The following is a 144,179-nucleotide window of genomic DNA, read 5'->3' on the forward strand; positions in this document are numbered from 1 at the left end:
TGTTAAATCGTGCTACTAAAAACCTATGAAATTCAGTAAAAAAACGTTGTTAAAGGGACGTTAATGCATTTGTGATGTCATCTTTGATGTTGTGGGTGTTAGACTTAGCAGTGCATGGTGGTGGCGCGAGTTATGGTTGCTTAGCTTACCATAACTGGCGAATTTGAAGGGTTTTTCGGTTTTACTTGGAACCATAACGTCCCTTTAACAAAGTTTTTTACTGAATTTCATAGGTTTTTAGTAGCGCAACTTAACCATAACGTTCCTTTAACAACGTTCTTTCACTGAATTTCATAGGTTTTTAGTAGCGCAACTTAACCATAACGTTCCTTTAACAACGTTCTTTCACTGAATTTCATAGGTTTTTAGTAGCGCAACTTAATAATAATAGCTTTCAGTTTATGTACATGTAATATGGAACATACTGAACCTCTTCTACTGAACTTGATGTATGTCCGCGAACTCTTTTAATGTCCGCGGACATGTTCAGAGAACAGTACCACTGCCTAAAAACTCTGGGGGGGGTATGTTTGATTCTTATATCATAACTTATGAACATTTAAGAAAATTCAAAAAGAAGCACACATACACATTATATGTAGTAATACATAAGAAATGTAACCCATATATGTAACACACTAACCATTCATTTAAATGCAATATGTCCTAAAATGGAATATACCACAAGAAGATAAATTAGCTTCCAACATAATTACCTCACAGACACTACAGAACTAAGAACAAGACCAGACCTACAGAGTACTTAGAACATATTTTACCTGAAATAGTAAGTGTACTTCATTTTACTCACATATTTATAAACTTTCTGTATTAGATAAAAAAAAATATATATTTTTTTTTTCTCACAGAAATGTCTAGTACGCTGGAACGGCTAGAGGAGCATTTCCCACATGAGGAAATGTCAGAACATAGTGAAACTAATGGTAAACACTTTACAATATAAACAATTTAGTTATTATTTCATGTACATTTAACATATATATATTTTTTTGTACAGAGCATACCAAAATAGAAAATACCTCTGAAGAAGCTGTTATGGAAAACACACTTGACAGCATAAAAGAAAAAATTGATTTATTGTTGACCATTTTTAATAATTTGAAAACTTTTGTTGAAGATCATTTTAAAACAAAAACCTTGTACCATTGTCCCACATGTTCCTGTCCCCCTCACGATATCCCAGTCAATTATCCCAAAACCTCTCATGACCCAAAACATTTTGATGAGACTTCCATCCCTTCTTCACCTGGTACCAATCATGTTGAAACCCCTAATTCTCCTGTTTTTATTTCAGTTTCTGCCTCATCTTCTTTGTCATAAATTATTCATATATGTTAAATAAAGTTACATTTTTGTATTGTGTTGTACTTAGTTTCCTTTTTTTTAAAAAAAAAACAATGTAGGTATCCGCGGACAGCGCGGGTGTTCTGAAATGTTCGTAATTAAACAAAATGGAGATGTCCTAAAGAACACTATATCTGTCCGTATTGTTCGCTAGCAAGTTGAATCTGTTCTAAGAACACAATTGCTGTTCTGAAATGTTCGCAAATAAACGAAAATTAAAGTGTCCTGAAGAACACTATACCTGTCCGTGGTGTTCGCTAGCAAGTTGAAACTGTTCTAAGAACACAATTGGTGTTCTGAAATGTTCGTAAATAAACGAAAATGTAGATGTCCTGAAGAACACTCTACCTGTCCGTACTGTTCGCTATCAAGTTGAATCTGTTCTAAGAACACAAGCAGTGTCCTGAAATGTTTGTTTGCCGTGTGACACACTTTTAATCACTTCAGGACCCGAACTGTGTCCGTAGAACATCAACGAGCATGCGCAAACCAATGTCCATGCATTTGGTGTCCTGCGGACAGGCGCTTCCTTCGCGGACATGTTCACGAAGGGATCATGTGACTGCGCCCACGCTCATCGTGTGTTCTGAATGCGGACACTGTTCGTGTCCCTGAACAATTAAAAAGTACATTTTCAAGTAATCCACAATGTTCTTTCCATAAATACTCACCATAGCACAAATCCCACATACTAATCATGAGTTTCTACATACTTTTTGAAACTTTTTGAACCTTTTTTGTGTTCGATCTGTCCGCGGACAGCGCGCATGTCCGCGAACCGCGTACAAGCACCCCTATAAAAGACCACGCCCTAGAGCTTATTCTCATTGTGTTTCTGGTTTTTATACAGAGCACCGCTAATTTTGCTGCCAACTGCGAACTGCAGATTTCCATCTCATCTTTGATGGCATCCATGGCTCCACTGCTGCCACCTGGTGCTGTATCTGCCCCAGCAACACCCACACCCCCTCCACCACCACCACCTTCCCAAGGGCCTGAAGAGGGGAACAGAAGTGAGGATGCAGAGGAGGAAGAAGAGGATGACAAGAATGAGGTAGAGGAAATCCCTACTACCCGCACTAGGCTTGAGTCTTGGGTATGGCGGTTGTTTACCATTCATGGGAATGGTCCTAAGGCTTGTGCGAACCGTGTCACCTGCAATGAGTGCAAAATGGTACTCAGTCGCGGGAAGCACGGCTCGTACAGCTTTGGGACCACAACCATGAAGCGACACCTGAGGTCATTTCACTCTGGGTCTATTCGCAACATTGTACCTTGCGAAGAACATAGTAGGTTGATTTCCTCTACTTCATCCTCCGTTTCTGATCCTGTCACCACAAGGACCACCTCTGTGGGATAGCGCCTTCCTCAAGCTGCCTCACAGGCCATACAGAATTCTGATGACCCTTACCTTTCGACGGTCACAGTTGTATGTATGTACTGTGACACAGTACTCTGCAGGGGGGAGCGAATTCAGGGCGCTTTTGAGACTATCGTCTCAGAGCATGAGAAGACCTGCTCACTACCCAAGTAAAACCCACTCTACATCTTCCTCTCTCAGCTCGCCCTTTCTTATCCCCATGGTTGGTGTCCCACCCTGTACCCCCCTTTCCCCTCCTCTCCTAGTGTGTCGTGTATAAAAAACCAAAACAAAAACAAAATAACAAAAATAAAAAAAAATAAGGCTCTTTTCAGAGCCACCTTTCACAGTTAAATTATAGAAGTGGAGATAAATAAAGCAGGGCCCTTTGTATTTCTTAAAAGTCTGCAGACAGTTTGCGAACATCAAAAAAATTGGGGTGCTACCCTATTGTAAAAATTGCATTTTTCTATGGGAGGAAGTGGTGGCTCTGAAAAGAGCCTTTGGGAGGTGTTTGTATGTCAAAAATGATAAATACTTAACACCTACTTCAAAATGGATGCTGTATTTCTAAAAAAGGTCGCAATGTATTTTGTACATTTCTCAGAAAAATCTGATTGCCAGCATAAGTAAGATGGACTCCATCTCTGCGAAAAATGTATGTACTATGAAACATAATATTTTCATTGTGAAAAGAGGACATGCCAAAATCTCTTAGAAATGCACAAACAGCCTTATTAACATTGTGCCTTGCTTTTTCCATTTGTGGACCAAATGAAGAAGAACGAAGCCACATTTGTCTCTGCGCAATCCGTGAAAATATTACTTGAAAATCATGAAACATGTGCATGACTTTCCCAAGTCCTTCTTTCATTGCAAATTGCAAATAAATTCCAGACACATGTCCTAAACTGTTCCCTCCACAATGAATTACAATTATGTCTGGATGTTCCTCTGTTTCCAAAGTAGCACAGAGAGGTAGCAAGTCCAACCACTTCATTCCACGTACTCCATGCCAGTGTACTTCCACATGTGGAAATACAAGATCTACAGCTACTCCACAGCTTTCTGCATGCACCTTCAACCAATGTATCCACGAATCTCCCAAAATCCAAACAATCTGTTTTCTGAAACACACAGCCATAGCTATCTGTTTTTCTCTCAGCAAAAAGAGTATCTGAGAAACTCTCTCCTGGGACAACACACTCACTAAACTTTCCTGACCAATCCCTTTCAGTGCTCATTCTCATTTGCATGACTTCTGAACCCAAAAATCACTGGATGTAACTCCCGATGTCCGTGAACTACCGCCATGTCCGCGGACATATCGTAACATGAACAGCCCTTCTACCATTTCCACTTCACTCTCTGTGCCATTCACTCATTGGATGTAGCTAAGAAATCACATGACCATGCACCAATCACATTCAAGACCTCTACATCTAACTTCATCATCATAGATCATCACTGCAAAGGTACTGTGAATCTCTCTGAGTACGAGTACAAGTGTCATATCATTGGCAAGCACCATCTACAAGAAATACTGTACACGTCTCCAAGATTTCTACTTGCAGCTCCATGCATATACATATGCATGAACACAAACTACAGGTATGCATATTTTCTGCACAGTACATGAAAACATTTTCAAATTGACTTTTAGCTTGTGTAATCTGTAAAATGAATCTACTGTCTTTTTTCCAATTTCCTAACATCAACTATCACTTATAAACCTTTATACTATTTACTTTCTTTATAGACACACTATCAAATCATGTTAAATTAACATTTTTTAAATGTTCAAATCTAAAAAAATAATACTTATACAATTACATATTTTTATTTATGTATTTATTTATTTATTTGATTACTTTAATTTAAGCATGACATTAAGGCACTATTACCTAGAACAGCTTAGTTACAGAAATAGTGGTATTCAGTGGTACATTATGAATTTCACAAGACATACTAAAGATATTTTGTTTGTTACAGTTACTCATTGCAATACAATTTGTTCATTAAGAACATATCATATGTATTGAACTGGTGCAACGTATTTTATATGAATAAGATAGTTTTAATGGTTTTGAGGAAGGCGCTGAGGATTTCAATTAAAAGAATCAATATCTAAATTAAAAACAATGCTATATACAAACAAAATTACTCATTTGTTTCTTTTACAATTGCAGTGAAGACCATTCTCCAGAAAAGAAGCAGCGAATTTGAAGAACAAAGAACTAAGAATTAACCTGTTCATTTTAGAAAAAAAGTAAGTAGAATATCACCATAATATTTGTATTATTACTCAAACATACTGTAAAGTTAATTCATGCTATTTCTGTGCCTAAAAATAGAGATTGTGCACCATTCTGTCCACAAATCCCCATGTCATAAACAGCTATTTACAGCCAGAATGGCGCACAAATTCCTACTTTTGGACCACAAATTACCCAACTCAAACGCTAGAATTTTCATATTATAGAACAAACAACTGTTTTAATTGTATACATTAGATTTACTATTTGTACTTCTCCACACCACTAGCTTATTTTTCTCTGTATCTGAACCTGAGTTTAGTAACATATTAATTGAAGAATACACATCCCTACTAGTTGTAGTTCCCAATGCATAATAAGACACCATTACATACATCATCTTACTCAAACACTCATGCACACAGCACACATACATTTCAGAACACCCCAAACCATACCTTCTTTATTTTTTTCAACAGACCCTAAAGAATGCCTACCAAAAGTCAAGTCCGTAGAAAGCAACGCAGAAGTAGAACAAATGAAAAGAAAAGTGTCCAACATAAGCATCCATCTCTAGCAGAATTTGTAAAAAAAGTTAAAATAAAACAGCTAATACAGTCATTTAGTGAAACACAAGAAGTTTCAAGTACAAAAACTTGCCTCCTCTATCAAAATGTAAAATAAACCAAAAAACAATTAACAGAAAATCAGCTATCACTACAGATAGAACTGCTTCTTTAAATTTTAATATAGTGCAAAGTAAGCATACCAAGAAAAGTATTTTAGCTGCAATATTCCGTCACAAAGTCCTTCAAAATCTTATAAAAACAGGAGAGAAATCAGGTTCAGTGCTTAAAACCTATCGTAGGAAATTATTTTAGAAGCGTCAAAAGAAAGTTATTTATTTTAGTGTTAAACAAAATGAAACCACTAACAAAACTAATAACTAAATTACAAAAAAGACTTCTCAATAAACAAAATGTCAACAGAAAGAACTTCTTAAGTATCTGCGGAGGTCAATGGAATCACACTACGAGCACAGAACCATACTTTAATGAAGAAGCGTACAAACAAAACCAAACAAATACAAAAGCCATACATAGCAGTGGTCGAGGTTATGAAAAAGTTAATATTACCATAATGGAACAAGAAGTACTCCTTACAAAAATATGCCCTGAAAACTTACAATTACTCCTCCATTCAACTGAATCAGAACGTCTAGTGTAGAAATGACCATGCACGTCAATATGTAACATTCCCAAACAATTTTTCAAGTCTGTATGCCAATTCCTCAATCAATATGTAAAAAGCAAAGACAAAATCAAAATTAAACTACTGCAAAATATGGATATCTGTCCAGTGCGCAAATACACAAGACTACAAGGACATTCATTGGCCTGCATTACAGGACCAACTTGTAAAACCACCTTCCATTGTCAGTCTAGAAATACGGATACCTCTACCGCAAATGCATTTTGGTGGCCGTGGACCAACCGTCTCATGCATGATACGACAGAATATAGGTTTTCGAGTTTTCCAATGAACGGCCATTTTGATGTAACAAAAATCGCCATTTTGTTTTCTAACCATTGCTTATTGCTTTCTGTTCCTATTGCTTCGCAGTATATTTTCCGCTTACACTGCTCGACTGTGGAACATTGTTGTCTGTATGTGAAAAGGACAAGGCCGCAGGGCCATGAGGATAACAAGAGTTCGCTGAAACATAAACGTAGGCAGCGCCAGGAAGAATGCCCGGCTCCCTCCCGAATGTAGCCTTGAAGCAGAGCTGCAGGGCATTTAATCATTTCACAGCTGCCAGCCAGTCTCGTTATATGGTAGAATAATACCGCTAAAGGGTTGAATTATGCTGTTCTAATGGCCCCCCCTTTGCTGAGCCCGCTAGAGCATGTCGGCTCCCAGGACGCGAAACGCACCTGATAGATAGCAAGGTCAGGAATGCAACTCCCCCCGTATGTAGTTCGCTTCCAAGAACAGAAGTGCTGTGTTCTATTCAATAACCAAAAGATGCCTTTGCACTCACAAATTACAAATTGTTAATAGAATAGATGTTTGAAGGTGTCATAGTGGTCGGAGATGTCCATCATCGCACCAAGTTCAAAGAAACCCAACCCAATAAAGGGGGGGTGTTAAACATGTCATAGCTGATTGTTTGATATGCATTTTGTATATATGTAACTGATGTACGTAATTCACTCTCTTGCGTCCCTTGTGGTCTAGAGATACATGTTGCGGGGCGTGAGACCGAGTTGGCCAACTGAGACTTTTGCTTTGCAATAAAACCCTAGCTTTGGGAATACAACTTTGTGTCTGGCGTCTCTATCGTGTGTGGTGACCTGCCTTGTTTCCATAGACGTCAGGGTCCCCTAGGGGTCCCTTTCAAGATGGTACCCAAATGGGGACCCTCCCCCACTTGTTCCTTTGCGTAACGTTGTAATTGAGAAAGCCAGAGAACGGCGAGGACGGGACGATCGAGTCGGGATCAAGAGGTGTTCGGGGCGCCCTGTAAAAGTAATGAGAGACTCCTTTGCAGATCTGCACACATCTGATCCCTGATCGACGTGCCTGGCTAGAGAACAAGGAGGCGAGGGTCCCGAAACGAGGCGGAAGCCAAGAAACGCAGACACGACGTCCTTTGGTGCGTCAGTATACAGACGACTTGATTTATCAGGTGAGTCATTCCCCGATTCAAAGCATCCTGATATTGGTTGAGAGTTGACTTTGCAAAATCAAATGCCCGAGGTAAGGTTGATTAACCAGGGGGAAGGTTGAAACATGCCTGGGGTATTGTCCACCCGGGGTTTTTCCACTGTGGTAGACAATCTTTGGAAGATGGCCAAATTGTCCCACCTGGGGGAACGCCGGCGTATGAGATGAATGTGAAGTATGGAGTGGGTGCGATAATATTCTGTGAGACTTTGCATAGGCAAACCAGAAAGCAACAAGACCATCAGTGGCAGATTAATGGTAGTTTTGAGATGGCGAGGATAGATAACTTGGAAAGGGTGTTGATAAGAAAGAAAGCGCGTCCTGCAGCATTTGAGACTATTAAAGACTGGAGAAAGAAAGCAATGCTCCGATTTAAAAGCAGAGCAAAGCATGCGCGCAGGCATAAATCAAAATGTGAGGTAGCAGAAGAAAAAGAAGAGGAGGAATGGACTGAGAGTCTAAGAAGGGCAGGCAGGTGTGACCAGTTGAATATGGAAAAGATATAGCCACAGTGAGAATTACACATAGCAGATGAATTGATAGAAAATATATTGACCCATACAAAACAAGGCCCAAGATCAGAAGTAAGACCAGACACGTCAGTAGCCATTGCCCAGACCCCGCCCGTAGCACAAGCTCCCCCTCCGGTAGCTCAAGCCCTCCCACAGCCACAGCCCGTGCACGTAACACTTCCTATTAGCCAACCAGGCCCAAAACAGATACTCCATGTTCCCATTGTCCCATCCGCACCTCCCGCCTTAGACACAGACTCTGTACAGTCCGTTCCTCCCGGGTTGAAGTTGAAACCGCGGGGGCAAGAGGTGGGACTGACCAACGGGAGTGCAGGAGGGTAACCCGCAGCGCAATCAGCAAAGAAAGGAAGGTGGAATTGCAGCAACAGGCAGAGATGTATATAGACGGGAATGATGGGACTGCAACATTGGCTTCGATATATGACTTTCGTAGAAGCAACGAAAGACAGGTAGTGTTGGAATGCATGGGTGAATATTTGGTGGAGAAATGGAAACAGCTAATTGGGAAATTACCACCGTAGCGATTGTTAGATTTGAATGCATTAGCACGCTGTAGGGAGAGGGATGAAGAAGTGAGAGAACATGTGTATAGACTTTTTAAGCTTAGAGATGAATTAGATAATGATTATGTTGCAACATTTACTGCACCTGTCAAAGTGTTTACTACACCCGCGTACAGGAGTAGGGAAGTCGGTAGACCTGGGAAGGGGGAAAAGGGGTTGAATAATAAACGGCAGCAGTTACCATCGCCGGGGCAGAAGGAGATGGTGAACGAATTATCGTTGTTAAAACGGGTGGGGGCAGACTTGAAGGAATGTCTAATTAGAACACAGGTACTATTGCAGCAAGTAACAGGACATAATATAGGGCGAGGGAACGCACAAGGAAGGAGTAGCTCGAATATGCATGGGGGAACAGTGGGGCCGAATCAGTGTGCATATTGTAAAGAGGAAGGACATTGGCGAGCGCAATGCCCGCATCTACAGAATATAAATGGGTCTGGTCAGAGGAGACAGCATAGAGGACACCCAGGAGCGAATGGACCAAATAGGAATAGTATGCAGCAGCATCATAATAATGGAGGTAATCAAAACCAAGGCCAAAACCAAAATGCCCCAAACCAGAGTCAGGGACAGCAAAATCAACAATATGGAAATCAGAGTGGGGGAAATAGAGGGAAGAGTGGAAATGTTTTTGATACACAGCCAAACACGTATTACAGTAATAGTAATGATTACACATCGGACCATGGGTTATTTCCCCAGTAGGACAGCCCAGGACAGGGGTCGGAGCCAGTGTCTATTCCCGTGAATCAGAGAGGACCCTACGTAGAAATGAGAGTCGGGAATGAGGAGCACCGCTTTCTTGTAAATACAGGAGCACAGAAGTGTTCAATAGACCATCACTTGGTTCCGAATATACCACTGTCAGGGCAAAAGAATATTTCCGTAGGGTTCGCAGGTACAACAGTCATAAACCCAGTGCCCCAACTAGTCCCAGTTACCATAAGACCATTTACCGAACATTGTCCTTTCCCTCTAACACAAAATTGTGGAGAAAATTTGTTGGGATTAAATTTGTTGAAAAAACTAGGTTCTGTTATACATTGCACGGCAGACGGAATGTTTCTAACGAGATGGCCACACGATGCCCCTGTGTCAGAATTCATGTCCGAAGCGTTACCACGGGAACTAAGTAAAGTACCAACCTCTATATGGGCAATGCATGACAACGATGTGGGATGTTTAAAGATAGAGCCAGTAAAGATTTTTTTAAAAGAAGGTGTTACCCTACCGCGAATACCCCAATACAAAATTTCGGTTGAAGGTGAAAAAGGATTGAAGAGTATTGTTATTGATTTGGTGAAATTAGGGGTAATAGAGGAAATCGCAGGCATTACATGCAACAGCCCGATTCTTCCGGTTTATAAAAAAGGAGGTAATGAGGTACCATGCCGTTTCATAATTGATCTATGCGCATTGAATGAGGTAGTAGATCCGCAATTTCCTCTAGTGCCAGACGTCAATACAATATTGACAATGATACCTGTTTCAGCATAATATTTTAGTGTAATAGATTTGAAAAACGCATTCTTTAGTATTCCAGTGGACAAGGACAGTAGGTATTTGTTCCCGTTCACATTTGGAGGACGATCATTTACATTTACGCGGATTCCGCAATGTTATACGGAAAGTTCAAGTATTTACAGTAGAGAATTAAAAGAACAGCTAGACATGCTGGAATAACCCGTGGGTTGTGTACTTTTGCAATACATAGACGATTTATTGCTAGCTGCAGACACAGAGGAGATTTGTAAAGAAAGCACTGCATTACTACTGTCACACCTAGCGGCACATGGCCATAAAGCTAGTTTGAAGAAATGTCAGTATAATCGAAAGGAGGTGGCTTATTTGGGCTATCTACTTTCGAAAGGAGGGAGAAGACTAACGCCAGAACGCATAGAAAGTATTTCTTGTATGCCTATTCCAAAGACACAAAAAGGAGTCAGAGCCATAATAGGCATGGCTTCATATTGCCGACAATGGATTGGTAATTTTGCGTTAATTGTGAAACCATTAGTGAATTTAACTAGAAAAGATGCGGTTATGCCTTTGCAGTGGGATGAGGAATGTCAGAGAGCATTTGATGGATTGAAAACTGCATTGTGCTCGGCTCCAGTTTTAGGTACGCCGAACTATGAGAACATTTTTAGACTATTTGTGTGGGAAAGTGAAGGATGTGCATTGGCGGTTTTGACACAGGAACAAGGTGGAAGAAATAGGCCGTGCGGCTATTTTTCTTCTGCGCAGGACCCTGTAGTGCACGCACTACCACGATGTTTGCAATCTGTCACGGCGGCTGCTGCGTCAGTGAAACAAACAGAAGGGATGGTATTGGGGCACACTTTAATTGTGATGGTGCCACATGCTATAGACGTTCTATTAAATAGGACACAGACGCAACACCTCACCTCTGCTAGATTGACAAGATATGAGATTATCTTGTTCGTGCCCCATATCCAAATTATGAGGTGTAGCGCTTTGAATCCTGCAGAATTAATGCCACTAACCATAAAAGAAATTGGGAAGAATGAATCCCCCCTCCTCCCCCACGATTGCTTAATGGTCACTGAGGAAGAAATCAAGGGAAGAGTTGATTTAAGTGATATTCCACAGAAAGAGCCGGATGGAGAGTTATTTTGTGATGGCTCATGGTTTAAATTACCAAATGGCACGACAACTGCCGTATACGCTATCACTACCCTAGAGAGTGTTGTAGAAAGTAAAATAATCCCCTATAATTCAGCACAAGCCGCGGAAATAATAGCAGTAACCAGAGCCTGCGAGATTTCTGAAAATTTGAATGTGAATATATATACTGATAGTCAGTATACTTTTGGAGTGGTTCATAACTTTAGTCGACTCTGGGCTGAGAGAGGGTTTCTGACATCACATGGTGCCAGAATTCAACATGGCCCTTTGATTGTACGATTGCTGTCTGGACTCACGTTTCCAAAGCGCCTAACAATAGTGTAATGCGAGGCACATAAAAAAGTAACATGCAAAATAGGAGAGGGAAATGCTTTGCAGACAGAATTGTGAAACAAACTGCCACTGATTTGAATACCAAGATGATGACGGTTCAGACAGAGGAAGTACCCTGTATGATAGAAGATGGAGTTGCGACTGTCAAAGAAATGCAGGCCGAGGCTACGGCCGATGAAATACAGGGATGGGCAGAGGGATCTGCTGAGTTGGATTTTGGAGGGTTGTTGGGTGGACAAGGGAACTAGAAACTGGATGTTGCCAAATTCATATGTGACTGCAATGGTCACAATGGCCCACAGCCCTACGCACATCTGTGTCAAGAAAATTATACAGCACCTTTCTACAGTATGGCAGAATGTAAACATAAAAAAGAAAGCAGAGAGGTTGGTGCAGAACTGTATCAAGTGTTTACAACACAATGTAGGAAAGGGAACAGTGACACCAACAGGCAGTTTTGGCCCGCCTTCCATGCCGTTTGAGGTAGTTCATTTTGATTTCATAGAGATGGAGAGGTGCCAAAACTTAAAATACGTCTTAGTGGTAATATGTGCATTCAGTAAGTGGGTGGAGGCATATCCTTTGAAAGACTGCACAGCAATGAGTACGGCAAAAGTAGTGTTGAAGGAGTACTTTTCCAGATTTGGCTTGCCCCGAGTCCTATGGTCTGAATAATGGACTGCATTTTGTGGGTGCAGTGGTATTACAGATATGTGGCATCCGAGTTCTGCCGGTCTTGTGGAGAGGCACAATGGGATTCTTAAATCAAAGATTAGCAAGATTTGTGTGGGAAGCAAGTTGAGTTGGGTGGATGCATTACCAATAGCACTATTATGCATGCGTACGTCTGTACAGGCTAAAACTGGGCTCTCCCTGTACGAAATCGTAATGGGGAGGCCGGCAAATGTTTGGTGCGCACCTCAGCCAAAACGACTTAGTGAGATAGAACATTCTGTGCTTAGTACTTATTGTGGCCTTTTAATGCATAAATTACATTTGATTCATCAGCAGGTGCAGGAGGCATTACCAGTAAGGTACACTGGTCCGGGGCACGCGCTGGAGCCAGGAGACTGGGTGCTGCCAAAAAACTTTGAAAGAAAGTCATCATTAGCACCCATGTTGCGCGGGCCCCATCAAGTACTTTTGGCGACGCAGACGGCAATACGACTGGATGGAAGGAAGTCGTGGATCCATGCCACCCATGCCAAAAAGAGTCCAACTGCACTGAAAGCCTTGCCTGACACTTCTGACCGGAAAGAGACAGCGGTCCCAGAAACGAAAGAAACTGTAGCAAGTGAGCAGCCACCTAATCTGCCAAAACGAGAAGTGAAACTTGAAACAAAGCCTGAAACGATTGCCAAAAAGGGGGAAGGGCAAAGAGTGCCCCAAAGTTGCCCAACAGAATCAACATCACTTCTGACCGATGTGAAATATGCCTTGCAGATACCAGCAAAACCAAATCGTGTACCCCTTTGGCGCCCACCAGCACTTGCCAGCACGCCAAAAAACAGATCTGCATCATTGGCGCGGCGCACACGAGCACCTGCAGTAGCACCACAGGCTGACTTCAAGCCTGAATCTGAAAGTGCACCGGCACTGTTCACGGATCATACGATACCAGGAGCAAGGCGATACAACCTGCGGGCTCGGAAGACAAAGTGATCCGCATTCGTTTTTTTGGTGTTTATGTCAACCTCTGGTTCAGCTCATGGACGGAGAAGGAACCAGGGGTGTAGAGGAGAGAAGGGTGAGAATTGTGCAAATCGGACAATTCAAGACTTGCGGCTCCTCGGTGCGATCATAAAAACTACATGTGTCCGGAACCAGAGCGGACAAGCTGGGCGCACATGGTACTATGGCAAGTGAGATAATTGATTAACAGTACATGTGTCCGGAACCAGAGTGGACAAGCTGGGCGCACATGATACTCAGGCGATAACTGATCAAAGGTCCTCTGAGCAGTATAAGAAGGGACAAGTGATCTCGCCTAAAAACAAATAATCAAATCCAGGCTAAAAAGGACACGCAAAACTGAACTGTGAGAATTCCATTGAACTTATAGACATCAGAGCAAGCGCAACGAAGAGAGATATCCACAACGAACTGTGATAAGGAAGAAGAAGGACGACGAGAAACATGCCGGGACCGATTCCAGCCTCCTCCTGCACCACCACCTCTGAGAATGAGTCAGTTATAAAGCCTATAAGTTTAAGAAAAATGCATGGTAAAACAAATTGTATGCTGGCACTAACGGTAATAATGTGCTTTATGAGCGTGGTAGCACCAATATCGACAGCCCTAATATTATGGTGGGTAGAAACAATACACCCATTAGAAATGTTTTTACCAATAATTAATATATCCACTACTGAAAGCCCGGTTCAGGTGATCACTTATACCCTACCCGCAATGGAAGAAAAACACAGGGAAGGTTTTAGAAATAACACCTTACTACAGATAATGAACATGACACATGCAATCCTGAAGAAAACAAACTGCTGGGTATGTGCCCATTTACCACATCATGCCGGAAAAGGAATAGGGTGGTATGTGCAGCCATTACCGTTAGGTTCTGCATGTAGTGCATCTTTAGGTGCAGTGTTCTATGGGAAATGGAATGAGAGTAATACGGGTCAATGAGACAGAACCAACATGAATGAGTTTGAGGAGATAATAATGAAGCCTGTGGGTTGTTCCATTTTCCGTAAAGCACAAGTAATAGCCCCAGAGCCCACGAGGAAAAGTACATGGAAGATAACACGACAAAATAGACGAGATAGATTGTCCCCGCCAGAAAAAATATCTGTAATGACGTTTCGTGTAAGAACAGAAGGGGACAAAGATGCAATTCCCCCATCTTACACAGTGAATTATAGCCCAAGAACTGTCCCTTTTTGTCTAAAAAAGAAAGGCTCTTTTTCAGTCGGAACATATACTGGTTGTATGAATACAGTGGTAATAAAATGGGAAATAGAACCAGTATATGTAGGTGATCCAGTTTATTTTATATGTGGAGAGAAAGCATACCCTTGGTTGCCCAGAAACTGGGCAGGTACATGTTACCAAGGGCTTCTGTTCCCAGGAGTATTCCTCTTAGAAACAGCAGCCAAGGCCAGATTATCCAGAACTAGAGTCAAAAGGACTGACAAAGGTGTTTTAATAGCAACTGATGTAGCGAAATCATTCATTCCATTCTTAGGACAGATAGTGAACTCCTATAATATAAGGCAACTGTCCAGAATCCTAAAGAATACAATAAACACAACAACAGATATATTATTTAACATGACGTTGGAGGAAAAAGGAATAAGGTTAATGACGCTGTAAAATAGAATGGCTGTCGATGTAATCCTGGTTGATCGTGGGGGAATTTGCAAAATAGTGGGGTCAGCATGTTGCGTTTATGTTGATGACTATTCCCCCACGATCTTTGAAGCAATAAAGAATAAAGTCTTTGCCTTTCACATACTGATTGAGGAATTGGCATAAAGACTTAAAAGATTTTTTGGGAATATTATACATTGACATGCATGGCCATTTGTATACTAGACGTTCTGATTCAGTGAAATGGAGAAGTAATTCTAAGTTTTCTGGGGATATTTTTGAAAGCAGTATTTCTTGTTCCACTATGGTGTTATTAACTTTTTCATAACCTCGTCCACTGCTATGTATGTAAATTGTAATGATTTGCTTTTGTTTGTATGCTTCTACATTAAAATATGGTTCTGTGCTTGTAGTGTGACTCCACTGAACTCCACAGATATTTAAGAAGTTATTTTTGTTGACATTTCGTTCATTGAGAAGTCTTTTTTGTAATTTAGTCATTAGTTTTGTTAGTGGTTTCATTTTGTTTAACACTAAAATAAATAACTTTCTTTTGAGAAGGATTGCACTGTCTATCAAAGCTTCTAAGATTAATTTCCTACGGTAGGTTTTAAGGGTTGTGCATGATTTCTCTTCTGTTTCTATAGGATTTTGAAGTACTCTGTGACAGAACACTTTTGCTAAAATACTTTTTTTGGTATGCTTACTTGCCACTATATCAAGATTTATAGGAGCAGTTTTATCAGTAGTGGTAGCTGAATTCTTGTTAATAGTTTTCTGTTTCGTTTTTACATTTTGATAGAGGAGGCAAAGTTTCTGTACTTGAAGCTTGTTTTGTTTCGCTAAATGACTGTATTAGCTGTTTTGTTTGAATTTTTTTTTACAAATTCTGCTAGAGATGGATGCTTATTTTGGACACTTCTATTTTCATTTGATCTACTTCTGCGTTGCTTTTTACGGACTAAGATGATAAAGATGTATGTGATGGTGTGTGATTGTGCATTGGGCAACTACAACTAGTTGGGATGGGTATTCTTGAATTTATGTGCTACTAAACTGGGGTTCAGATGACAGTAGAAAGTAAGCTAGTGGTGAGGGGAACACAAATAGTAAATCTAATGGTATACAATTAAAACAGTTGTTTGTTCTATAATATTAAAATTCTAGGAGCTGAATTATGTCATTTGTGCGCCGAGAAATGAGAATTGGTGTGCCATTCTGCCTGTAAATCTCTGTTTAACAAATGGGGATTTGTGGACAGAATGGCGCACAATCTCTGTTTTTAGGCGCAGAAATAGCATGAATTAACCCTACAGTGTGTTTGAGTAATAGCACGAATAATATGGTGGTATTTAACTTACATTTTTGGTGGAATGAGTAGATTTCTTCTTAGTTGTTGTTTGTACTTCAAATTCTGCTGCTGCTTTTCAGGAGAGTGGTCTTCACTGCAATTGTAAAGGAAACAAATTAGTAATTTTGTTTTTTTTGTACAAGTATTGTTGTTTGATATTTGAACATAGTGTGTGCAAGCAATTTTGACTATGTGCACTCTTTATATTTTACTTTAAATATGTACTTTAAATATCTGATTGGTTTTGCAAAGATTGGTGAGGTTTGGTCCAGGGGGGGCAAAGTTATAGGGGAGGTCCCAAAATTTCTTTTTTTCCCATAGACTGAATGGGGAAAAAACTTTGCTCACGCCTAGTGCAGCCCAAACTGCTGGATGGATTTTCACCAAATTTACAGCAGGAGCAGCAGCTTGGTCCCGAAAGCATGCTTTTGTAAATTTGGTGAAAATCCATCCAGTAGTTTTTTTTAAAATGACCAAAAAGTAGGTCAAAAATATTTGTGATATCTATGTCCGCTCTGCGGACACACTTCCCTGTTTGCTCCACGGACAGGATACCAATTGGTTAATCGGCTTGCGTCATGTCCATGGACATGCAACGTGTTCACTGATTGGATGGTGAAGAGCGTGAAGTGCATCAGATTTTTGGAAACGCCCGCCATCTTGGATTCACGGACAGCGGCCGGTGTCCGCGGACATCGCGGTAAAATCATATTTAAAAACACAACATTGCACTTGTCAAACTTATCAAATAATCTCTGGGGAGATCAGTGGTGATGAGGATGGAATGGGATATGGCTGCAAGAAGCAAAAAAACAGGTGTTTTTTGCCACGAAAGTCCACAAACAGTTTGGATGTTTGCGAACAGTCCTGGAAAGTTAGCGAACACCTCAGCAATACAGGGTTGGTGAAATGCAGTTCTTGGATGGCTTATAACTTTGGTGCCACTTAATGGAACTCCATTTATTTTTCTGACCTTATTCTTAGTGAGTATGCAAAGTTTGGTGGGATTCTGTCATGAGGGGGCAAAATTAGAGGGGGTCCCAAAATAATGTAAAGGCTTATAAATGAGGTGCCATTTGACGAATCTACACTTAATTTGGAAGCTGATAATACATGTGGATATGAATGTTTTTGCGAAGTATGGTGGGATTTTGTGAAGAGGGGGCCAAATTAGAGTGTGGGTTCCAAAATAATGTAAAGGCTTATAAATGAGGTGCCATTTGACGAATCTACACTTCATTTGGCAAACCAATAATAGATCAAGATATACATGTTTTTGCAAGTTTGGTGGTATTCTGTCAAGAAGGAGCAAAATTAGAGGGGGGGTCCTAAAATATTGTAAAGGCTTATAAATATGGTGCCATCTGACAAATCTACACAAAGGTTTGCAAAAAGATTTTAGATCTAGATATAGATGTTTTCGTAAAGTCTGAATGGATTTTGTCAAGTGGGGGCTGGGTTATTTGACGATTGTATGTGCATACATTTCACACTTTTGAAAAAGTAAAACATGGGTGGATTTCCAGCAAACTTGCGTAAGGAGCATTGTCAAGGACCTACAAGCATGGTTTTGCAAATGTGCCAGTGTTTTATTATTTGACAAGTGTCATAATGTAGCTACAAAAAATAGCGGTATACCTTTAGTGACTGAGGGGTAGCCTGTGGCCATGGGCAGTGGCCAGATTGTCTGGGTCATTGAATAAGGTCATGATCCGGACAATCTGGCTACTGGCCATGACCACAAGGAACAAAACATAGGATTAAAATGGCCATGTCCACCTGGGACTGGCTTTGTGGTAAAGTTATTCGAAATTAGGATGGATCTGAAAGGGAAGAAAAATGTGCTTGTGGTAATATGGTCATACGGTTCTCTTTTTGCCTTCTGCAGGCTGCTATGGAAAGCGAAGAGGGGCCCTGTATGGAACCCTCGCCTTCCCTTTCCATGGTGGCCATCTTGTAAAAGGATTTTCCTTCCTACACCGGGACGCTGCGGCATCCCGGTGTAGGAAGAAAAATCCTCTTTTTTAGCACTCCGGGTTCCCGCTTTGGGAACCTAGGGTGCTAATGGACTTCATCCCCCATTTCAGGGGCTGGAATGGGGGGATAATGGTCCAGAGACCTTGTTATCCACCCTCCCTTTGCTTGGGCTGATAACTTGGGTTGCTGGGCGGTATCCACAGTTCCAGTACCTGGAATGAAGGATGAACGCCACAATATTCCCATTAGCATAACACAAAATGCAAATGGAAATGTTGGAAATTCTTATTGAGTCTATGTACTTTACTGAAAATATAAAGTAGATGGAGTCTATACATGTTTTTTAGTTCTATTTTTTCAATGACATTTGTGATGTCATCTTTGATGTCCTGGGTGTTAATCTTAGCAGTACACGGTGGTGGCGTGAGTGATGGTTATTTAGCTTACCATAACTGGCGAATTTCTGGGTTTTTTCGATTTCATAGGTTTTTAGTAGCGCAACTTAACCATAACGTCCCTTTAACAAAGTTTTTTCATTGAATTTCATAGGTTTTTCTTAGTGCAACTTAACCATAACGTCCCTGTAACACATTGCTTTTTTACTGAATTTTATAGGTTTTTATCAGTGCAACGTCACCCTAATATCCTTTTCAATAGATGAAGACCACTAGCATCTTAGGTCCTCAAAGTGGGAACCCCGGGTGGTAAAAAAAAAAGATTTTCCTTCCTACAGCGGGACGCCTATGGCGTCCCGTTGTAGGAAGGAAAATCTTTTACCAAGATGGCCACCATGGAAAGGGAAGGCGGGGTGTATAAAGAGAACATAACAGGGCATGAGCGGGGGGTGGAGGGGGAACAGGGGAGACACATGGGCATGAGCGGGGGGTGAGAGGGAACAGGGCAAAAACGGGGCATGAGCAGGGGGTGGGAGGAAAACGGGAAAAGGAAGGAAACACAGGGCATGAGCGGGGGTGGGGAGAACACGAGAGAGACACAGGGCATGAGCAGCGGGTAGGGGGAACAGGGGAGACACGGGGCATGAGCGTGGGTGGGGAGGAACACGAGGGAGACACGGGCATGAGCAGGGGGTGGGGAGGAACACGAGGGAGACACGGGGCATGAGGGGGGTGGGGGTAGGAGGGGAGACACGGGGCATGAGCAGGGGGTGGGGGAAACAGGGCACACATGGGGCATGAGCGGGGAGTGGGGGGAACAGGGAAAAACTAAAAACAAACTGCTACGTACACTACATGAATTCCTATATTCATAAACTTTCTATAGTGCAATACTCTCAAAAATAATGTATCTTTTTTTTACACAGAAATGTCTAGTACTTTGGAATGGTTAGAAGAAATTTTCCTCAGGACGAAAATAGTGAAAACAGTGATACCAATGGTAGACACTGTGCTTTTCTAAGTAAGCCTATTAATAAACATTGTTTTGTGTGTACCTAACACATTTATCTTTCTTTAACAGAACATACAGAAGATAAGAATAATATAACAGTCACTTTGGAAAATCATCTACAGCATTTAGAGCAAAATAGTGATCAATGAATGACAAACATCATTATTTTGAAGAACTTTGTAGAAAACCATATCATGGAATTAGTTTGGGGACCTGAATACTCTACGTAGAACACCCTCACGCATGCGTATGCCACACTCGGGTCCTATGAACATTGTGCCTGTCATAACTGTCCGCCGCACCTGTGTCCCACTTCTAATTAGTTTGGGGACCCAAACATAGTCCGTAGAAAACCTGCACGCATGCATGCAACCCATCCCGTGCAATTGGTGTCCTACGGACACCCGTCCCATTCACGAATGTGTCCGCAACATCATCATGTGACTGCACCCACGCTAAGCGTGGGTCCTTGTTCGCAAACACAGTCCGGGCCCCCAGACCCGAAAAAGTGTTTTTTGAGTAATTCAAGGTATTTTCTTTTGAAACATAACCCTTGCACATGTCTCAGACCATGCCACTAACAATCAAGACACTTGTTGGAACTTTTTGAACCCTTTTTGGTGTTCAAAGTGTTCGCGGCCAGCGCGGGTGTCCGTGAAGCACGCACCAAGACCCCTATAAAAGACCACACCCCAGAGGTCCTCCTTATTCTGCTTTTGGATTTCCAAGACAGAGCACTGCCTCTTTGGCTTATACTGACATTGCCTGTCATTCCTGTCAATTGGTGCAGGTTCCTGCTGTTCCTGATTCCTGGTTGCTGATTTCCATAACCTTCCTGATGGCATCCCAAGCTGCTACTGCTATTACTGTGTAGAGGAGATACCAAGCATGATTCACACTCCAACCACCCATTTTGAAGTACCAGGAACATTCACGCCGAAATATGTGATGTATGATGAGCAAATAAACCAGCACAGAGCCGCATTTGGGCTCTGTCCAATACCTATAAGAAGAACAACACCTGTTGAAGTACCGACACCTAAGAAAACTTGAACAATAAGGTACCCATTGAGAAAACCAAATTGACACGTGAGACAGAATGATGATTGTCAGAATCCAGTACCTGAAGAAGCCAAGAAGATACTAAAAGAATACGAATGGTGAAATCATAGGATCCCAGACTGACTCACATATAGAAGATATAATGACCTGAGAATGGTGAAAAGAGATGAAACACCATGGATAAGTGACATCCCGAGCCTAAAGTGAAATAATTCATGTCAAGATTTCAGAAATTGTGCCATATGTGCGATGAAGATATTGAGTTAGTTTAACCGTGTACATATGCACAGAAATCATAAGGCTTGCTTAAGCTTAGTAGTAAGATAGATTGCGGCAAGCGCCACCTATAGCTATCTACCTCAAAAGGAGTACTTTATACAAGTATACTTCCACTATGCACAAGAGCAGAATCAACCAAAGGTTACTAAAGGTCTCAAGAGGAGAGCTTTGCAGTAAACAAATCGAGAATTAAAGATGGAGAGAAACTCAGATGAGGATAACCATGCCAAGAAGCCAAGGTCGTATCAGCTGAAATAGACCAACAGTCGATACAATTAAGGAGAAGAAGAAAAGAGTATTGTGTGTAGAAAAGTCAAGATAAGCCATAGATGGCAGACGACTGGCAGAATTAATTCAAATACACGAAATTGAATGAAGAATAAGACGATTTCAAGGTTTGGGAATCACGTGACTGAGCAAGCAGAAGGGAAGAAACGTTCACACCTACGCATGGACCCTTGCCATGCCCGGACGCCTTAACTTTCCCAGACCAAGAAGCAGACTCGAGGCCAACCACAAAGAAATAACTGATGCATGATCACTGAAGTGATGATTCATTGTAACAATAAGTGGAGGGAAGCTGAGGGGTGCAGACAAACTCCCTGCACCTGGCCCTATTCTGCACGCTGCTAAGAGCAAGTGAAAAAGTATGAATGGGGTTGATGCCAACCCAATCATAGTGGACCATGTAATCTAGGGTCCTATAGTTAGTAGAACCAATGAGACGTCGTACCTTTAGTGACGTTTACAGTAGCCATTTTAAAGGAAGGGCTTAGATGCCCCACCTGACATTGTTTATCAAATCCCCTTTCCCCGTTACCATTTGCAGATACAGTACCTATATTAAAGTTACCTTCCTAGAGCCAATCAAGTTGCATGCTAAGTTTTAAGAGTTACATGTCAGTGATGACAAGTTATTGGTATAAATACTATGTTTTTCTGAAATTCATTGGAGTTGAAGCAAGAAGAAAGATCGAGCGATTGCTGAAATTCATGAACTCCCTGTTTTTTGTACTTGTCATTAAATGGACTCCCTTTGCCAAACTACTGAGTTGTCAAGATTATTAATCTGCATCCCCATCCATCTCAAGGGTGCTGCTATCCATCTTAAAGTGCTGTTTGGAAAGCCCCCAGTCCTATGGTCCGGCCGGGGTCCCTACTGTACAACTACCTCAGCTTCAGCACCTTGCCCGCCCCCTCCACCACCAACACCACCTTTGCAAGGGCCTGGAGAGGGGAAGAGGCTAGAGGATGCAGATGCGGATGAAGAAGATGACAATGAGGAGGTAGTGGAAGTCCCTACTATTAGCAGCCCCCGTGAATCTTGGGTATGGAGGTTGTTTGTCACTCTTGAAGGAGTACCTAAAGCTTGAGCAAACAAGGTGTGCTGCACTGAATGCCAGATGGTGCTCAGTCGTGGCAAACCAGGTCTGTACAGTTACAGTACTACCTCCATGAAGCGACACCTAAGGTCGTTCCACGCTGCGGCAGTTTGTAGGGTTGTCTCCTGTGATAAACGTATTAGGTTGAGTTCCTCTGCAGCATCCTCCATTTCTGCTCCTAGTACCAAAAGAGGCACTCCTGTGGGGCAGCACATCCCTTCAGCTGCCTTGCAGCCAATACGGAACACAGTAGACCCTTATCTTTCAAGGGTCTCCGTATTGTGTATGTACTGCGATGCAGTACTCTGCAGGGGGAGACCCTTGGAAGTGCTTTTGAGGCTGTGGTCTGGGAGCATGAGAAGGACTCACTACCTTATTAAGGCCCACCCTACATCTTCCCCTCTCCACCTGCCCTTTCTTATCCCTGTGGTTGGTGCCCCTTCATTACCCTCTCTACCCTTCCTTTCCTTTTGTGTCTTGTTAAAAATAAAAACAACAAAAGAACAAAAAAGGCTCTTTTCAAAGCCACCTTTCACAGTTTAAAAATAGAAGTGCCAATGAAATGCTGTAGGCCTTGTGAATTGAGGGAAGTCCACGGACAGTCCGTGGACATTAAACATTTTTGCGGTGCTGCACTATCAAAACCATTGCACGCTTCTCCTGGAGGAAGTGGTGGCTCTGAAAAGAGCCTTTTTGTGGTGTTTCGTTTGTCTTTTGCAAACTTCAAGTGCTCAACACCTACTGGAAAAAAGGATTCCTATAATTCCAAAAAGGGTCGCAATGCATTTTGTATATTTCGCAGAAAAATGTAAAAGTAAAAAGTACTCCATCTCTGCGAAAAATGTGAGTACTACAAAACATAATATTTTCATTGTGAAAAGAGGACAAGCCAACATCTCTCAAAAAGGCACAAAAAGCCTTGGTCAAATTGGGCCTCGCTTTCTCCATTTGTGGACCAAATGAAGAAGAACACAGCCACATTTGTCTCTGCGCAATACGAGAAAAAATTACTCAGGAGTTTGGAAACATGTCCATGACTTTCCCAAGTCCTTCTTTCATTGCAAATTGCAAAGAAATTCCAGGGACATGTCCTAAACTGTTCCTTCCACAATTAATAATAAAAATGATGTCTGGATGACACTGTGTCACCAAAGCAGCACAAAGAGGTACCAAATCCAGCCACTTCATTCCATGCCAGTGCACATCCACATGAGGGAATCCAAGATGTACAGCCACTCCACAGCGATCTGCATGCACCTCCAACCAATTTATCCACAAGTCACCCAAAATCCAGACAATCTGCCTTCTGAAAGACACAGCCATAGCTATCTGCTTTCCTCTCAGAAACAGACATTTTACCAAAGGTTCTCCTTACACATCACACCCAGTAAACCTTATTGACCAATACCTTACCCTGTACAGTCTCATTTGCATGGCTCTCAGCCTCAAATTCCCCGTATGTAATATGCGCTGTCAGCGCACAACCGCGATGTCTGCGGAAAAATCGAAAAATCTGAGAGTGAGGAATGATAATTTAAATAGTGTGCCCCACTTCGTCCTTAAGGGTGGCTCTGAAAAGAGCCTTTTTTTGTTGAAGATGCTTCAAAAACACCTTTTATTTTATACTTTTTTCTTTTTTTTCTTATTTTCCTCCAAATATCTTCACATTAGCTTCTCCAAAGCAATCCTTATATTCCAAAACAGCATGGCATTTCCCATGAAAGATACAAACATGCCATCTGCTTTAAAGTAAACAACATTACCATATTCAATGTTGTAATTATTGCAAAAGAACATCCCAGCTCTAATCATGAAAGCAAACATGACTTGGTTAACTAAAAACCTAGCACCATTTTGCTGAGGACCAAGAACATAACTATTGTCCCATACTGCCCTAGGCAACAAAGCAGAAAAAATAACCTTGGCATTTGGAAGGACTTTCATGACTGCCTGAACCAAGTTTTGCAGATCTTTCAACAAAGTAGGGGCACTGACATAGCCCAAATGCACAGCACCACAGTGCAGGACAATTACATCTGGACTATTGAACCTAGCCATATCCTCACAAACATCCAGCACTCCCTGCAAATTAAAACCGGGCACAGTGCACCACACCACCTCCACTCCTTTTATATCAACATTGGTAGCCACATTCCTAGATTCAGCATACATCTCCAAACCATTCACAAATATATCTCCAACCACCAACACCCTGACTTTCTCCACCTCTGCCATCTTCACTACACACAGCCTCTCTCAATACAAAGCAGAACCTTAACACCTGATTGGCTAATCTCCAAAATACACTCCCATTCCATGCTCAGAAGCCCCAGATGGTCCACACCCTGTCCGCGAACAGCCGCAGTGTCCGCGGAGTGCGTATCACTAGGGCAGCCCTTCTTCCATTTCCACTTTACTCACTGCACCATTCCATCATTGGCTACTGTTAAGCAGTCACACAACCATCCACCAATCACATCCAAGAACTCTACATCTAACTCTATCATCACAGTTCAGCACTTTAGATGTACTGTTGATCACTCTGAGTACAAGTCTCCTGACATTGGAAAGCACCTACTGCAAAAACTACTGTAAAACTCTCCAAAATTTCTGCTTGCAGATTCATGTATATCCACATGGATGAACACAAACTACAGGTATGAATATGTTGTGCACACTACATCTACAACTCGTATAACTTCATTTAAACAGGGTACCTGTACTTACCCTGTATAACCTGCAAAAAAGGCTTACTGTCATTTTTCCCATCTGCTATGATCAAGTATCACTTGAAAAGCTGTGTGCTTTCCAAATTTTGATTTACCCATATTACTAATTAAAATGTGCAAATTGTTATTCTCTTCATTAATTCTGTCATTTGTGTAACCACTACCACCTATGTATCCACATTTCAGCCATACAAGCATGTCATACCCTATAGTGCACAGGATGCACATACAGTTTCCTTTATGTACATTCTGGCCATTTTACATAGAATCTATTAGTTGAACTTGCTTTAGAAATGATTACAATAGAAATAAGACTCGGCACACACAGCTTTCTAACAAAGTATCATTTCATGTTAAAAGATGGGAGAAATAACAGTATGATTGTAAATGGCAAGAACCATATTCAAATGCATGCAATATATGTTTTCCTGTTCTATGTGGTGATATGGGTGGAAAACACAACCATTGAAAGTGACACTTGATCTTAACAGATGAGAGAAATGACAGTATGCTATTTTTACTAGTTATACAGGGAAAGTAGCACATACCCTGTATTGTTAATACACACATTAAATGCTTTGACCAGAGTTTCTGCCATTTACCCTGTATAACCAGCAAACGTGCGTAGTGTTATTTCTCCCGTCTCTTAACATGAAATAATTAAAAGCTACATGTGCTCCGTGTGCTTACTATTGCAATCATTTCTAAGACAAGTTCAACTGACAGATTGTAAGTAAAATATCCAGAATGCACATAAACAAACGAAAATGCATGTAAATGCTATGCACAATTAACAGAATGCACTATTACTGCAAAAACAAACAAATACATGTCTACATTAACAACACTGCCATTAACACACATATGTACTAACTTATTTTTTTGACAATTGCAGTGAAGACCACTCCCCTGAAAACTAGCAGCGTCTGAAGTACAAAAGAGCACTTAGAAGAAACCTACACCTTGCATCCAAAAAGGTAAGTGCAATACTGCTATAATATTCTGTTACTCAAAAACTGTAGAATTCCACTATTGTAGAACAATTGTATTAACCCTCCAGCATTACTTTCAGTATTACTGATTGCACTTCAGCAGGTGCATACTTTGTATTGTCATCTGAACAGCAATATAGCAACAGACAAATATGAGAATAGCCTTCCCAACCTGAAGTAGCAGCCCATTCCACAATCACACACCTCTACATACATGCCTGCCATCATACTCAGACACTCATGCAAAATGCACATATACATTACAAATCATCCCAACCCACACTTTCTTTTTTTCTCCAATAGACCCCAAAGAATGCCTACCAAAAAGCAACCCTGTAGAAAGCAACGCAGAAGTAGAGCAAATCCAAATAAAAGTGTACAAAATAAGCATCCACCTCTAGCAGAATGTATACAAAAAGTTCAAACAAAACAGCCAATAAAGTCACTAAGTGGAAAGAAAGCAGCTTCCAGTAAAGAAACGTTACCTCCTCATTCAAAATGTAAAACTAAACAGAAAGTTATTAAAAACAATGCAGCTACTACTAGTGCTAACGCTGCACCTATAAATCTTGATGTAGCCACAAGTAAGCATACCAAATACATTATTTTACCAAAAATATTCTGGCACAGAGTCCTTCACAACCTTATAAAAACAAGAGAGAAATCAAGCACAACCCTTAAAACCTACCGTAGAAAATGTACCCTGGAAGCTCTCATAGACAGTGCAATCCTTCTCAAAAGGAAATTATTTATTTTGGTTTTAAACAGAATTAAACCACTAACAAAACTAACTACTAAACTACAAAAAAAACTTCTCAATAAATGGAATATCAACAAAGATAGCTTTGCAAACATCTGTGGAGCTGAGTGGAGTCACACCACAAGCACAGAACCATATTTCAGTGAAGAAGCATACAAACAAAAGCAAAGAAACCAAATTAACATACATAGCAGTGGATGAGGGTATGAAAACCTTAATAATACCATTATGGGACAAGAAACACTGCACACAAAAATATCCCAAGAAAACTTAGTGTCAACTCTCCATTCCACTGAACCATTACTTCCAGTCTACAAATGGCAATGCACATCAATGTTTAACATAGGCAAAAGATATTTCCCATCTTTACGCCAGTTCCTCAATCAACATGTGAAAGGCAAAGACAAGTTGAAAATAAAACTATTACAAACTATGAACTCCTGTCCAGTTCGCAAATACACAAAACTACAAGGACATTCATTAGCCTGCATTTCTGGACCTATTCGTAAAAGCACCTTCCACAATATCCAAATGATAGCAACACACCATTAAACTGTAAGCAACCTGGTTAATAAACTCTACTATGCCAAAAGTCCTGCTTTAGCACTGGCCAATTTAAATAACAATCTTCTACATGGTACAGCCAAATAACTACTCGAAGAAATAGAGCATATTCAGAGAAAATATTTTGGAAGTGAAAGCCACTTACAAAATCCAATAGCTTTAGAACAGACTAGCAACAACTTTACAGATGTCAACCTTCTACTACACACATACAAAAAAGAAATACTCAAGTTTAAAAGCACATCTGCTGAAGTACCAAACCATTTGTGTGTGTGTTGCCGCAAGACTTTTTATAGGAATAGCATAAAAACTGTAGACATAATGTACAAAATAGAAGACAATGAAGATTCCAAGTGGTTCCAATTAGCTCTCTATCTTATGGCAGAAAACAAATACAAAATTGCGAACCCTTAATACTTTGCAGTTACTGCACTGAAAAACTTGACAACAACCAAATACCTTCATGTGCTACTACTAATTACTTGGAATTATTCCCACTACCAAAATCAGTGCAACAAGTTAACTTGTATGAGAGCATGATAATTCAAACAGTGCACCAATTTCAAGCAATAATACGCCTTCAACCAAAAACAGCAAATCTACCTCCCTCTGAATTACTGAAAGGCATTTATGGCAAAGTAATTTATTTGCCATTAGATCTCAAAGAAAATGTACAGACTCTGGGAGTGAATTTGCTAGCAACTAGTGCACTTACATAAAGTTAGAGAAGCCCTGCAATATCTAAAAGACAACAATGAATACTACCAAGAAATAAACATCAAAGAAAACCTGAGGGAATCCACCTAAATAATTCAAGACTTGTCAGAAACTGGCCAATTCAACTTCTAGAACCTACCACAGATTCCAATATTTTAGATCATTATACGATTCACCCATTGCACCCGTGCCTGTCCTGCCTACAGATCGTATGCCTTTGGAGGTGCAGGAGCCCTCCTTCACTGCAGGAGCAGTGCCCGATGTCTCGGAGAAGTCCTGGGGGCAACATCTAGCCCAAAGGTTGGCCTTGGGGCTTACTTAGCTGCTTATCTCATAATTGCAGCTCTTTTTCCACAGACCCCGCGCAATTTGTAATTCCACTGCGCAATTACCCCTATGTGCGCTCGTAGCCCTAACGAGATTCCACTTTGGCCCAAAATGAAGATTTTGCAATTTAATCCACATTTCTGTGTGGACCGCCATTGCTTGCTATGAGGCTATGGTACTTCAAAATGGCCGATCCTTGCCACACACTCCAATCTGCTGCCTAACTTCCTCCCCTGCTCAGCAAAGCGACATGATTGGGCAATTTGCCCTTCTTAGGAGCCTATTCGGAGCTGGCAGGCGAACGCCGGCCCACCAGCAAAGGCACACCAGCTAAGGCACAAACCCTGTTGTGCACCTGTCTGGTGCCTTTCGAGCCTAGGGCCACGAGACCTAAACCTTTTCCTACTACGTCCCTGCCCCTCCACTAAGCCTTCTAACCCATAGCATCCCGTCATGCCACCCAACACCCCTACGCTGCCGACGCCTTGAACATACTGAACTGGTAAGCACTACTGAGACATTGAACTTCTAAGAGCTGCTGCTTTCTATGGTGCATGCCGTTCCGACCGTCCGGTATTTGAGACATATATGTATACTTTTAAATGTCCTAACTAACCATGCATTATTTGTAACATCTGCCCTGCCACTATGTCACTCCTGTCTCCTCTTATGACTAATGCTGCCCCACTGTATTAGTATGGCCCTGCATTAACTGTGTGCCCTGCATCTAATGTGTGCCCTACTGTATTAGCCTGGCCCTGCATTAACTGAGGGCCCTGCATCTACTGTGCGCCCTACTGTATTAGCCTGGCCCTGCATTAACTGTGTGCCCTGCACCTACTGTGCATTCCTCCTGTGTTAGCCTGGCCCTGCATTAACTGTGTACCCTGCACCTACTGTACGCCCTACTGTATTAGCCTGGCCCTGCATTAACTGTGTGCCCTGCATCTACGGTGCCCCCTACTGTATTAGCCCAGCCCTGCATTAGCTGATGTGCCTTACCGTATTCTTGAATTAGCCTACCATCAGCCCTCGGTGTCTAACCTGGACTGCCTACTACCTACTGTCACTATATACCTTTGGTGTCCCATTAGACTCCCACCAGGGGCTTGCTCCAAGATAGTGTGGTTAATATTACACACTGCCCTCCACATCATATCAGTATCACAGGTTAGCATTGTGTGGGAGTGGCGGGCCATTCGGGCCCCTCCTCACCCATTCAGTTCAAGATGCATCACTTGCTCGACCAACAGTGGGGGGCGCTTCCTTCGCCCCTGTGTGCATAACCAGCACCCATGCTGATGACGACATAGGTGGGGCTGTTGTAGAACACTTGGCATCCATTTTGGGAACCCTCGACTCCATCTTTGGACTAGGCCTCACTGTGATAATACGAAAAGGCTTCTCTCCCCTCTGCAGCGCCGCACACAGCGTGCTCCTAGGCCCCCACCTTTTCTCCCCGAGTCTGAAAGCTTTGCAGCCCCATTCTCATGCCTGAGCCAGAGGCAATTGCAACAATATAAATGTAACACCTCACCCTTCCTCTGAGATCACTGTCCTGTGTGTGAACCGGCTCGAACCAGGCCCTGCAGCCCATCCATCCCCACAAACCTGCATGTGCCCTCTTAGCCACGCTGTTGGAAAATTACTGCCAATATAACCCCCTGGTCCCGCTAGGTACTCTCTTGATGTGCCAGGTGTGTAACCTTGGTGTGATGCCCACCCCAATGTGCCCCAACTAACAAAAATCAACCTCTGTCACAGTATATTGCACCTTGGAACTAACTCATGTCAGCATGCCCCCTAGTTCTTCTGATGTGCTCAGACTCGTCCCATGATCAATGATCCCACCCAGACCAAGACCCCCGAGTCCTGCTAAACCCCACAAGCCCCAGTGAATAAGGGTGTTATCATAAACCTAGAATTTATAGAGTATAATGATTTGCTCAAAGGAGCCTTAGTGACTGTTATTTAGTGCATGCTTGAAACAATATGTTATGTTAGATTAGTTAGTGCCTGCTCTGCTTCATCGTGACCTGACCCTCACCCCACCCGGACACAGGCAACTGGACCTCATGGCATGCGCCCTCCTGCCAACTGAACAACCAATCCAGCGGGAGCAACATCATCAAAGACATATGTAGCCGAATGTTTTATCCAATCCTGTGTCCATGTAGTCCCCTACAGCATGATGTCAGTTGTGACGCTTTTTACCTTCTTAAGCTGCCACATTTGTAATGTTTGCCAGAGCGCTCTCGGGCAGCAGAGTTCTCTGGATGCCAATTTCGTATAAACAACTAAACCCTTGCAGCCTGTTCTCCTGGTCTCATTCCCCACTGGGGTGTGCCTTATTCTTTGTATTTTGGACGTGTAAATCGGGGAGTGGGCCTACAGCACCCTGATCACTAACACCTCGACTACTATGCTCACTTATATGACGGCCCTCAATAGTACTCCTATTCTCCCTACTATGTTAGCCATATCCTCACAAAAGATTAGCCCACAGCAAGAAGCCTCGCTCACACAGATACCATGCAGTATCATTGATAGAAAATTAAGATTGCGAGCATGATTATCTAAGTTGCACGAATTACCTACTAAAAAAATAGAGCAACTAAACTATCTAAAAAGAGCCTAACTTCAGTGCCTAACCCAGGCTTGGCCAAATTTAAAAGTCTTAAACCCAACCCTCCTAGGCACACTATTATAGTCAAGCTTAGCTCCAATGGATCATGGGCATCAGGAAGCCATCTACCTAACCTCAAAGGAGCTCTAATAAATGCAAGGTCTCTAGTTGCACACACAACTGAAATATCTGACATCATCCTAACAGATAACCTTGATTTCCTGGCCATTACAGAAACCTTGCTACTTGAGGCCGCAGGCCCTGTTCCTGGCAGTCCCCGACGATTACTCTATCTTGAGAGTGGATAGGCATGTCTCTCAAGGTGGAGGAATAGCAATTATTGCCACAACTAACCTCTCCATGAGATTAGTCATCACTCCTTCTCTGAAATCTTGCGAATGCCTAACTGTCAAAATACCCATTGCCAACTCCCAAACGCTGAATATTCATCTCATCTATAGACCACCAGGTCCCATTAGAACCTTCCCTGAAGATGTTTCTATGGCCTTGTCTAACAACTTAAAACATACTTCCAAAACTCTAGTGCTAGGTGATTTTAATTTAGGATATAATGACCCTAAGGACATCCAATCCATTGCCATTGCTAATACCCTGAAAGATCTAGGCTTAACCCAAAAAGTAAAACCTACCTACACATGACAAAGGATGAATTCTCGATTGGATTGCAGAGTATAACTGTACAATCACCATCACGTCCATCACTCCTCAAATCTGGACTGTCCATCATCTTCTGTCATTCACACTGGCAACTAAATTGGCTACTACCTCACTTGCCCCACCTATACTACGAGAAACAAAAAAAATATGACTGCAAATAAACTACTTCCTTACAAACTACCTAACCTTAACTGCTTACCTGATAACTTGGACCCTAACTCTCTAGTCGAACAATATAATGAAGCCATGACTATTGCCCTTGACGATATTGCATCTCTTGAACTAAGGAAAAGTAAACCTAAAAAACATCTCAACACTTGGTTTACACCTCATATAAAGAATCTAAGAATACTTATAAGAAAATGTGAAACTGCCTGGAGACTCTCACCCTCAGCAGAAAATAAAATAAACCTCACCAATATTTCAACCAATACAAGAAAAACATCCTCCTATCCAAACAAGAGACTTACAATAACAGAATATCACAGTCTAAATCTAGTACCAAAGAACTGTTCACTATTCTGAAAGAACTAGAAACACCTATCCTACCGCAATAAAATTGTATCAAAGATAAAAGTGGTGCTCCAGTATTCAGAACACACTTACCAATAAAGTCTCCAATTTACAAACTAAAATTGCTCATGAGAAAGCCTCACTAGCACCTCAAACTACTCCCAGCAAAGTATCGCTGCCTCACCACAAACAAGAAATACGTTTCTGCTTCTCAAAAGTCTCTGTTATCGAGGTGGAGTAGGTTATACTTGGACTAAAACCATCCAACTGTAAGGGCGACCAATGCCCAGCATAACTCATCAAGGACGCTGCTATTATTAACGCCTCATTCACATATGGTACAGTCCCTAACAATTTGAAAGAATTTTGGGTACTACCACACCTCAAAAAGCAAACCCTTGACCCAACCATACCCACAAATTACAGACCCATAACGACTGTGCTATTTCTCTTAAAAATTCTTGACAAAGTGGCATACATTCAAATCCACAACTTCCTGGAATCCAATCTCTTACCAGGATCTCGTCAATCTGGTTTCCATCCTCAACACGGTACGGAAACAGCTCTGATTGACCTCAAGGCCCAAACAGATGAATTTAGAGACAAGGGCCAATCAGCATTACTCCTCCTGTTATATCTCTCGGCTGCATTCGACTTGGTCGACCATAAAGTCCTATGCAGCCACCTAAATTCTGCAGCACACTTCTCTAAGGAAGCTATAATATGGATTGAGTCATTCTTGAGTAATAGGACTATGAGAGTCTTCTCACCTTCGGCATCAGCAGACCCTATGCCTGTGGTGTACCCCAGGGATCCTGTGTATCACTGACTCTCTATAATGTATTCACCAAGCCCCTCTTTGATGAAATGGACCATTTGGGTATTGCCTACATGAACTACGCAGACGATACCCAAATCCTCCTACCTCTCACTGGAGATTACTCCCTGGACCTGGCCTTGGTGAGTACAATGTATAGCATTGTTTAGGCATGGATGGCCACCATGGACTATGCCTGAACGACGACAAAACAGAGCTTATTATCCTAGGCACTTCGGTCCACCTATCCAAAGTAAGCCCGGACTATGCCTACTTCACCTTTGATGATAATGACATCAAAGTAGCCAAAGAGGTGAAGACCTTAGGCTTTTACCTAGATGCCACCCTTAACTTTCTAAACAAGTCAACTCCCTGGCATCTGCTACAGCATACACGTGTAAATTATTCAGAGCAAGCAAACTAATTCTCTCCACCAACTTCTGTCTAATTCTCTCCAGAGCCCTTATACTCTCCAAACTGGATTATTGTAATGCCCTGTATGTTGGTGCAAGCAAACATATCATCCAAAAAATACAGGTACTCCAGAACAACCCATTGAGGGCAGCACTCCTGATAAATAGAAAGGAACACATCTCTTCCACGAGGAGAAAATATCAGCGGCTATCTACTTTTGACAAAATTTGACTCAAAATGGCTACCCTCACTTACAAATGCCTAAATAATAAAGCTCCACCATATTAAACTGATGGGATTATCAGAAAAACCTCCCACAGACCAACTAGATCAGCCAACTCTAACTGCCTCCTGGTACCACGTTTTAAACTGTGCACCATCAGGGGATATAGCTTCCCAGTCAAGGCACCTCAAATGTGGAACTCTTTGCCTCATGGCCTAAGAGAACAGCAAACCTTTGCCAAATTTAGACAGAATATGACTAACTGGCTGAAAGAAAATGATAAGTAAATTGACATAGTGACACGACATAGCCACACCTGAGTTGTCTCTAACATATTGAGGATAGCCCTAGTATTCTGCTAATTATGTACCTGACTGTTGCATACCCTTCCCCACTGTACATTTTCTGTATATTGTTTTCTCTCTACTGTGGATTAGTTCCTACTGGACACTTCTCTGTATATTAACTCCTATTACTATGTACTTATACTATCATGTAAATTACGTTGTCCCTATGTTTCCCAATGTATTACATGTACCTTGTAACCAAGCTGAATGTATTCTTATGTCTTGCGCCCTGATGCCCCAGGGTCTGGTACACACTATAAATAAATAAACAAACAAACAAACTCTAAAGACACTATAGATGATGCACTGGAAACTTACCAAATGCAACAAGCCAAAGGATCACCAATCAGCATATGGGAAAGAAGTGTAGAAGCACAAGCCTTTCCTCTACTCTTTCCTACTGGAAAAGGAGGAAGGTACGAATAACAGCATCAGAATAACGCTCTTTACTAATGTATTCTGAAGACCCCAGATTCAGACAAAACATGGAATACATATTCCACCTTCTCTTTGAAAGTGAACTAGCAACTCTATGCTATGGAGTTGCACACACATTGAAATCAGGTACCAATTTTCAAAGTATATCAGCTACGAAATTACTACAAAAAGTGCAAGAAAAAGATGAAGTTTTACAGTCAAGCATTACAAATCTTTTAGCAAACATGTGTGGTACAAAAGAATACTGGTTCCAATGTCATGCAGATGTACACTGTATGATAAGAAACCTAGAACCACCCACTTGGTTTGTAACATTAAGTTGTGCAGAATATGCATGGGAAGATTTTCACAATTTCATACGCATAGCAAACAAAAACAAAACAAATATAGATATAAAAACACCACGAGAACTCTGCTCTCTAGATCCTGTAAATGTATCAAGATATTTCCATCATCGCTTCATTGCTATGTTACACTTCATTTGTAATAAAACAGTGCCTCCCCTCGAAGAAGAGCACCACACATCAATATGCTTTTGTGGATTAAAGATGCTCCTACCTTTGGTGAGGACAGTGATGCCACTGTTTTGCAGTTCATTCAAAAATATGTCACTTGTGAAATCCCTTCAGAAACTACACATAATGACCTTCATGCACAAACCTTACAATTTCAAAGACATAGATGTGCAAAGTATTGTTGTTGCAAATATAACAACAAAGGGAATACTACACCAAGTGCCACTTTGGTTTCCCTAGACCAGTTTCAACAGGTCACGTGAACAACTTCATGTCTTCAGTTAGACGTAGTGTCAAAGGTAAATCACCTAAGAACACATATTGAACAGAAGGATCAAAATACATCAATGATTACAATACAATGATTGCCCTCCTATGGAATGCAAATATAGATGTGCAATATATTGCAGACAATTCCACTGCAGTTGCACGATTTGTCATTAGTCTACTTAACCAAACCAGAAAAAACAGAGCTCAAAGACCTCTGAGATGACATATCATCTGTCAAAACACTATCACAGAAATTGTACAGCGTTGGCATAAAAATGCTCTCCCACAGAGAAAGTGGCATCTATGAAGCCACAGACCATTTAACCGGTAATGCCTTGTATGGAAAATCTGAAAATATAGTATGGCTAAGCCTTGGTCCTGCCAAATCTAGAAAAAGAGTTCCCAAATCAATCTCAAGACATGGAAAGATTAGCCAAACATGATCCCAACAGCCAAGACATTTAGAAAAAACAATTTACTGGACACATACTACCCAAACAGGAGTACCACTTTGGAAACCATGTGTCTATACCACATAGCCCACAACTTTTTTTAACCATGGAGAAAAGAAGAAAATTTACTAGATACCCATGACTACTATGAAGATGCTTTCAAAGCAAATGGAAACACTATAACAGACGTAAACTTTACACAGTACAAAATAATGTTACACAATGAACAGCAACAAGAAGAAGAACTCCAGGCACAACTAAATGTAGACACTCCTGAGAGCAGCCAACCTTCTGTAACAGGAAGCCAAGTACCACTTGGGGAGCCACTAATAGCAAATGAGGCAGAATTAGCCATGACTGAAGTAGAAAACACTATGTGTAAGTATGAACAATATGCAGAAGACTTTGCAGTACTGAAATCACAAGAAAACAAATTGAACATGGTATGCAGCATGAAACTAAAAAGTGTACCTGTCAAGACTACGGACCTATACTGCTATACGTGAGTGGTCAAGCTGGTTCAGGCAAAACATTCTTAATCATCAGCAAGTTCCTCCAACAATTGACAAATAATAAACTGTCAGCTGTTGTAACTGCCTCCATAGGTTTAGCCACCTACAACATAGGCGGTGTCACTTTACACCGATTACTGCTCCTTCCAGTAGAACACCAAAACAAATTAGACTACTATAAACTTTCTCCAGAAGCTGCAATGGAACAACAATGGGGCTTATTCATGGAATTATTTGCGCTGAAAAACAGGTATTTGTGCACCATTCTGCACGCAAATCCACATTTGTTAAACAGGGATTTGCAGGCAGAATGCCGCACAAATCCCCATTTTTCGGCACAAATAATTCCATGAATCAGCCCCACAGAGTTTTGAAACAAATGAAAATGCTACTAATCGATGAGGTGAGCATGGTTTCCAACCTAATGTTAGCCTTGATTCACCTCAGATTACAAGAGGTCCTGAAAACAGACGACAAAGAACTATTTGGAGGAAAACATATTATTTTTTTGGGAGATCTTCTTCAATTAACACCAGTTAAAGGTGTACCTATTTTTAAAACCTTAGGGCACAAACTATGTCATAAACCTCCTGGCAGCATAGGAAATGTCAACCTTTGGCAACATTTCTAATACAACAAATTAACTGAAAACATGCATCAGTCTGCAGACCTCACAAACGCCAACTTTTTAATAAGTATTAGAGTTGGTGTACTATCTGAAGAAGCACAATCTATATTAAATACCAGGCACGTCCATGCACTCTATGGCCATAACTCATGTGCTACTGATGTCATGGGACAATTAGCACGCAAAAATGTAAACTGTATGTCCTTGATGCCAACTCTTGCAAGATGTGCTCAATTCTGTTTAAACAATGCTGAAAAAGGAAATGCAACCAATAGTTGAAATTTGCTCCACAGACAAACTGGACGTGCACGGTGTGACACTACCCATGTGTGAACAAGCCACAGCTTGAAAAATACCTTAGAAAACTCTATCTCTAACACAGCGGGTTTGAAGAAAATATTTAAATTATCTTTAAACTGTAGAGTAATGCTTAAACGTAACCTTGATGTGGAGCAAGGACTAGTTAATGGAGCACTTGATACAGTTGTTGGCTTTCAAACATACCCACATGATAACAACATTCAGTTTGGCAATATTCACTTCGACAAACTATCAGAAGTTAAAAGGCTAGGATGCTCAACAGCCCGATTCCTTCTTTTCAAAGACATGTATGTATGCATAGAACAATTTTCTCTATCTTTTACGTACGCTGTCACCATTCATAAATCACAATGTCTTCCCCTGGTAAAGCATTGATAGATATTGGTAGCCCAGTGTTTAAAGAAGGCATGAGCTATGTAGCACTATGACACTTACATACACTTGATGGAATATTTTTAGTCAACTTTAATGCAAGTAAAGTAAACACTGATATTCCTTGCATTCTAGAATACAATAGACTGCATGCACTCTACGCCCCCAACTCAAAACCTATCCTGTACCTCAAAAAGTAAAAGTTTGTAAAAGAAAACTACTTCAGACTCAAATTATGCGGGATCTCACATCAATACCGCCAACGAAATTAAAAGTAGCTAATACTTCATCAATGACCACAACCAAAGACGGATCTAATGCACAAACAAAACCAACTACCTCTTCAAAGAAACAACGTGCACTGCAAACAAATAACTTGGACACAGAACTGTCTGGTCCATTCAAGTTTTCAAATACAACTGGTGTAAATTGCTATGCAAATGTAGCAATTCATATTCTACTCCAATTGCCAACAATTGTTGAAAACATTTACTTGAACGGGACATACCAATTATGTTTGCAAATGTTAGTCCTTCACATAAATGTTAGTCCTTCACAGAAATGCAACCAAAAATCCTGACAACACTTACAGTGTTTCTGGAATAAGGGAGGAATTGGAAAACTGTGCTGGAATGGTCAGATTCACTACAAACACACAAGAAGATCCACAAGAATTTCCAATGTACTTACTACAAGTAGTGGAAAACAAAAACATACCTATAAATGAAATCTTTCAGATTTCATACATGTGGAAATATGCATGCACTCTCTGCAGCCATGTGGCACACGAACAAGTCCCTAATGAACGCTGTGTGTATGTATCCATACCTAACTGTGAATCCATTCCATTTCAACAACTTCTACAAAATGCAAACCATGGCAGATTATGTACTACCTGCAATTCCGATAATCGTTCCACCTTACAAATACAGTCACATAGTGAATACGTAATAGTTTTGCTTTTGCATTACAATGCAGATGGTACCAAAAACAACTGCAAGCTGACAGGATTCACACATGGACAAGTATCACTTGGCAAGAAAACCTTCACAACAGTTGGCATAATCTACCACGCAGGAGCCACAACCAACGCAGGTCACTATATTGCATACATTAAAAAGAAATGTGGATGGTTTGAATGTGATGATACTTCCATTACTCTAAAGCAAAGATTACCAGAAAATCTTGTAAACGCTTAATATTCTTAAAACCAAGATTTAATCACTAATCTGCATATGAACATCAAAAAAATCTCCTCAATAACCTTTAAATCCATAAACTACAACCAGAAAACATCAATATACATTTTTCTAAGGAAACGCTGCAACACTTATTACGTATACAAATAGCCTCACCAACTCCAAAACTGTCAACAGTTAGACTACACCAACAGATATCTAACTGCCCCAAGATTCTGCAACAACCAAACAGATAAATGAATACTTCTAAATTGCAACACAAAAATAAACAGAATACGTCAACAGGTATCTAACTGTCCCAAAATGCTGCAAAAAGCGAACAGATAAATGAATATTACTAAAATGCAACAAGAAATAAATAATTAGAATATGCCAAATGGTATTTAATTGCAACAATACTACCACCACTTCCAAACCAAAAACCATACATCTATTCAATTCCTCCTATTGAAATCAACCACAGAAAGATATTGTACCATAATGTAGAAAGATTTTTTTTTCCCACAGACCCAATGATTTCATGAGCAATCAAAGGAACTGAGTAAATTGCACAGTACAGTGATTTGAACCATAGTACTTGTAAAGTACTAACTATGAGGGTCAACAAATTAGAGAAATCTCTACTATGCAATGCAATAACTCATTACAAACTACCTACACTAACATGTGTTCTTTTCTTTTATCACAGAGATTGAAGAAACAATGTCTGCTCCAATTAGCCATGTCATAAAAAGAGTACATACAACCACAACAAATCAAACAGTAAGTATATAATGATTGGACTCACAAACACCACCACATAACACACCCATTAAAGCAAACACCTAACCATAGACCACAATACAAAATGTTTCCTTGCATGGGTATCTTATGATGCAGTGATTGTAGCCAGGCCCTACAGTCTTGACTGCATGGCCTAGCCAAAACTCTTCATACAGCCTCAACAAAGCAAACACCGCAACATTACACACCCATGCAAATGAACACCTGACCAATAAATACAACCCAAAATGCCTAGAGTCTTGAGTACCAACATTCTAAACACAATCCAACAAACCAACTACCACACATCATGTCACTATCCCATAAACACTATTACACAACTGCCAATCAGTACACAAACTTTTGAAAACATATCCCCTAAGCAGTCCACATATCATAGTCAAAATGTTTGCTTGCATGGGTGTGTTATGCTATGGTGGTTGTGGCCAGAGCCTAGAGTCTTGGGTGCATGGCCGGGTTGTGGCCAGGGCCTAGAGTCTTGGGTGAATGGCCTAGGCCTTAGCCACAACTACCGGAGCATAACACACCCATGCAAGCAAACACCTGCCAAATGACCACAACCCAAAAACACAACACAACCACCTCAAAGCCTATCCACTTCAGTTAACATTCTGAAACAATAATTACAGCCAATGAACAAACTCTTCAATACATACCCTCTTCACCCTATGCTCTACTAACTACCTAAAACCAACATCAGAGTATAGTAAAATAACCAGTAGTGCGCCCAGTGTCTTGTGTGTCAGCGGACAACGCGGTACCTCAGACACTGCAAACACATCACGGCCTTCTCCCACCTAAACAAATACATCATTTGACCCATCTCCCACTCCCCCACTCTCTCCAGCCACTCCTACACACCAACACACCGCCCAAAATTAGATGTATGGTCCGTTCCACACCATGTTGTCCGCGGATGTTCACCTATCCAATATGGCAGACGCATAGAGAGAATGTGACAAACCTCACGCTTCACTCCAACCAATCAGCAAACACGCTGGGTATCTGCGGACATGACATAAGTCAATCGGCCAATCGGTGTCTGGGAACTGGGAAGTGTGTCCACGGAAGGGACATAGATATCACTAATTTTTTTAGACCTACTTTTTGGTCATTTAAAAAAGAAATACTGGACAGATTTCCACCAAATTTACAAAAGAACGCTTTCGAGACCAAGCTATCACACCTGCTGCAAATTTGGTGAAAATCCATCAGTGGTTTGGGCTGTAGGCGTGAGCAAAGTTTTTTCTCCATTCAGTCTATGGGAAAAATATAAATTTTGGGTCCCCTATAACTTTGCCCCCCCTTGACCAAACTTTGCAAAATTCAGATATACTTTTTTTGCAAAGTTTGGTGAGGATTCGTCCAAGGGGAGTAAAGTTATAAGCCACCCAAAAAGTGCTCTTCCTATGGGTTTAGCAACTTAACCATAACTACATGTGTATTCGGGTCAGAAGGGCCAACACAGCAACATGGCAGGAAAGAAACTGAGACAACCCAGCCTCTCTTTGATTCTCTTTGTGAGGGCCGTTAACACACTACCTCAGAGACCGCTGCACAGCAGGCAGCTGTCCTGGGTCCAGGTATCAAAGGAACATGCCCCATCAGGAGGAGTAGCCTCACACCAGTTTTCTGCATGTGTAAAGGTATTTGTTGTCAGTATGAGGAAAGTTGCTGGAATATAATAGGCAGTAGTGCTCTGGGCACAACACTGTAAGAAGCCTTCCATCATCTTGTTTCTTGGTGTCTCTCTTTCACTTTCCTGTTGCTTCCACTTCCCCAGGAGAAAAGTACTTTGGGTGTGACATTAATATGGCAGAATCCACTCCATCCAGGAGCAGTCCACTGAAGAAGGCCAGCTTTAGAGTAATCACCTGGGGACATGTTTATTTTTTTAAAAAGGTGTTTTAGACCCTTGCAGCACAATTCCCTCAATTCTGCTAGGATCATTTAAGGCTGAAGAGACATTCTGAACATTCTCACCTGCACTTCCTTTAGTCACCTCCTAGGCCCGAGAATGCTCAATGCCAGAACCTGAACCAAATCTCTGTAGGGTCTCTCGCTGACTCTAACTGGGGGTACAACCACAGCTCGGCCCAGCTAGCATAAGAACTCCTGCTTCGTTGAAAGCAGATTGAGGCACCCTTGATCACCACTTCGATGACTTTTGCCCTCCAACTCAAACCGCTGGAGCATCACTCTCCCACGTCTTCCTGTGGATAAAGCCTTGGGACCGCTCCGACTTGCATCATTTGAACCGTCACTGTTTACCACACAAAGCACCTGCATTCACCCCTAGCTAGCTGCCAGGGCCTCCTTGATCCTACATGTGCGAATTGAGCCTAATAAGCTTGCATCATTGTTTGAAACCGGGTATGATATATCAAGCCCCCAAGAACTGAATCCAGGTACTAGTGACACTGAACTTCTCCCATGGTCCACTTAGACCCTAGAAACTGAATAGGTTACGATTGCTCCTTTTTTTAACGTAATATCCTTTTTATGATAGTACCTTAACTACCATCTGTGAAACTATGCTCAGAGTGCTACTTTCTTTAGTCTGTTGCATCTTCTCTGCTCTTTCCTTTGGGGTGGGTGTTAGGCAGAATTATATGCAGTACCCTTTGGGAACACTGCACACAATTGAAACTACAAGTGACAGTACAATTTCACCTTTGGCACAAGCCTGTAGTACACAGTTATAGTGGTAGCAGTAGCGGAGCAACCAGACTTATCTCAAGAGTAAGTGAGCAGTTACACAAAGGGACAGCAATTACTATGGTTCAGGCAAACACTGACTCAAGGTTTCTAAGTAAAATAATATATATTTATTTTCTCAACAGTTGTTTAACATTTCACTAGTCTAAGCAAGTCAAAAATCACAATCACAAATACACCACACCACTTCCCTTAAATTCCAGACAAGTTAAGCTCATAAATGAAGTGGGAGCAAAATGGCACTCCAGCAATTTAAAAGGGAGGGAAAGACAAAGTTATTAGAAATTAGGCAACACCAACAGGTATGTAATCAGGGCAGTAGAACAAGAGAGACTACAAGGTTAAAATCAGATAGAAAAGGCTTAGGGCCAAAGTCAATGGCTCAAAAGTCTTTTGCTCAAGATAATAGGCTCAATGTAGTTTGCGGTAAAGTTCATGGCACAGATTCCGGACGAGGTAGGTTGGTAGAAAAGTTAGTTCAAAGAGAAAAGAAGGACAAGCCCTCGGATTGGAAAAGATTTCAAAAACTTTCACTGCGGCTGACCAAAACGGACAACCGGACTTGCACAGTACCTTAAAACGGAGAGGGAGCTGTAGCTGAGGCAGACATTCCTGGTGGTTCCTGCAGGCTTACCGTTCCTGAAGTGACTGTCGGACTGACACGAAGTAGGAAGACTGGAGGGTCCTGCGCCACCAAGGGAAGAAACCAGCAGCAGTGCAAATCAACGAATAAAAGGTGCGCTCCTTAAAACCCAAGCAGGGTCTGACCTTCCTGGCTATCTGCCCCACTGTAGCTCTGTACAGCAAATTCGACCAGAGGAGGGGTCCTGGCTTGAAGTTTGGGCAAACTGGTTGGTCCCACCAGCTCAAGGGAAGAAGTTTCCTGGAGGATCTTCTCTGTCGTTGGATTTGGAGATTCGGACCTGCAGCAGGGCTTCAACGGGTGGTTCAGTCATGGTAGGGGCCCTCTTCTTCCAGTTCCTCGTTGGTCATACATCCTGGCTGTCAATAACACAGCAGGGTGGCTGGCCTAGCAAGGCCAGTCCCCTTAGCCAATCAGACAAGAGTGTGACTTGGGTTGCTATGGCAACCCATGGCAGGGGTTCGAAGATCCCTCCCTCACATCCTGCCACTATAGACTATCAGGCACCTAAAGGAGGGTTTCTGTGCTCCATGTAAGATGGGGTGTAATGGGTCTGTGGTTTAAAGTGACTATATAAAGTTAATGGCAACTTTACATGTTTCTGGGGGACAGGAGTCAGCCCCAGAACGATGGAGTCAGTGGGAAGTCTCAAAGACAACCCTGTGTCACTGCACTCAAGGTGCTGTGTAACACACACAAAATGTGGTGCACATGGAGTAGGTGAGTCTTCAGTGCCCAAGATCACACAAACAGTAAAAATACACACAGCAAAACACATGTAAGAGTGGGGAAAAGGCCTACACTCTTACCAGGTGAAAGAAATCAATCATAGAAATCCAGAAAAGCTGCTGGGGGACTCTTTAGGTAAGGGAAATCAGCCATTTATGAGAATTCTCCCTAACAGTGGGTTTTTGTGTAGTAATCTCTTTTCAGATGGTGTGTTTTATTAAATTGTGTATATTTTTATAGAGCCTTCCTTTTATTTTGGACATTGATACTGTGAGAGTATAGCCTTCCCTCGGCCCACGTTACAGCAAAAGGCGAAGGAGGTATATCTCTTGATTGCCCTTGTTTTACCTTTATGATTGCATTGTGTTTTGTTTAGTAGAAGAGTGGGGGCTGAGTGGGCCATTTTACCCCTACTCATCCTTGTACTCCTATGAGGCAGAATCACATACACCTGCAAGTGTGTGTTTAAATTGAATCATGAAATATTCCACGAGTGTGATGTCAGTGATATCTGCCTCTTTACACGACAAGATCTTTGTTAATCGAATCAGAATAGTGCTCAACATTAATATTCAATATAATTTGAGATATGTTTTATGTAAGCAAGATAATAATGTTATTTTATTTGGTCTTCTCATATTTATTGTGCATCTTTCTTTTACAATTATGGCATGTTTTATGTAGGACATGTAGCATTCTCACCTGAAGAATAGATGGTATATGAATGCGACGTCTAAGGTACTCTCAAGGTGATGTGTAAACAATCACAGCATAAAACAGCATAATTCCCTCGTAGTTGTGGCTTACATCCAGTTTAAAAATCAATTCTCAAAGAATTTGCAGCCACTGAAATAAATCAGCGCGCCCCACTTAGTGTGCCGGCTTCTAGCAACAATACACTTTGAAAACATATATCTTCCTGCTTGTTTGCGCTGGAACATTTCATTTAATAAGTGACTCTGAGGTTCCCCTATAAATGCAGTGTGTCATTCCATCTTTTCAAACTCAGATAGTGCAAGCAGTTTTTTTCTAAAGCGCTGCGCCATTAAGCAAGGTTTCAAAAGAGGAGAATCTACGACGTCGCCCAACAGATCCTCGGTGCTGACAAAGACATGGGAATCTTTAAGAGCCAAATGTCCTTTCACTTGCGCGCAGGCTATGACCTGCGCACCAACAAGCCTCCATTTTCTTTTCTTTTTCTGAGGTCCAGGGTATATCTGCTCTATCATCCCATGTGCCCCTGTACACATAACATTGTGCACCAAAAGAGGGGTAAACAACACTTGGATGATACAGTTAAACCATAGGCCGACAATTTGATGCCCAAAACACCCTCTCCTGTTGCTAGCTCCTCACTCCATTGTTTTTCTTCTTCCCTGACCATGTTCTTCCTCCTTTGATTGTAATTCGCTCAATTGCATCCTTAAGAGAGGTCCGCACTCAATAAATAACTTAATAATAACAGAAATAATATTAATAATAATAATAATAATAATAATAATGAGTGCGTGTGTGCTCATGACTGAGTGTGAAAGTACATGGGAACATGCATTGTGCTTGGAGTAGGAGCTGGGGTTGCACAAGTGTCATGCAGGTGAAACACAGTGAGAATAATGACATATATTGTGGGCACAGTGTTGGGAAAGTTATTTATCCCTGACAAATATTGTGGTTTTGAGTGGCAATGCCGATGTCATTTTGCAGACACATCATGAATGAATGGAAGTGCTGGCATATACTGGGGGTGCATCATCATCAACGTGATTTACATATACTTATATTTTTTGTTATTTTACAAAGCTTATATGCACAGCACTGTACAAACAGGCAATGTACACACACAATGGCCCTCATTACGACCCTGGCGGAAAGTAACTGACCTGACCGCCATAGCGTAAATAGCGTTTCCGCCATTGCACGACGGAGTAAAGTGCGGCTAATTCTGACCCATCGGGCACGAGCACTACGCCATGGCGGAAGTGCAAAGTCCGCGATGGCGTAAATGTCCCCAAAACGCCCCTCACCGCCGTCGTACGGCGCCCTAGGTGCAATTCCGCCACCCATCATAGCGGTCACCATAATGAGCGGTAATCGCAAAATACGGTGACCGTAAATATACGGAAACGGAAGCAAAAACATGGGGCCGGAACGGGAAACAGCACGCCGTACACCTATAAAATCAGAATCCCAACACAACCATTAAAAATCCTACCCTGAGACACATCCCAACCCGTTAGCCACCCTAGTGAAAACAATCAAAATGGGAAAAGTTGCGAAAAAAGCGTGCGACCGCAAGCGGCAGGTCCACTTCTCCCATGAGGAACTCACCGTGCTCACAGAGACCCTCCAGGAGAATGCTGCCGTCGTCTTCTCGACGCAAATGACCAGGACGGCACTTGCGAACAAGAAGGCCATATGGGCCCTGGTGGCACAGCGGGTAAGTGCGGTGGGGACCGCACCCCGCAACCCACAGCAATGCAGAAAGCGATGGGACGACTTGCGGATACGCGTACGGAGCATACTATCAGCCAACCGTAACATTGCCACAGCTACCGGGGGAGGATCGGAATCACCCATCAAGTTGACCCCCTGGGAAGAAATCTGTGCCTCCACCATTGGAATGGAGAGTATAGAGGGAGTCGGAGGGATGGAGAAAGGAGTGCAGACATCCGAAGAATCAGGTAGGTGGGCCAAATAAAACAATGCTAAATCCACAATGTCCAATCATGTGAAGTACCATGTGTCCACATAGTGCAACAGAAACACATGTCCAGGAGAACGTCCACATACATTGGCCTGATAGCGCACTTTAAAAGTCACATTAAATACATACATAATCAAAAATCCTAAAAACACCCTCTACACGTGCAGCATGCACACCCTAACTGCAGGCTGCAAAACAACTGCATCCTCAATCCACACAAAAATGAAACCACCTCCAAGGCCCTGACCCAAATCACCCTCAGGTACCACCCCAATGCATGTGATACATTGCCATTCCAATTTCCACAGACCCATAAATAACGCTCGCCCTCCTTTACTCCAACACAGGGTCCGATTCAAACGACGAGCTTCAGGACACCCCTACCAGCACACCTGCAAAGAGGGCCAAGACCAACGGCCAAAGACCCTCCACCTCAGCTGCACGGATCAAGACACGGCAGCAGCACAAATCAAGTGGCAGCACACAGGAGGGGACTTCAACAGGCACCCCAGCAGCCAGCATGCCCACAACAGCAGCACCACAGGTCCCCCCAATGGATGCCACAGAAGGCACTGCTTCTGGTGGCAGCAGCACCATAGGTGACACTGCATTAATGGCAGCATGCTCCGACACAGAAAACGGTGCTGTCGATGTAGGATCCATCCATGACCTGTCTCAATCCCCCTGTTTGTTTCATCCCGTACACCATGAGGATACCACGCAGGGGCACCCAAAAGACGACGACTGGCCATCCCCCACAAGCCCTGTGGCAAGGCAACATGAGGTGATCAGCCCCTCTGTGACACCACCGCAAATGGGCATGGCCCAGCAGAGGCAACAGTCCCTCGACCAGGTGATCGTGCAACAGCAGCAACTGGCCACGCTCCTCAAGGAGCATGCTGATGAATGTGGGGGTACTAAGGCAGCCATAGAAACATCTACTGAGACACTTAGGGCAGAAATGGAGAGAAGTACAGAGACACTAAGGGCACAAATGGAGAGAAGCACCGAGAGCCTGAGGGTACAAATGGAGAGAAGCACCGAGAGCCTGAGGGTACAAATGGAGAGAAGCACCGAGAGCCTGAGGGGGGAACTGCATGCGACGTCCAAAGACGTATGTGCTGAACTTGCCGCTGTGCGCCGTGTGCTCACTGAGCTCTCACAAACCCTTAGGGACATGCATGGACGTGAGCAGGCAGAGACATCATCCGTTGCAAGTTCCGTCCAGGGCAGCCCCCAACGTAGATCTGGGAGGAACCTGCGCTCCACAGGCAGGGGTGCCCCTGATACCCGGAGAGGGGGCTTGCAATAGCGTCTGCCCACTGACAATGAGCATCTTTGGACACTGGTGTTCGGGGGGGAGGTAGGAGGGTGGAGGGGGTGTGTTGGGCTTTCTTGGGTGGCGGGTCGATGGGGTGTGTAACATAATTTCACATATGCTATAAACATTTCACAATCATCCAATGAGATGTGTGGACATTGATCTTTGTGTACGAGGCCTTTATAGGCGTACAGTCCATATTGTGCATGTTCCAGACACACACAGTGCCACGTCCCGTGTCCATGTATCAGCCACCAGGCGTGAGTGCTAGAAGCATGAATCTATGATAATCTGACGAATTTCACGGCCCTCCTGTGCCTCACGGACTCCTTGAGGTGCTGCCACATCCCCACCCTCATCATGACCATCTTCAGGTGCTTGCAGTTCTGCGTCAGGGGGCATGGGCACATTTCTACGTACGCACATGTTGTGTAGCATGACACATGCCATGACCATCTTTGCAACCTTCTCATGGCGGTACAGGAGTGCCCCGCCAGACCTGCTGAGGCAGCGGAAACGAGCCTTCAGTAGGCCGAATGCCTGTTCTATGACTACACGGGTACGTGAGTGGGCATGGTTGTAGTCCTCCTCATGCTGGTTCTGTGGGTTCCGGAGTGGTGTAAGGAGCCATCTCTTCAGTGGATACCCGGCATCACCTGTATGTGGACAATAAAGGATGTTTGTGGAAAGACATTGCTACGAACGCTCCCCCCCCCTTCCTGCCAGGTCATTGCCGCATCACATACCCCACATTATCATGCATGAAATGAGACTCACCGAGTAGCCAGGATCTGTTCCCTGCGTGTTGCTCCATGTAGCGTGGTATTGTAGAGTTCCTCAAGACCATAGAATCATGGGTTGATCCAGGAAATCGGGCACAACAATGTGTAATGATCCTGTTGGAGTCACACACCATTTGTACATTAAGAGAATGATATTGTTTTCGGTTGCGGTACTGGACCTCCATGGCATGTGGGACAACCAATTCCACATGGGTGCAGTCGATGGCACCAATGCAACCCGGTATGCCGGCAAGTGCATGGAATCCCACTTTTGTGTTTGTAATCTCCTGCTCCGAGCGTGGTAAAGAGATGTAGTCGTCTGCATGCTTCAGGAGGGCATCGAGCACTTGCAATAGTGTCCGTGACAACAGTGGCTGTGAAATGCCATGCAACTGTCCGACTGTGTGCTGGTAGGTGCCTGTGGCCAGGAAGTGGAGTACAGACACCACCTTCAGTAGGGGTGGGATGGCGGTTGGGCTATCTATCATGCTGACAAGGTCAGCGTGTGTCATGTCCACAATGGCGGTTATGGTGTCCCGGTCCAAACGGTAGAGGGTGTGGATCTGCTCATCAGTGAGGTTGAACGGATGAGCTCGGAGGTGTGGGATTGCGGGCTGCCTGCGTGGTGGTAGTGGCTGTGCTGGTGGGCCTTGCTGGCCCTGCCTTGCCCTCCTCCTCCTCCTGCGTCTCCTCTGTGCGGCCGGTTGTTGTAGTAGTTGGTGTTCGTCTTCTTCTTGAAGTTGGAGTACTTGCAGTGCTATCAGGTCCCCCAGGGCCAACATCGCTAGTCCTGCCGGTAGCATTTTGGAGTGGGTGTGGTTGTGGGAGGGGGTTGGGTGTGCAATTTATGTGTTTTCAGGCTGTATAGCCTCCACCTGTGGTGATTCATTCCACCTGTGCAAGCTGCAATCCCCTTTGGGCGAGCACGTCCCGCACACAACGCTGCAATTTGACGCATGGCATCTTGCTATTACAATCATGTATTTAATCCCGATGGCAGTGAAATATTGCTTCATATGTTCATTCTGCTATGGTCCCATTGTTTCACATACTATCTTTGCAGTCGCGAACAAACTTGTGAAGGGTCAGTGGAATGTAGTAATCGATTAACGGTGGACCCTCATGCAGCACTGTACCGAGGTTCACCGACGGGCGGGGCGTCCCATTTGTGAGTGAAGCCAGTTGCCATTTTCACACACTGCCGCACTACATGGATGAATTTGTGATTTCAAGCGGTCACAGATGCCTTTTCGACGTGATGTTGCAAATGAGGAATTCGAAGGACAGCGCTTTCGGTTTTCAGCTAGCGGCGAGGAGACGCCCACAGGTCTGACTGCAAATATAACGTTCTATTGTTTAATGTCCTTCGGACAGGGGCCATGGCGAGAATGCACTGATTGATATGAATAGTATGGGATGCGCAATAGCGTAGTGGACGATAAGGCAGGACGTTCCCAAATACATGTTACTTCACAACACTGGAATTCCGGGCTGGAGCACAGTGGATTTTGCAGACTGCATTACGCACAGACTCAATGGAAATTTCACATGTTATGTGAGTAAATAATCAGGCGTTTTCATACCGGGATGAGGGAATGATGTATGGATGCATGGACAGATGATTTAATTGAGAGTTTGCCATGTACATGGCTTTTTGAAATCTATCCACTTCCCCTGCGCTATGTGATGCAGAGCTGCCATAGTGGGACCATCGTCTATCTGCCCTTGTTGAACCCTCCCTGTCTCGACGCGCCTTCAAACACTTGTGTCTATGCACGTTACTAATCCCATCTAATGGATTCTGTTTTAACAGACGCATGCACACAAAGACTCGTTTGTAATAGTGTTTTCACCTCGATTTATATAGTTATGATTCGCAAGTGATTTTTGGGTGGGAATAATCCTTTTGAGTGGGCTAGCATGCATATGGCTGTAGATTTAGTGTGATCATTGAAGTGAGTAATTCAAATGAAGTTCTGATGCCCATACTATTCTTTTTCATTTCATTTGGGTGACAGGTATCTCCTCCCCTTTTGCCGCTGCCATCTGTATGCCACTCCTGCAGATGGCTTTTACTCCCGACACCTGCTGCTTCGTGTTAATCAGTGGAGCACCATTACGATCTTATGGGACGATCGCCAATGGGCCACATGCCCTTACGCAGTACTAGTGGCTAGGAGCAACATATCGACCTTTCAGCTGGACTAGTGCCTACCTAATGGGACGGCCCTGCGGTTCTAGGCGCTTCCATGTTGCCTTTTTGAACATGAATGTAGCCCCTGTGTACCATGAAGGAACAGGGCGTCACACAAGAAGAAGCTGGTCATTTATTGCGGATGCAGCCCACAATAATGAAATATATTTTGGAGTTCATGACCTAATAGCTGTATGGGCTTGGTGATTTTGTTGTGCATTAAATTTTTATTATGATATTAACCGTGTAGCGTTATTCTTTGCAAGTAATGTAGCATATTCCTATTTGTGGAGCGATGTATTGTGAGAAGATCTGCATTGGGTTCCGGCTTCTGAGTATAGTTGCGTGGTACTGTACTGGGCGCGTTTGCCTACGAAGCCCAGTGAGGTCAGGCATAGGGGCTGCCATTATGACTGTTTTAATGATGTCATGCTCAGGGGCGGGGGATTAGCTTTAGTGTAACAGATGCCGGTCAGCCAGGTGGATTGGTGGAATGATGTGATTATCAGAATATGGCTGGTCACAGGTGCCTGTGTTTGCGTGCGTTTCTTGGAGGGAGACTGAGGTCATGTCCATTGGAATAGCTTCTGTATTCGTGCCATCTGTGCCCTGCAGCTCCCATTGGCCCCTCTTGAGATGAGCCTGGCTGCTCAGCCACTCTGCCAACTTGTGTGGTACATGCTTATGCTGATGGTTGGTTTGTTTACTGGCAAGAGTACAGGGCTGGTGCAGTCTCCCTCAGGATACTGCTTTGAATGTTGCCTTACACTGGTGTCAAGCGATGGGGGCCTGTTGTTGTTTTGTCTCATATTTCAGTTCATATTGCTGTACTTGAACCTTCACATGCCTGTGCTGCATCAGTACGGCAATGATGACATGGCAAATATGGATGGCCACTCACAAGGCACTTGGAGCCCCTACATTCATTTGTTCGTTGGCATGCATGAGTGACTTGTACATTTCACTGGTTGCATTGTGTGACTTCATTGCACCTACGAGGAGTTGTGCAATGTGGCCAGGGAGTGGTGTACAGGCACTCAGTAGGGCCATTTACGGTTGGTTCGCGATGCCGTAATTCTCACCATGGCGGAATGGTACTTTCCGCCATGCTTGATGGCGTTAGGTAAATGTCCGCTAGGGTCAGAATTTGCGTACCGTTGCGCCATGGTGGTAATTACGGTTTTGCATGGCGCGCGTGCGCGTACTTGGTGCAGTTAGCGTTGGCGTTCACTACGGTGTCGCTAATGGCATCGTACTTTACGGTGACGGGTCATAATCGCACCGAGCGCTATTCGATGGCGGTATTGCATTTCCGCCATCGTTTTTCGATTTCCGCCAGGGTCGTAATGAGGGCCAATGACAATAATTGACAGGTAACCCTAGAGGTATGATCACAATGAGAAAGGGAGCATTTTAAGAGGATAAAGACTAGTGAGGATGATATTTTTATTTTTTTAAAGAAATGGTGTGTATGAGAGGAAACATTTCCAGAGGAAGGGCATTCCAAAGTTTGGGAGCTAAGAGTTGAAATGAGTGAAACCTAGATGGTGCACATGGAGCACGAGGGACAGACAGAAGAATTTGAGAGGAAGAACGAATGCCCCGAGAGGAGTGATATGGGGAGATCCAAGAGTGTGAATACCCTTAAAGACAAGACATAAGAGCTGACATTCACAGCACAGTTTCCTGGGAAGCCAAAGAAGATGTGACAAAAAACAAGAAATGTAGGATTGGCAAAAAAAGAGTCCTGACGGCAGAGTAAAGAATTGAGCGTAACGGTACGAAAGCATAATTGGGGAGGCTGATATAAAGAGAGCAACACAAATTGGGGTGTGAAAGAACGATGGTTTGCAGAGGTGAAGGTCAAAAGGAGACAAATGTTTCTGATGTTAAAGAGGTGGAAGTGATGGGAACGGATAATGGTAGAAATTTGAGGCAACATTTGAAGCGAAAGAGAGGAATCAAAAAGAAGAAGATTCAGTCTCCACATATATTTTTAGCGTGTCATGGCAATCCTATGCTGGCATATGTGGTGGGCAAAGGCGGCATCAAAATGCATTGGAAAATGATCCTGCACACGGTTGGTATTTCCATGTGCTTCCATACAAAACCAATTGCAAACTTGAAAGTGCTGTAAAATACACAATTTTAACCAATTGATTCAAAAATGTTCTCTGGGGCTAAGAACCCTCTCAAGCACACCCTTTTTGGTTTGGGCTCTCTCGCTGTGATTTTTTGATCCTAAATAATTGGCGCAAACTTATAAGCCCCTCCAGTTCAAAAATTCACCAGCCCCTTCTGAACTTCATGTACTTGTATTTGTATTTTTGTATTTTATTTGTATTTCATTAAGTGACTTAAACCAAAGCGCTCTACAGAGGATAAGAAACAGTACACTAAAAATGTATAAACAATACAATTCAGAAAGCAATCAATCAGGGATGTTGGAGTAATTGAGACTACAGCGAATCACAGAATAAGGAATAGACAGAAATAGAATGGAGAGAATACGGAAGCGCATTCCAATGAAGAGGGGCAAGGAGCTCAAAACAGTGAAAGCGAGATTGAGCACAAGGAGGACGAGGGGATACTAATAAAAACTGAGACGAAGAACAAATAGGGCCAGAAGTAGCATAGAAAGATATCAAAGCAGTAGGATAACTAGGAGAAAGACCATAGAGGGATTTGAAAACAAGACAAAGAAAATTTAATTTAATTTGAGAATGAAAGGGTAAACATCCAAGAGTTGCAAGCAAAGAAGAAATAGAATCCCGAAACAAGAGGAGACACAAAAGATGGCTCGAAGAATTGAATACTGATTTAAGAGGAACTAGGGAGCCCAAAAAGGGCAGTAGAACAGCCTAGAGAAAATTAAAGAAGAATTTAGAAGTGTAGATGCTTGAAAAGTAAGAAATGGGTGAGCTTTATGAATGTTGAGAAAATTAAATGTGATAAGAAAAGGAAAGATTAGTGTCAAAATGAAGGCCGAGATTTCGGGCCGTGGGTGAAATTGAGAGCCTAGATGGGGGAAAGAAAATAAAAGAACGGTAAGGGTGGGGAAGAAGGGTATTAGCAGAAAAAAACAAGGCTTCAGTTTTCCCAGCATTGAGAGTAAGATAGTGGGAAGACATCCATGATTTGACAGCAACTCGACAAGCAGAACGACTATGATGAATTTCAGGAGAAAAAGAGGAAAAGGAAATAAACTGTTGTGTATCATCAGCATAAAAGTGGTGAGGTAACCCAAAAGAGGAAATAATAGCAGCAAGATAATAGGTATAACGAGAAAATAGAAAAGTGCCCAAAATGGACTCTTGGGGCACACCGTGGGCAAGCGGGAAAGATTAAGAAGACTTGCCAGTCCAATAAACTGCAAATGTTCTTTTGGATAGATAAAAGTGAAGCCAAGACAGAACAGACCCCATAAGACCAAAAGAAGAAAACGAAGCCAAAAGTAAAGAGTGATCAACAGTGTCAAAAGTAGCCGATAGATCTAGAAGAATGAGAAAAGATGAGTGTTTAGAATATCCTGCAGAAAGAGAGAATTAAACACAGAAAGAAGAGCAGTTTCTGTGGAATGGGAAGGGAGAAAACCAGACTGGAATTGAGGAAGAATAGAGGAATTTGAAACAAACGTGGAGATCTGAGAGTAGACAAGTTGTTCTAATAGTTTAGAAAGATATGGCAATAAAGAGATAGGGCAGAAATTAGAAACAATCATCCGATCAGCAGTGGGTTTCTTTAAAATTGGAATTATGGAAGCGTGCTGAAAAGATGTAGGAAAAGTAGAGGTAGAGAGACAGACGTTTAAAAAGGAAACAAGATAAGGAAGAAGAACAGGATAGACCTTAGGAATAAGTGCAGAAGGAATAGGATCAGTGGGGATGCAGTAGGGTGAGCTTTAGCTAATGGAAGAGAAACTTCAGAATTAGAAATCGGAGCAAAGTGAGCAATGGAAGTGTGAGGAGTAGGGGCAGGAGGATTAACAACTAGGTGAATTAGAAGCTTCAATGTCATTACGACGATAAAGGACTTTAGAGGAAAATAATTGAGTAAAGTCAGAAGCGGATAAGATAGAGTTAACCGAATGATCCAGGTTGGGAGGAGAGAGGATGCTGCTTGATCCAGAATATGTTTCATAGCCTCACTGTATTTCGCAATTTCCCCGGTGTCCACAACTTTGCCTAGTAAAGTACTGGGTTCAGGGCAGCCTGTTCTCCAATTGTAAACAGATCAAGCTCCATGTGAACAAACACATTCGGCAGCCTTTTGGAACCTGTTGAGGTGGCTTGAAATACATGTTTTCTGCCCTTTTCCTGGTGTGTTGTATTTACATGACCCCACAATTTTGCATCATAAAGGCTTGCTGGGATTGTTTGCTTATGATACAATTCCAGAGCTGGGTCTCTCTCTTCGACTGCCTTGGTATTAGGCAGCCCTACCATGTCTTGCATGAAGAATTCTATGTGTTCCTGTATATTTTTCCAGGTTTGTACCAGCCTTATCTAAGTGAGTGCCCAGGAACCATTCTTGTGGAACCAATTACTAAGGTAGTCAAAGAGAGAGACTTGTTCTATAGTTTTTCCATCTGCCACTATGCCAATTTTACAATACTTACGGCCTGATCACAAGTTGGGTGGTATCCTGGCGGTAATACTACTGGGATACTGCCCAATGCAAATAGCATTACCGCTAAGTAAGATAAACCGGTAAGATAGTTCAGCGGGTTGAGCGCTGCTGCGATCTGAGCGTGATCTGCAGGTTCAAATCCCGGCAAGGCCAACTCAGCCTTTCATCCTTCCGAGGTCGATAAATGAGTACCTTTTTCGCTTGGTTGATATTGTATGTAAATATGTGCTCTGTAAAGTGCTTTGGATTAAGGCGCTATATAAATAACACATCATTATCATTACCCGGTCCAGCGCTATTAGTGACGGATCACGAGTAGTGGTAAGGTGGGAAATCCCCTCCACATTGGTTGGACCCAATTGGGCTGTGGAGAGCTATTAGCACCAGTGCTAATTGCACTGGCGCTAGTAGCGTTGAAAAAGGACGCTAAATGGGATTTTCACCTACAGCAAAAAGCTGGAGGTAATACAGCCTTTTACGGCCAACTCGTGATCGGGCCAGCCATTAAATGCAGCGTTAATAGTGTTACTGCCGCATTTAAGGGCTACCACCCAACTCGTGGTGAGGCCCTTAGAATGGCCAGGCCTAAAAATCAAAGCCTTCATTTTATCACTATTCAGTTTCAGGCTGAAGAACAAGTGTCCTGGGAGGTGACCTGGCAGGGTCAAATGTGCACTGAAAGTACAGGCTGAGAGCTGGCAGAAGGATATGAATACGTGTAAATCGATTTGAAATGCTAATATTCAGAAGTTAAAGTGCAGAGCCCTTTATCACATTAAATCAAATAGACATCTCAGAGTTTTCCCATATAAGTTTCTTGATATGGTGTGCCTACTTTACATTAACTGATCATCCGTCAATTAAACATCTTTCACTCTTGATAGTTATTAATATTGTAACCTCTTATATGTATTCTCTTCATAAAAATATGAGTACAAAAATCACAATTGTCTTGAAGTTACCCAGTTGCCTGCCAAACTGCCGGCACATGTTTCGAGCCTCTAGGCTCTTCTTTGAGGCAATCACAATTCTCAAAACAATGTTATAGACAATTATCGGTTTATATAAACATGACATTCCTCCGAGTTTGCACCAAATGTTATACCTACTCAGATAGTGCAGTGTAGACTGTGTTTAGCCGTCATTTACGTTATCCAATGGGTTTCTGTGTTATTTCTTCCTTTAGTTTCTATATGTATGCATATCTTTCAAATGTTTCGCCTTCTATTGGATGTCTATTGTTGCATATAGCTTCCGATGTTGCATATGGTTAATTTCTGTGTTATTTCTTCCTTTAGTTTCTATATGTATGCATATCTTTCAAATGTTTCGCCTTCTATTGGATGTCTATTGTTGCATATAGCTTCCGATGTTGCATATGGTTAATTTCTTCCTTAGCTGTCCCATTGTATTTTGGCTTTCTCTCTGGGCAAACTGCTGGATTGAACTTCAACACCCATGAACACCCCCACAAAAGCTTCATCCACTAAGGATGACATTACCTGTATGCAATTGATAGATTGGCCCCAGAGAAGATTCATTGGCTGAACCAATTGTAGACACACCACTGGATCTGGCTCCTTTCGAAACGGAAAGATTAGCCCTGCTGGTTGGTTCTCAAACCATGATGTGGGATGTTTAACCCACTTAAACTGATGTTTTGGGTAGTAACTGGATATGTCTGGTCATACCACTTTTTTTCTATGACTGAATATGCCTATTCTTAATAATCGGTATGTGTATGACAAAACGCGGCTGACATAGCACACTGAATATCATCCATTTAAGGCTGCTTAAATAAAAAGAAATCACTGTTCCTATATGAAAGACCAGTTAAATTTGCTGATTACACAATAACGTGTATTTTATTAGTGCTTGATACGATCTTACTTTGAAAGAAACACTACTCCAGACATAATGTCATATTATGGCTCATGAGCACTTAGAAGCATCCATTATTTCTCACGCTGTGCAATAGAGATTTCAATAATATCACAATAAAACACACATGAAAGCTTTTAAGGCAACATACATTGCCAACATAAAATGATTTATGATGCTGAAACTTGCAAAAAGCATTATCATTTAAAAAATATGCATGAGTGCTAGTTATCAGATACTTGCTATCGTATTTTGCAAGCCGTTTCAGAGTTGATTACAATAAATCGTATATATGAAATATTTTATGACTCATGTGCAAATTAATTTGTTCTTAACACCCATTTTTTTTGTTGTGTCATTGTCCAACATAGCTGCCAGGAGGTATAGTAGTATTCACACAGTTATCTTCAAGCAAGTCAGTCACACTCTCTCAGACACAGCATTTTTCACACATTGAAGTCTGTACAATTCACGCAGGAGGGAGGACCTACCATCTCTCTGCCTCTGCCACGATCAGCTTGTGCCTGCAGCTCCATGCCCATTCCACCTGGATAGCCTGGGAGCTGCTGCTTGGCTCGTTATTGCCCCTGGAGTGCCCATGTCAGTATCACTGTTGGGAGATGTGCCTCAGGCTCTGACCTCGGAGGCCCGGAAGTGATACGAACTGTTACCAGGGAAAAGCCCTGGTGAAGTCTGGACAAATCACTGCGCTGCTGTCAGTGGCTGTGCGTGGATTTTAGTTGCATGTCTTCTTTTCTCCTCTGTTTTCCTGCTTTGCAGCACTGTGCTGCCCATCTCCAATCTCTCACATACCACCCCCTTTGGTACCTCCATCTTACCTCTAACCATCAACAGACTTCTGCTCATTTTGCCATTTCGACCTATGTTGAGTGGTTCATATCTTACTGACGCTTAAACAACCACTTTGCTTTGTTCCCTTTATTACCTCATTATTCTACTCCTTTTTTCTATTTCCTTGTTCTTCATGGCTTTACCCATCCCCTATCACTCATCTCACCCCCTCCTTTTCGTTCATCCTCCCTGAACCTGTCAATCTTACCTATCCCCCTTGTTTACAATGCCCCACCCCCATAAACCTCTCCCTCTGGAACGGGCGCTCCCTTTCTTCTAAAACTCATTCTACTCTTGATATGTTTTTTCATCTTTAGTTAAATTGTCTATGCTTTACTGAAACTTGCTTCCCCTGCAGCTTTTGCTGCCACTTCTGCCGCCTTTAAACATGTCCCTCTCCCATCTGGTCGAGAGGGAGAGTTTGGCATTCTCTATCACTCTTCTTTCTCGCTTTCTTTTTATATCTTCCTACATTCTCATCCTTTGAGTACCAGTACTAATTCTTTAAAGGTCCCTTTTCAATGGCCATCCTTTTACTCTATAACCCCCCCCTGCCCTGTTACTTCCTTTTGTGAGGACCTTGAAGCTTTTCTTTCCATTCGTTTGCCTCTTGATTCTCCTCTTATTCTTCTTGGAGGCTTTAACCCCCATCTTTCTTCGACTGACTCTTCTGTCTCACTCATCTCCATTCTCGACTCTTACCATGTATCTTCAGTCCCCTCTCCTGCCTCTCACATCTATGGTTCCTCTCTTGCTTTACAATTTTCTCCTCCACTTTCGATCACTTCTGTCACTGCTCTCGCAATCTACTTTTCTGATAACCTTCTCCTTTCCTTTTCTATTATTCCTACTCTCTTCATTGTGATCTTCATGCCTTTGACACCTCTCTGTTTATTACATTTACTTCTTTCCTCACTTTCCTACCAGATGTTTTCTTCTCCTGCTAACTCTGCTAACTCCTCTATTTACTCCTCCCTTTCTGTGTCACCAGACTCTCTGCATCCGGCAACTCCATGTTCTCCTATTGTGCCCCTCTCTCTGATTCTGCTGCTCTGTTGGCCAAGGCACATCCTACCTCTGTCCCACCTGGATCCTGTTCCATCCACTCTCATCCTAAAAGTCTACCCTCTTTTTCCCTTTCTCACTGCTCTGTTCAATATCTCTCTCCATTAAAACATGCCACTATCCTTCCTATTGTTAGAAACCTTCTCTGAAACCTTTGCTTCCTTCTAATTTCTGCTCCATCTCCCTTTCCCCATATCTTTCAAAACTCCTTAAATATGCTGTCTATCCTCGAATCTCATCTTTTATTGCTCAGAACTCTCGTCTTCCCGATTTTCATTTTTTTTACTTTTTTCTTTTTGATACTTTATTTTTCTGATTTTGTAGTGTTACATACTGAAGTTAAACTTTTATACAGCTAGATAGGCGAATCAGTAATCATAAATCAGCAATTACACATACGCCTCCAAACAAGGTGTTCTATAGCCCATCTAGCATTTGTATCCTCTTTTGACATTGCTCTTAATTGCATGACTAGCATCAATTAGTACCCGGCAGGGTTGGCGAGTGGCAGCCTCCCAGCCAATGAGGAGACTCAATAAGTTTGAATTACAAGATGGTAAACCCCCCCCTCCGAGCCTTCTCACAGCTGGAGGCCACCATCTTCCCCCACCGGGGATTCAGGTCAGTGCTCCCATCCTCTCCTGCTCCCCTTCACAGATTCCACCCCTCTTTCCACTTAACTACTTTTTTGCTCCACATTAGCCATTTTTTTGTTTACTTTTTTCCTATGTTTTGAATGGCCACCATGGAAAGGGAGAAGAGACTACATGTAGTCCCTTCTCCCTTTCCATGGTGGCCATTTTGTTTGTTTACTTTTTTATTGTTTTCAATGGGCACCATGGAAAATGAAAATGGACTTCGTTTTCCCATCCCTGGCAGCCAATTTTCTAAACATTTTCTTTTCTGTTTCGAAACGTTGAATCGTTTCAGAACAGACAAAATGCTTTTAGTACCCCGGTCGTATGGCCCGAGGTACTAACAACAATAAGCTATCCCTTGCAGGGTGTGATGCACACATGACCGTACACGTGTCACGTGGTGTGAGATTCTAAATAAACAGAAGCGCTGAGCCGTCTGACGGGAGTTCCGGCTCTGACCTGACAGCAGTGCATCTGTGTTTTCTTTCTTGTGCGCATTAGCAGCTGTGTCACTACGCGTGGGCCTGCCCTCATAAATTCTCCTCACATCACATTGGCGACGAGGGGTGGGATCCTCTACAAACCCGATGAGAAGAAATCCTTATATAATCACGCTCCCCCGACCCGACAGCCCAGGCTCGCAGAGTTACTCGCGCCAGGCATGACAGTTGGGGAGCGTGAAGGAAAAAAAAAGACAACGCCATAAGCCCGCCGTTGCGGACTTAGTCAGTAAGTGCTGCGCTTTCCTGTTACACGCGCTGCACGCGACGATCAATCACACAGCCCAGCGGCTCTCTGGCACACGACATAACGTGAGGGAGGAGGGGCTGAGAAAAAAAAATATATATATTTTTTTTTAAAATACCACATGAAGTAAAGGAAAGAACAGAGATGTGAAGAAGAAGTCCCTTCTATGGATTAATAAAAACAATTAATCCACAAACTGAGAAAGAAATATTGCTTCAGTAAAAAAAAACAATAACAAAACAAAACATTAATAGCAGCACAGCAAAAACATACAGAGACAGTAATACAGCAAAAGAGCATAAAGCCCATTGCCACCAACTGAAACAACAACAAAACATACGCAGATACTGATTAGCTAGTGTTTTTTCTATCATTTTATCATTATTACAGTGTCAAATGAAAACTGAAGCACAGACATGGTACCAAAGGAGACACCATTTATGTCAAGAGCATGGCAGAAAAACAACATACATAGTTTAACTTCTCAGGCTTATTCACAACAAAATTACGTTTGATAAGTGTATATAATGGCAGATGATGTCACAACTCCACAAAGGTTGCAGAACCAGAGCCGGAACCCAGACACCAGCACATGGTTAGACACAGCACATGTCACTTTTATGCAAGCTTTTCAACCGTTCAGGCCATTTTGTTTGTTTACTTTTTTATTGTTTTCAATGGGCACCATGGAAAATGAAAATGGACTTCGTTTTCCCATCCCTGGCAAGCTTTTCAACCGTTCGGGACCCGCATTGGTCTAAGGTGGGAACTGTGGCTGCAACAGTTTGAACTCTCCCTTCAAACGCGCAAAATTGAAGATGAAGAGATGAAGAGAGCGTTTTTAATGCTTAATTTAGGCACAATGGCCCTTCGCATCTTCAATACTCTACCAAACAGAGGTAGAGATGAAGACTATGCTACTGCCAGAGATGTCTTCACGAAGAAATGTAAACCAAAAGCCAGTCATGATTTTGAGAGATTCAAGATGAGTCAAGCCAGACAACGTTCACAAGAAAGCATAGATGACTTTCACAGTCGGCTGAGAGAGATAGCATTGTCCTGTGACTTTCCTGATGAGGAGTTTGCAGTCTGACAACAAATCATACATGGGCTGTCGTCAGAGAAGTTAAGACGTGCAGTCATAGCTGAAGAAGATCTCCCACTTGACACTATTCTGACAATGGGTCGACTACGTGAAAGGACTGAGGAACACGCGACAGAGATAGAACAGATTATAAGCCGTCTACCATTAGATGCTGATGTGACAAAGGATAACTCCTCAACTGTGAATGCCCTGCGGCATCAGAAGCCACAAAGGAAAGTATCTAACAAGAAGGTGAAAGGCTGCATATGGTGTGTTGGTCAGCACAGCAGAAACCAGCCATGTCCGGCATATGGCACCACATGCCACAAGTGTGGGAAAGAAAATCACTACACGTCAGTATGCTTAAGTTCAAAGTCGACTAGTGACACTACTAATCGGGGGAGAACCCCATGACACAGAGATGGTGTAGGTACTCGAGGTCCTACAATGCATCAAGAGAAGCCACAACACCGTTGGAGTAGACAAAAAGAAAAGTCCCGACCAAGCAAAAGTGGACGCGCACGTGCAATTGGAGGTGAGGAGTCTGACAGTGCTAGTAGCAGTGAAGAAACTTCATCCAGCAGAGAGACGTCCTCCAAAAACTCCAAATGGAGTTATTGTCAGAGAAGGGAGAAAGCACACATGATATCAGCTGTGAAACCAGGAAATGTTGACAGTCAAAGTGGTGCCAAGTCACGACGATGTACAATATTAGTGGAAAATATTCCAGTCACCATGATGATAGATACTGGAGCCACTGTAAATGTTATGCCTGTTTCCAAATTTGAGAAACTAAAACCACAGACGAAACTCAGACGACATTCAGTTTTGTTGTATGCTTATGGTTGTAAGAAACCTCTTCCAGTAACAGGATACTTCAAAACGACACTCTTACATCGTGGGGCCAGTTGCAAAACTCGAATCCATGTGGTAGATGCTGATATTGAAACGGTACTCAGTTGCTCTACGGCCGAACATCTAGAAATAATACAATTCAGTCTTGCAGTACAGCCTGAGAGCATAGAGACTCTTCTACAGAAACACAAAAATCTTTTCAATGGCATTGGGTGCCTGAAAAACCGGTCAGCAAAGCTACATATTGACCCAACAATTGAACCTAAAGCTATGAGACACATGAGAGTCCCTTTTCACATGAGAGCTGCGGTGGAAGCAGAACTGAATAAATTAGAAGATATGAAAATCATCGGGAAAACAACAGGAGCGACACCATGGGTCTCACCCATGGTAGTCACAGCAAAACCAAAACAACCAAATGCTGTACGCATCTGTATCGATATGCGCCTTCCAAATGCAGCTGTTGGATGAGAACGACATATTACGCCTACAATTGACGAACTGATCGTAGACCTCACTGGTGCAACTATTTTTAGCAAACTTGATCTTCGATCTGGCTATCATCAGATCCGTTTGGCCAAAGAATCACGTTATATTACAACATTCTCATCGCACTTAGGGCTTCGTCGATACCGTCGCCTTAATTTTGGAATATCATCGGCGGCAGAGATTTTTCAGAATGAGATTTGACGAGTGCTCCAGGATCTACCAGGTGTCACTAACATTAGTGATGATATTCTAGTCTATGGAAAAACAGAAAGAGAACATACAACATGGCTAGCAGCAACTTTACAATGACTGGAAGATTCAGGACTCACACTCCATGATGAAAAATGTGAGTTTGGGAAAAAATCATTGAATTTTTTTGGATATGTATTCAATGAGAATGGAGTCTCACCGTATCCCAGTAAGGTAAATGACATTAAAAATGCAAAAGCACCGTTAAATGTATTAGAGGTAAGAAGCTTCTTAGGCATGGCAACGTATTGCGGCCATTTCATTCCAGACCTTGCCACTATTGCTGCTCCTCTACGAGATCTTACGAAAACAAAAAATGCTTCGCAATGGGACATCAGAGAGGAGCAAGCATTTGAGAAGATAAAAGAGTCACTCTCTAGTGATACAACAATGGCATTCTTTGACATCAAACGAAAGACGGGACTGCTTGTGGATGCGAGTCCAGTAGGATTGGGAGCAGTGCTGATGCAAAAAGACAAAGATGGAACAGTCTATGTTATTGCGTATGCGAGTAGAGCGCTCACACAAACTGAGAAAAACTATGCTCAAATAGAAAAAGAAGCACTAGCTATTGTCTGGGGAAGTAAGCATTTCCAAGTATATATCCTAGGGCACCCAGTAACTGTACTCACTGATCATAAACCACTCGTCCCTATCTTTGGAGGTGCAGCTCCACACCCACCGGCAAGGATTGAAAGGTGGTTATTACAAGTGCAACAATTTGATCTGAATGTACAATATCGGACAGGAGTTGACAACCCAGCAGATTACTTATCAGGCCACCCACGAGCAGTCACAGCGTCAGAACGAGAATGAGCAAAAATTACTGAAAAACATGTCTGCCAAATCATTGAATTTGCTAGACCAAAAACCATGAAGCTCGAAGAGATTCAGTCTGAAACAGAAGCTGTTCCCTGTCTACAGCTTGTGAAAACTGCCATTTTAACAGGAGAATGTAAAACATTTCTATCAGCAGTTGCTGGAAGAACACAGTGAGCACAAGGAGTCCTACAGGCATTATTTGAAATACGCCATGAGTTATCTTTATCAGCAGAAGGTATAATTCTAAACGGGCATAGAATTGTGCTACCGTTATCACTACATGATAGAGGAGTCCGACTAGCACATGAAGGACACCAAGGAGTCGTCAAAACTTTAGCACACTTAAAGTCACGTATCTGGCTGCCTCATATGCAACAAAATGTAGTAGCCCTGGTAGAGTTTTGCAGTGCCTGCCGATCTTCTCGTCGCCCAGGACCGCCAGAACCCATGAAAAATCTACAAAGAAGCACTCGCAGGTGGGAGTCCATCAGTATTGATTTTTACATAGTTGCTAATGAAGCATATTTATCAGTGGCAATTGATGAACATACTAGAGATCCTGAAATAGAACTGGTCCACTCCACAGAAACGGAATAAGTCACCACAGCTTTAAAAAATTTTGTTGCAACACATGAAATTCCGTCAACTATTAGAAGTGACAATGGGCCACCATTTACAAGTAAAGAATTCCACTGCTTTGTAAAAGAAACAGGAATACGCCATCATCACATTACGCCATACTGGCCTCAAGCAAATGGAGATGTAGAACGTTTTATGGCATCTATCAATAAAGTTGTCCGAATTGCAAAAGACAGAGGCCGTAAGTGGATACCTGAACTTTACAGATTTCTGCGTATGTATCGTCTCACACCACATTCTTCCACACATGTCAGTCCAGCAGACCTGATGTTTCAAGTTCCCATTCAATGAGGTTTGCCTTTACGTTACTCTTGGAAACCACCCTCAGTTGACTTGGACATTATTGAATCAAGAAGGCGGTCACATAATGCAAAAGAAGACTTGACCAGAAGAGCGAAGAACAGTAAAATACAAGTTGGTGACACTGTGTTAGTGAAAACCCGAAATAGAAAAGGAAAAATGTCACTACCATATGAATCAGAACCATGGACTGTAACTCAACGGCGGCATGACCTTGTGTCAGCTACGCGAGGACAAGAGTCAGTGTCAAGAAATGTTTCACATTTCCAAAAAACACCACCAATCCTCTGGGAGGAAAGAAAAAAAGAAAGTAATATCATAAAAAAACAATCAACACAGACCGATGGCCCACAGGAGGAACAGAGTGACAAGATGAGCAAGAATTCTCCAGTCTGTGTGAAAAACGAAGAAAACCATGAAGATATGCCTCACACTCCCATGTGAGAGAGGAATGAACGGTATACACTAAGGAGACAACCACCACCATCAACAAGACTGAAAGACTATGTCCTTAACAGCATCCATATGGAGTCACGGTGGTAAATTGGAAGAAGAAAACATGTAGGACATTTGAAACCAAACACTATGTTATCGTATTATAAAAGCCTAACGTAAATACAAATGTTTTAATCCAGAATAAGTCCTCTAAAAGTTTTCCTAGTAGTAAGTAATTTTGTTTGGATGTTAATCTTTATTATTGGTTGGTCTGTGATCTAAAAAAGTTGGTAAGGAATGTGATGCACACGTGACCGTACATGTGTCACGTGGTGTGAGATTCTAAATAAACAGAAGCGCGGAGCCGCCTGACAGGAGTTCCGGCTCTGACCTGACAGCAGTGCGTCTGTGTTTTCTTTCTTGTACGTATTAGCAGCTGCGTCACTACGCGTGGGCAGGCCCTCATAAATTCTCCTCACATCACACAGGGGAGGCATTACCCCTTCAGGTAATGCCCCACAGACTTTGTTAACTGTGGACCCCGAGGCATTACCTGAAGTGGCAATGCCCTCCCTACTCTGGGCTTATTGCTTAATTGATGTTCGGTAATTAGCAAAATAACTCAGCACTTAAATGTAACTCACCAAGAGATCCCAACTGCCTCCAAATATATCAATATCCCTACTATGAGTGCACAACTCTATGGAGATATGCTCAAATACAGGACCAACAATCTCTTGGACGAGCCATGGGAATTACCAGTTCCCTGTAAGTGTCCTCCTGTTCATTACACTAGTCAATGGGGGTCATTACGACCTTGGCCGTAAAGGGGTTAACGGCGCCGGTAAAGGTGCTTGTGCCAGTAACCCCTTACGACCGCATTGCAAGGTCCTTCAGCGGGTCCCGCTAAGAGCGGCTGGTTTTACCAGGCACCCTTAGTGGGAGCCGATAAAGGACCAGCATGCTAATAACAGGCCCGTTAATATAACTGAATATGTGCATTTTCATAGTTAGTCAGGGCCAGCAGGTTTCTTTCATGTGTAATGTTCTTTGCTGTAAAAAGACAACTTGAAAATTCAGAAAAAGGGTTTTGTTTTGCTGTACATTTTTCTCTTTCCTTTTTATACTGTGTTTGCTGCCAAGTGCATCGAAGTAGAAGGTGGGTAGAATGATAAACGCTGAGAGTATCTATTAATGAATGCAAACTGTATTATATAATATTATGTAGCTGTTCTCTTCCTATACCCAAGTTTATACTGCATTACATGTTTTCTGCATAGATACAACCGTGTATATAAAAGACATTTTTAAAACAAAAACTATTTGGGTTGAGTTTTCTGTGCATAAATGTGCTCGGGAAGAGCCCAATATACTGCAGGTGGTAAGGCATTTTACCACATGTGGTAAAACCTGAAGTCAAATTTATGGGTTCATAGAAAGTAAGTTTAAAAGTGTGTGATGGCTGTGTATCTGTTGACTTGTGATTTGGCTGCTCCTGCATAGCTCAGCATCGTAGATAGGTTGCTGAGATAAAACATTGACACTATCAAATATAAGTGTAATAAGTCTGGTAAATGTTGGGTTTTAATCTGAGAGGTGCATTGCCACTCTAAATAGGGAATACACCAATGCATTACCACAATAAAACATACCACTATTTTACCACAATAACAAAAAAACACAAGATTAGGTGTATCTCCTCCAGAAAATTTCTCTCAAAGGTATGAGTGATAAAAAAGCTGTATAGTAGGAATATAGTTAATTTGTTTTTTGACCTTCGACCTGAGAAGCAGGTGAGCCACGCATTGCCCACGTAATGGAAGATGGACAGACTCCGCTGGGACCAATGAACTGCCATCCCATATGGATAAAGGCAGCACCTGTATAGGGTCCAATCAGTCGCACGGGTGTGTACTATATGTATTGCGTCATTATGACAATATTTATGCCTTAAATGTTTCTGCTTGTACCTCTTTTTGGCAGAACGGTTTTCGCAGAAGAGTTCTTTGCTGTTGCTCTCATCTGTGCATGAGATTAAAACTTGCTATCCTCGATCGACTTGGGCCTGTCTTCCTTAGCGGGTTGTATTTTCTCTGGCGTGAGCGTTCAGGGGATTGCTTTCACTGAAAACAAAGTAGAAAACATACGTAAAAATGTAAATGGTCACCCGTTGGTGCCTAATCAGTACACCTGCATGCGCCATGTAAATACACTTCTATGTGTCAAAGATGGTATCTGAGTGAATTCCTAGTTAGAAATCTCCACATTCCATGGCCTTTACCATCACCCATTTGAGACTGCCACCATTGAGTGGTGGTGAAGAGTTGTCTGCTATTTCGCTGTAATGGTTTTCTTGCATATTTTATCATGGCTCCTCACTACTCTCAGCCATTTGTAGATATCATTGATTCATTCCTGTTTCCCTTTTGGGCTCATGTTTTCATACTATGCTCTCTGCAGGAATCATTCATACTGCCTCCCTTCGCCACGGCCATAAAAGGCTGGCTTTATTTTGTTCAGGTAAATCGATTCAAAGAAGGCATATTTTCTTCTTTTTTTTTTGGCCGTTCTAAGTGACATCAACTACCCTAACTGGCATGTGTTTTCCAATTTGTCACCCTTTAATAAGATTACGTGTTATGGTTTAGTAATATTTTATTTTTAAAATACTTTTTTTTTAGAAAAAGTTCTCAGAATCTTTGTCATAAATTAATGCAGTTAGTAATAAATTAATGTTTACACTTGTAAGTGCATATTAGATGCTATGTATAGTGTAGATCATTTTACAAATTATATGTAAAATAAATGTAAATATAGTTCAGATAACTGTCAAAGGTATACATTGTAGGTATGTGTGGTGCCTGATATAATAATTTCAAACTGATTTACCGCAACTCTGCTATTCTGATGCTAGGCAACTCAGAACACTCTGCTTTTTTATATTTCTTCTGTACTGGTCCACCATGCTATATGGGTGAACAGCATATGATCGCACTCTACCGTTCTGTGATTTGCTGCGGTAGTTGCTAATTCTTGCCCTACACAGTGGATTTAGTGTAGTCCAGTAAAGAACTGCTGGAATGACTTGTGATCCATGGCCAGAGGGTATCTGCTTTTTTATTCATTGCCTTGCAACAGGCCATGTTAATTTTGTGGTTTCTTCCTGTCCAAATCACTTTGAACATTTGAGGTTTTGGATATGAATGTCGCCAGGATCCGTAGAAGGACGCCTGCTTACTTAAATGGGAATCATGCTACTTTGCACATGCACATTTGTAGGGCTACTGCTCCGAATGGCCTAAAATGCATTCAGACACTTCGGAGCTGGGAAGCAGGGTAATAGATATGGAGGTTGTGTGTGATGGCAATTAGCGGAGTGGAGGTGTTTCCATCATTTTAGCATAATCTATAGAAAAGGCACAGCTGAGGTTTGATACAAAGAGGGTGAAGCAGACTTGATGATTTCCATAAAAACCTCCTGTGATGGTTCCTCTTTTTTTAAAATGTTGGTTCTTTATCCTTAAGCTACCCTTATGGATATCTGTGTCCCCTTATCAATAACCTATGATTTTGTCACGTCATAAATGTATTGAAAAACATGGATGGAATATGATACAAATTACATATTTATTTAGTGAATGTCAGGGGTGTAATTATGGTCCCGGAGCTTACCATAACTGGCAAACTTCTTGGTTTTGCGATTTTTCACTGCAACCAAAATGACTCTTTAACAACGTTTTTCACTGAATTTATACGGTTTATATTAGAGACGCTTAACCATAATGTTCCTTTAGCAAGGTTTTTTAAATTAATGTCAATGGTTTTTATAACAAAGATTTTCCATGATGTCCCAGCACTGTATACCAGTTATTAATACATCATCTTGTAACATACAAGCATGATCCTCTAACAAAAACAGTATTTGCAGCATACATTGGTATGTACCACTTTTAATAATTTATTCTGGGGATGCAAGTTTTGACTGAATTGCCGAGGGCATGAGGTTTGGACGTGCCTTAGACCACACAAACCCACCCAAAATATCCACAGGTCTTGGCCTGTGGCTTGGCAGAGTGTTCCCTCTACCCACAAAATGGGAATTTGGGCCACTGTCCATGGCGTATGGCCATCTCCAGTGCGTGAATGTGTACGTTTTCTGCAACTCAAGACGTGTCACGCTGTTCAGACGCTGTACGTTAGTTGTTACAAATTACTCGTTTAGCATAAATGAAGGAACTATAGTATTTTTCTAAATAAGAAATTTATATGTGAGGGTGAGGGTTTTGAAATGTATTTGTGCACAAATTGTGAGCCAATGGACACTGCTTCTGCCCGCATTGATATGTTATTTGTTCAGGATATTCAACGCTGCTCTCAGTGCATTGTTTTGTATTACTTGACATTTTTTTTAAATTACTTGAGGAAATTCCAGCAAAGAGGGCATTACAATAGTCTAGTGTAGACATAATAAGGGCTCTTGCTAATGTGAGGCAACTGTTACTGTAGGCATTGGACCTGGCCTACAGCGTGGTCCAGTGGTCACTACGCCCGCATAATCACACCATTGGCCACTGTTAATGGCTTGCAGCCATGGCCAGTGTCCAAAATCTATTTAGTACACATATGTTCCACATTAGACAAGTATAATATCAAATATTGTTCAAAACCAAACTAGGAAAATGCCCAGAGAATATTGTTCACAAATGGAGAAAGACTTAAATGATATGAATCTAACAGTTTCAGCATTTCTGTGAAACAGCATTTTGTTTTAATTTCATGCGACACACTGGACTTCATGTTTGTTGTGGATATTTGTTACACCTTACTAATCTTGGAAATGTACTTGGAATCTTTATTTCCAAAATCCAAGAGGGAATATTTCTCCTCTTGTGGAAAATGTATTTATTTTTTATTTGTAAAATAATATATTCCAGAAAAAGTTCATAATGTTTGGAGAGAGTGAATATAATACTCCATTAACATTTCTATTCTGAAACTTTTGCACACTTTTTACCAAGCAAATTACTGGATTGCTAGACTTCCTGGTATTGAGAAGTGTTTACTATTCACCATCAACATTGCCTTTTAGGGTTGAATTACCTTTTTCTTTGAGTCGAAGTCCACGCACAACTGCATACCCTGTAGATATTGCAAATTGGGAGCAATTCATTTTCCAGGAAGGCGGGTCTTATATGAAGCAGTGGCAGCGTGATGGTGAGGTGATTATTTTTACAAAACAATTATATTTCTAGTAGAAAATGTGCATTTTACTGCATTGCAATGCCACTGACAGAGAAAGTGTCATTTATACAGTTGTATACATTTTGAACTTCATTTTACGATATACAGAATTGTGTTGGGAAGCCATTTTGTGGAGCATACAAACTCTTCACAATAACATCACAGACATTTGTAGGTAATTGTGGTGAAGAATTTCCTGAGATTCAAGGAAATGTAGCCCCTGTTGCAGAGAATAAAAAAGCAAATGGAAGTTTATTATTTTTGTATCTGCGGCATGAAAGAAGAGTCTGCCTACATTAAATAGAGGCACATAGTTACGGTACACACTTCACAAACATACAGCAACAGGTATACAAATACATTTCTTGGTGGTTTAGGAAAGAATTGCATAAATAAAGTTGTGAATGTGTTAAGTGTAAAGGTAAAAATGGGTTAAAATGGAAGTAAACATAGAAATAAGAAAAACACGTGGAAAATGAAAATATAAATGTGCACACATAATCATACCAACTACATGTTTGATGTGATTGTTTTAAAGGTGTCAGCAGAAAAATAAGTAACTAATGCTAAGTAATTGCTATCTTTGTATCAAGCTATGCAGAGAATGGAATACAGTCCACAGATGACTCACCTTCTCAAGAAGATCTAGCGCAGCAAGATGCAGAAATATGCAAGATGCAGAAATAATTAAGTCATTTTACGAGGGAGTATGTGTGATTGATATGTTCCTCATAGAAATTGACCCTTCTGCTTTGAACGAGAGGATATTGCTTGTTTAATGAATAACTATAAATGGATGTAAATGTATTTGTAAGAACTAAATACAAAAACACCAGGGGAATTTCTTAGAGCTATAGGAGCTTCATTTGCATTCCTGCCGTTAACACCTAGAATGTATAACACAACAGAACGGTTTGAGGAGCAAGTATTTTCACAAAGTTTAGCATTCTCATCCATACAAAAACACACACAGGATGTCCCTAAAGGAAGCACACCCTGACCCTGTCTGGGGATGCTCTCCCTAGATGGCCGGTGGTGTGCCACCGATCTAATAGGGATAGCGAGAGAAAACTGGCCCTCCTCGCCAATTATAACACTCATTGAGTCATGCTAAGTTAAAAATCCAAAGGAGCGACAGACAACATCGAGATAGATCTTCCTATTGGATCATATCTCGTCTGCGTTCAAGAGAGGAATTTCCTCTGATTTTTATTCACCAACTGGGCAGAAGGCTCAAGAAACGTCAATCGTCACTCTTGGATAGTAAAATATCCCTACATGTGGAGATAGCCTAAAAAGAGTGCCCACACAAGGTAAACATATATAGTATTGCTTTATCCTAACTTCATTCTGTGAATATCATCATAATCAGGGTGGACCGGTTTTGATGACTATAGTTTGTGCTGTCATCTTCTTCAGGACCAAATTAATCTGTAAAGGGCATGACTCCAGCATCTATCCACGTAGCGGATTGGGCAGTCACCTGTGTCCCCTGTAGGGAGACAAAAGGGGAAAGCGATGGGTCACCCCCAGCTGTACAGCTCTGTGGACATATTTATAAAGTGCAGCCGTGGTTATTTATAACAAGCAAATTGCTAATTTCTTATTCCAAAAGACATTGAAAATGCCACATTCTTTGGAGGCAACAGAAAGAAAAGAGAGGGGGGATAGCGGGGACATTTGACGAAAGGGGTTGTGTGTGCAGGCTCCCCTTTGCAGCATGTGCACTGATTTGGTCACATAGCCCGCTCTGGGGATTGTGCATCATGGTGTGTCCATTGACAAGGATATTTATTGAAATTGGTAACATAGACACCAACCTCTACCGGCTAGTTGTTGGTATTTAATGGTGGGTAGATGGTGGAGTTCAAAGGAAGGGTCAATGAATGTTTGGCCGTGTCAATAGGATCCTCATGATCTACAATGAGAATACATCCAAATAAATAAATGTCCTGTAACATTGCATTGTAGCAGGGCCATAACATTGCTGCTCTCTATATCTAGATCACCCAAGTGTGGTCAGGTACTAGGCCATCCGTGGTGTTATGCCCTGGTAACTCACAGCACTTACCTGTGTAGAATCCTGCGCTGTGTTACTAGCATCCGCTCTGTGCTTGTAGCTGGCAAGTGCAGTGTCTGCAGGCTCGGCACAAGTGTAGTTACTTCCGTGTTGGCCTGCGGAGGGGGCACGGTTACACTCGATCCCTATCAGATGGTCCAGCCAAGGTGGCGGACATCTTGGATCAGTGTGTGTGCACTAATACTGATACCCGTGCTGATGCGCTTGGCTTTACCTCCTGCTGCCAAACGTTGTGCCAAGGTTGGCATAACATGATGTATTTATCCCCGGACATCCAAAAACAATGTCCATGTATTGTCACTGTATTTTTATTTTTTAAATTTAAAATGTTTTTATTATATACTTCGAGGGTGCATCGTGATATTAAATTGGATTAATGCAAATGCAACAAATCAGGGGCTGGTCCTCCTTCTGGTGTGATCACATCCCATCCAGTTTTAGCACCATTTGTGAGGTTGGAAAGTCATAGTGTCTAGGGCGTACAGTGAGGGCGACTATCGCTGGGTATCAGGCAGCAGGGACCCATTAAAACACATCATGTAGTTTGTGGTGTCTAATGAATTGAAAATGACCCGTGGGGTATACAACTGATGTTCTGTCACCCACTATGGTATAAGGGGCAGTCAATCTCATGGTGTGCAGCTTGGTGGGATACAGTTCCTCCACAGAATGGACAGTGTGTCATGAGTACAGGAGAGATATATATCTTAGATTTTATCATAGATGGGGGATACTCTTCATCCTGGCGTCTATCAATTGTCATGGATATACAAATCGGTGTGCGTGCCTGCTGACTATGTCCTTTAAGTTGACAAAGCACAGGCATCCACCTGGTTGCTTGTATATTTTCATGTGCTGTGATTCCAGCTTGGTCCACTTAGCATGGCAATACCGCCAGGTCATGTCACTGTGCTTCTTCGTTTAGGCCATGATTACATGTATCAATGCAGAGTATCCAGTTTTGTTCTCTCCCAAGCAGGATAATGTTGTAATTCCCAACCCGTCATGTATTTTTTCAATAACTGTCCAGCAGAAGTCATCCAGACTATGGCCCTCTGCCATGAAATGGGATACCAGAGGTGCTGTCAACTTGCTGTCCACAGGCAGGACTTGTGTTCAATCATCCTTTTATTGACCGGTCGCATGGTCATTCCTACATATTTGAGGTTGCAGGGGCAGGTAATCAGGTATATCACCCCTGTACTGTTACAGTTGGTGAAGGCCTTCTGTTCCCAGGGGGCCTTCCACCCAATGTCACCATTGACACCCTGTTTAGTTTGGGCACACATAGAGCAACCCCCACATGGTGAATGTCCTATTAGGAGGTCTGCTGGTCCACAGTGTAGGTTGAGTCTGATCACTCACCTCGTTGTGTTGTGGTAATGTTTTAACAAGCTTACATTTTGCCTCCTTTTCAGTGCGAAAAAGGGTGCCGGGAGAGAGTGTTTGCCTGAGTTCAAAATAGGACACAGTTTTTTGTTAATCTCCTTTTTTAATTGTCAAACATTGGAGAGTACCTGAAGACAGCTGTTATATTTTCCTTCACTTGAGGTTTAGTATGCTGCTGGAGTGTAATCTCTCTCTGAATGTTTTTGGCCCGTTTATATGTGGTGTTGACTATTTCTAGCTGGGTTACCATTATTCACCAATTGTGTCTTGAGTCTCTTTGCCTGTGTGACATAGTCGGATGATATGTGTGCATAGGTGCTGGTACCTCAGAAACTGACAAAATGGGAGGTTGTCTCTGAGTGCTTGTGGGTGGTAACTAGAGTATGTTGGCAATGAATTGCGGTCTGTCATTTTCTTGTATACTCTGGAGGCCAACCATCCCTCACACGCTGAAAGTCCAGAAAATGTATCCCCTTTTTGTCAGGATCTAAGGTGAATCTCAGATGGGGATTGCAGTCATTGTGTCAGTGGTGAAATGCTTTTAATTCATCCATTGTGCCTTCAAACACCATACATATGTCATCTATATAACACCGCCAGACCTTTATCTGGTCTAGAAATGGGTTAGTAGCTGGGTATATATGATCCCTTTCAAATTGGTATACCTAGAGGTTGGCCAAACAGATAGCGAAAGTGGCTCCCATGGCCGTCCCCGAGGCCTGCTGGTAAAAGGTGTCATTGAACAGAAGGCAGTTCCTGGTCAAAGCTATTTCTGCTAGCTGTGTTATGAATACCGGGGTACATTCAACATATCAATGCCTGATTCTAGCAAGCTTTGTACCATTGACAGTGTTTCTTGTTGTGGGATCTTAGTATAGAGGTACTCAATGTCCATGGTAACCAACCACTGTATTTCCTTGTCATATTCGAGTGTTTTAAGAAGATTGAACATGGCTGTGGAGTCTTTGACGTAAGATTTCATTTTTGGAATTTCGTTTTTGATGAAGAAATCTTCGAATTGTGACAGTGGTTCAAGTTTATAACAGATACTATAGGGCATCCTGGCGGTGGAGTGAGTCCTTTATGGGCAGTGCATAAAATGCCGGTAGGTGAGGGTAGGGAGGAGTTAGGAATGCTGCCTCTCCAGAGTTTATGTAACCCTCAGCTTCAGCTTCTTCCACTATGGGGCCAATTAGTGCCCTCAAGTTGTTTTCTGGATCCGTGAGTAAAGTCAGGTAGCTTGTTTGGTCCTGTAAAAGCACATGTTATTATAATCATCTGTGTCCATCATCACCGTTGCCCCTCCTTTGTCAGCTGGCTTGGTAGCAATGGCACAGTTTCTGGCTAGATCTGTAAGTGCTGCTAATTGTTCTTTGAAACAATTGTCATGCACAAATGGAATCTTTTTTTCAAAGTCAACCATTTTATTCAGCAATGCCTGCTCGAATGTGATGGATCCCGCTAATTTGGTGGACTGTGGCAGAAATAAACTGGGATGCTGGTCATAACTCAGTGGTATCTTGCTGTTCAAGTTTATTTTCATGGAAGTATTGCTTCAATCTCACTTTTCGCATCAACTGAGTCAGCTCAATACAAGTTTTGAAGGGGTCATAGCATGCCATGGGGACAAAAGAGAGTTCTTTTTGCAGGATCTCCTTTACCACTGTCATCAGTGTGTGCGTTGACAGGTTGACAATTAGAGAAAGGCTGGTTGGGGCATTCTCTGCCCTCTGTAAGAACTATACATGGCTTATCAACACTCTTATAATGTACTGTTTTTCCACTTTTTGTGTGGCTGAAAATCTACTTCAGAAACTGTTGGAGGAATAGACATATTCCACAACATTTTAAAAACCATTTTGAGGAAGTTTGGACAATGGTTCAATCTGTAAATAATAGAGTTGAGTTAAATTATCAGGAGATGGAACTGCAGGGGGACTTAATGGAGAAGAAGGAAATCCTTTTCCAGAATCAATCAAGAAAAATGTTTCCTAATTGTTCTGACACAATCAATCAAGTAGATCCAATCTCCAGCCCATCTGCTCCCCCCAATCAAGAGAACAGAGTCTATGTTGGTTAGATTTTGGCTTATTGGCTTATTGGCTTATTTGAATAGAATTTTTTGAATTGAGGAATGATTGTTATTTGATTACAATATTGTTGCATTTCTATTATTCTTTCTAGTGGTAATTTGAAATGCTGTTAATAGGCAAAAATATAAGTAATTGTATAGATTGGTGGCAAAATGTATATGTTAATTGGAGTTGTTCAGGCACTTAACAGCATTCCAAATCTGGGATTCTGGTGGTATCAGTACTAGTTGGCACCTGGGTTTAGTAGAGGGTAACATTGTAAGGCCTTCTGTGGAGGCATATAAGGGTGGGATTTTAGCAGTTTCACATGACTATTTAAGTGTGTTGCCCCATAGTTTGATGATGCTGAGAAAACTTACGTAAAGGATGTTGGGTGAGTTACTGGGAATTTGTACTTTCTTGATTTATTTTGGGTCATGTGTACACAAATCTGTTCCAAATGTGAAGACAGGAAGTAATCTAATGTGTGGTATCCACCAGAACCTCATTATCAATCACAAATGTGAGCACCCAATACAAATGGTAATGATAGTTAGATTGTAGTTGAGGGACGTCTTGGGAGATAATAGTATGCCAACAGTGTCGACTGGGGCACAAAATCGTGTCTGGCACCAATGAAGAAGTGTCCCACAGTTGCAAATGGCCATTCATTCATTTTGGGACAGACTGTTTGAAAAGTAGCCAAAGGAGAGTTTTTTAATAAAAATGAGATGCAAATTGTGCATTTTAAAGAAGTTATTTAGCAACACTGTTCAAAACTACGAGCCACATTGTGAAGTATCTCATCAAACTGGCCCATATTGGCCAAAAAAGTGGCCCAATTTGACCAAAGGAACTGCCCACACTAGCATTGTGCGTTAGTGATTTGGGCATTGCCACATTGCCCTATAGATCAGTCTGAGTCTGTATGCCAACCAAGTGGAGTGTATTTGGTATGAGCCAGAATTAACTTCCCATAAGGTTCTTATTGTCATACACATCCCAAAAACTGTAGGTGCTATTGACAGTATTGATCTATGGGTTGGCACATCACCAGATCATTGTTCCGAGGTATTGTTACCTAAAAGAATGATCCATATACTGAGTATCTGTTATTGTCCGCATCTGCTAGAAAATAATGCAGGTAGTGTGACACGTCAGGGGCATGACCCTTTCAGGAGAGGAAGGTGGATATGGGAGATCCCAGTCTTTGAGACCCCCACATGTGCCAAGCATATTGTTAATGGTGGCACCCTAAGGATGCTTTAATCGTGCAACATCGAATTCAGGGGAAAAGTCCACCAACCCCAAACCAGACATGCACAATTTTACTTTATTTGATAAAGTTCCTTTTTTGAATCTGGGACCCCAATGTAACAGTATGGATTCCATACAGCCTCCCGCCCCTTTTAGAACAAGAAAAACACAAGGTATATTTATTAACCAAAGAAACATAATTGGATCAGTTTAAAGATAAACAAGTTATGGGTCCATCATATTCCCATGTCAATGAAGGAAAATCATCAACACACTACCTACCTCAGTTTGCAATACCACAGTTATAAAATGGAGACTTTGATAACTCATACGTCATCATAGTTATCTATACATTTAATTCCACCATAGGTATCTGTACATTAAATTCACACTGAGCGCACATGACCATGATTTGGAATTTCATGAGAGACCAAGACAAATCTTTTATTTGTTAAAAACAACACATTAGTTCAAAGTATCCCACCTATCCAAGTATCTCTACTTTCCCTTAATTCAAAATAGAAAACACCCTCCCTTACTCAATAAACATGTCAGAATTCCATCAGCATTAAAACAAATTCAATGAATGCAAACTTCCAGACCTTCCTTTACGTAAATGGCTTGTAGAAAGGAACATGTATGGTCAACATTTTGTAGGCTAGATTCCCTTCAGAGACGTTTCTTTTTAATTACCATGTAAAATTGAACCTTTATAACTTTAAATTTAAAAAAGCGCGTACATGGGTAGTGACTAATCACCCTCTCCCTTTTATCTTGAGCAACTGAGATTTAATAACAGTATTCTTCTTGATAGCATAACTATGAAGTGACTTCAATTACTTTATTTGTCTCTGTATTGTGCAAGCAAGAAGAAGGACTCACACAAGAGAACATGGGGTCAAAGTGTTTTATTCAACTTAAAAGAAAATGCTTTTCTGTCCCTATTGCTAAAAGGGGAGTTACTTTGCTAACACACTATACTATGGTTCTCGCCAAGAGTCAAAATAGCAAAAATAGTCCTCTGTCCAAACCTATACTCTAAACGAGTCCCATCACTTAGAATAAATATAAAAGACACATTTCAGAGTTGTTCACCCTGATCTCTCTCACTGCTCTCAGGAATCCCTCCGGGTTTCAGATCCAATGTTTAGCCCTAGCAAATAATTCTCCCTGGTTGTACAATTCCTGATCATTTGTCAAAGTTCCAAAGGGTTCTCAAGTTTACAAAATAAAGTCTCAAGTTCCTGAAATGGCCGATTCATGGAATTAATGTGCGCTGAAAATTTCCACGCAAGCGTGCGAAAATCGCAGCGAAACCCGCGCACAGCGATTCATGGAAGTCCGTGCACGTGTAAATCCATGGATTTGTGCTAAAATCCTGCGTGGCGCACGCGGGCTCACACGTCATCAAACAGCGTGTGCTACACGCACCGCGAAAGCGCACTTAGCGCAGCACACAACAAAAGTAGGCAGAACACGGGGCATAACACGCGGAATGGGGAACAACGCGTGAAAATGTGGGCGTTACGGGGGAAGTACAGGAGGCAAATGCGCACACACGCGCGCCTACAACACGTATTCATGGAATCGAACGGGGCTAACGCGTGCGCCAAAAAAGATGCGCTAATCCGGAAACACGTACGCCAGCAGCAAGTAGGCATACGTGGACCCGCGCAGCATAAAAGTGATCGAAAACATCAAACAAGCTCAGATGCCATGATGAATATACCGTTCCTCGCAGCAGTGGTCGTGGGTTACCGCAGGAGGAGGAGGAGGATAGTCAGGGCCAGAATTTTTACACCCAGAACCAGCCTTTTTGGGATGCCTGATGACCAGGTGTATGGGAGGTACAGGTTTCCACCTCACATAATACTCGACCTGGTGAGTGAGTGGCAGGATGACCACACATCACCCACCCTGTGCTCCCAAGCACTGAGCCCCTTGGAAAAGGTGCTCAATGTACTGCACTTCTTGGCTACTGCGTCATTTCAGCAGACAAGTGCCATAGTGGGGGGGGGGTGTCACAGGCCACACAGTCACGCTGCCTACACCAGGTCTTGGCCATCATGACAGCACACCCCTCAGTCTGCAGGCACAAATACCTGCCCAGAACACCTGCAGAAAGGCAGGATGTTGTCCAGGATTTTTACGGGGTGGCACACTTCCCCAAAGTGCTAGGTGCCATTGATTGCACCCATGTGGCTCTACGTCCTCCCAGGGGATCAGAGCACATCTATAGAAACCGCAAGCACTGGCATTCCATCAACGTGCAGGTAGTATGTGATGCCAAGGGAATCATCATCTCAGTGTATGCCAACTATCCAGGGTCCACCCATGACAGTTTCAGATACAGAATGTCAACCCTAAACCGGGACCTAGAAGCTGGGCGGCATGGCGATACATGGCTGCTTGGTGAGTATAAATGCCACTGCACATGCATGCATGTCAGATACAGAGTAATGTCACAACCCCGCTAATGATACCCATCATCACCTCCCCAGGGGACAGTGCCTACTCTTTGAGCACCCACATGATGACGCCAATTCGGAACCCCACCACACCACCCGAGGTAAGATACAACACAGCCCATATTGCAACCCGTGGCATAGTTGAGCGCACATTCGGAGTGCTCAAGTCGCGCTTTCGCTCCCTTGACAGTTCTGGTGGGCAGCTGCTATACGTTCCCCTACTAGTGTGCAGGTTCATAGTGGCAGCATGTGTCCTGCACAACGTTGCAACACGCTGGGGCCTGCCGGTGGACATGGTGGTCCCCCCACAACCCCATCCACATGCACACCCACTGCGCATGGGAGGGGAAAGGGTACGTGGTGAGGCAGCCCGTATGCAGCTGGTGGTTAATTACTTCACCTAAAATCACACCCCTGTGGAGTGCACACAGCCCTAGCACATATCAGCTGACAATCAATGATGATGACATAAGGGACACTCAACTGTCACAACCATACCAGCCTGAGATTGGTCACCTGGAAGTGTTACATTGTGTGCATCCCTACCTACCCAAAGACAACCAATGCTGTGTCATTAAAAGACATACATTCATGCTGCATGAATGACCACCCCCTAGCAAAATACAACATGAAAATAGCGCCATGTCACCCAAGCCCTCCCCATCTCTGCCACCCAACACACCATGGCATGTCATGCAATGTGAAAGCAAACAAAGCAATGCACAAGACCTGACACAAGTGTCACAAAGTGCACTGTCCCAAATGGAAACAGCCCACAGACCATATGCTCCCAGTAATCAATAACAAAAAGCACACATGACCAAATACTTACCACCAACACAATACATCAACACAGCATGAAACATTGCAAAAACATGACAGTACAAAGTCAAAGTAGTGGTAGTCTTACAACCTGAATAAGCCAGCACATCGACCACTTCCAACTGCAGAGTGTTGCTGCCAGGCAAATGTGTCAGTGTACTGCATACAACATGAACTCCATCTGCAAAGGAGACGGCCTTGTGAAGACATGAAGAAGGTACCTGCAAATTTTGAGGAAGACATGGATGCACAAGCACATATCAATACACCATGCAGTGTTAAATACAACAGCAATACCCACTAGGGATGTCCAGACAGTATTGATTACAGACTGCCGACACAGCTCATGGGAGCCCAATGTCACTGTGTAAGTCACTGTCACTTGGTCACACCCTTTGCAAGCCCATGGAAACAGGAAGCAGTAGGGGTGTGTGATCACAAACCCAAGCATCTAACCCAAACTCAGGACAAGCCTGCATTTGCCCAGCCGGAATACACAGTGGATGCCCACGGGAGCCACACAAGGCAACATACTGTAAAAAAAAAAAATCAAAAAATCAAAAATGGCCATGTGGGGGCCGGGGGGGGGCACCCAGCAGGTTCCAGGACAGGGTGCACACCAACACCCATCTGCGTGGATGTTGGTAATAAAAAATACCTCCAGGGGCTCATGGCCTGCACGGCTATGCCATTGTGGGAGAACTGCTGTCAGTCTCTTCACCCTCTGCTGCTGCATCAGGAGGAGGTGGTGCAATGGGAGGCAGCCCACGCAAAGCCCTGGTATGGTCCTCCATGGCAGCAAGCATGCAGGTCTGGAAGGTCTGATTCTGGAGGATGATAGTGCAGAGATCCCATGCAGCACCTCATGGGTTGCCTGCATTTCTGCACGCATGGCCTTGTGTGATGCCCGGATCTCCTCACGGGTTGCCTGCAGCTCAGCTGAGAGCGAACGTGTGAGCTGCTCCAGCTGCTGTTCTGCCCTAAAATTTTGGGAAGCCTCAAGTTCAACCAGAGTCTCCCTGATGTCATGGAGTTCTACCCTTCGGGCTTCCCTGTGGCCCTCGGACTCTATTGATATGGCTTCGCGCAGAGTCTCCAGTGCCGCCCGTTGGTCCCTGTTGGACGCCAACATGTCTTCCATGTGTGATTGGCAAATGGAGTCTGTTGCCTGCTGCTGTTGCTCCCTCTGCCTTTCAGGGGGGATAATGGAAGTGGCCACCCTCTCCATTGCCTGAGCAACCATTTCAACTGATGCTGCCTGTTGGGTTGCCATAATGTACATTGAGTTTTCCCATACAGTATTGACTGGTGGTGCACGGCCACTGCGTCGGCGGGCACCACACCTGTTTGGGGCAAGGCAATCTGCACCTTGCTGTGCTGGCACTGCCTGAGGCTGCAGGACTGCATTCCCCCTCTGATCTGCTGGCCCAGGAACAGGATCAGATGTTGTGGAGTGTGACCCTGCATCCGTAACCGCCAAAGGTGGACCTACCAACACTGACATCCCCATAGAGGGTTCTACCCCTGGTGCAGGTGGGTTGGACAGAACAGAATCCCTGCAGAAGCACTCACCTGCGACAGCACATAAGTCTCATCATCTGATTCAGCACCTGAACAAAGGTCTGGGGAGGTGCACCCAGAGGCACCCCTGGACAGTATGGTCTGCATTAACAAGGGTTTTCACCCACCACCACACCACGTCCTCCACTGGTTCTCGGTCCTGGCTGAGATCCCTCCTGGGACTGCACCATCTCCTCAACCTCACCAGCATCAAGTTCATCATCACCTGCAAAAACATGAAATATAACAAATGCAAACAGGCATGAGCACCATAGCACACACATAGGCCTGACAAGACAGAGATCCTGTACATGATTTACACATGTCCCACATGACTATAACCCTGGCATGCATGCACTGTCAATGAGTTGGAAGGGGAGGGAAAAAGCAGACACTGAGGACACCAATATGGAAAAGCAACACACTTGCTGCATGGTGGATAGAACTGGCATCACACATTAGCCCGTGAGTGGCATGTCCAATACACATACAAGACACATGCCAGCACACAGATGGCATGTAGCATAGCCATGGTACATTAGACAACTACAGCGATATGTCAGTGAATCAGTACTGTCACCCATCCATGTGAGATGGACATGATGAGATGAAAAATGCTAAATAGTGTGGCAAAAGATGCATGTGCCACACACTGAAACACATCCAGTGTACAATAATACAGTGATTGTAGGCAGATGGACACAGCAATGGTTGGTCACTTTTACATAACAGCAAACAACTATCATGTTCCACATTCAAAGAGGCCCCAAAAATAATGTGAGCAGGCCAATACTCAATCTGCCTGAATGGTCTAATCATTCACATAACAAAGCAACAAATGTGGGCCAATTTGGGGTGTAATAAATGACAGAAACATGTCACATATGTGGCATTAGGGCTGAAAAATGCATATCAAAAATGGGAGAATTGAAACAATCAGCCTGAATGAACACTGAAAAAATCTGAACAATGTTGTTGCAAGATGACAGGTCAAGGGTGTAAAGACTGGTAGGGGGTGTCTGTACTTCCGCTCTCTATATGGGTGAGGAGAGGCACAGAGGACCCCAGCCAAGATTTTCTGTTTGGTAGCAATGGACGAGCAATCAAGGCCTAGCTTCTCAGGAAGTGATGCGGGCTGGTTCTTAAGTAGTAACCCCTTGTAGTCCCCGAACCCCCCCAAAGGAATGTCCACACACTGTATTACTGAAAACACAGTCTTTATATAATTAATATTCAAAGGTATGTACACGATCACAATAACGCATTTTGTACTCAGAAGTCAACAATGATAAATATATACAATTCTAAAGCGGTACCGCCAATGTTATCGAATCTCATTAAAGTGCATCAACTGTACGGTTAAAATGTCACACAGATCAATAACGAGGACACCAGCAATAGAGATAGGCAGGAACGTAAGATGGTTGGAACAATAGGCAGAATGCTGGCCCTGTTACCTAGACACAGTTCTGTGTGGAGATCCTCCCCACCTGGGCAACCTGTAAATAAAGATATATAGCACAAGCTCAGTCCATTTTTTGTTCAATAGTCTTACTTCCTCCTATTAAGGTTTTACCCCCCCAATGTACCTGGTGGAGTAGAGTTCTCCGAAGATGCGTCGACCGATCCTTATTGAGTGCTCCCTTTAAAGCAGGAGCAACGGATCGTCGAGAGGCGTTGAGGAACTCGGCGTTCGGTGTCGGGAATCAACGGCCCTTCTTGAGTGCCCTACCTTTAAGGCAGGAGTCACGGGTTGTCGAACGTCCGACGGAGAACAGGTTGAACTACGGCGGTGAAGTGGCAGCTTCGTTCCTTGCGGTGCTCATCGACGACAGAGCGTTGGCGTCCTGCAAGGAAGAGGTGTGCGGGGCACCTCGGTGACGATAGTTCTGGACCGCAAAGAGAGGATGAAGAACTGTGGCCCAGCAAGGGCATCGAGTCGTAGGCGTCGCTATGGTCTTTTAGGTGGCGGGAAACCCACCAGCGGATGCTCCTCGGCGCGTCAACGGTCGGGCTTTCCCCAGCGGGATAAAGCGGGAGACGATGCAGACGAGAGCGTCCGATGATCAATTGCAGTTCTTAGGCAAACAGGAGCACGTCAGGTCCGGTCGGCGGCGGCGGTCGTCGATAGTGGCGGACAACAGTCCGGGTGCTTCTCTTTGAGATTCCGCGGCAGTCCCCGTCTCGGGTCGGCAGCCTGTCGAAGGTCTGCCTATTAGGGAGCTTTGGCAAAGATCAGCTGGTGCATGATGGTCCCTCGTAGCTCGGGAAGAGGGCGCCTTACCAGGTCCTCTCTGGGTCAGTCCTTGGAGACACAGCAGCTTTCAGATTGTGAAGGAGAGCAACAGCACTTCTTCTCGTCCAGCGGGGCTTCAAGTTCAAGCTTCAGTTACTCCAGTTACTCGTCGTAGTGGACTTCAGCTTCTGAACACGATTCCTAGCAGTGAGATGTCCCCAGATATACTGTTGATCTCCCATTCATTCCGCTGAGTCACACTCAAGCATCCAATCACGACTAAGGGCATTCATGCAGTCAGGCAGCCAATCAGGCACACAAGGTATTCAGGCCATTCACTTCTCTCCAGACACTCACAACAAGTTATGTGTATTGGGACAAGTACCGAGCCATTCAACACTCCCAACTGCATTCATACCGGTTTCGGGCAGGGCTGTCTCAGTCATTGCGTCAACCACCAGATACTAGACATCCACAACACATAATGCATATTCGCCACACACTCTATTCACCCAGGTCCCACACACAGGAGGTACCCACAACATACAGTCACTGGGAAGGCTCCAGCTAGTCTGGCCGGGCCTTCACAACAACACCATATATGGCACTTCCACCCAACAGCCAGTCGGGGGAAGGGACAGAGTCAGGGCTTCCCAGGACTTTGGGAAAACAAGATAATAGGTAATAGAAAGCAAGAGGCTGCAGGGGCCATTTTGTTTTCCATCTGGAAGCAACTGATCCCAATGGCAGGGCCAGGGTATCCCAAAATGGAGGATACCCTGCGCACCTGTCGAATTCAGCATGGAGCTGCCAACAGCCCATACCCTGCTCTGCGGGCCACCCACAGGTGCCCCAAAACATACACTAGGGGCACAGGGTTGTTCCCCCACCCATGGGTGCCATAAGGATACGGAAGCCCTGTCCCTCCGATGCATTTCCAGCATCCCAGTCGCCCCCCCAGACTGAGGTGGAGGGTGCCTAATCTCCCACGGGATAGACACCCTCATCCAGGCAGTCAACATACCTTCTGGAAAGGCCATCTGCATTATCGTGACTCTTCCCGGGTCTGTGCTCTATGTTGAAGTCTAGCCCTTGCAGGCTAATGGACCACCTAAGCAGTTTCTGGTTCTCACCCTTCATCTGCATAAGCCACTTCAGGGGCTTATGATCTGTTTGGACCTTGAAGGTAGACCCTGTAAGGTAGGGCCTAAAACGCCTAAGGCTCCAAACTATACCAAAACATTCCTTTTCAACAGTAGCCCACCTAAGTTCTCTACCCTTCAGTTGTCTACTGATAAATATGATAGGAAGTTCTCTCCCTTTGTCATCTAAATGGGACAAGACAGCTCCAATTCCGGTGTCGCAGGCATCCGTCTGGACGATAAAGGGTCGGCTGCAGTCAGGCGCACACAACACGGTGCCCTACACAGACTTTCTTTCAAGCCATCAAAGGCCCTTTGACAGTCTTCAGTCCAATTTACCTTTCTAGGCTGTTTGGGTGAAGTCAGAGCTGTCAGGGGTGCAGCTATGGTTCCATAGTCTGCCATGAAATTGTGATAATACCCAGTGAGGCCCAAAAAGGCTCTCACCTGGGTTTGAGTAGTGGGAGTCTCCCAGTCCTGTACATCCTGTACCTTACTGGGGAGAGGTTGGATTTGACCCCCTCCTACCTCATGACCAAGATACGTGACTTTCCTCTGAGCTAGATGGCACTTGGTGGCCTTGATAGTGAGGTTAGCCCTTTTCAAGGCCTGCAACACTCTACCCAGATGTGTCAAGTGCTCTTTCCAAGTGGAACTATAGACGGCAATGTCATCTAAATAAGCCACACAAAAGGCTTCCAGCCCACTGAGAGCATGATTGACCAATCTCTGGAAGGTGGCAGGGGCATTCTTCAACCCAAAAGGCATGACCCTAAACTTGTAGAGTCCCTCTGGTGTTGAGAACGCCGTCTTTTCCTTGGCATGGTCCGTCAGAGCTATTTGCCAATAGCCTGAGGTGAGGTCAAAGGTGCTCGCAAATTTGGCAGCACCTATGGTGTCCACAAGCTCATCAGCCCTGGGCAATGGGTGCGCGTCGGTTTTGGTGACGGCATTGACTCCTCGGTAGTCCACACAGAACCTCCAATCCTTGGTACCTGCCTGGGAACTTGCCTTGGGGACAAGGACCACGGGACTGGACCAGGGACTGGTTGAGGGTTCAATAACACCCAGATCCAACATCTTGGCGACCTCAGCCTGGATGTGGTTCTTAACCGTATCTGACATTCGGTAGCTCCTGCTCTTGACAGGCACGCTGTCACCAGTGTCAATCTCGTGCTTACACCACGGGGTAAGGCATGGCGTCAGCGAAAACAGAGAGGCATACTGCTGGAGCAAAGTCCTGCAGGCTCTCTGCTGCTCGGTTGTCAAATCTGGAGAGAGATGCACTCCCTCCACTGAGCCATCCTGAGGGTTGCTGTGCAGCAAATCAGGAAGGGGCTAACTCTCATCCTCTCTTGCTCTGAAGCCAGCAAGAGACATGAGACTTCGGCTCCCCTGTGGAAAGGCTTGAGCCTATTAACATGGAATACCTGAGGGGCTACCCCTGGGATTCCCATGTCAACCAGATAATTGACCTCGCCCATCTTGCAGATTATCCTGAAGGGTCCAGTCGATTTATCTGCCAATGCCCGAGGCTTGGTAGGCTCCATCACGAGGACCTCATGTCCCGGAGTCCAATCCACTTGCGATGCTTTAAGTTCATGCCAGTATTTGTTCATTTCCTGGCTGGCCTTGAGATTCGCTGTTGCCTGACCCATCATCTGTGTCATCCTCCGTCTGAGGCCTAACACATAGTCCCCCACTTGCTTGGCGGGACCGTGAGGGGTGGCTTCCAAACCTTCTCTGATCAAGGCAAGGGGCCCCCTCACGGGATGTCCAAAGAGTAACTCAAAGGGGCTGAAACCAACACCCTCTTGAGGTACCTCTCTGTAAGCAAAAAGCAGGCATGGCAGGAGGAGATCCCATTTCCTCTTTAGGGGCTCTTCCAAAGCACCTAGCATACCCTTGAGAGTTTTATTAAATCTCTCAACCAGACCATTGGTATGGGGGTGGTAAGAGGTGGAGCACTTGTAGGTTACCCCGCACTCTAACCACATGGTTTTCATGTAAATAGACTTGAAGTTGGATCCTCTGTCAGAGACAACCTCCTTGGGGAATCCAACATGGGTGAAAATGCCCAGGAGAGCCCTGGCAACCACCTTGGCAGTTACAGTCCGAAGGGGTATAGCCTCAGTGTACCTGGTGGCATGATCTACCAAAACCAGGATGAACCGATGTCCACCTGACATGGGAGGGTCCAGGGGACCGACAATGTCGTTGCCCACCCTCTCAAATGGTGTTCCCACCACTGGCAATGGCTGCAGTGGGGCAATGACACTGCCTCCAGTCTTGCCAGACAACTGACAAGTTGGGCAGGTCCTGCAGTGGGACTCCACTTCTACTCCCATCCGAGGCCAGTAGAAATGGGCAGAGAGCCTCTGCTTAGTCTTCTTGGTACCAAGATGACCAGCCAAGGGCACCTCATGCGCCAACTGCAGTAGGAAGGGCCTGTAAACCTGGGGTACCACCAACCTCTTGAGGGCACCAGGTTCAGGCTTAGTGGGCTCACTAACAAGGAGCTCACACTCCCAATAAATCCAGAATGTCCTAGGCACTTCTCTTTGTGCCTGGGACAGGGCCTGTTTCCTCAGACACTCAAGAGAGTGACACTCATTCTGTCCTTTACAGAAGTCTTCCCGGGAGGGTCCCCCTTCAGCTAACAAACATTGAAGATCGGGATGATCCTCCGGGTTGAGTACCTCTCCCACAGGAGAGTCTTCTGGCTCTTCTCCCACGGGAGTTGAGACAGGGTTTACCACTGGACCCAGCTGTCCGGAGCATGGATCCCAATGGGTGCTGTAGGAACAGCAGGAAGAGAAGGAGCTCCCTCCACAGAGGGGGCCTTCTTGCTCTTCCTTCGTCTTGCCTTAGGCCGTGCCTTTGGCTCGGGTACCTGACTCACAGCCAGACCCGGGGTCACCTGTGACCTAGTGACCGCAGCCGCAGTCATGGGAAGACCATCAGCGATCAAACCCAACTCTACTAGATCGTTACCTAACAGAATGTTAGCAGGGACATTGCCCTGAACCAGGACAGGAAGCTTTGCTGTCTTGTCTCCAATTACGAGTGTGACTCGGGCTACAGGCGATAATTTGGGATGCCCACCAGCTAACCTGGTGGTTCTCAGAGGAGCACCTACATAGTCCTCTGGCTTGAGCAGGGTCCTGTCCACCACTGTCATGCTTGCCCCAGTGTCTCTCAAGCCAGTAGAAGGCTGGCCATTCAGGAGGACACTTCTAAAAAATCTACGGGTGTTCTGTGGGATAGTCGCCAGTACTTCCGCGTACTGGTCCCAGGCCCCAAGGGACACTAAGGAAATCTCTACAGGAGCACCAAATGTGATTCCTGTTGAGGAGGGGAGGACAGTGGCCTCCACCTCAGACACGGGGTAAGGGTAGGTCAGGCTGTCAGCCTGTATTCCGAGTGCCTTACCTTTACACTTGGAGTCACCCCTTCTGTGATCCAGAGCTCCACAATCCCAACAAGTGCCTGGAGTGCGGGGTATGGTACTGGAACCACCGGGAGCCTGCTTTGCAGCAGGTGGACCACTACTCTTATTCCCACCCACAGATGACTTATCCCCACTAGATTTTTGGGTCGTAGGAGAGGAGGGTTTAGGTTTATTCGACTGTGACTGCTTTTGGGACTCCTCAGCTTTCTGAGAGGGCCACTTTTCTTTGTCCTTGTCCTTCCCACTTGAGTCCTTAGGGGTCACCCGGTGGGAGACCCACTTGTCAGCCAACCTAGCCAGCTTAAACGGATTCAGCAACATACTGACGCAGCTCCGGTGAACAGGCTTCAGAAAAATGCTCAAAAAACAACAGGTGGGACAATTCAACAAATGTTTTCACCTTGTAACCATCAATCCACCCCATCATATTCATGTGCGTAGCACTCACCCAGTCAACCCAAGACACATTCTCTCTTTTCTTAAAATCCCTGAACCTTTTAAGGTATTGGGTAGGTGTCTTGCCAAACTGGGCAATCAAATCAGATCTCATACACTCATACTGACCCCTTTCTTCCACACTCAGCTTCAGAATACAGTCATACCCAGTCTGAGGCACTCTGCTTAGCAAACACTTAGCCCCATCTCTTTTGTCAAGATCATGAATTGCACAAGCCATTTCAAACGCTGCAATCCACTGGAGGATATCAGAACCCTCCACAAACACACCAACCACATCTTTCATAAATTTAGTTGCTGGGGACCTGACACTCTCACTGAGTTTCGCTGAAGTCTCCACTCTAGCTTTCTCTATCTGGATTCTCCGACATTCAGTGTCCTTGTCTTTGAGTTCAAGATCTCTATTCTTGAGTTCAACTTGTTGAGCCAACTCCTCCTTCTTAAGCTCAGCATCTATTTCCAACTTGCGATATTCAAAGGCCAATTTCATCCTTAATAACTCAAGCTCCAAGGAAGTGCTGGGGTTCGGAACAGAGGCAGCAGGAATGGTGGCATTCCCAGAAACAGATTCAGTAGAAACCCCAGGGGCAGAGTCCTCATTGGTTGCATTCCCCCCTCATCAAGAGTTTCACCATCGGTCTGGTAGTCCACCAGGGCAGCTGTCAGCTCCGCCCTAGACTTATCCACAAAGTCTAACTCCCTGGCTTCACAAGCACTCTGGAAAGCCTCTAAGTTCATCCTAGTCAATGTACCATTTGCAATAGACTCCATTGCTTGTAATGCAGTTATTTTGTACACAACCAAACCTTAATTTAATAAAGTGCAAATATTTTGTAAGTGGCACGGTTATACACTGATTCTTAAAACCATAAGCAACCCACCGCTGCCACCAGTGTAAAGACTGGTAGGGGGTGTCTGTACTTCTGCTCTCTATATGGTAGAGGAGAGGCACAGAGGACCCCAGCCAAGATTCTCTATTTGGTAGCAATGGATGAGCAATCAAGGCCTAGCTTCTCAGGAGGTGATGCGGGCTGGATCTTAAGTACAGTGTAGTCCCCGAACCCCCACAAAGGAATGTCCACACACTGTATTACTGAAAACACAGTCTTTATATAATTAATATTCAAAGGTATGTACACGATCACAATAACGCACTTTGTACTCGGAAGTCAACAATGATAAATATATACAATTCTAAAGTGGTACCACCAATGTTATCGAATCTCATTAAAGTGCATCAACTGTATGGTTAAAATGTCACACAGATCAATAACGAGGACACCAGCAATAGAGATAAGCAGGAACGTAAGATGGTTGGAACAATAGGCAGAATGCTGGCCCCGTTACCTAGACACAGTTCTGTGTGGAGATCCCCCCACCTAGGCAACCTGGAAATAAAGATATATAGCACAAGCCCAGTCCATATATTGTTCAATAGTCTTACTTCCTCCTATTAAGGTTTTACCCCCCCCAATGTACCTGGATGAGTAGAGTTCTCCGAAGATGCGTCAACCAATCCTTCTTGAGTGACTCCCTTTAAAGCAGGAGCCACGGATCTTCAAGAGGCATCGAGGAACTCAGCGTTCGGTGTTGGGTAATCGACAGCCCTTCTTGAGTGCCCTCAAGGCAGGGGTCACGGGTCGTCGAACGTCCGACGGAGAACAGGTTGAACTATGTCGGTGAAGTGGCAGCTTCGTTCCTAGTGGTGCTCGTCGACGACAGAGCGTTGTCGTCCTGCAAGGAAGAGGCGTGCGGGGCACCTCGGTGACGATAGTTCTGGACCGCAAAGGGAGGATGAAGAACAGTGGCCCAGCAAGGGCGTCGATCGTCGGCATTGCTGTGGTCTTTTAGGTGGCGGGAAACCCACCGGCGGATGCTCCTCGGCTCGTCAACGGTCGGGCTTTCCCCAGCGGGATAAAGCGGGCGACGATGCAGACGAGAGCGTCCGATGATCAATTGAAGTTCTTAGGCAAACGGGAGCACAGCTGGTCCGGTCGGCGACTGCGGTCGTCGACAGTGGCGGACAACAGTCCGGGTGCTTCTCTTTGAGATTCTGCGGCAGTCCCCGTCGGGTCGACAGCCTGTCGAAGGTCTGTCTACCAGGGAGCTTTGGCAAAGATCAGCTGGTGCACGATGGTCCCTCGTGTCTCGGGAAGAGCGCGCCTTACCAGGTCCTCTCTGGGTTAGTCCTTGGAGACACAGCAGCTTTCAGATTGTGAAGGAGAGCAACAGCACTTCTTCAAGGTCAAGCTTCAGTTACTCCAGTTACTCGTCGTAGTGGACTTCAGCTTCTGAACACGATTCCTAGCAGTGAGATGTCCCCAGATATACTGTTGATCTCCCATTCATTCCGCTGGGTCACACTCAAGCATCCAATCACGACTAAGGGCATTCATGCAGTCAGGCAGCCAATCAGGCACACGAGGTATTCAGGCCATTCACTTCTCTCCAGACACTCACAACAAGTTATGTGTATTGGGACAAGTACTGAGCCATTCAACACTCCCAGCTGCATTCATACCGGTTTCGGGCAGGGCTGTCTCAGTCATTGTATCAACCACCAGATACTAGACATCCACAACACAGAGTGCATATTCGTCACACACTCTATTCACCCAGGTCCCACCCACAGGAGGTACCCACAACATACAGTCACTGGGAAGGCTCCAGCTGGTCTGGCCGGGCCTTCACAACAACACCATATATGGCACTTCCACCCAACAGCCAGTCAGGGGGAAGGGACAGAGTCAGGGCTTCCCAGGACTTTGGGAAAACAAGGTAATAGGTAATAGAAAGCAAGAGGCTGCAGGGGCCATTTTGTGTTCCACCCGGAAGCAACTGATCCCAATGGCAGGGCCAGAGTATCCCAAAATGGAGGATACCCTGCGCACCTGTCAAATTCAGCATGGAGCTGGCACCAGCCCATACCCTGCTCTCCGGGCCACCCACAGGTGCCCAAAAACATACACTAGGGGCACAGGGTTGTACCCCCACCCATGGGTGCCATAAGCGTATCCCACGGGTCCGTTCACGAAACCAAAAGAGAGAGAGCTGCACCACCAGGAGTCTCACATGGACTCCTGCACATAAAACACGACAGAACACACAATAAAAAGCAGTAAAGGACAAGGATACGGGGCTCTGTCACTCCGATGCATTTCCAGCATCACAAAGGACAACTGCAGTAATGTGTCGCTAATTGGCTACTGTGGGCAGAAGGGATACTGTCATACCCAAACCCAAGGCACGTGAATGTATGGGAGGAAGCAAATGGGTGACCCAAAAACCTCAGGAGTACACACCCTCACCTGGCACTCAATCAGAACTTGCATCCACCACCAGGAACAACTGCCCCCGCCGGAGCTGTCTCGCCACATACAAGGTACCGTGCCCGCCTGGCTTCCCTTGTGACGGTTAGCGTGAGGTGTCTTAATCCTTGCCTGTCCATTGGGTCGCCTCCAAGCCTTCTTAACTTTCTGTTCTGAACTGGTCCAATCTTTCTGTGACAATTTGCGACCAAGACTCAAAGTGCATTTCCACTGTGATAGCTTTTGGGACATATCGCCTTGCCTCTCTCCGAGTGGGCCTGGCCTCTGAACTTTGCGATCTACAGTAGACCCTGCCTTACTTGCCTTGCATTTATTCGTAAAAGTGTTGGTACCGAGTTGATTTCATACCCTGCCTTTTCTCTCCCGTCCTAACAAATACTAGAGGTCCATCTAGGTTAAAGCATTCACCTCTGTCTGCAAATAAGTGGTGCCGTTGAACCTAGACTTGTCCAACTATTGTTAGAGGAGTGAGATACTTATAGTAATTGTGATTGAAGTTGTTTTCCGTATTAGTGCCAGTGTGTTTTTCATAGATGTGTTTTTATAAATAAGTAACTATATATCTTTACACCGAAGCTCTATTCCGTGTTTGCTTGTTCTACTGTGTAAATTGCCCTATTTTGTATACTCCACATACGGCCTAACTTTTCTTGAGAGAAGTCTGACTGCTCAGCCACAGCTACCAAGTGAATCTGTGTGGTACAGACTGCTACCAAGTGGGTTTACTGCCAAACACCTGTAGTCCTAAATCTTTTGCAGTGGTCACAGAGGGAACTGCAAAGGTTTCCGCCTAACAACCACATGGTTGGTGCATGTGTTACAATGCAACATGGGGAGCTGTATGCCAATTGCGCACATGAAAGCCTGCCAGTCTCTGTTCTTGGGGGGTGAGGGATGGGTGCTGCTGTCATGTACATGTATGGTGCAGATGTGTGTGTGTGTCTGAGAAGTGTGTGTGTGACTTTGAAATGCCATGGATGCATGACACATGTCCGTGATGATGTGTACATTCATTCATGCAGTGCGGACACCGTTGTATGTACTGTGTCTGTCCACTGTGTCTGTGATGTACAAGCCATGATGCATGACCCTCCGGTGATGTGTGTGCATGGGATCAGTGTGAGCCATGATGCATGTGTACAAACCATCCTATTGTGGACGTACTAGTAGGGGTAATTCGATTGCCCCTTGGTCTGTTATTCGAGGGGGCACTGTCCCGTCCCCCCTCGTCGAGTTTTGGCTGGTGGCAGTGGAAACTACTTGTTATATTCGACTCCGAATATAACTCTATGGGATTATTACCATTGTTGGAGGTTAATACTTTTTCTCGTTAGTCTCTAACCTACCGCCCGTTTATTTGTCTTAAAAAATCTACTGGTTGGTATTTTCTGCCAGAACTCGGTTTTTAAAATGGCGGCTGTGTTCGTCTCTGTAACTCCGAACCAAAGGTTGAGCCCTTTGTTCCACTTTTGGCAGGCTTCTACACAGAAGCCCTCCAAAGTGGTGCCATTCTGTCAGGGTACCACAGGGGGTGAGGGAGGGGGTTTAGGCACCCTGGACTGAGTTGCCTTGCCAACTCCTGTCGCACTCTGGTGTGATTGGCCCAAGTGGTGAGCCACCCCGCTCACCACTTAGCGTGTTTTGATTGACAGCTAGGCTGAATGAATGGGGGTTTTCTGCATAAAAGCAGGGCTTTTGGGACTGGATCTTCAGAAGTCGCCACAGGACCTAAGAATCCGATGAGGGTAAAGCTGAGCCGACCTGCTGTGAAAACATAAAAATTGATATGAGGCTGGGAAGCCCAAAAGAAACACACCAACACAGGTTACAAAGGACATTCAAGTGCTCTATTAAAAAGCTACAACAGTTACCAAAGTCAATTGACAAACGGATAGCTATTCGGCTCTCAGAGTAACGTAACGAACTTCAATGAGGGTTCGATGCATTAGTAGAGAGACCGTACATTCGGGATACTTGGGCTTTTATATCTTTTATCCAGCCCTTGGCCAACCCCCTCGCGGGTTAACCATTCTTGGGATCAGGCCTAGGGTTCCTTGCCAGGTCAATCCTATAATGTATGCATTTTGATCAGTTCCGCTGATACAGTTGTTCATTTACACGTAGGTCAGTAATAGGACAAGGTCTCAGTTCGCGACCCCGACAAGTGGCCTGCAGGCATATTAATTATTCGTGTGTGCGGAGGTCACAACGGCCAGAATCTCACTCAGAATGTCATTCAGCCTCCATTTTGATGTTCAGGGTGACTTCCACATTACAAGAGAACCTAAAATGGTGGCTAAATCCAAGATGGCGACTTACATTACTTTTCGTTAAGGTCAAGACCTTGCCGCAGAGTCTATTCACATGATATTTTAGACAACTTGGTGTAGGCCAATACACATTCAATTACTGCGATAGGAGGCATAATATTATTTCAATTCCAACAAACCCTCCTTTTGGCCTATGCCAAGTGCTAATATAATTTCTAATACTTTTGCAAATAACTCCATGTGTTGTCATCCGTACATCCCGAATCATTGTCTGTAATATCTTTAGCCATTAGGTCATTCATCAGAACCTCTTGTAACACAAACTCTTTGGATGCTGTATCTGGGGCATACATTCTATGCCCTATTGTGCTCACTGCTTGGGCACAACATCCCCCTAGCATTCCACATATACTCGGAAGACATTGAAAACAGCAACAAAGAAATAGCAGGATCCCCAAAATAACCAGAATAACAGAAAGCACCTTCCAACCCCAAGATCGTAAAGAATCCCAGAACCAGGTGCTAAGATTCCAATCTCCTACAGGGATATGTACTTCAGGACTAAGGATATGGAAGTTCTGTATTGCTTTAAAAATTGTCGGCGAGGAATCTGGTACGAAAACACAGCAAGCGGACCCCATCAATTTGCATACTCCACCTCGTTCTGCCAAAATGACATCTAATGCCATCCGATTTTGGAGTGCTACAAATCTTATTGCTTTTTGTTCTAGTGTCATATTGTAGAGTATGTCCGTGGTCCAGTTGATCGTTCTCTCCAGTACCCTTGCTAATCCCCTAATGTTCTCAGAGTTTGTTATTTGTCCCCAAAAGGGCACAACTGATTTTGCTATATCTCCCAATACTTGCCCGGGGGTATCTCCGTTCTTGTCCCGCTGTGGGCGAGCCTTAGAAACCTCCAATGTACTAGCTACAAATACCCCGGGTAACAGGATTCCTAAATAACAGGTTCCCTGCCAATCCTTGGGCAACCAGGGAAATGCTAAACTACCACAAACAAAATAAACAGGCCCCCCTACATACAGAGGCCTGTTTTCTCTAGTCAAATTTACAGTGTTCATACAACCTTCAAAATCTCCCATTGGCCGAGTGCCATTTCTTTGTACACAAAAGGGGACCGAATCAGGGCTATGATTTATAGAGTAAGAAGGAGGCACGGCGTCCTTATTGCCTATCGGAGCCATTTTAAAGGAAATTAAAGTTTGAAAAGGAAGAGACAGTTTATCAGACGGCCTAATAGAAGCGACATTAGGTTTACTTCTATTTGCAAAAAGCGAGCATCCCAGGGGAGTTAATTCACGTTTCTCGAAATCATTCAAATTAGTTCCATCAAAGTTCCCTAAGATGCTGTCATTCCAACGGCCAAAGAATAGTGCTCTAAGAGAGGCATAGCAAGCAGTTGTTAAAGGTAAAGGGTGAATATACCATCCTAGTCCCTTGTTCCCATGTTGCGGTAAATGAGTGCAAATCCAACAATTACTCTTATTAAAAATGGCATGCGTTGCATTCATTACTATCATTAGAGTGTTATTATGATACTTTTGTCTATGTTGGGAGTCTCTAGGGAACAGAGTGTGGAGGAGTACAGAGGGAGTCAGAGCAGTTGGTACAATCTCGGTCGATAGTAGAGGTTTTAGAGGATAGATTTCTTCAAAGTACCAAAGTCCTACAGCAGTAGTTGCAAAAATAACAATTATCATTATCAAAACACAGTAATACGTTTTCGGGGCCCAGGCACATTTTTCATTGTCCAAGTTGGTCACCCCCTTATTCACAAGTCCAGTGCGGGGAGCAGCAGTGGCGGTGGCAGGCATTGTAGTTCCTCAATCGACGACCCCAATGTTCGTTGCTGGCGACGCTACGGTCGCGCGATTTCTTAGTCCTTCCCAACCCTAGCCAGCAGAATCCCTTTTTCTTCCTGTTGTTCAACAGAAACTTTCTTATACAAAAGAAAACTTTCAATCACTTCTCTTTCCCAAATACACGGAAAAACCTGTGCCGTAGTTCTATTTTCTTCGTCGAAGGTTGTACCTGGTGGTACCCAAGATTGTTTGATCCGAAAATAAGGTGTCGTCACTTCCTGAGGGAAGCGACGTATCGGAGGCGACAGAAGTTGCAGAACTTGAAACAGTGTTTTCCGGAAGTGATTTTTCAAAAGAGTGCAGAGACGAAATGGATTGTTCCCCAAGCTCCACAGGCTCAGACAAATTCTCCAACGCACTCACAGCGCTGTTTGCTACTCCAAGATCAGGGACTGTAGCATCAACGAGGTGATCTGCTTCTTCTGTAACGTGTGGCGTCAGCTGAGGAAGTTTCTTGACATGCGTCGCGTGGATCCAGTGTTTCTTCCCAGCCACCCGCACTGCTGTCTGGGTGACCAACAGCACCTGGTAGGGCCCCTTCCAACGAGGAGCGAGACAGGAAGACCTTTCGTAGGCCTTCACTAGGACCCAACTTCCAGGCTGTATATCGTGTCCTGGGCCCGTGAACCATACAGGTAAAGTTGAATAGACCTGGTGATAAATGAAATACAGGTTTTTAGTTAACTGGTTACAGTAGTGTACAAGCAATACACTTTCCACCTCTCTCAGGGCTTTAGGTTTTGGGAGACCCCAAATATTAGCAGGTCTCCCCATCACTACCTCAAATGGAGAAAGCCCAGTCTTAGTTTGAGGTGTGGTACGCATAGCCAATAATACAATAGGTAAGGCATCTGGCCATTTCAGCTTGGTATCGGCACATGTTTTTGCAAGCTTATTCTTTAAGATACCATTATGTCTTTCCGCCAACCCAGCACTTTGAGGATGTCTAGCTGAGTGAAATCGTTTCTCAATATGTAATGCTGTGCATATCTGCAAAATTACTACTGCAACAAAATGAGGACCATTGTCCGACCAAATTACCATTGGGAGCCCAAATCGAGGAAAGAATTCTTTTACCATAATCTTTACAGTGGTCATGGCGGTAGCATCTTTAACGGGGAAAGCCTCTACCCATTTACTAAAGGCACAAATAATTACAAGAACATATTTCAGATTGTTACACCGTTCCATCTCAATAAAATCAAAGTGAATGACCTCGAAGGGAACAGAAGGGGGCCCAAAGCTTCCCCTTGGAGTTACTGTCCCCTTACCCACATTGTGCTGTAAGCAGATAATGCAGTTCCGAACATGACGTTTTGCAGTCTCCAGAATCTTGTTATTCACCCAAACTTGTTCTAACATTTTCGTGATCTGCTGAGCACACACATGTGTAGGACCGTGTGCCATCGTAACCATTGCCACTACATATGAATCAGGGAGCAACCATTTTCCTTCAGATGTATCCACCCAACACCCATCATCATCTAGTTTCCCCATTCCTTCCGTCCACCTTTTAGATTCTTCTACTGTAGCATCAGTTTGAATATCCCGCACAGACCCAATACCTTCATCCATTACATAGGCATCTTTTGTTTTTCTTAGCGCGTACATGTCTGTGCTAAGGTCTGTGGCCGTTTGCCTGGCTATCAGGTCCGCAAAGGCGTTCCCTTTTCCCACATCATCTTTGACCTTACAATGTGCTGCACATTTCATGATCGCTAACTGCCTAGGGAGCGAGAGTGCCGAGAGCAATTGCACTATCAAGGGGCCATCATGAATCTTGGTCCCATGTGAGGTCAGGAACCCTCTTTCCGACCAGAGCCTCCCAAAGTTGTGAGCCACCCCAAAGGCGTACTGGCTATCAGTATATATATTTACTATACACCCTTGGGAGAGTTCACAAGCTCGGGTCAATGCTATAATCTCTGCGGCCTGCGCGGAGTTATGCGAAATTCTCTTAGTTTCAACAACTTTACTCAATGTAGTAACTGCGTAAGCAGCTGTAGATGTACCATCTGAAAGTTTGAAGTATCTATAAGATCTATCCTTCCCTTCGTTTCTTGTTCAGTGGTATACCGACAGTCATGTAATTCTTCGTCACCGCAAACAGTGTTTTGCAGGAAAGGTAAGAGTTCAGCCGGATTAAGAACACAACACCTCTTAATTTGAATGTGCGGGGCAAACAGAATTAATTCATACGTTGTTAACCGTGCAGAGGTGAAGTGTTGCGTTTGGGTTTTGTTCAATAGGATATCTACAGAGTGAGGTACCATCAAAATCAAATCATGGCCTAGGACCATTCCCTCACTCTGTTTTACAGACGCGGCAGCAGCAGCGACCGCTCGCAAACATCTTGGCAAAGCGCATGCGACAAGATCAAGGGCGGAGGAGTAGTAGCCGCACGGCCTATTCTTCCCTCTGTGTTCCTGTGTTAACACAGCCAAAGCACATCCATCACATTCATGCACAAACAACACAAAGGCCTTGTCATAATTTGGAGTACCCAGAACCGGTGCAGAGCATAACGCGGTTTTGAGAAGCTCAAATGATTGTTGATGTTCCGATTTCCATGGCAGTGGCAGAGAAATGCCCTTCTTCGTCAAAGCCAACATCGGTTTTATCACTAGCGAAAAGTTCAGGATCCACAACCTACAGTAAGAAGCCATACCTATTAAGGCTCTGACTTCCTTCTGTGTATTTGGAACAGACATGCCAGAAATGTTTTTTATTCTTTCAGGTGTCAGTCTTCTCCCCTCCTTTGACAGGAGGTACCCTAAATAGGCGACCTCCTGACAACAATATTGACATTTTTTGAGCAAAGCTTTATGACCATTTTTTGCTAGATGAACAAGCAACAGTATAGTGCCTTCCTTACAAGCACTTTCAGAGTCTGCAGCCAAAAGCAAATCATCAACATATTGAAGCAGTGTACAAGTAGGTGGCAACTCAAGGGTGTCGAGCTGCCCTTTCAAAGCTCTACTATAAATGCTTGGACTTTCAGTATACCCTTGAGGTGCCCTAGTGAATGTAAATGAGCGTCCCCCCAAGGTAAACGCAAACAAATATCTACTTTCCCTATGTATAGGAATGCTAAAGAAAGCATTTTTTAAATCCATAACGCTGAAGTGCGTAGCCGTAGCAGGGATCATTGTCAATATCGTCGTTACATCAGGCACGATTGGAAATTGTGGGACGACAACTCTGTTAATTGCACGAAGATCAATTATGAACCGGTATGGGATTGCATTGTCGCCTTTCTTATATACAGGCAAGATCGGACTGTTACACAAACTACCTGTAATCTCCTTGATCATCCCACGATGCACAAAATCGGAGACAATGCATTTCAAAGCACGCTCGCCCTCAACTGATATTTTATACTGCGGAATGCGTGGTAGTTTAACTCCATGCTTCAAAACTATTTTAACAGGCTCAATCTGTAGTACCCCAACATCATTGTCGTCAACCGCCCATAAACATTCCGGGACAATGCTAAACTCAGGAGGTAAAGGTTGAATCAGAAACTGAGAATTAGGAAGTTGCTGTGGTGAAAACGTCAGCCGTACTCCATCAGAGGAATAATGAATTACTGCATTCAATTTCTTTAACAAATTCAGCCCCAGCAAATTCTCTCCACAGTTCGAAGCCAGAAGAAAAAGGCAATGGTCCGTAAAGGGACACAAAGAAACAGACACCGATGAAGAAACCGGACAGACAATTGGTATACCAGAAAACCCTACGGAAACATTTGTTTGCCCTGACAGTGGAATGTTTGGAACCCGAGAATGATCAATGGAGCACTTCTGTGCTCCAGTGTCTATCAAAAACTGGTGTTTCCTATTCCCTACTAATAATTCAACGTAGGGGCCTTTCTGATTAACGGGAATAGGTGAAGTTTCCAAACCTTGCTTCGGGCAGTCCTAATGAAATAGAGTATCGTCAGAAGGAAGCTCTTCAGAAAGGTAGGCAGCAGGAGGGTGATCAAATATGTTCCTCGAGTCCACACTCGAGGTCTGATTTTCCCGTGAAAAAGGTTGCTGAGGATCTTGCAAAAACTGACCTCTACTAGGGCCCCCTGCTCCAGGGCGGCCCCTAGGTTGTCTACCCATACTCCCAAACGCACTGTTTGACCTTTGTCGAAGGACGGGGCACTGTGCTCACCAATGACCTTCCTGGCGGCAATAAGCACATTGATTAATATTCACAGAACCCAAAGGAGCATTTCCTTTTGGGAGATACTGACCTCTAGTCTGTGTCGTGCCTCCTCTGGGGTTTCTAACAATTTGTTGTAATAATACTTTGGTTTTCAAATCTCCTTTCCTCTTTTCTATTTTCTCCTTCTCATTATTAACACGGTTCTCATAATACTGAGCCATGTGCAAGACCTCAGATTGAGATTTTGCCTGCCAAGCGCTCTCAGAGGACATAATCTGTGACTGGATGTCAGGTAACAATCCACGTACAAATTTGTCCACAAACAACCTTTTCCCAGACTCTGTACCCAAATCCTGCCCACTGAAGTCAGAAAATACCTACTCGAATCTGTTAAAGAATTCGGTGGCGCCTTCAGTTTTCCCTTGGAAACAGGCCGTAAGCTTGTCCCAAATAATTCTTTTCTCTGGAATTATAGTTTTTAATTTCGTGACAATTCTATCAGGCAAAGTAAGTATTACCTGTGGTGGTTTCTCACCTGCTGGTCTTTCCCCATCAATCCTAATCATGTTAGCCCACGTATCTCCCAACCCTGGCACATCATCTATTGTCCGAACCTGCTTCCATACATCTACGGGTAGGAGTACAGGGAATAGCAAGTCAATATCACTTAAGGTGAACACAGAGGACTGCAAGACGGACTCTATCTCTTTGTAAAACCCTGTCGGGTTTTTCCTGATATCGGGAACTGATTGTCTAATCGTGTTCACTTCCTGTCGTGAAAACGGGACGTGAACGAATTGCGATACATAATGTGCAGGGATATCCACAGCGGGTGCACCAGTCCCAGCGTTGGCGGGAATCTCAACCTTTGGGACAAAGGTCGGAGGGACCTCTCTCATAGGCAACTGAGATATAGGTACCTCCGGCCGCTTACTAAGCAACAGAGCCAGGTGGAGCGCTAAGGCAGCCGAAGAAGTGTTGGACGAAGAAGCCCTTTTACAAATCCCCAACAATTCTATGGGGCAACTAACCTTCTTTCTTACACATTCTTCTTGCAGGTACTGTACCATTACCTGAATTACCTTTCTTTGCATTTCTACTGTATTCTGACTATACGTGTCATATACTTCATCTGGCGGAATCGATGAATCCGAGATCCATCGAATCGCATCTTTGGTACAAATCCGTACTTCCTCAGGTGCCGATCTATGACATGGAAGGAACCGTTTCTGTACATACATACTATCGTCTTCGTCATCCTCATCTCGTGACTTTTCAAAGTCCTTCCTATACCCAAACAATTTTTCAACATGACCATATACTTTCTGCTGTGTCTCTCTAAAGTGCCTAAGCATTTAGATCTCTCACCCCTTGTGGAAGATCCGAATTTTGTAATCTACCCCACATCACACATAAATGAGTCCCCAAACCTTTGATAAAACATTTTTCTCGGGAAAACTGTTCAAATTGGATAATGTGGAAAAAACATTAACTTGATCACCTTTCTCCATACAGTGCTTAGTCCATGCAAACAATTCCTGTTGCTTATCTGCAGAAACAGTATTACGAGTGACGATCTTTGATCCTGCACCTTGATCAACTTCAGTCAATACGGGACTACTCGGGAGCGAAGGTGCAGGTACATTTAATAAAGGTGCAACTATCGGCGCAGGAGGAAGGGGCGGTGCGATAGGTGGAGGAACAACTACTAGAGGAATAGGAACAATAGGTTGTTTGGGGGAACAGGAATAACAGCAGGAACAACAGCAGGAATGGGCAAAGCACCCAAGAAAGGATCATACGGAGGTGGCGCAGAGGCACCAGGCCTGCGTTTGTTTAACAATTTTTCAATAAATTCTTCGGAAACATGAAAATCTTTAGAGGGGTACATTTTCTGGATTCCAAGTGAAAAAGCCCTATCCATATTTTTAACTGATTCTGAATGTTTTTCTTTATCATATAACAACGCTTTTTCGGCATTTGTTTTATGACGGCGTGCATGTTTATCCCTACTTTTAAGCTGCTGTAACGCTTCTTTTTTCAAATTCTGTAAAACATCAAAGGCTGCAGGTCTAGCCTTCTCTTTTAGCAAGACTGATTCTAGGTATTCAATACGGGAGATCTCAAAACTGCCATTGATTGGCCACTGAAATTCGGAGGCATGTCTGGTCTGTCTGTGCCAAATATCATTAAATACTATACTACCAATGCCATACTTACAGTACATAGTACATGCCGAAGACCCCTCCTGTGGTGCCGGGCGGCTAAATTCCAAAGATTGTCGATCGCTGCGGAACAGAGCCCTAAAGCAGCTAGACAATTTCCCAGGCATTTCACAAACAATTGGTGTTACCTGGTCAATAATTGTGTCTGCAGATACAATATGCCAAATTGAAATTGTCAGGGTTAAATTAAGAGCCGGGTCACGACTGCACCTGACCAAACCTAAGGAGGACCGTACGGTTTATCAAAGAACTTACCTAACGAATTTTACCTTGTGTTTGGTGGTTTCGACAAATCTGCCCGCCTCAAAAATGGACCCTCCTCAAGATGCTGTGTCAGACCACACGACTATCGTCCAAGGATCGGATCATGCAGCGCTGCCGAGGTATCGCGTCACGTTCGGTCGGGCCCGCAAAATCACACCGTCCGATCCCGGGTCGATAGTCTGCGTCAACCTTCAATGATCCGGCATCAATCTTGAGGGTCCCTGTTCGGGCGCCAACTGTGAAAACATAAAAATTGATATGAGGCTGGGAAGCCCAAAAGAAACACACCAACACAGGTTACAAAGGACATACAAGTGCTTTATTAAAAAGCTACAACAGTTACCAAAGTCAATTGACAAACGGATAGCTATGCGGCTCTCAGAGTAACGTAACGAACTTCAACGAGGGTTCGATGCTTTAGTAGAGAGACCATACATTTGGAATACTTGGGCTTTTATATCTTTTATCCAGCCCTTGGCCAACCCCCTCGCGGGTTAACCATTCTTGGGATCAGGCCTAGGGTTCCTTGCCAGGTCAATCCTATAATGTATGCATTTTGATCAGTTCCGCTGATACAGTTGTTCATTTACACGTAGGTCAGTAATAGGACAAGGTCTCAGTTCGCGACCCCGACAAGTGGCCTGCAGTTATATTAATTATTCGTGTGTGCGGAGGTCACAACGGCCAAAATCTCACTCAGAATGTCATTCAGCCTCCATTTTGATGTTCAGGGTGACTTCCACATTACAAGAGAACCTAAAATGGTGGCTAAATCCAAGATGGCGACTTACATTACTTTTCGTTAAGGTCAAGACCTTGCCGTGGAGTCTATTCACATGATATTTTAGACAACTTGGCGTAGGCCAATACACATTCAATGACTGCGATAGGAGGCATAATATTATTTCAATTCCAACACTGCAACGACGACACCTCCGGTGGAGCCCTGCTGAACCGACTCACCACTTCCCAACGACAGAGGAGATCTCCCCGCCGGAGAGTCTTCTTCCCCTGACTGGTGGGCAATACCAGTCCCCTTTGCTTTTTCTTCACTTCCAGGGCGTAGTGGTGGAATTGCCCGTCCTGAGCACCCAGGCAACCGGATAGCCACTAACCCGTACCGCGACCAAAAGGTGGTGCCTTGTGACGGAGCACTCCGCAGCTGGTCTCTTCCCTGGTGGTGCAACGATCTTCAACTTTCCTTCGACAACGAGATCATCTCTTCTCTTGGCAAAGCCCCGACTTGCATCCACCACCAGGAACAACTGCCCCCGCCAGAGCTGTCTCGCCACATACAAGGTACCGTGTCCGCCTGGCTTCCCTTGTGACGGTTAGCGTGAGGTGTCTTAATCCTGGCCTCTCCATTGGGTCGCCTCCAATCTTTCTGTGACAATTTGTGACCAAGACTCGAAGTGCATTTCCACTGTAATACTTTTTGGGACATATCGCCTTGCCTCTCTCCGAGTGGACCTGGCCTCTGAACTTTGCGATCTACAGTAGACCCTGCCTTACTTGCCTTGCATTTGTTCGTAAAAGTGTTGGTACTGAGTTGATTTCATACCCTGCCTTTTCTCTCCCGTCCTAACAAATACTAGAGTGCCATCTAGGTTAAAGCATTCACCTCTGTCTGCAAATAAGTGGTGCCGTTGAACCTAGACTTGTCGAACTATTGTTAGAGGAGTGAGATACTTATAGTAATTGTGATTGCATTTGTTTACCGTATTAGTGTCAGTGTGTTTTTCATAGATGTGTTTTTATAAATAAATAACTATATATCTTTACACTGAAGCTCTGTTCCGTGTTTGCTTGTTCTACTGTGTAAATTGCCCTATTTTGTATACTCCACATACGGCCTAACTTTTCTTGAGAGAAGTCTGACTGCTCAGCCACAGCTACCAAGTGGATTTACTGCCAAACACCTGTAGTCCTAAATCTTTTGCAGTGGTCCCAGAGGGAACTACACAGGTTTCCGCCTAACAACCACATGGTTGGTGCATGTGTTACAATGCAACATGGGGAGCTGTATGCCAATTGCGCACATGAAAGCCTGCCAGTCTCTGTTCTTGGACATGGCGGGGATGTGAGGGATGGGTGCTGCTGTCACGTACATGTATGGTGCAGATGTGTGTGTGTCTGAGAAGTGTGTGTGTGACTTTGAAATGCCATGGATGCATGACACATGTCCGTGATGATGTGTACATTCACTCATGCAGTGCGGTCACCGTTGTATGCACTGTGTCTATCCACTGTGTCATGGTGTACAAGCCATGATGCAGGACCCTCCGGTGATGTGTGTGCATGGGATCAGTGTGAGCCATGATGCATGTGAGTTAGAAGGCAACATTTTGGTTAATAGAGGCCCTTGTACATGGATGCTGATGTTGATTGCAGGAGCCGTGCCTGTTTCTGCATGTGTGTTGCGTGCATTCACCCATGTGTTGTAGAGGGACAGGATGGAAGTGACGTTTGACACTGCCACTCATGTGTTAATGCTTCCTGTCTAGGGGAATATTGTACTGTACCCTTATGCTTGTGTTCTATGTCTCCCTCTACGCAGCATCATGTGAAGAAGAGGGCGGAGACGGCGCTGTGGAGCCAAGCAATGGGGATGCCTCCACCGGGCGGCGACGCAAGGCCCAGCCACCCTCCCAGGACTTGCCATCATCCGGGAGCGAGGGGGCTGGTGCCGCGTCTGCCACTATGGCTGTGACGGAAGGGCCGGGTAATCCCCCATAGGGGCTTGCAATGGCGGAAGATGGTGCAGAGACATCCAGGTTGGTGGTCTCCACAGAGGAGGAGGAGCCCGCTACTGAGCACACATGGGGCCTGGTGGGGGTAGTACCACTGGTGCAAGTGGTGCAGTCCAGAGCCAGGGTCAGGAGGCAGCACAGGTCACCGCAGAGGGGCCTGTGCATGTCGCTGTCCTTGACCCTGTGACTGCACCACCATGCACCAGCAACGATTCCCCATCCCAGACCCATCCGCAGGTAGGGGAGAGTGCCATGTCATCTGCCTCTCCACTACCTGCGGACGAGGGGTCCCATGAATGTATGGGCGTGACATTCGTGATGATGTGCGTTCTTCCTGGGCGGAGAACGCATGCCATCACAAACAGCAGCATCGCAACGTGGAAGGGGGCCTGGTCGGTGGGTTCCTATATGTGACGCACACTCTGGCGGACCGCTCCTCCTCTGTGGAGACTATGCACCAGTCGTTCCCCTTGCCGTCTTCTGGCCCAGATTCCACCAGGGCCCCCTGTGGACCTGGCCTGACCAACACAGCCAGCTTGGTGGAGATCCCATCCCTGCCACAGTCGGGAGTCGGCGGTCCAGCAGGGGTGGACACCACAACTGGAGACCAGCTGATGGAGGATGTGCAGGCATCATCGGACAGGGCACATGGACAGCAGCAGCAGGAGCAGGCTCTAGGTGGGAGCAATGATGGCTCGGTGCCATCGACATCAGGGGGGCAGGCATCGGCCAGCGGGCAGGAGGACCCTGTAATGGGTGTGTCTTCCGTGTGGCTGCGGTTGGGCCAGCCTATAGGTGCGGAGCGGCGGCTGGCGGAAGAGGCGCGGCTCATAGTCAGGGCGTAGTTCTCCATGCGTCGGGCGTTGAGGCGGGCAGAGTGCCTCGAGGCGACTCACAGGGAGTTGGAACAGGCCATGAGTGCCTCCCTGCGAGACCTCGGGGCCAGGACAGAGGCCCGCATCCAGCAAATGGACATGGAGTTCGATGATGCCCTGGCCGAAAACATCACTCAGTGAGCCGCAGGACTTGCCTGCCACCATTGTAAATAGTTTATAGTGTTAGGTTTCCTTTTCTTTTTTTTATTTTGGGGCTTTTGGACTATTCCCCACACTTTTGTATATAGTTTTTTTGTTAGGTAGGTTATTAGATAGGTTTCATTTATTTGGTTGGGCTCATGGACCCTTGAAAATTGGATTGTACATAGTTGGACGTTGGATTTATTTGGACATTTTAATTTAATTTCACCATGGATCAATGTATTTAACTTTTTGTGTTTCATTTGGATTTGGTTTGGTGGACAGAGAGTTTTGGCCATTTTTCTTTTGGATTACTTGGGATTTTTTGAGGATTTTTTTATTTTTTTATCTGGACATGCATTTCATTTCATGTTTGCCATTATTGTATGCTTTAATTACTGTAAATTGATTTTCATGTTAATACATTTTGATGTTTTACTTCAATGTGTGAGATTCGCTCATTGGGTTCATGCATGTTGACATGTGGCTTTACTCAATCAATGGCAACCTGTGTGTGTGTGTGTGTGATGGACATGTGTTGATGTACATAGTTGACTTTTGGTTTGTGTCATGAGATGGGCATGTCACGGCTGGGTGGGTGAGTGGGTGGGGGACATGAGTGGGACATGAGTGGGGGCCTGCTGGCAGGTGCCCCTCACTGCTGAGGGCTGGGAGGTGCTGGGGGACAAGAGTGGGGGCCTGCTGGCAGGTGCTCCTCACTGCTGGGGGGTTGGGGTGCTGGGGGACATGAGTGGGAGCATGCTGGCAGGTGCTCCTCACTGCTAGGGGGTGGGGGTGCTGGGGGACATGAGTAGGGGCCTGCTGGCAGGTGCCCCTCACTGCTGGGGGTGGGGGTGCTGATGGACATGAGTGGGGGCCTGCTGGCAGGTGCCCCTCACTGCTGGGGGATGGGGGTGCTGGGAACATGAGTGGGGGCCTGCTGGCAGGCGCCCCTCACTGCTGGGGGGTGGGGTTGCTGGGGGACATGAGTGAGACATGAGTGGGGGCCTGCTGGCAGGTGCCCCTCACTGCTGGGGGGTGGGGGTGCTGGGGGACATGAGTGGGACATGAGTGGGGGACTGCTGGCAGGTGCCCCTCACTGCTGAGGTGTGGGGGTGCTGGGGGACATGAGTGGGGGCCTGCTGGCAGGTGCCCCTCACTGCTGGGGGGTGGAGGTGCTGGGGACATGAGTGGGGGCCTGCTGGCAGGTGACCCTCACTGCTGGGGGGTGGGGGTGCAGGGGGACATGAGTGGGACATGAGTGAGGGCCTGCTGGCAGGTGCCCCTCACTGCTGGGTGGTGGGGGTGCTGGGGGACATGAGTGGGGGCCTGCTGGCAGGTGCCCCTCACTGCTGGGGGGTGGGGGTGCTGGGGGACATGAGCGGGGGCCTGCTGGCAGGTGCTCCTCACTGCTGGAGGGTTGGTGTGCTGGGGGACATGAGTGGGAGCATGCTGGCAGGTGCTCCTCACTGCTGGGGGTGGGGGTGCTGGGGGACATGAGTAGGGGCCTGCTGGCAGGTGCCCCTCACTGCTGGGGGTGGGGGTGCTGATGGACATGAGTGGGGGCCTGCTGGCAGGTGCCCCTCACTTCTGGGGGGTGGGGGTGCTGGGGAACATGAGTGGGGGCCTGCTGGCAGGCGCCCCTCACTGCTGGGGGGTGGGGTTGCTGGGGGACATGAGTGAGACATGAGTGGGGGCCTGCTGGCAGGTGCCCCTCACTGCTGGGGGGTGGGGGTGCTGGGGGACATGAGTGGGACATGAGTGGGGGACTGCTGGCAGGTGCCCCTCACTGCTGAGGTGTGGGGGTGCTGGGGGACATGAGTGGGGGCCTGCTGCCAGGTGCCCCTCACTGCTGGGGGTTGGAGGTGCTGGGGACATGAGTGGGGGCCTGCTGGCAGGTGACCCTCACTGCTGGGGGGTGGGGGTGCAGGGGGACATGAGTGGGACATGAGTGAGGGCCTGCTGGCAGGTGCCCCTCACTGCTGGGTGGTGGGGGTGCTGGGGGACATGAGTGGGGGCCTGCTGGCAGGTGCCCCTCACTGCTGGGGGGTGGGGGTGCTGGGGGACATGAGCGGGGGCCCACTGGCAGGTGCCCCCCACTGCTGGGGGGTGGGGGTGCTGGGGGACAGGAGTGGGGGCCTGCTGGCAGGTGCCCTTCACTGCTGGGGGGTGGGGGTGCTGGGGGACATGAGTGGGACATGTCATGAGCGCTACTCCCGAGGAGCCAAGACTGGCCCAGCGTCCCCAGAAGCAGGCTCATCATCCACACCCCCGGTTCCAGCAGACCCCTACAGGTGCCCTTTGGACCATGTCCTGGCGCCTCTGGCGCCAGGCTCATAAGGAACCACAGTCCCGGCGCCATGGGCGCCGGGCTCATATTCTTAAAGTGTGCAGTAGTGATTGGGTGGACTTACCTGTGGCAGACCATGCTGCATACTCACCTAGAACAATCCAAGCTGGATGAAGTCCCAGCCACTGGCTGGGAGGGACCAATCCTCTGTTACAGGAACTCTTTTCTTACCTGGGTGGGGCTGATGCTAATCCTCTGACACTGGAACTCTTTACTTACGTGGGTGAGGCTGGAGGAAGAATATGCACCAAAGCACTTCTCCACTATTTAAACCACGCCCGATAGAATTCACGTGCTTCGGGTTATTCTGCAACAGCAGCAGGACGCTCACCGAGTCAGCTCCTGCATTCCAGGTCCAGACACACCCTCAGCTTCTCGAGCAGCAACCTGTGGATGAAGAAAAGGCACAGGAACATCTACTCACCAGAATTCACCCACAAGAGTCCAGTCTCCGACAACCTGCAAATAAAGACATAAGGTTAGAAAATGGGCAACACGCTCGCAGCTGCGCTCGCTTACCTTATCCATCCGTGATCACACCGGAGTTCACCTCACCAGAATTCAGCCTCAAGAGTCCAGTCTCCGACAACCTGCAAATAAAGACATAAGGTTAGAAAACGGGCAACACGCTCGCAGCTGCGCTCGCTTACCTTATCCATCCGTGATCACACCGGAGTTCACCGCGGCCTTCGCTTCGGCAGCATCCCAGCACCTGGAAGACAAAAGACATTCTTAGTGGTGTCTGAGCCGAAGGGCTCGCAACTCAGTTATACTTACGCGCTTCTTCACACGCAGCAGCGGCAGCATTGCCCTCAGCATTTCGGCACCTGAAAGGAAGGAAAAGACATTATCAGAGGCGCCCATTTGGAAAAGGCCACAATTCAGTTATACTTACGTGCCACCGCACGTGCAACAGCGTCGGCATCGCCCACAGCATCTCGGCACCTGAAAGACAGAAAAGGACATTATAAAAGGGTGCTCCTTCAGAAGCGGCCTCAGATCTTCTATACTCACGAGCCTCTTCTTGCACAGCAGTGGTGGTGTCGCCAACAGCTCCTCGGCACCTGAAGGACTATTACAAGCCACAAAAGGACACTAAGCCTAAACACTGAAATCATCCAGTGACGTAACTGGATTCCACGCGCCCCTGCACCAGAAGCAGGATGGAGAGCTCGGCTTTACTAAACCAAAGGTGAGAGTTCGTGGAGACCAGTCGAGAACCAAGAAGTGGGAAAAGCAGATGATTGGTGGGAGAACTTATCCAACCAGCTTGTAATTACCCCTTTTTCTTCCACCTGCAGAAAACTCACCTTACAAGCCAGACAGTCAATATTTGGAGGTCCTGCCCAGTGCGTCTTCCGAGTTCTACGCCTCATCATAGTCATAGAAGCAACTGTAGCAGTCCAGTTTGGGTCAGCGCCTCCGTGGGAATCAGGTGAGCGTTACAGAACGTGAAGCCTACCCATAATCTCCTACCCAGGCGTTATGGAAACTTCCGACACAGACCAATTGGCCCAGTATTTGGGGGAATTAAGAGCTGAAGTCCATGCTGCTTGCCAGGAAACGAACGCCCTTAAGAGGGAATTGATAATGTCAAAAGAACGAACTGACGATCTCGCCAGACAGTTATTACAGAGTCAAGCGGGGCAAACTCCTCTACCTAACTCAGGGGGGAATTATACCCCAGTTACTTAAACCAATCCCGTTCAAATCAACCTACCTGGAAATGTGCCATTGGCACCACCTGAGCGCTTTTCTGGTGACCCTAAAAGATTTGCAGTGTTTATAAATCAATGCCGACTGCACTTTCTTTGTAGACCCGCAGCCTTTCCAACTGACCAGACGAAGGTAGCCTTTGTACTTTCGTATCTTAGCGCCAGCGCCCAAGATTGGTCAATCCCTCTGGTTACACAGGATGACCCAATTCTTCGGAACTTCTCAGCCTTCCAGGCGAGTATGGAGAGACTTTTTGCAAGACATTCCCAAGGGCAGGCCCTGGACAACAAACTCCTCTCCCTGCGAAAGGGCAACCAGGATCTCTTAGCCTACATTGCATCCTTTAACAGGTTAATCGTGGAAACTAGATGGCCCGAGGATAAAAGGATCACGCTATTTCACAGAGGTCTGCGTGGTGAACTTAAAGACGTCCTTGCCCAGGTCGTGAATCCTCCTCAGGACTGTTCGGAATATATTGATTTGGTGGTCCAATTGGATCATAGGCTCCAAAACAGAAAGGCGGACCGATCCAGGTTTGAAACCCGAGTATTCACGAAAACACAAAGCAACGCCAAAGGGGTCGACACCGTTGAACCTATGCAGATTGGGGTCGTAAAGGGTCCCTTAACCCAGAAAGAGCGCGACAGAAGACGACAAATGCAATTGTGCCTCTATTGTGGAAACTCTGGACATTTTCTTCGAGATTGCCTGGTAAAACCACCTAAGAAGACAGTAGGAGCTTCTGACAAGAACTCTGAAAAGCCTGAGCAGGGAAACGACCTCGCCCGACAAGTGTAGAGGTCCGCTTGCCAAGCTTAAAAACCAGTTCTTTGACCTCGCACTTCATAATGCCTATGGTCCTCATAAACCAAAAGCAACCAGAACGTTTGCATGCTAATAAGGCATACATTGATAGTGGAGCAATAGGAAATTACGTGGACCGCGAATTGGCTTCCAGGATGAACCTACCTCTTTGTCCAAAGGCGGTTAAAGACGTCATTACTACGGCGGATGCGACCGAAATCGCCTCCGGACTGGTAACCCATACCACTGCTGAAGTGACGTTACTAGGCCAAGACGGGCATCGGCAGGTAATTGTGTTCGACGTGATCAAGGCTCCTCAATTCCAAGCAATCCTGGGAATCCCTTGGTTGGAGAAACACAACCCTCAGATTGATTGGCTAGCAAAGACGATAATGTTCCCTGAGTGTGCACCAACCTGCTATCCACGACCCAGCATTGGCCTAGCGTCAGCAACGACTGACGGTACACAATTACCTCAAGAGTATCGAGAGTTCCAAGATGTTTTTCAAAAGGAACAGGCTAACACCTTGTCACCTCACAGATCATACGATTGTCAGATAGATCTGCTACCCGTTGCAACTCCCCCTTGCAGTAGGATTTACGCCCTCACCGAGCCTGAGAACCTTCATCTGCGACATTATTTAGACCAGTATCTGGCCAATGGCTTTATCCGTCCGTCAAAGTCTCCTGCATCCTCGGCTCTGTTCTTCGTACCAAAAAAAGAAGGTGACCTCAGAACCTGTATTGATTACCGTGCTCTGAATCAGATAACAGTAAAAAACAGATACCCCTTACCTCTGATCCCGGAACTCCTCGACCAGGTGAAAAACGCCTGTATTTATACCAAGCTTGATCTCCGGGGAGCTTATCATTTGGTACGGATCAAGGAAGGTGATGAATGGAAGACGGCATTTCGCACTAAGTATGGCTTATTTGAATACCAAGTGATGCCCTTCGGACTATGCAATGCGCCGGCCGCCTTCCAATATTTCATGAATGACGTCCTCAGAGAGCTCATTGATGTCTGTGTTGTCGTCTACATAGACGACATTCTTGTGTACTCATCTTCGGAAGCTGATCATCGAAATCATGTTAGGGCGGTCCTTGAAAAACTTCGCCAACATAAACTCTTTGCCAAGCTCGAGAAATGTGCCTTTCATGTCACCGAGGTTGAATTTCTGGGATTTATTCTGACACCCAAAGGAGTCCACATGGACTCGAGAAAAGTTGACGCAATCCTCAAATGGCCATCTCCTACTTCCGTGAAAGGCGTTCAAAGCATGCTAGGCTTTGTCAATTTTTACCGCAGATTTATTCCAGAGTTTTCACGAGTGGTACAACCCATCACATCCCTCTTAAGAAAAAATAAGTGCTTTGAATGGTCTGCAGAAGCTGAACAAGCCTTCCAAGAGCTAAAAGCCAAGTTCACCTCGGCGCCAATACTGTAACACCCACGCCCGGATCTCCCTTACATTGTTGAAACCGACGCCTCCAGCTTAGCAATGGGAGCAGTTCTATCACAAAGAGATGCAGAGACTAACCAACTGCATCCTGTGGCGTTTTGGTCTCGAAAGTTCTCGGCGCCTGAGATTAATTACACCATCACGGACAAAGAGCTTTTAGCTATTAAATCCGCCTTTAAGGCCTGGCAGCATTATCTCCTCGGGGCCAAACACACCGTTACGGTGATCACCGATCTTCGAAATCTACAGTATCTGAAAACTGCCAAAGCTCAATCCTCCAGACAGCTTCGCTGGGCTCTATTCTTTGCTGAATTTGACTTTGTGATCACTTACCGCCCGGGCAATAAGAACGGCAAAGTGGATGCTCTTTCCCGAATTGGAATGGGAGATAACGTTGTCAATCCCGAACCCGTACCAATAATTCCTGAACAAAGGATCTTGTGTCTGATTTCTTAGCAATCCATCGAGGATATTGAGGCAAAAACTAAACAACTTGTGACCCCGTCAGACTTACAGAGCTGGTTACAAAGAGGAGAGAACTTCACCGTAAACAATGACTTGCCTTATTTCCAAGGACAATTATTCCTACCACACGCCGATTTACAAAAACAGGTAATCTCCTGTTATCATGATTCATTAATGGAGGGTCACCCTGGCATCGCCAAAACCACAGAAAAAGTGAAGAGACACTTCTGGTGGCCTTCATGGAGAAAAGACATAAAATAATTTGTGATGCCCTGTGGTGTGTGCGCTCAAAACAAGGGCCAAAAGAAAAGGCCGACTGGTCTTCTGCAACCATTAGACATTCCACCATGTCCCTGGCATACCCTTTCCATGGACTTCATCAAAGACTTACCCTCTTGTTCCGGGTACAACACTATTCTCGTTATTGTGTATTTGTTTTCTAAAATGGCCCACTTCATTCTGCTAAAAGGCTTACCTTCAGCTTCAGTACTAGCCAGAGAATTCCTTGAAAACATTGTCCGGTTACACGGCTTCCCGTCGGTATTAATCTCTGATAGAGGAAGCCAGTTTATTTCTCACTTTTGGCGTAGTTGTTGTCGGTCAGCTCAAATCGATGTAAGACTTTCAACCAGCCATCACCCCCAGACCGACGGGCAAACCGAGAGAACAAACCAGACTCTCAAACAATATTTACGATGCATGCTACAACAGTCTGAAAGCAACTGGAAGGACATCCTTTGGATAGCTGAATATGCATACAACAATTCAGTTCAATCGGGAACCGGGAAGAGTCCCTTCTACATCTTGTATGGAATTCATCCTCGAACCTCCAACCTCGACCCACCTCAAGATCTTGGAACACCCGCCGTAGATCAGTTGCACTCTGTTATTACCCAAGCTTTCAAGGAAGCGACTGCACATCTACAACAAGCTAAAGAAAGGTACAAAAAAGGAGCAGACCAACACCGAAGCGATGCCCCTCAATACCAGGTTGGGGATCAAGTCTGGTTGTCCACCAAACATTTATCGCTAAAAGGACCTCGCGCCTTCAACCCCAAATACCTGGGACCATATTCAATTACGGCCATAATTAATCCAGTGGCCGTTAAATTAGATTTGCCAACCCATATGAGAATACATCCTGTGTTTCACGTATCTCTTTTGAAACCCATGCAACCTGGAACCAGACTGACCAGACCTCCAGAACCCATTCAGGTGAATGGAGAGCCCGAATTTGAAGTTAAAAACACTTTGGACTCCAAGATCATCAAATCAAAACTATTCTACCTAATCGACTGGAAAGGCTACGGACCCCAGGAAAGATCCTGGGAACCCTATGACTACATCCATGCTCCTCGTCTAGTCAGGAAATTCCACCGAACCTTTCCCGATAAACCAAAACCCCTGGGGAGGATAAGTTTGGGAGGGGCCTTGAGGGGGGGTGCTGTCATGAGCGCTACTCCCGAGGAGCCAAGACTGGCCCAGCGTCCCCGGAAGCAGGCTCATCATCCACACCCTGGGTTCCAGCAGACCCCTACAGGTGCCCTTTGGACCATGTCCTGGTGCCTCTGGCGCCAGGCTCATAAGGAACCACAGTCCCGGCGCCATGGGCGCCGGGCTCATATTCTTAAAGTGTGCAGTAGTGATTGGGTGGACTTACCTGTGGCAGACCATGCTGCATACTCACCTAGAACAATCCAAGCTGGGTGAAGTCCCAGCCACTGGCTGGGAGGGACCAATCCGAGGGACCAAGAGTTACAGGAACTCTTTTCTTACCTGGGTGGGGCTGATGCTAATCCTCTGACACTGGAACTCTTTTCTTACCTGGGTGAGGCTGGAGGAAGAATACGCACCAAAGCACTTCTCCACTATTTAAACCACGCCCAATAGAATTCACGTGCTTCGCGTTATTCTGCAACAGCAGCAGGACGCTCACCGAGTCGGCTCCTGCATTCCAGGTCCAGACACACCCTCAGCTTCTCGAGCAGCAATCTGTGGATGAAGAAAAGGCACAGGAACATCTACTCACCAGAATTCAGCCACAAGAGTCCAGTCTCAGACAACCTGCAAATAAAGACATAAGGTTAGAAAACGGGTAACACGCTCGCAGCTGCGCTTGCTTACCTTATCCATCCGTGATCACACCGGAGTTCACCGCGGCCTTCGCTTCGGCAGCATCCCAGCACCTGGAAGACAAAAGACATTGTTAGTGGTGTCCGAGCCGAAGGGTTCGCAACTCAGTTATACTTACGCGCTTCTTCACGCGCAGCAGCGGCAGCATCGCCCTCAGCATTTCGGCACCTGAAAGGAAGGAAAAGACATTATCAGAGGCGCCCATTTGGAAAAGGCCACAATTCAGTTATACTTATTTGCCACCGCACGTGCAACAGCGGCGGCATCGCCCACAGCATCTCGGCACCTGAAAGACAGAAAAGGACATTATAAAAGGGTGCTCCTTCAGAAGCGGCCTCAGATCTTCTATACTCACGCGCCTCTTCTTGCACAGCAGTGGTGGTGTCGCCAACAGCTCCTCGGCACCTGAAGGACTATTACAAGCCACAAAAGGACACTGAGCCTAAACACTGAAATCATCCAGTGACGTAACTGGATTCCATGTGCACCTGCACCAGAAGCAGGATGGAGAGCTCTGCTTTACTAAACCAAAGGTGAGAGTTCGTGGAGACCAGTCGAGAACCAAGAAGTGTGAAAAGCAGAAGATTGGTGGGAGAACTTATCCAACCAGCTTGTAATTACCCCTTTTTCTTCCACCTGCAGAACACTCACCTTACAAGCCAGAAAGTCAATATTCGGAGGTCCTGCCCAGAGCGTCTTCCGAGTTCTATGCCTCATCATAGTCATAGAAGCAACTGTAGCAGTCCAGTTTGGGTCAGCGCCTCCGTGGGAATCAGGTGAGCGTTACAGGACATGAGTGGGGGCCTGCTGGCAGGTGCCCCTCACTACTGCTGGGGGGTGGGGCTGCTGGGGGACATGGATGGGACATGAGTGGGGGCCTGCTGGCAGGTACCCCTCACTGCTGGGGGGTGGGGGTGCTGGGGGACATGAGTGGGGGCCTGCTGGCAGGCGCCCTTCACTGCCGGGGGGTGGGGGTGCTGGGGACATAAGTGGTACATGAGTTGGGCCTGCTGACAGGTGCCCCTCACTGCTGGGGGTGGGGGAGCTGGGGGACATGAGTTGGTGATCACTAGTGCAAGGTGACATTTGGCCCGGCTGGGGGCATGTCCATGGTGGATGGACTGCCTGCGGGACATGACCAGGGGTGCTGGATAGTCCCCTGTGGTGTGGGTTGCCTGCAGGGTCCGTGGAGGGGGTAGAGGGCACACCTGTGAGAACCCACACTGCCAATTGACGTGTGGGACTACCCGCGCACCCCCCTGGATACACGTACCCCGCTCTGACAGTGAAAGCACGTGTGGAACTTCTCCCGTACCGTGTTATACACGTACCCCGCTCGCACAGGCACTATCGCGTGTGAAAATTCCCGCGCACCTCAGTAGTCCACGTACCCCGTTCGCACAGGCCCAATCGCGTGTGAAACTTCCAGCGCACCCCAGTATTCCACCTAGCCCGCACGCACAGGGCCTGCCGCGTGTGAAACTTCACGCAAACCACCCAAATCCACGTACCCCGCACGCACAGGGCCAATCGCGTATGAAACTTCCCGCGCACCACAGTAATCCACGTACCACGTTCGCACAGGCCCAATCACGTGTGAAACTTCCCGTGCACCCCAGTAATCCACATAGCCTGCACGCACAGGGCCTGCCTCATGTGAAACTTCACGTGCACCCCCCAGATCCACGTACCCTGCACGTACAGGGCCAATCGCGCGTGAAACTTCCCGCGCACCCCAGTAATCCACGTACCCCGCTCACACAGGCCTAATCGCATGTGAAACATCACGCGCACCCCAGTAATCCACATAGCCCGCACGACCAGGGCCTGCCGCGTGTGAAACCTCATGCGCACCCCCCAGATCCACGTACCCCGCACATACAGGGCCATTCGCGTGTGAAACTTCCCACGCACCCCAGTAATACAGGTACCCCACTCGCACTAGGCCAATCATGTGTTAAACTTCATGCGCACCCCAGTAATCCACGTACCCCGCTCGCACAGGCCCAATCGCGTGTGAGACTACCCACGCAGCGTGGTACGTGTATTCAGAGGGGTGCGCGGGGAGTTTTACAGGCGTTTTCGTCGTTGTGGGCCTGTGCGTCATGTACGGGATTTGTGCGCTGTACATGGCGCATGGGGAGGGGTTGGGGGCGTTGGCGCTGCTGCAGGGTTGCTGCGCCACTCTGCACCACGGCTGGTTTTAGATGTTAAAATCCATGAATACGCTGTGCACGGAAATGAATTTAAGCGCACGCGGCTGGTGCAGAAAGTCACACGCGCACATTGTGCACCAGCCGCGTTTGCCACTTGTGCGCTGAATACTATGAATTACCTCGCAAATGTCCAAGTTGCCTTAGGTGGAGGGATACCTCTCTAATCCCTCTCCACCACTTGGGTGGGTTTCCCCTCAGTAGGTTCACATCTTGGTTACATCTGTGTTCCTCTCAAATCTGTTCTTCACTTGTCTTATTGGGCCCATCTGGCTCCCTTGGGTTTCTCTGTTCGAATGTGTCCCAGGGGTATTGGTAGCCCCTCTTCCCACTTTGGTTCTTGGTAGTTTCTGTGAGCCATTTGGCTGATTGCAATATTCTGCTTTCTTGGGCTCCCGTAATCCTTATTGTTACTTCTCTCTCTCTCTCTCTCTTTCTCTCTTTCTCTCTCTCTCTCTCTCTCTCTCTCTCTTTCTCTCTGAGCAACCCAGGTACTGTCTATGTCACATGATTTGCTCTAGTGAGGGGATGTCTCCTCGGTAGCTATGGCGAAGTCTGTGGCTTTCTGGCCTTTCCGTCAGGACACAAGCAAGCTTTGTGTTCCACTTATCTTAGCATTTCTCTGCTCCTTGGCTTTCGCATTGTGTGCAGTGGCATCATTTCCCCCTCGAGTTTTGGGTTCTGCATCGTTGTCAGGCATCAGGCCCACCAAGTCCTCCGTGTGGTTGCGATTCCAGGCAAGTCCTTGGATTTTCCGACATTGCGCTGCTCTGTGATGGTCAGCAGCATCTCTCCTCTTCTGCTTCTCTCCACGTCACAGTCTGCTCCGCTGTGCACTGCAGCTCCACCCCTCAGTGATGTGCTCACGTCGGAGCCTTGCCTATGCATATTTTTTCTTCTCCTCCATGCAAGAGTGATTGTGCCTTTATTCTCACTCCGTCACCAAATAGAGGCTTGTTGTTTATGTTCAGCTGTCATGCCCACAGATGGACCTGCATTGTCTTCAGCCAAATATCCAAAGGCACTTTCAGAATTATTTTGAGTCCTACAGCTGAATGTAACATCAGTTTCTAGGATTCATATGCATGCAGATAATATATAGGGAGTTCCCCATGGGAATGGGAGTCGTTGTCCCCTTGAGAGGAGTCACTCCCAGGGAGCTCCTGCTTTCCCAAACCCCTATTGAAGGTTTTGCTGAGTGGGCACACCTTCCTAGCCACAAAGGGGGAAGTTCCCCTAGGTAAAAAGGGGTAAAGCCTTCATCACAGTATGATTCCAGGGAGATGTCCTATGCTCTTCTTTGCTTGTACATTGCACAGAATAGGAGTCAAGAGATCTCCCTGTATACACACCATCTAATGAATCAATCTATAATTCCAGAAGCTCATACATTTATGAATTATTTTCTTATTTTCCAACATTTACAGTGGATTTATGTACCCCAGCCCCTCATTACTTACAAATAACAGAGGCCAAGATGTGATCTAACTCCCTTTATAGTATTGCTCCCATCAGGGCTGCTTCCCTACATCTCAATTTATGTGGCTGACTCATAGGCAGGCAGGCGCCCTATTAAGGACTGGTTCAATTATTCCCCTCTAGGACGTAATGGGCATCAGTCAGCAAAAAGTAATCAGCTTTCCTCCACAGCCTGTCTGATGTATCTTCCACTGAAGAAGGCCTGGTCAGCCACAATTACAGTCTTTGCTTATAATACATCAATGGGTTCAAAAGGTAAGCATTCTATTCCTTCTCCTTCCTGTTGCTTTGAATTCTCCATTTCTCCTTCTTCCCCATTTTTCAGTGAGTGTGTGAGTGCCCAAACTGAGTATGTGTTTGCCATTTTACAGAACAAAAACCACTCCCTCCTGAGGTGGGTATAATTTCTCCAATCAAATTGGTCAATGTATGTTATTTGACAGCGTTTAACAAGAGAGGGAGCCACCCTCTCCTTCCTCTGAAGCCAGAAACCTTAGAGTCATCTTCGACTCCTCTCTTTCCTTCCTGCCTCACATTCAGGGCATTGCCAAGCAGTCCAGCTTTCAACTCTTCCTTCTCAAAAGAATTCTCCTTTTTCTCCCCCAGAAGCTCAATGCTACCAGATATCTGTTTCTCTCTAGGCGAGACTACTGCAATAGCCTTCTTCTGAATCTACCCTCTTCCTCTTTATGACCCCTCCAGCTAATCCAGAATAGGGCAGCAAGACTTATCCCTGGCCTCAAGCCCAGGGACCACATCTCTCCTGTCCTAAAAACTCTTCACTGGGTCCCAGTGGCTGCACGCATCAAGTTAAAATCCCTTTGTATCATCCATAAGGCTGTCTGGGGCCAGGGACTATATTATCTGCAGCTTGCTCTTACTAAATACCCTCCCTCTAGACCTCTACATTTCTCTGGAACCATCTCTCTGTGTGTCAAGCGTCTCACTAAACAGAGGGCCAGAGGCTGATCTCTTTCCTCAGCTGGCTCCCTCTTATGGAACAGCCTCCCCCTTCCTCCTTGTCTTGAGGCGGACCTCCTCAAATTCTGAAATCTCCTCGAGTTTTTCCTTTTTACCTCCTCCTTCCCTTTATCCCTCTTCTGCTAATCTCACAGTCGCTCTGATTGGTAACCAGGGTCCTTATGTGTCCCAGGGACCTGTCCTCCCACACCCAATCACCTCCAGCCTCTGCCAAACACACAGCACTTGCATTGGCACTTACTGGCCTTCGTCACTGTAGGTCTGCATTTATCCATTATTTTTATACAGATAAATGTTTCCTACCACTTCCTACACTGGGCACTTACACCTACGGCTCACTCACATGTACAGGCACTCTAACACTTACCCCCCTCTCCCTCTTCCCTCTCCTCTCTCTGCACTTGCACGCTCTGAATGCTCTCAAGGCCTAGTAGGTTTGTCTTTATCCTCCAGTGTATTTATTTTCTATCCCGTGTTCCCTCCCTGAGACACAATTTGCTTGTTGTATAAGCGCCTAACAAATGCACAATAAATAAATTGATACATGACATTACATTAGATCCACCCTTCATAGCTATTGGTCATATTAATGAAGAGGAAAGTCTGATGGAAATAACCTCTAAACCCAGTTCCACTCCCATTTGATGTAATGTCATCTCAGAGATTTCTTGCATTCATATTCTGAAATAGTAAAAACTAAGTCTGCCTAGAACATATTCTTACTGGCTTACTTATTGTTTCATTTACCTCACTTCTACCTTTATATGCAAAATATTTTCCCATCTCAATGTAACGGGCTCGTCCATGAAGATACTAGGACATACATATCACTGGTGTCCAGCGAAATACAAATTCACTTAATTTGCATACTGAAAAATTACCTAAAAATAATTTTTATACCATCTAATAGGGCATTTGAAGTTGAACATTTTAAAAGGGAAATGAACTCTCTATGAGGTTCCGTTCAAGAATTATGAGCAAAACAGTGTATGATAATGTAGCATTCAAAAGGCATTTTTTCCCTCCACTTTACCTAACATCCCATAGCGGTCATTCATTTTTTTGCCCTGCTATAGAACACCTGGACTCTTCACTATTAGCTCAGGACGGAACATATTTATGTTTCAGAGGACTTCTCTCACTGTAGTCATTCTGAGTGCCTGTTTGACCAAGAGGTCAATTTGTTCCTTCAGGAGAGGCCTTGGAGATTGAAATATCAGATTTGGATAAGGGAAGATGACTTATCAGGTTTAATTCCTTTGTAATCTCATTATTGTAAGCCCAACGTAGACACAGCTGCCGGCCATAAATTCAACACTTAGAATTAATTGCAGGATCTACCTCCATGTGACCTAGTTGCAGGACAGCCATTATCTTTCTGGGTCAAATTCACATGCGTTTCAATTCCTTAAGAGGGGCAATTATCTGTTTTCTGACCTTGTTTGCTGTGGTTGGGAGTTGAACAGAATACCATGGGTCAGAGTTCAGTCATGGCTTCATTAAAGTTGGTCTCATTCGCAATTGCAGCTATTAAATTTACATTTTCCTGTAACTCTAGATGTTGCTTCTTCATAAAATAGACATGTAGCCATTGTATTGGCTCATCAACTGCTATCAAATATTCACCTTTTCAACATCTCTAGGTTTCCTCATCCTAATTCTTCAGTTCTGCAATGGAAAATGGAACTAACAGCAACAGAAATTCTTTGTCTTGTTTTTCTTTGTCACTTTAAAATGCTGTGTTTTTTTCCCTCAGATTAAGAAGTTTCCCATTTTAAGACATGTTGCAAAATACTTTATTGTACCAGGAAATGTTTATGCAAGGCCTTGTCACAATATGTGGATTTGAGCAGAGTTAAAAACATTGCACACTTTTCTTCCATGTGTGTTTTTCAAATGCAGCTCAGGTATTAGTTTACATGTTTGTTTTTAACATGGCATGTTGTTCTGCATCTTTTCTTTAAATTAGACTTTCCTACATATCCCGCACCTTGTTCTTACTCCTTGCGGCAGCAAAATGGGGAGGACAGGGGAATTCATTTATTTATTTAAACTCATCTAAATGTATCGTTTTTCTTCCTTCAGGTTAATCTTGGATGAGTGATTTCCTGCACCATCACTGTCCATTTGGGGAACGATGGAGTTCTTATTTTCCAGCTGAATCTTCTCCTATCCCTGTTGTTTTATTCCTTATTGGAAGCCCCTTCGAAGCTTCACGCTCCTGGGAAGAATTCCTAAATTAATTAACTACAGGGACCGGTAGAAAGGCTGGTTTAATGACAAATAGAGACACATTCTTTTTGCAAACAGTGACTCCTAGCATGGAATTCTTTCATTACTCCATTCATTTATACTAATATTTTCACCCAGTCATTCTCTTACACTCTAGTTCGATTACTGACACATTCATTTTCTATGTTATTTTTTCTTTTTCTACTCTTCTGATTTCATTCGTCATACTTTTCTTCAGGCCTAACTTCAGATGGTTCCACAATCATTCTCAAAACTGGTCGAGGGTGACAGCTTTTGAATTTAATGATGTGGACCCATTTTTCCCTAACCAGAGCTCCTTTGGGAATTTGGATCTCATAGGCAAAAGGGGACATTTTATCAGTAATAACAAAATCGGCTCGACAAGAAGATGGAAACTTCTGCTTGGTTTGGTTTCTTTGAAAATCATAGAGATAAATCTTGTCACCTACTTCATACTCCCATTTTGCTTTTGTAATATGTTGTCATCCTTTCAGCAGACTTCTCCAGATTGCATTGAAAAAGCATGCTGTAGATACTTCCTCATGTTCTCAATGCATCTGTGTGCAGTTGAGGCATTTATCAATGTATGTTCCTGTGTTCGGTAAAGCAGATGTTGAGGTACTACCTTTTTTCTCCAGCCATTAATTGAAATGGAGATAGCTTGGTGGCAGAAGATGGTGTAGATTGAATGGCCATTAGAACAAGCTGCAATCAGATCAGATGTCCAAACTGTTTCCAGAATCAACCACAAACTTCTTCAACATACCATTATTTTGTTGTATCTCTCTACACCTCTGCTCCATGCTGGCGGTACACAGTGTGAAGTTTTGTTTTCACTTGTAAAATGTACATCTTTGTCATCACTTCACTGGTAAAATTACCAACTCTATCAAACTCAATACTTTGTGGAAGAGCAAAATTAGAAAAGATGTGGTTGATCATCAAAGTGGCAGATGTCTCTGCCTTACAATTTGTGGCCTCCCCTCCCACTTCCTGGTTCTCCTCTCCCTCCCGCCTCCCTGCCCGCCCACCCCTCCCTCTGATTGGCTGCCTGGCCGCCTCCCTTCTTGGCTACTCGACGCCCGCTCCCCCTGCTCGCTTCTTTGTTCAGCTGAGCCTGGGAGAGCAGTCGCCGGGAGCCCTGAGGGAATTGCAGGCCTGGAAGCCCTGCCCGACCCTAGCGGGCATCCGTGAGTACATTATGTGCTCCTTTAATAAAAAAAAATAGTGAAATTACATCTGCGCTCAGAGCGCGTTGTTGTGCCTGCTCTCTCCTCCCCTCCCACTTCCTGGTTCTCCTCTCCCTCCCGCCTCCCTGCCCGCCCACACCCCCCCCTTCCTCTCCTCCCTCTTCCTATAACCACCTCCTTCTGGGCAGCCCTCTGCCCGGCAGCCCCCTGCGGCTAAGGGCCCCAAGGCCAAAGGCGACTCCTACAGTTGCGGCTCCCTGTGTGTCTGCAGGTGTCCGCAGGGCACGCAAGACGCAAGTTCAATTTGCCTTCACCACCTTCTCCCTGCCCATCCCACCCACGCCTGGCCACTGCATTCGCATGGTGTCTGCACCTCACTGTGTTCCACAGTTGCGGTAAACTAGGGTTTTTCTCCCCTCCCAGGATTCTCAAACTTAGGTGGACTCTCCACTGTGTACCTAAAACGCATTACTGTTGCTGTTCTTAAATGTGGTAAACTAGGGTTTTTCTCCCCTCGCAGGATTCTCAAACTTAGGTGGACTCTCCACTGTGTACCTAAAACGCATTACTGTTGCTGTTCTTAAATGTGGTAAACTAGGGTTTTTCTCCCCTTGCAGGATTCTCAAACTTAGGTGGACTCTCCACTGTGTACCTAAAACGCATTACTGTTGCTGTTCTTAAATGTGGTAAACTTGTGCTTGCCGCTCTCTTCCTGTCTGCAGGCTTTCACATTGTCTGTCTTCCCCCCCACTCCCTCCTACTCTATGGTGCTCTCTATCTCGCCTATCTTCTCTAACTGCTTCTCTATTGACTATCCTGCTCTCCTCACTAAATCCGGTAGGAAAAAGTTTAAAAAGGACATCCTGGTCTCCAACCCATGCCTCCCTATCGCTGAAACCTACACTAGTGCCTGCTCTAAGGAAACTCTCACTGACATCCTCTTTTTTGTGCCTTCGCCTGACCTATGGACCCTTCATATGGTCTCTGTGCTCTCTCCTTTTTCCTCTTCTCCCATTAATGGTGGCACCCGCTGGGATGTCCTCTTGGCCCCCTTCCACTCTTCTAAGGCCATCATTAATGTCTACGCTAATGGGACCGTCTTGGTCCAAGGCCCTCAGGCCAACCTTCACCTCTTTGATAGACGCTTCCCTCGCCTCATCAACTTCCTCTCCTCTCCTGCTGTCCCCCCTCCTCTGTCCTTGCTACCTTGCCTCTACCCTCCCTCCCTGCCCCCTCTCTTGCTCCTTCTTCACCGCCTTCTTCTACACCTCCGCAGGACGTACCTCTGATCTGTACCCCTCCCCGGAAGTCCTTCAAGGATGGCAACCTTCTCCACATTGCCACTCTTAACTCTCACTCTGCCATCAAGCATTCCTCTGATATCTGTCACCTTCTTGAGGAACTGGACCTTGACGTCCTCGGTCTCACTGAGACATGGTTCACAGCCAGCTCTGTCACCAGCTTTGACACACTCCTACCTGACGGTTACAAGATCCTCTCCGTGCCCAGGCCGAACCGTGCAGGGGGGGTGTTGCCCTTATCTTCCCTTAGTGGATTCCTGCCACTTTCACTCCTACACAGACCTACTCCTCTTTTGAATGTCTTGTCTGCCGACTCTCTCTCTCTCCTAGCCATTCCCTTACCGTGGCTACTATCTATCGGCCACCTGGTCAAATTTCCTCCTTCCTCTCCGAGTGGGCTGATCTCTCCTCCTCACTCTTGTCCACTACCACTCAACTCCTCCTTCTTGGTGACTTCAACATCCACCTAGATGCCTCCTGTCCCCCCACTGGACTCTTTCGTGACCTCTGCGACTCTCTCTCCCTCTCTATTCTCCCATCTGGGCCTACTCATTCTGCAGGGCACACTCTTGATGCTCTGATCTCTTCTGACCTTCCCCTCTCAGTCCCTCTCTCCACTCCTTTCTCCTGGACTGATCACTTTCTCCTATCCTCCCACCTCACCCTCCCTACCCCACAGGCCAAGCCACCCTCATCATTGCCACCCACCTTCTCGGTCATCCGACCCATGAAGCGCGTGTCAGTTGAGGCTTTCGCTGCCACCTTCTCCCCCCTCCCCCTTCGACTGACTCCCACCCTGACATAGCCCTCTCCTTGCTCCACTCTGGTATTTCTGATACTCTTGATATCCTTGCCCCTGTCATGAGAATCCGCCTGAAGCCCAAAGCCAAATGTAACTCCTGGTATGATTCGGATCTCGTCACCCTAAAACGCAAGTGCAGGGTGGCAGAGAGGAAATGGCGTGCTTCTTGTTCATCCTCTGACAAACTGGCCTGCCGCCTGCTCCAAAGGCAATTCCGTCTCTCCGTTCTCACCAAGAAGAGAGCCCTTATCCAAGCCTGCATCTCTGCGGCATCTAACAATTCGGCCGAACTCTTTAAAATCTGCAAGGAGCTTGCCACCCCTGCTGCAGTCTCTACCTCTCCTGTCCCCTCCCAGGCCCTCTGTACTGCACTGGCCTCTCACTTCATCTCTAAAACTCAGGACATCCTGTCCTCACTCTCCTCCTATCACCTCCCTCCCTCGCTTCCCTGCTCTTCCTCCGGCCCTTCTGCAGCCACCCCTCCTCCCTCCGTCTCTGCCTTTCCCCTTTTCTCTGCTGACGAAGTTTCCAGACAAGTCCGATCTATGAAAGTCTCGTCTAAACAGGTTCACCCCTGTTCCTCCAAAACTATCAAGGACCACATCGACTCCCTGGCTCCTGCCCTGGCTGACTTTTGCAACCTCTCCTTCGCCTCTGGAGTCTTCCCATCCCCCCTCAAGCACTCCCTTGTGCACCCTCTTCTTAAGAAACCCTCTGCCGACCCCTCCTGCCCGGCTAACTATCGCCCAATCTCCATCACTCCCTTCCTGGGCAAGCTCCTGGAGAAACTGGCATCTCCCAGCTTAACCTGCATGCTGAAGCTGTTGGTAGTCTTCATGACAACCAATTCGGCTTCAGAGCGGCCAGAAGCACGGAAACTGCTCTCCTGAACATCCGTGATGACCTGCTCTTGAACCTCGACTCCAACACTCCGTGTGCTCTCATTCTGCTCGATCTCTCTTCTGCCTTTGACACTGTCAACCATGCCATCCTGCTCAACCGTCTCCGCGATAAACTGGGTATCACTGGTCAGGCTCTGGCGTGGCTGACCTCTTTCCTTTCCAATCGACCCTCCCAGGTCCAACTTGGGTCCTTCCTCTCTGACATCGTTTTCTCCACCTGTGGTGTTCCCCAGGGATCTAATCTCTCTCCCTGGCTTTTCAACCAGTATCTGGAACTTCTTGCCCACCGCATCGCCGCCCTCTGCCCCAACTTTCAGTGCTATGCGGACGATACCCAGCTCATTTTCAGGCTACCCTCGACCTCCTTCTCTCCTGCCCTCCTCTCTGACTGTCTGTCTGCTATCCAGGAATGGTGTGCTGCCAACGACCTCCGCCTTAATGCTAGTAAGACTGAGATTCTACTCATCGGCACACCCACTCCCTCCTTCCCTGCAACTCTCTGGCCAGCCTCTCTTGGGCCTCTTCCTGCTCCTACCTGCAAGGCAAAAAACCTTGGGGTCATCTTTGACTCCACACTCTCCTTCTCTCCTCATATATCTGACGTCTCTAAGAAGTCACACTACCAGCTGCACCTCTTTAGAGGTATTCTTCCCTTCCTCTCCTTCCCCCAGAAGCTCACTGTCTCCCGAGCCCTGGTTCTCTCGAAGCTGGACTACTGTAACAGTCTCTATCTTAATCTGCCTGCCTCCACTCTCCGCCCTCTGGGACCGTATCTCTCCAGGACTGAAATCTCTACACTGGCTCCCAGTGGCTGCAAGGATTAAGTTCAAAACCCTCTGCATTGTCCACAAGGCCTTCTGGGGCCTGGGGCCTAAATACCTGCAACTCTCTCTTCCTAAATATCTTCCTTCCCGAGCCCTTCGCTCATCCGTCTCCAACTCCCTCAGGGTCAGCCGCTTCTCGAAGCAACGAGCTGGGGGTAGATCTCTCTCCGCGGCAGGAGCCTCCCTCTGGAACAGCCTTCCTGCCTCCCTGAAACTTGAGGAGAACCATCTCCGGTTCCATAAGCACCTCAAAACCTTCCTCTTTGCTTCTGCTTTCTCTCTCCCCTGCTAATTCTTCACTAAATTCTGCACTAAATCTGAAACTTGGCCACTCTCACCGACCTCGGTCCTGGGCCCAGCCACTCTCCACTTGCACTGCCTCCCTGACAACCCCTGCACTGCGGGACTGTCTCTGTATCCCTACAGCCCCCCCTTCCCAGCACTTGTCTGCACTTACCTTGCACTTGCCACCAGCTGGCCCTATTTATTTATTTATCTATTTATTTCTATTCTACTTACCTTGTACTGCACTTTTCCCTTCCCCCTACCCCTGCGCGGTCTGAATGACACCTAGCCTAGTAGGATCGTTGTCTGCCCTCCCCCTGTTCCCCCCTCCCTGCCTCGTCGCGCCTTGAAACACTTGTGTATAGGCGCGTTACAAATGCCATATCATATCATATCATATCATATCAGGAAGGCACTCAATGCACTTTGGGAAGAGGCATGTCACCGTCAACATGTATTTTTTTCCTCTGAAGAACGGGCTACTGATCCAATGAAGTCTACTTGCAAATCAGACCATGGTAACATCATTCCATTTTATGTAATGGAGTTCTAAGTATTGGTGAACTTGGATAGAACTAAGCATACACAAGACATCCGTTTAATATATGCTGAAAACCTGACCCACATGTAAGTGACTTCTCGCAGTATCTCAAGAGTTTTTTGAAATCCTCTATGCCAGCTTTAGCCACTTCATGGGTATACTTTAGCATCTGACTTCAGAATGAGGTAGGAACCACCCACTGGTCATACCCAGACTGGAGTTTCCTCAACAACAGCCCATCTTGAATCTTGCACATATTCTGAAATTTCATCAGAATGCAAAGGATTTCCTTATCTTTATAGTATGGTTCTGCCAGGGGAGAGGAAATCTGACTGGATCTTATAAGTACTTATGGAATTTACCACTATTAGGATACTCCTTTTTAGCAGTGATCTAGTCATCAGGAGCCTCTCTACTCCACTGAGCAGCTGTCATTTCCCTATTAGTTTAAGTTTGTGATCTGGTCACTGATGTGATATGGATTTCTCCCAGGAGGTGTTCCATATCTATTGAGTCCACCTTTAGAGCTCCTACTTTGGCCAATTGATCATCCGAGTCACTTCCATTTTTATCTGGATCCACTATATTGGAATTATCTTTGATCTTCTTCCAATAAATGGTCATTGCATTATACATCATCAGATCATCAATAGTTTGGATCAATCTACCATGTTTTGATGGACTATTTGCACAAAGCATGCCTCTGTTTGTCCAAATAATCAGTTGTTCAACAAACCCATGTCACACATTGGGCCTCATTACGACCCAGGCGGTAAGTTACCGCCTGGGCCGTGACTTTACCACCATGGCGTAAACTACGTTTACGCCATGGTGGTTGGCGGACTTACCGCCCCATTCCGACCTAGGCGGGGCGGTAAGTCCCCAATCCCCATTTACCCTTCCCCATTCCCATTTTTGCCCCATAGGGCATAATGGGAGTGGGGAAGGCGTTAATTACGCCACCGTAAATTACGGTGGCATAATTAACTCCATGGTCCCTTAGCGCCATGGATTTTAACACCTGCTAAAAGCAGGTGTTAAAAGCACCATGGCGCTAGGGGACCTCGTAATTGGCGGTAAGGGGTCGGCGCAGCTAACGCTGGCGTTAACCCCTTACCGCCTGGGTCGTAATGAGGCCCATGGTGCTTTACTGCATTGAGGACAACTTGATAAATTGCCATTAGCTCTTCCATCTGACTACTTTGTGGACCAGTATAAATCCAACATAGGGTTCAGGATCATTTACACAATCATGTTTTTTTAAAATGTGGTAGAAACACCCATCTACGTAAACTGTGGGTATACCCTGAAACGTGGTTTTTTCATATGCCTTGTGCGGGGATGGCAGGTATGCCTCCATATTATTTTTGGTGATTAGACTTTCGTCCTACAGCTATTATTTTGCTGTACCTGACCATTCTACCAACATTAATTGACCTCCAGAGGAATGTCCTGCATTGACAGAATCCAAGAAGTGATTCTTTAATTAGAGCCATTTCCAGCCCAAATACTTTCACTTTGTTGATATTGTAGATGTTTGTGGGAAGTCTCTACTATGATGTGATCCCCTGGATAAACGGACAGTAGTTTTTCAACTCCCACATTGGTGCCAGAAGTGTTTTTTTCTCAATCATTGAATTGCACTTCTATGGGGGATAATGTTTTACTTGCATAAGATATTACCTTGTTCACTTTATCTTTAAGAAAATCTTCATATTTTGGATAGGATAAGCCAAATAAGGAGCTTGTCGCAGGCTTCTTTTCAATTGCTTCACTTCTTTGGATTGTGCTTCACCCAACTCCCACTTTACCCCAACCTTCAATAAGTGGACCAAAGGTTGAGTGATCGCTGCATAATCCTCAATGAATTTCAACTTTAACTAGTCAATCCAAGGTGGCTTCACAACTCACACAGGGTTGTGGGGTTCTTCAATTTGAGTAACACCTCAACCTTCTTTTTCTGGGACTTGAGACCATCAGTTGTGATTTAATGTCCCAGAAAGTTCAGTCTAGTTTTACACCATTGAGGTTTCAGGAAAGATAATTTTGCACCAGCTTTTTGCAACAGTGCAAGACCATATCTGATTTCTGCCTGGTGTTGTTCCACAGTTTAACTTTTTATCAAAGGATCAACCACATAGTCCAGCATTCCTCTTTCATTCAGATCAGGCATTTCCTTGTGAATGAAAATGTTGAACTCATTTCCTGAATTGATGTATCTGAAGGGCGTACAGGTCCAAGTATCTTGTTGCCCCTAAAGGTAAATGTAAGCTCATACTGATCTTCCCTAATCACAGGTGCTGTCCAATAACTGTTTGTCAAGCGCTGAGGACACTTTTGATCCTTGTGTCTGTGCCAGTCGCTGTTCAATATAGGAAAAAGGCCATCTTGACATGCAGATTGGTTTTACAACACAGAGAAATAGAACATTTCCCAACTCCCCCCCCACTTCTCCACCCTCCCTCCCCCCCAAAGGTAGCTGCGTTATGTCCGTAGTCCATTAGCACCATGGACCAGTCGCTTCAAATTGTCAAGTATATAACAGAGAAACAATGCCCCACCCACTATCCCCCATCTCCTTCCCCTGGGAGAGACTGTGAGGGTATCCAAGCAATCGGTCAGTACAGCAGACAGGTAGGTCAGTAGGGAGGGAGAGAGAGAAAGCAGAGGAGAACAAGTTTTTAGCTGCTTTCAAAACTTCAGATGGTCCGGCTCTAGTTTGAAGGGGCAGGGAGGCCATTCCAGAGGGAGGCACCAGCACAGGAGAGAGATCTACCCCCCCCACTCTCTGCCTGGAGAAGCGTCTAACCCTTAAAGAGTTGGAGGTAGCTGAGCAAAGGGCTCGAGAAGGAAGGTATTTTGGAAGAGAGCATTGGATGTAGTCCGGCCCCGGCCCCAGAAAGTGTTGTGGACAATGCAAAGGGTCCTGAATTTGATCCTTGCAGCCACCGGGAGCCAGTGCAGCAATTTCAGGGCTAGAGAGATACAATACCTGGGCTTGAGGCCAAGGATAAGTCGTGCAGCCCTGTTCTGGATTAGTTGCAGATGACTGAGAGTAGAGGAAGGCAGATTGAGAAAGAGGCTGTTGCAGTAGTCCATCCTAGAGAGAACCGGGGCTCTAGAGACAGGGAGCATCTGTTGGAAAGTGAGAAAGGGAAGAGTATCTTTAAGGAGGGGTAGCTGATAGTGGAACTTCTTGGCAACATCCAAGATGTGAGGAGAGAAAGAGAGTGGCATAGAAGATGACACCAAGGTTTTTTGCCTTACAACAAGGCAAAGGAATAGGGCCCAAGGTGGATGACCAGACTGAGAGAGGGAAAGAAGGTGCCTTGGTCCCAATGAGAAGGATCTCAGTCTTAATGGCATTAGGGCAGAGATTGTTGGAGGTGCACCAATCCTGAATCACAGATAGACAGTCAGGAATGAGCGAGAGAGGAGAGGAGGCTGAGGGGAGCCTGAAGGAAAGCTGAGTCATCTGCATAACACTGAAAGTTAGAGGAGTAGGTAGCGATAAGGTGGGCCAAAGGGGCCAAGCAAAGGTTGAAAAACCAAGGTGCGAGAATAGAACCCTGGGGAATGCCACAGGTAGAGAGAGGTGGCTGAGATAATGGGACCTGGTTGGACCTGGGAGGGGGGGGCGGTCCAAGGGGAAGGCAGTCAGTCATTCCAGGGCCTGATTCGTGATTCCCAGGTTCTCACGGAGTCGATTTATCAGGACGGCGTGGTTGACCATGTCGAAAGCAGAGGAAAGATGGAGGGTGAGGACAGAAGGAATGCTGGAATAAAGGTTAGAGAGCAGATCTTCATGTGTTTTCAGTGGAGCAGTTTCCATGCCTCTGGCAGCTCTGAAGCCAAACAGATTGTCATGGAGACAACCAACAGATTCAGTGTGGAGAGTAAACTGGGAGATGGCAAGCTTTTCCAAGATTTTGCCCAAGAAAGGGGTGATGGAGATTGGGCAATTGTTTGCCGTGCAGGTACAATCAGCGGACAGCTTCTTGAGGAGTGAATGCACAAGGGAATGCTTAAGGGGGAAGAGGGGAACATTTCAGTTGCTAAAGAGTGATTACAGAAATCACCCAAGGCTGGAGCAAAGGTGTCAATGTTGTTCTTGATGGTTCTGGAGGAGCAGGGGAGCACCTGTTTGGACAACGTTTGCATAGATCGGACTTGTCTAGGAACCTTGTCGGGTGTTGTCATAGAGAAAGAGGAAATAGGAGGAGGAGATGTAGAGATGTCCAAATGGGGGCTGAGAGAGGAAGAGGGAGAGGAAGAGGAGATAGAGGACAGGATGTCCTGAGATTTAACAGAGAAGTGAGAAGCCAGAGCCATACAGATTGTCTTCGAGGGAACAGGAGAGGTAGAGACCACAACAGGATTGACAGTTCCTTGCAGATTTAAAGAGTTTGGCCGGGTTGTTAGAGGCTGTGGAGACACAGGCTTCGATGTGTGCGCTCTTCTTGATGAGTGTTATTGCTTTGACTGGAATTTTGGTGCAACCAGTCTAGGTATGTCTAAATGTGGCCGGACATGCTTTACTGTAATATTATTACGTGTCTACACTGGTCTACATTGTGCAGCTAGTTGGACATGTTTTCATTGTGGCATGGCATTTTTAATAGCAAAGCATTAATGTTCTTGTGCACTGTTGGTGACTTGCAGGAATTGGATTAGTGTTACTCTACAAAACAATTGCAAATATTGTTGCTTGATAGCCAATTTTACTCAAAGTGTGCTGTATAGTGCATTAAAACAGATATTTATATCTTTCTCCTAGTGCAGTGGGCGGCATACCCCTTCAGCAGCACGTTTGTGTGTATTGCGTAAGCATGACAATCTAGGCTGGTCTAGAGTGTGGCGCAACCCGTGATTTGTTGCCGAGTTCAGGGGGGGCCCTCAGCATGGCTCGCAGGGGGGCCCCCACATTTTGTGTTACGCCACTAGTGAGAGTTTGTCAATTGGGAGAGTAAGTCGGCACTTTATACCTGGAAGGGTGAGTAGGGCACCATATCATCAAGCAGTTTGTGAGAAAATGGGTATAGTGAGAGGTGTGAAGAGGGCGTTGGTGAGAGGTGAGAATACGGTTATAGTGAGAGGTGAGGGGCATAGTGAGAGGTGAAGAGAGCACATAGTGAGAGGTGAGACAAGTCGAGCAATACAAAGGTAAGTAGAGGGGTAGGAGAATAGTGAGAGGAAAAGGAGAGGAAACATGGAACACTGGAGGGGTAGGAAAGAGGGATGGAATTCAAGAGGGATAGAGAGGGAAGAGAGAGCATGTTGTAGTAGGAGAGTGAAGGAAGAGGAGTAGTAACATCAAGGGATGGGAGAGAGGAGCGGCTGAGTGTGAAAAATGACCAGGGTGCCCGTAATTTGCACAAATAAACCATCACCTATGTTGAACATTGGGGACAGGTACACTCACTTAGAAGAATCAGGAGGGAGATAGGCAAAGAAGGCATTTTCCTTAAGGGGCACATTTAAGATAATATTAGATCGTAGGTTTTACTGATAACTAGCAAGGAAACTTGGTATTTAGGGACATCAGGTCTAGGGAGGGAAACATCATGGGAGATGAGAGATAAATGCTCAATAGTGTAATTCCCAGCCACCCTTTTTGCTGCCCAATGTTATATAATAAACAATCCATCAGTAGTCAAAGTGAGCGGGAACAGGCACAGTTTGTCTGTTAAGAGTTCCTCTACTTATTGGAACTTTATTCAGCATTCAGGGATGCTACTTTTTGAAGTTAAAGGATACCTCATCACTTTACCAACAGATGACAGTTGCAGCTGAACTGAAATCGGACAGTACATTTTTTTAAGCCTGTGTTATAACCTGGACGGATTCTAGCTGGTTTCATCTTAGCCAGAGGAAGATAGGGATGGTCGTAGTAACACTAAGAAGGAATGCCTTATCACACTCTATTGCTCCCTGATTTGTGGAAAACTTAACAATTTGCTATCAAAGGTAAAATGCTAAGACAATATAGTTTCTAAAGCTTCATGACATTCACAGGAGATACTCTTTTTAAATATCAAGTGGCTATAAAGGATTTGTCCTATCATGCCCCTGGGCAAGTGTAAAGTGGTTACCAGACATTTCGTCGAAAAAAAATGGTTGACAGGACATTTGGTCGAAACCATTTGGTCGGAAGACAAATGGTTGAATTATTTTTTTTTTTTATTTGCACTTTTTTTTTTGGGGGGGGTTTCCCCCTCAAACCCCCTTTTTTTCTAAAAAACCCTTTTTTTCCCTAAACTAAAACCTAAAAAAAATATATATAAATAAAAAAACATTCGACCATTTGGTTTTCGACCAAATTCCGTCAACCAAATGTCTTTCGACGAAATGTCTTTCGACAAAATGTCCGGACACCGTGTAAAGTTGTAGTAGGAGCTTCACTGGCTAGTTGCTAGGATTTTTGCAATGCACTCCTCGGGGTTTATTCAATACAACTTATTGGCAAACTCCAGGTGGCTCAAAATGCATTGGTTTCTGGATGAAGGAAAAGTGATCTTGTCTAAGCTGTTCAGAGGAACCTGCTTTGACCTTGAGTCCAGTAGACTCAAACATTCAGCATAGAAATCTTTGCATTGTTTTCATATGACTTCAGTTGGCTGCTCCTTCCTACCTTGGGATAGTATCACACATTAGTACCCGGTGCGTGCTGTACACTGGGAATACTACGTGTTGATTGGCTCTTTTCGGAGCCATACCACACGCTATTCACAGCCAGTCAAGTGGCACAGCAAGTAGAGTGCTTGATTTGACATCCATGCAGAGCCTGCTAACGCAGGTTCGAATCCCGGCAGGGCCAAACTCAGCCTTTCATCCTTCCGAGGTCGATAAATGAGCACCACACACCGTTGGTAATAATAAGCAGTGCTCAGATACCTGAGGGTTCGTAGCGCTATATAAATGCCAAATTATTATTATTCCCGTGTACGTTAGTGCGTTTTACGTGTGCCGAGTACTCTGTTCCCGGCGAGGGGCGTGGCAGCCCCTTAGCCAATGAGGAGGCTCAAAACGGGACAATCCCCGCTCCGAGCCTCCCCATGGCTAGAGGCTGCCTTCGTCCCCTGCAGGGGACTCAGGTAAGTTTTTTTTTCCTCCAACCTCTCTACCACAAACTAACCCCCTGTCCTCCCAACCCCACTTCCCTTCTTTTTTCTTTTTTTTTTGGGAGCGAACACGCTGGAAACACTGTTCCCAGTGCGTCCGCTCCTGTTGGCTGCCATGGAAAGGGAAAAGGGACTAAATTTTCCCTTTACCCGCAGCTATTTTTTTCGCCTTTCTTTTATTTATTTTTTTGAAACGCGGCAGCGTTTCCAAACAGAAATAATGCCATTAGTACCCCGGTCTAACGGGCCGGGGTACTAATGGATATAAAACCCTCAGTGGGTTTTATTAGTACCCTGTTAGACCGGGGTGCTAATGGCTATAAAACCCTCAGTGGTGGGCCAATACCGCCCACGATAATATCCCCGGGGCTTTGTTAAGGTCCTTGCTACGCTCAGACCTGTAACTGGGGCGGTATTGGCCCGCCGCCTCGGGTCTTATTGCCACAGTATATTCCAGTATGGAACCTTTGGTCTACGGAGGATCACAGAGTATTCGTCCCTAAAGTTCTATCAGGCCAGAGGAGATAAGACTTTCAGTCTTTGAACACAAGATTTGGAGTAAATGACAACATTCTGTTAATGACAGCACAAGCTTTTTCTAGTTCTATGCCCTTTTTAAAGCAATATCTGTTCAGGTAAGATGGTAGGTGTAATTTCTAATGGAGATACGATCAGTAAGTCTATATAAATCATCCCACTGACGGACTGACTTAGACAAAATTCAGTAAAACAAATACAGGACCACCACCTTCTTTTGCCCATTCAAGCCACTTGGCTGTGGATCTGCCCCTGCTTCAACGCCTTGTCACATGATGCACTGTGCACCAGTCTTGTACCCCACCAAGGTGACAGTTCTACTACCTTTTTAGTGCACATCTACCACTGCAATCCATACATTAAACAATCTGCTCACTTTCAGTCTAAGCAACACACATATCTCAATTTGTTTAAGAAAACAGAACACCTGAACTCTTTCCCTTCTTCATATGAATTATTACGGCCATCTGTGATAGTTGTGAAATCCTTTATTCGCAATGGCAAACGACCATACAAATGAGGATTTCACTTATTATTATTGATCTTAGACAAATAGACAAATTACAAAAAAGGTGTTGGCACACCACTTACCAAGTTAATATATACTTTATTCCTGAAATTACAACTGACAAAGAATACTTTGGGATGACAGAGAACCCGAGGCAGGATGAGATTTGTGACTATTTTACTGCAGTCATACATTAATATACAATTGATCACAATTGTATACATTGTGTGTGCCACATAATTTTCATTTTGTATTTACCATAAAAGTAGAGAAAAACCGTTCGGTTATTTTTGTTAAACAGTTATGTAAAAAAAAAAATACAGGACATAAATATTATTGAAAAATTATGTAAATACATAAATAAATAAATAGGGAAGTGGCACAGAGACATATGGCCTTAATGTGAACACACACAGATGCCAAAATCTGCTCTACCCAACACTAGACTATATCACATATACACAACACAAGGGACACATAACATCACGACAGTCTGCAGCTTCTGATGAACACGTTGTTACAGTGTTCGTGTCTCCTTAAGAGACCAACACCGCGTCACGTGGGTAGCGTCACGTGACGAGGCACGCAAGGGGGAGGGAACGTTTTGGAATTCAGAATCCGTTGTGCAACGAATAAAGAAAGATGTGCACACAACCTCGGCGTGTCTGACCTTATTATTGTGGCCCATCCGGGCACAACAACTGGCGACGTGGTGCTCTACAGGACAGCCAGGTCCTCCTCCTCCTCCTTCATTCTCCGGCAGTGATCCCGCTCAGCAATACGTCGCAGGCAATTCCAGCCCGCCGGTGCCTGCGCCTGATCCCAGGCCTGCTTCCTCCAACAGATCGACCCCGGCCCGCTCCACATTGCCGGCGCGTGTGATCCCACACCCGCCCCCCTTCTCCATACTGTGACCTGAACCCAGGCCCGCCCTCACTCCTCTGTGCACACACGGCCACGCAAACAAGAACACGTGTGCCACTGGCAGGCAGATGAACCGGAGGCCGCCCTCCTCCTTCTCCTCTATGAACATATGCAAGCCACATGCAGAGCAACACGCCTGATCCCAGGCCCATCCATTCAAGCAAGGGGCGCATGATCCCAGGCTCAAGCCCTTCTCAATCCAGGGCATCCCTCATCTCCACGTGGCTCATCCTCCAGCGACTACTCCACGCAGGCGAAGACTACTCATCCAGGGTGCGCATAAAGTGCCCCCAGACATCGACTGCACGGCAACCCGCCAGTGGTCGCAACCAAGGCCTAGTATACTCCGGCAGACTCCTGAGAAAGGTGGGTGACACCCAGCACCGACAGCAACTGCATAGGGCAGCAGGCCCAAGCCCATTCCACCTGCTGCACACCCAGCTCACCACCACCACTTCACCATGAGCTCGCCCCAAGATCAGCAAGCTCCAAACCCACCAGCTCCTACAGGGAACACGGCGACCATGGCATGGCACATGCCCCCCCCTTTCTCCATGATGGCCCAAGCGGACAAGGGCCCATGGTGGGTTGAGTGGTTAGGAGACTTTAATACCTTTATAGATGCCGCGGGGGAAGAAAAGTCACCAAGACTACGCAGCATGTTTCTAAACCTAGCAGGCAATGACATCAAAGTCCTGTTAAAACCCATCCCAACAGCTGAACAAGCTGACTTCCCAGCACTGATCGCAGCACTAAACAGAAGACTGGTAATTGAGCCCAACAGGGACTACGAAAGGTACATATTTAATCAGTGCAAGCAAAGGATCGACAAGACTGTTGATGAATTCATCACCCGCCTACGAATAAAAGGAGTGAACTGTCAATTCCATTCCTTCTCGCTCGATGAGGACATACATTTGAGAGTAATCGAAGGGTGTATATCCCAGACCCTAAAGAAGTAACTCCTCAAAAAGCCGATCACCATAGAAGAAGTAAGTCAGATGGCTAGGATTCTAGAAAGGGTGGAAAAACAGGTGACACAAATAACAGGCACCACTTCGACGAAACAAGACAAGAATGAAACGATAGCGGCACTGTAGTCCAACACCAGCTGACCAACGGAAAGAGGCACCAATCCCAACTATTCCATGATGCCGAGAACCCAACGTCAATGTTACCGCTGTGGGATGGCCTTCCCTCATGCAGAGACTTGCCCCGCACTATCCCAGAGATGTGGAAACTGCGGCAGAGAGGGACACTTCCAATCAGTTTGCAGGGAAGGCAGGCCATTTCCGACGCAAAGACCACCTGTTGCCCCTCAGTTAGAAATACCCAGCAGAAACCCACAAGCCCAAGCCTACCAAACACGACCATACCACCAAAACCCAAGAAGGTACGTCAGAGTGGTTGAAGATGTCTACCCGACAGATGAGATCCAGGGAAGTGAAGGATACAAGCAACTATCCCACATCAGAGACGAATATGATGGACCACCAACACATCAATCCCACTATGAGGTGGTCCAACATAGTGTCGAATATGAAGTCGATCCGTATGACCATTATCCGCAGGATGAATACGTCAATCTTATCATGGACAAAGGAGAAGCCCGTGAAGCACCCATGATACCGGTAGAGATAGGAGGGAGACAATTCTGCTTCCTAGTTAACTAAGGAGCCACTATCAACATAATGGGTGAGAAGGAATTCCACCAAATTCCTAACAAACCGACCCTGATGCCATCCGACTCCAAGATATATCAATGGGGCACTGCAACTCCTCTACAAACAATTGGCTCCTTCGGCCATCGCCTCATCCACGACAACCACTACACCACGACAAGCATTCACATCATCCGCAGCCCGACCAAAGGAAGATGCCTCCTCAGCTATAGGACTGCCTCCTGCCTAGGGCTCATAGACATACATGTGCAAGAAGGCGACAAAATCCACTCGACAGAACCAACACCGGAGACAAGAGAGAGCGTGTTCAATGTCTGACCAGTGTTTCAACGGACCACGCCGTCTTTTTCAAATCAGGGCTAATTCATTAAAAAATGATACAATACAAATAAACAAATAAAAATAAAAAGTTGAAGTCCAAAAAAAACATTCAATGTGTCAATTGTAGCACAGACAGAGGGTGGGAAATGGAAAGGATTAATTGGGATGAACAGTGTGATATTAAGCATCAAAACAGAAATTGATTCATTGTGTAATGCCATTCAATAAACAAATTGGAGACAAAAACAGCATAGGGATGGAAAAGCCACAACACCCAAGGATGGCTGGTTTCCACCTCCAAGCCACAGTGTCAGCCGAACTCGGCCAACTCCTGGAAGATGGAATAATCGAACTAGCCACGGGCCCAACCCCATGGGTCTCCCCACTGGTAATAGTGCCAAAGGATGGAGGACGACTCAGACTCTATGTGGAAATGCGAATAGCCAACACCGCTATTCAGCGCGAATGACACCCAGGCCCCAGAATCGAGGACATGATTGTCCAACTGAATAAGTCTACCCTCTTCTCCATACTAGATTTGAACCAAGGGTACCACCAGATGGTACTTCACCGTGAGTCGAGAGGAATCACCACTTTTGCCACGCACAATGGACTATTTCGCTACAAGCGTCAAAATTTTGGCATATCATCAGCTGCAGACATTTTCCACGAAGCCATCCGACAAATCATTGGGCCAATCAAAGGGGCACTGAACTACAGTGACGACATTCTTGTGTATGGGCAGTCAAAAGAAGAACATGATGTCGCCCTTCGTGCCACATGCAAGGCCATCCAAGATGCTGGCCTCACCCTGAGTGTTGACAAGTGCCGGTTCAGCAAAAGCAAACTAAAGTTTTTTGGTCACATATTCTCTGCAGACGAAATGACCCCAGACCCTGACAAAGTGGCAACTATCTTCAACTTAAAAGAACCGAGACAAATAGCGGACATACGTTCCTTCCTGGGCATGCCACGATACTGCGCAAGGTATATACCGCATTACGCCATGATCACCGAACCACTGCGGAAACTTCTCCAGAAGGACATGCTCTTCGCCTGGACAGCAGAATGCCAAGGGGCATGCAACACCATCAAGCAATCCCTGCCAGAAGCCAGAAAACTGGCCTACTTCGACCCGAACTGGCACACTGAAATAGTGGTTGATGCAAGCCCAGTGGGGCTGGGAGCCATACTCGCCCAGACCAACGGAGTTGACACCCACCCGAGACACATAGTGGCATACGCCAGCAGGGCACTGGCGCCCCCGAGTCTGTATACCCACATGCAGAAAAAGAGAGTGTGGCCGTTGTCTGGGCGTGTTAACATTTTCACAATTTCATAATAGGAAAGAGATTCACCCTCATCACGGACCATCAAGCCCTACTTTCACTGTTTGGAAACCCGCGAACAAAGATGACCCCCAGAATTGGGGCATTCGCCTGCAAGAATATGACTATCACATCATACATCGTCCGGGGGGTGAGCACAACCCAGCTGACTATTTGTCGAGACACCCCACAGGAAAGCCAACACCAAGACAGGGTGATGTGGAATACATAAGCTACGTCACCACAAGTGCGCTACCTCCAGCGATATCACTGAAAGCCGTCGCACTCACGTCAGCAGCGGATCCATCCATGGCCCATGTAATTGAACTCACTGAACACAACAAGTGGAGGGACTACAGGAGGTCGCTGACAACACATCCAGGAGCAAACCGAGACGAATTAGAGAGGCTTGCAAAAGTCCATACAGAACTGGCCGTAAAAGACAAAGCCATACTCCTTAGAGGATGCAGGATATTAATCCCAGTGGCCCTACGGTCAGAGATAATCAAGATGGCCCATGAGGGACACCGGGGAGCAGACAACACCAATGTCAACTATGCTGCCACGTGTGGTTCCCTTTCCTTGACGCCCTAGTTGACTGATAGCTAAGGAACTGCATGGCGTGCCAATGCACGGCCAGAGCCGAAACACTGATACCACTACAGCCGACACAGATACCAGAACACCCATGGGAAACAGCGGCGGTGGACTTTTATGGTCCCCTAGAATCAGGAGAATACCTACTCTTATTCATTGATGAACATTCAAGGTCCCCAATCGTCAAGAGATTCTCATCCACAGCCTTTGCCCAAGTCGCAGCTGTCTTCGACGAGGTTGTGAGCGAATGGGGCATACCTGACGTCATCAAGTCAGACGATGGCCCATCCTTCTGCGGCCACGATTTTACAACATTCGCCAAGCACTTGGGGTTCAAGCACCAGAAAATAACACCCCTATGGCCACAAGCCAACGGGATGGCCGAGAGATTCATGTCATCGATCAAAAAGACACTACAAAGAGCCAGACTAGAAAATGTTGACCCACACCAAGCCCTATGCAGGATGCTTCGAGATTATCAAAATACGCCACATGAGGCCACAAACAAGACCCCGGCCGAACTCATGTTAAAGTACCAAGTTGCACACAAATCATACGACATCCGATAAACAAACCAGAAACAGATCCAGAAATCCTAGAGAGAGACGTGGAGAGGAAAGAACGAGCCTGTATCCAGACAGACGAAAGGCGAGGATCGTTCCCAAAAGACTTTCAAGTGGGAGATGAAGTGCTGGTACAACAGGCAACAGTCAAGAAGACTGATTCAAGATTCGCCCCACAGCCTCTACAAGTCACGGCAATCAAAGGGACCATGGTGACTGCTGAAAATGAACAACGAGAAATAACATTGAACAGCTCACAGTTCAAGTTCACAGCAACCAAGGGAAGTGAGAGACTCCAGCCCCCAGATCCTGAACCCATTTCAATAGATCCTCGAGACACACTATGGACGCATCCAAGATTCTCAACTCGTCCAGGGACAAAGAGAACAGAGAGGCCAGACGAAGATCCAGGAGAAGGCACCAGCAGCCGGCCATAATGAGCCATGAAGAAACCAGCACGCCTGGTTGAAGAATGTTGAGAACATTGTAAGGACATTTCGTCTGGGGGTGATGTTACAGTGTTCGTGTCTCCTTAAGAGACTGACACTGCGTCACGTGGGTAGCGGCACGTGACGAGGCACGCAAGGGGGAGGGAATATTTTGGAATTCAGAATACGTTGTGCAACGAATAAAGAAAGACGTGTGCACAACCTCAGCGTGTCTGTCCTTATTACTTTGGCCCATCCGGGCACAACACACGTGGAGAGCTAGGCTGCAATTGTTTGGGGTCAATCTGCAGCACGTGCTGCAGTTTAGCACATGCTGCATCCACTCTCTGACTGCCTGGCTGCTGACTGCCTGCGAAGCGTGGTACACAAGTACCTTCGAATGTGCCACAGCTTAATTCGTGGATGCACTTGTGGCTAATAACTGATTAGGGTTGGACTTTCAAATGACCTCTTAGGTTTATTTTTTTTTAAAGTCACCATTGCCATGACTCACCATGGAGGCAATGTGAGGGTTTTCTGTTGCAGCTGTGGAGTTTGGTAGCACAACACCTTGAGCGCTGTTGGAGGACCGCCCCACCTCGATCCCTCCCTGTACTGACTGTCCGTTAACTTGGGTTACAAAGAGCTGTAGTGCTATAGACAAGGTGTTCTCACTAAAAAGTCCGGGGAGAAACGATAGCATCAGGATGGGCACTTCCTGATTACTGAGGACCATTAGATGGCATTGACATACATGATAAGATAAAACATTTAGATAAGTAGAGATAATACGTTCTCGTTATACGGAATTTGTACAGTACGTGCTGTGTTTATTAATAACATGATTGGTAACAATACACTCGAT

This window comes from Ambystoma mexicanum, chromosome 2q (genome assembly GCF_040938575.1).
Source record: "Ambystoma mexicanum isolate Mex_15411 chromosome 2q, UKY_AmexF1_1, whole genome shotgun sequence".
NCBI lineage: Eukaryota > Metazoa > Chordata > Amphibia > Caudata > Ambystomatidae > Ambystoma > Ambystoma mexicanum.